Source organism: Schistocerca piceifrons, chromosome 11 (genome assembly GCF_021461385.2).
Source record: "Schistocerca piceifrons isolate TAMUIC-IGC-003096 chromosome 11, iqSchPice1.1, whole genome shotgun sequence".
NCBI lineage: Eukaryota > Metazoa > Arthropoda > Insecta > Orthoptera > Acrididae > Schistocerca > Schistocerca piceifrons.
This window is the reverse complement of record NC_060148.1, coordinates 103,521,008-103,665,186: the sequence shown is the minus strand read 5'-3', so window position 1 is coordinate 103,665,186 and position 144,179 is coordinate 103,521,008. Positions and strand designations below refer to the sequence as shown.

Here is a 144,179-nt window from a genome sequence, read left to right as displayed (position 1 = left end):
TATTTTATGATGACATTGTTGTGGACATGCTAGCCAATTACACAAATATTTACGCTCATCAGCAGGGAGATACATCATTCAATGTGTGAAGTGTAGAAATAAGAGTATTATTGGCCATATTTCTTCTGAAGGGTTTCAAACCTTTACCTTTAGAATGTACTGAGAAATGAATGAGAATTGCCATAATGTATCTGTGTCAAAAGCAATGACAAGGGGAAGATTTGAAAAAATTGTGAAATGCATACATGCCTGCGATAACAACAGCTTATCGAAATATGACAGATTTTCAAAATTGAGATCCCTTTGGAAGCTGTTGAATGATAGGTGGCTAAGACCTATAATGAAACACTGCTATGTATTGATGAGGCTATGATTCCATATTATAGTAGACATGGAACAAAGCAACAAATGGCAGGTAAACCGATTAGGTTTGGTTATAATGGTTCTTGTCTTTATTACAACAGGAAACACAAGACCTGAGCTTGTTGTATGTGGTTCAGTTGTGTTAGACCTAGTATCAAAACTTCCATTTTAGGATGAAGAGACATATTATTTCTATTTTGGTAACTTCTTTAATTCATTGCCACTTTTGTATGCACTAAAAGGAAAGGGCTGCACTGGAACAGGAACAATTCGCTCAAGGAGAACAGAGGCACCTTCTCTGCAAGAACTTCATAAAATGAAAAAACCTCCAGGAGGAACTTATGACCAAGTAACCGATAATAAATCTGGATTGCCTCTGATTCGCTACCATGTTACCAATGTTACCATCAGCTCAAACAGAAATGGAGTTCACCCAACTGGACAATCCAAACGATACAGTAGGAGTGAGAGAAAATTTATTGATATAATTATTCCTGCTGCAAGTGTTAACTACAACACTTACATGGGAGGAGTGGACAGACTTGATGAAAGTATTGTAACATACATGATTAATTTCAGAACAAAGAAATGGTACTACCAGCTTCTTACTTTTCTGCTAACTGCATCAATAAACAATGCTTGGTTGTTGTATACACAAACAATACAGTGTAAGCGCAATCCACTCGATCTTCATGGCTTCAGAAGGTATGTGGTCAACTGCTACTTTCAAAAGTACAGCTCATGACAATCACCTGCCTATCCAGTGCGAAATCCAAAAGCCTTACGTAAAATGGTGCTGAATGGTATACACTATGATGGACAAGATAATCTGATTGTTCCATTAGGCAAACAACTGAGATGTGACCAGTGCAGGAAGAACACAAGAAAACAATGTAAGAAATGTAAAATTCCTTTGCATGCAAATAATTTTGAGAAGTATCATACAAAAATAAGTTGAAACTGAACTCAGTAAGACAGAGTGTAATTTTGTTTATTCCTTATTTGGTCATATATTCACATTTTGTATAATCTGTAAATAAGCTGTATTAAATGTGTAGTGAGAAAAATAAACGTAAATATAGAAATTTACATTCGTTTCTCACAGTATTACCATGCACGGTACCTGTACTCTCCCGTTCCCACTGTTCCATTTTGGGAACGTCCATTTTTTATACTAAATATATTGTTACAATCATTAAAGTGGTATTTATGGTTTATCTACACTCCAAACATAAGATTTAAACAGGAATTCGTAAGAGATTTGAATGGAAAATCTTCTTGGGAACAAACAGGTTAAGTAGTTGCAGGGGCAACAGTCAGGATGGTTGACTGATCTGACCTTCAACATTAATGAAAATGGCCTTGCTGTCCTGGTACTGCGAATGGCTGAAAGCAAGGGGAAGCTACAGCAGTAATTCTTCCCACGTGCATGCAGTTTTACTGTATAGTTACATGATGGTGGCGTCTCCTTGGGTAAAATATTGCGGAGGTAAAATAGTCCCCCATTCGGATCTCCAGGAGGGGACAACTCAGGAGGACGAGGTTATCAGGAGAATGAAAACTGGCGTTCTGCGGCGGAGCGTTGAATGTCAGATTCCTTAATCGGGCAGGTAGGTTAGAAAATTTAAAGAGGGAAATAATGAACGCATTATTGTAGCCAAGACAGACACCAAGCCCATGCCTACCACAGTAGTACAAGTTTATATACCAACTAGCTCCGCAGATGACGATTAGATTGAAGAGATGTATGATGACATAAAAGAAATCATTCAGATAGTGAGGGGATAGGAAATTTTTTATAGTGATGGGGGACTGGAATTAGATAGTAGGAAAAGGAAGAGAAGGAAAAATATTTTAGGTTAATATGAAATGAGGGTAAGGAATGAAAGAGGTAGCTGCCTGGTGGAATTTTGCACAGAGCATGACTTGATCATAGCTAACACTTGGTTCAAGAATCATGAAAGAAGACTGTACACGTAGAAGAGGCCTGGAGACACTGGAAATTTCGGGTAGAGTATATAATTGGGAGAGAGAGATTTAGGAGGCAGATGTGGACTCAGACCACAATCTATTGGTCATGAACTGTAGATAAAAACTGAAGAAACAGCAAAAAGGTGAAAATTTAAGGAGATGGGACTTAGATAAACTGAAAGAAGCAGAGGTTGCAGAGATTGCAGGGACAGTATTAGGGAAAGATTGACAAGAGTGGGGGAAAAAAATACAGCATAAGAAAAATGGGTAGCTCTGAAAGATGAAATAGTGAAGGCAGCAGATGATCAAATAGGTCAAAAGACGAGGGCTAGTAGAAATCCTTGGGGAACAGATGAGATATTGATTTTAACTGATGAAAGGCGAAAATATAAAAATGCAGTAAATGAAGCAGGCGGAAAGGAATACAAACGTCTCAAACATGAGATCGAAAGGAAGTGCAAAATGGCAAAGCAGGGATGGCTAGACGACAAGTGTAAGGATGTAGAGGCATATATCACTAGAGATAAGATAGAAGCTGCCTAAAGGAAAATTAAAGACCTTTGGAGAAAAGAGAACCACTTTTATGAATACCAAGAGCTGAGATGGAAAACCAGTTCTAAGCAAAGAAGGGAAAGCAGAAAGGTGAAAGGAGTATATAGAGGGTCTATACAAGGGCAATGTACTGGAGGGAAATTTTAGGGAAATGGGAGAGGACGTTGGAGAAGATGAAATGAGAGACATGATACTGCGTGAAGAATTTGACAGGGCATTGAAAGGCATAAGTCAGAACAAGGCCCTGACAGTAGACAGCATTCCATTAGAACTACTGAAAGCCTTTGGAGAGACAGCCCTGACAAAATTCTACCATCTAGTAAGCAAGATGTATCAGACAGGCGAAATACCCTCAGACTTCAGGAAGAATATATAATTCCAATCCCAAAGAAAGCTGGTGTTGACAAATATGAAAATAACGGAACTATCAGTTTAATAAGTCACAGCTGCAAAATACTAGCACGAATTCTTTACAGACAAATGGAAAAACTAGTAGAAGCTGAGCTCAGGGAAGATCAGTCTGAATTCTGTACAATTGACGGAACACGTGAGGCAATACTGACCGTGCGACTTATCTTAGAAATTGAATAAAGGAAAGGCAAACCTACTTTTCTAGCATTTGTAGACACAGGGAAAACTTTTGACGATGTTGAGTGGAATACTCTCTTTCAAATTCTGAAGGTGGCAGGGGCCAAATACAGGGAACGAAAGGCTACTTACAATTTGTACAGAAACCAGATGGCAGCTATAAGAGTCGAGGGGCATGAAAGGGAAACAGTGGCTGGGAAGTGAGTCAGACGGAGTTGTAGCCTATCCCCTATATTATGCAATCTGTATATTGAGCAAGCTATTAAGGAAACGAAAAATTTGAAGTAGGAATTAAAATACATGAAGTGGAAATAAAAACTTTGAGGATTGCTGATGACATTGTAATTCTGTCAGAGACAGCAAAGGTCCTGGAAGAGCAGTTGAATGGAATGGACAGTATCTTGAAAGCAGGATATAAGATGAACATCAACAAAAGGAAATTGTGGATAATGGAATGTAGTCTAATTAAATCAGGTGATGCTGAGGTTATTAGATTAGTAAATGAGACGCCTAAAGTAATAGATGAGTTGGTATTTGGGTAGCAAAATATTCGATAGTGATCTAAATAGAACAGATATAAAATGTAGACTGGCAATGGCAAGGAAAGCGTTCCTGAAGAAGAGAAATTTGTTAACGCTGAGCATTGATTTAAGAGTCAGGAAGTCTTTTCTGAAAGTATTTGTACAGAGTGTAGCCAAGTATGGAAGTGAAACATGGACGATAAATAGTTTAGACAAGAAGAGAATAGAAATGGTGGTACAGAAGAATGCTGAAGATTAGATGGATAGATCATGTACTGAATAGAATTGCCGAGAAGAGGAGTTTGTGGCACAACTTGACTAGAAGAATGGATTGGTTGGTAGAACATGTTCTGAGACATCAAGGGATCATTAAGTTAGTATTGGAGGGCAGCGTGGAGGGTAAATATAGTAGAGGGAGACCAAGAGGTGAGTACAGTAAGCAGATTCAGAAGGATAAAGGTTGCAGTAGAGATAAAGGTTGCAGTAGCTGCTTGGAGATGAAAAAGCTTGCGCAGGATAGAGTAGCTACATCAAAAAAGTCTCTGGACTGAGGACCACAACAACCACAACACTTCATTCTTTTCTTTCTGTCATCCTTTTTCCAAATAGGATCATTTCGCATGTGTTTAGATTATTTTTATATATTTCTAATAATAATTAAACATTTGAAACAACCGCTGAATCGTTTAAAAAACATAAGACAAAATAGTCTGTTTACACTGGCTGTGCATTTGTGCCGAAAATGTATAATTCGATTTAAGATGTTCTTTCTTTGGATGGTTCATGTCATAAAAACAATTAAAAAATTTATTCTTATTCCACTATTGATGATGATTTAAGCAAATGAAGGGATTACAAATGACATAAAATCCAAGCCAAATGAGGAATGGAAATAATGAATGCAATAACACGGAGAGAAATGTAGAATGATAAAGAAGAAGAATTTGAGTCGAAGTAATACACAAGAATAATAAAATGAAATGTAAATAAATCCAAAGTTCAAAAAGCGTCAGAGGTAGAAAAAGTGAGAGCAATTTGCAATATATATTGAATAAAATGATGTTACAAAGGAGTCGAAATAAAGAAATTGAACCCAATTAATTGACAAAAATAATGATTAAAGCCATTTCAGAAAACATTTAAAAATAAAAAAATTCTATCTACCTGACGAGTTCTGTACTCTTAACTTCCTACATGTGAGGTCTGTATCTTAACAAATACGTTGTGCAACCAGTCTGTTTACAAGTCTCTTCTTTAGAGTTGAAGATTATTACGCGAAATTCCGAATTTTTTCGTCGATTACTCTTAAATGAGGGCCTGTCATGGTGATTGGCTGCAGCGTCTGAAACTTGAGACCTTGACGTATACCACTGTATAAATGATTTCAGAAAGTCGATCTCATCGCTGGGGATCTCTCCTCGTGAGACTCAAAAACTTGAAATTGCTTTTGAAGAAACCTTTGCTGACATGTCCCCATTGTCGCCCCCTCTCCCCACAATCGGTGGTGACACCAAGGATTTTAAATAAAGAAAAATTAATTTTTCCAGCAGTTTAAAACTATGTGCTAGACTAGGACTTGAACCCAGGACCTCTGCCTTTTATGGACAAGTGCGCAGCTGACTGAGTATTCAAGCATGTCTCACAACCCACCATGCGAACCTGCCAGGAAGTTTCAAATGCTACAGAGCAGACACACTTCCACAGTCAACTGGGACAAACAGATGCGTTCAGTGGTGGACACTGAAGGAAGTCGCTTCTCATTGCAGTGGTCAAATCGGCGCTGCTTTGTCCTCAGACGACGTGGCGAAAGGTCGCTGAAAGCAGTGATTCTTAAGATGTATACCGCCCCAACTCATGGAATCATAGTGTGAGTAGCTGCTGGATATATGACAGGAGTGATTTCGAAGTATATGACAAGAACTGGAAACACTATGGTCAGTTCATTGACGTGCATAATGTAAAATGGCATATCAAGCAGAACAATGCATGACCTCACATATCAGAAACGCCTTGAGAAATGCACGAATCTACGAGCGACCTTCCCGGTTCCCCAGGTGTGGCACACTCAGTCTGGGATGCGATAGGATGACATAAATTCATACCAGCTTCCACACAAAAATACTTATGAAATGCCGTATCATATTTTTAAGCATGACAATAAGTTCTTTAAGAGGATATTTGGAGGGCGTTTATGATAATGGACACTAGTACCGAATAAACCGAATCTTTAACCGCTTAATACCGATTATATAATAAACATTTGCGCAAAGCTAAGCAAAAATCTGACTGGTGTTTTATGGTAAACATTTTCCATTTTCGACACTGTATGTCCACATAGCCGTGAAACGTTCACTTTAACTCCATCTAGCACTGATCAGTTAATCGCTTCTCGAGATTCAGTTCTCTCCATGTTGGTGCCAGGCCGTTCTATTAGTTTGCAGTAAATTCGATTTGGTAGAAAAGTGTAAGTCGCACAGTGTATAAGGGATGATGGGCCTCTTTCATTACATTATACATATGTTCTGGACCACTTTCTTTACATCATGTGACCCACGTCATAATCTAAGATAGCGGCAACCACGCCCCCTTGTCTATTAAATTACAACCCACGCCCTTTCCCCACCTTCTCTCCTCCCACCACCGTCTCATCAGCCTCTCCAAACAGCCACACTGTGGTATTAAAATCAAGCATAATGATGTCGCTAAGTTCAAAGATGTGCAGTAAAAAATTACGTAACAAACGTGAACGGGAACCAATGTGAAAGACAGGCATCATTTGCTTGACAGTAATATTTCGTTCACACACACACATTTCTCTGCATTTAATCACTTTATTGTGTAAATCACGCGTAAAAATGGTGTCAAGCTGCAGTATTCCTATAAGTTTCACACTGAAGTCAGAGTTAGTTACGTAAAACATTTTTGTACACAAACACTCGAACTATCTCTCTTTCTCTCTCTCTCTCCCTCCCTCTCTCTCTCGGTCTCTCTCTCTCTTTCTCCCTCCCTCTCTCTCTCTCTCTCTCTCTCTCTCTCTCTCTCTCTCTCTCTCTCTCTCACACACACACACACACACACACACTAACACACATATACATACACACAGATATCGGGCGAAACTGGTTCGAAAATAAGATTTTGAAGCCTAAAATAAGAACTCCAATGCCATAAGCATCCCTAAATATGAAGTTTGTATGAAAGATCGAAACTAATTTGACCAGGCTTATAACGCTGAAAATACATTTTAACTAAAATACCACGCTAAGCAGAGAAACCCACAAATTGACAGTCTCAATTACTAGAATATTGTAATTAATTAGACATGTACTTGATGTAAGTTACAATAAACAAGCAGACCGTCTCTCCTGTTTACACACAACACGACCATGAATGGTGAGAGAGATGACACACCACCAAAGATGATTCAATATTTCTAAGTAAAATCTTTGATGATATTATTTATAATTTATATGATTTATCGAGTACAAAAACACATGCATGTGGTTTATGATCAATATATATTGGAGAAGTATGTATACAATATGCGTGTCCCTGAAACTCAGAAACAAGTCCCGGTACGATCAAGGGAGTTCTATGGTGCGGTAGCCTTCTATCCCCCATCCACGAAGGTTCCCATTTCTACCTGAAGGGCATGCTTTTGAAGATACATTCAAGAACCAAAAAAGGCTGGTACACATGCCTAATATCATGTACGGCCCCCGCTAGCACGCAGAAGTGCCACAGACTCGACTACTGTCTGAAGTAGTGGTGGAGGAAACAGGCACAATAAATCCTCCAGGGCTGTCCACAAATCCGTAACATTCTACTTCTGAATAGCACGTTGCAAGGGATCCCAGATATGTTCAACAATGTTCATGACTGGGTAGTCTGGTGGTCAGTGGAAGTGTTTAAACTCAGGAGAGCATTCCTGGAGCCACTCTGTAGCAATTCTGGATGTGTGGGATGTAGCATTGTCCTGGTGGATGCACGTGATCAAACAGGATGCTTAAGTACGTGTCACCTGTCAGCGTTGTGTCCAGGCGTATTAGTGGTCATATCACTCCAACTGCACACACCCCACACCATTACAGAGACTCCACCAGCTTGAACAGTCCCCTGTTGTCATGCAGGTTCCATGGATTCATGAGGTACATGTCCATTCGCTCGATTCAATTTGAAACCAGAGTCTTGCGACCAGGTAACATCGTAACATCTTTCCAGTCAACAACATTACAATATCCGTACACATCCATCCACTCGATACAATTTGAAACAGGACTCTTCCGACCAGGTATCATGTTTCCAGTGATCAACAGTCCAATGTCGGTGTTGACGGGACCAGGCGAGGCGTAAAGCTTTGTGTCGTGCAGTCATTGTCTCCGAAGGCCCATTTAACAACTGCGTCAGAGATTTGTTGTCTTATGAAGGCATTGTCGACAGGAGCGCCGTATTTGCTTGTTTACATATCTCTGAATTTGAATACGCATGCCTATACCAGTTTCTTTGGCGCTTCAGTGTAGTTCATAATAAGTTGAGCCACCCTGTAATAGAATTAAAAATATCAGGCGCCATTGTGCACTGAACTTAAAATTCAGTCAGTACATCCAGTTTCATGTAAACAGAGGGAAGAGCTTAGGCAGGTGTTAGTCAAGCATAACAATGTGTTTTCAAGTGTATGGAAACGTATTACTAATGCAATTTAAATGTAAGATGTTGGAAATATTTTTCAAGAAACCATACCCAATTATGGCCAGTTGCCAAGAACCTGTTAAAAAAACGATTCAACTGAAGTTAGATTGGGGGATATTGGAACAGGCGATACATATTTTTAAAAATCCACTGGCAGTAGCACTGAAATGTGATAGAATTGTAAGGCTGGTACTGAATGCTCATAGTTTAAACAAAATTTAATGAGGGACAGTGCACAAAATACACAAAGTTATCGCAAGAATTCAGAGGAGCTACTTGGTTCATATGAATGGTTGGATATAATTTGGAGTTATTGGAATCTGCCATTGGCAAAAGATTAAAGAAAATATGTGTCCCGTATATATAATGGAATTTCTCATGGGTATAGAGTACTTCCCTCTGCCTTTAATATATCGGTCTTTGCCATTTTGAGATCTATGGCGCTGATACAGGGACAGGAACCATTAGGGCAAGTGACATTTTACGTAGACAACATGAAGTTGCATGTCCTACATGGGAAGAATATTTTAGTTTTCTGGACAACGTATGAGATGAAGTAGGAAAATGTGGCACAAAACTGAATTAAGAGAGTATGGCATGCACTAACAATCAATTGAATTTCTTGCTCCTCGTGTTTAGCAGGGGACGTATTTTAGCGAAACCATCCAGGTTCTCAGTGACTGAGCTGTTTGAAACGTCAAAGAAAAAGCAACAACGTAAAGCCATGTTTGGCCTGTTTGTGTTTTATCGGTGATTTGTAGAAGAAGTCACTCTACGCTTCTTACACGCATCAGTTGTTAAAAGCGGATAGCCCCTGGGTTCAGAATGAAGAATATCAGTCCACATTTTAAAAGCTGAAAAATGGTTTCTTAAATAACCTGCTGCTGAATGACTCAGATTTTTAGAAGACTTCTTTTATTTTAGTGAACTCTAGTGCATATTGTATAAGAGTGTAGATGTTTAAAATAAAAAAGGAGGGGATGTTAAAGTGCATAAGATGATAGCTGCTACGACTTAATCAGTGCAATCATTGGAGCATAATAACGGAGTATCAGAGCTAGACGCACTGGCCATCGTATGTGGAACGAAGAAATTTGAGCATTCTTTGTTGAATCTCCGAGTAATAATACGCAATGATTTTAAAGCATTAACATTTTTGCAGACTTGTCAGTTAAAACATGCAAGGTGAGCAATGTTCCTGCAACAGTTCGATCATGAAATTAAAAACATATGAAGGAAGTGGCCAACAGGTTGTCTAGAAATGCTGATCTATATAAGGCGTCTGAACTTACATTAACTAAAAACGATTCGGTACCCACTTTTGCTATAAATGAAATCAAGGCAGAAATTGCTTTGAAGAAAATATGTCAGTACTCTGAAAGAGAACAGAATAGGGTGATCTTCGGATATTAGTAAAACATCATTTGGGAGACCCAAATTATCCCATGGTAGCAACATCCGTCAAGGAATCTGTGCAGGAGGAGGAACAAGGATTTGCCAGAACGGATACTATGCTTCCCCTCCAAAAATCTGCGCTTTTAATAGACTAAGTGTATTTATGGTAAGAGCATTAAGGGACTAAGCAATGCATTGCATACTTCAGTGACAGAGTAACTTTAGAAAAAAGGCGTTTTGAGTTAAATAGAAGATCAGTAAATAGCACTGTGCAAGGGAATAAGCAATCCCGTGAACACAGTGGAATTATTAGCATTAGATCATTGTCGACCTACGCCTAGTTCAGTAAATACATTGAGCTATATCTGGACAGAAGAGCTAATGCCACAACACCTATAGAAAAGCAGGGTAGCAACAATTTTGTTGATTTAGGTAGGCCTGAGAGTATCGTAGTGAATAATGGTAAACGGTTTGATGCAAACAAATTTAAGAAATGTTGTCGGGATACGATACATAATTATCTTAGGGTTTTCCCTTAGATAAATATGATTGGTAGGGTTATAGGGGATTTTGCAGGAGATGTAGAGGAAACATTCCACTTGGGGTAATAATATTAAGTATTTAGAAGGCATCATTAACAACCACAAGCCTGATGCAACCATATTTGCATCGTGCAAATTAATATGTAACCATAAACCACAGCTGACTGACTTTCTTGTTTTATTCTATATCTCATTAGGCAACAATCAAGCACAAAAAAGGGTAAACATAGGGGAAAGACTTTTAGATGCGAAATGGTGACATGATGTAAAATCTGTAATCCCCCTCTAGTTTCAAAGTACGATAACTGGTACTAGTAAAGACTGGTGAATAAAGCAGAATGGAACAAACTAAAATGAATATGCAGGTATATAAGCAACCATTCAGAATTGTACGAAACCTCCCGTGAATGTCTCTCGAATATCTGAAAATTTGAAAGGAATTGAGACTCAGGAACATTATAGCCCTGAAAAAAATTATATAATAACACTAACCAAGAGTCTGTTGGGAAGGTACTGCTGCATGGTAGGTACACAGTTTGGCGAACTAAGAGGTCTGAGCTCAATGGAATTTTATTTCCAAATTCTAGTTTCATACTTCAGTTTATCTTTTGTTCTTATTAATCACGTGTTATTTGTCTTTATTTTTGACTATCTTGATTAGAATGGTGCATCTGAAACAATTACATCATACTGACCACCTTGAATCAAGACAGATATCTGAAAAGAGAGTTTGCATCTGAGAACTACGTAAACAAATATATATATCTTACGTAGATAGTAGAGAATGTGTATGGAGGCACAGAGCCGTATTATCTCAGATCTACGTACGTTGCGTGAAAGATGAAGCTAGTAAAAGCCTGAAGATGCAACTAAGTGTAGTTATTAGGTACTACGTAAAATAACAGAAGACGTAATGAAGTAGACGCCCCTATACGTTGAAAGGGGTCAGAATAATGATGATGTTTGGAGTAATATTGAATAAAAAGAGTATAAAACGTCGTGTATATTGAGGAGAAAAAGAGGTTTGTGGCAGTAGGGAGAAGTTTTCACTTCTGGGAAATGTCTCAGGAAAACGCAGATAATTGCAGGGTTGCAAGAGGTGATGCAGACAAATAAAGGGAAAGTACAGCCAGAAATAATGTCTGAATTGTATAAGGGACGATCAAAAAGTTTCCATCTGAAAGGTCTCGCTACAGTATATCTGCAATGTAGCATGACTCTGACGCGGGTATACAAGCACCGACATGTGTCTCTTCGAGAAGAGTGCGGTAAACACAACCCCATAATCTATGTGTTCTTTATCTTAGACAAGATTTACTTCCTAACATAACTTAAAGGGCAAATTCCGCTTCATTTAACAACTATCTTAGCACCCACTACTTCTCTTGTGTGGAGTGTATGGTCTACACCGATTAATTCTTTATCGAATTTTTACGTGATTCAGAAGTCTACATCTACATATATGCTCCGCTAGCCACGAAGCGGTGTGTGGCGGAGTTCACAATTCGCGCCAAATTCATTTCCCCCCCCCCCCCCCTCCCTTCCTCACTGTTCCACTCGCGGATCGCGCGAGGGAAAAACGACTGTCTGAACGCCTCAGTGCGAGCACTAATTTCCATTACCTTTGAATGGTGATCATTGTGCGATATGAAGGTTGGTGGTAATAATATATGCCCTACATCCTCGGTGAAGATCGGATTTCGGAATTTAGTGAGCAGCCCCTTCTATTTAGCGCACCGTCTATCTGCATGTGTGTCCCACTTCAAACTTTCTGTGAGATTTGTAACGCTCTTCTTTGGACCTTCTCAATCTCTTGAATCAGACCCAACTGGTACGGGTCCCATGCATACGAACAGTACTCCAAGACTGGACAACTAACGTATTGTAAGCTATTTCCTTTGTTGAAGGACTGCATCGCTTCAGAATTCAACCAATAAACCGTAATCTAGAGTTCACCTTACCCGTTACTTGTGTAATCTGATCATTCCATTTGAGATCATTTCGAATAGTCACACCCAGATACTTGACGGACGTTACCGCTTCCAAAGACTCGGCATTTATTTTGTACTCGTACATTAATGGGGATTTTCGCCTTGTTATATGCAGCAGGTTACACCTACTAATATTGAGAGATAATTGCCAGTCATTACACCACGTATTTATTTTCTGCAAATCCTCATTGATTTGTTCACAACTTTCGTGTGATACTACTTTCCTGTATACATCGGCAAACAATCTCAGGCCGTTACATCTTCTAAGCTTTTCACACTAATTAAGGCCGTAGAAGCATGGTCTTTTCCGGATGCACTTCCGATCAAAAATCAATTCTGGTAGCTGGAGTCAGAGATCCTCGTTAATCCACCCCTTTGAGTTCTTTCGGTGACATTTACTTTCATCAAAACTTTCATTCCATAACGCATATTTCTGTACAAGTCAAATACCAATTTTCATAGATTTAACTACAAATACGTTTTAATATAAAGAAATTTTGTATAAAAATTTTCGTCCCCTATTTCACCCCTTAGGGGTTGCATTTCCAGAAAACATTTAAACATGAATTTCTTTACGTCTAACTGAGAAGCCAAATACAAACTTTCAGACATTTTGTTCGAAAAATTCTTTCGGAATCAAATATTTCCAGAACCGTTTTCATTCCCAATTTTACTTCCTTAGCAGCTCAATTTCCCGAAACACCGAAACACATAATTTTTTAGATTTCCAACCAACAGCACAAATACAAATTTCTTAGAATTAGCTTTAAAAAGGATTACTTAATGAAATACTTTCAAAAAAATTTTCATTGGTTGTTTCACCCCCTTAGGGGCTAAAATACGAAAAACACCAAAACGCACACTTTTTAATTTCTAACCAAGAAGTCTTACACCATTTTTCAGAGATACGCCTTTAAAAATGCTTTAGTAATACTGTAATAATGATTTATTTTCAAAATAAACTTTCACGGACTATTTTAACCTCTTGGTGGTTAAATTTCCAAAAATACTGAAGCTTGTAATTTTTTTTATTTCTGAGTGAGAAACCAAATACCAGTTTTCAATCTCTAGCATCAAAATGAACATAATAGTGAAATTCATCAAAAAACTTTTCACCCCCTACTTCACCCTCTTAGGGATGGAATTTCGAACAATGCCTCACTAAATGGTGTTAACAGTATAAGACCAGCACCCATTCCATTAGTTCAAGTTTGTCTCATTGGCAGTTTGGGCTGATGCATGATGAGTCACTGAATCAGTCACACACTATTTAATTCACTTAGGGGCTGAATTTCCAAAAACACCGAAACACGTATTACTTCTTTCTAACCGAGAATCGAAATACAAATTTTCATTAATTTAGCTTTAAAAAGCTTTTATAAAGAAATAATTTCATAAAACATTTCAGCACCTATTTCACCCTCTTAAGCGTTGAATTTCAAAAAATATTGAAAACCGTATTTCTTTCTATTTCTAAGCAAAAATGCAAGTAACATAGATGTAGCTTCAGTAATTGCTTTAATAGTTGTTTAATAAAGATTTATTTAAAAAAAAGACAGTCACACACTTTTTCTCCCCCCCACAGGAATTCAATTCCCAAAATTGCTGAAACACTGTTTCTTTACCGTCTCCAAATTTCGAATTTCTGTCCATGGTGGTTAAGGCTGGATAGTGACGAGTCAGTCACTCAGGACATGGCCCTTCATATATAGAGATAACAAACGTTCAAGGAAGATACTCACCAGTTTTGCTGATGTTGTGGTCATTATGAAGAAATTCCCAGTTATAATCCAAGACAAGGCGATTCCTGTGGTTTATGGCTCTTGTGATCTGCTGTACAGCGTGCAGTAACTTGGTGAGGGTCGCACCCCTCAGCTGATCGTTTTGCAGTGTCTCCAGGTTCCATTCCATGTTATCCAACCTTAAACAATAAAATGCGGGCACTTGATGTAACAAATGACATTTTGATACTAGACTGTCTTTTGTTGAACAGGCAATGAAACCAAACTCAAGCAGCCACTTCTCAAGTTTTTATGTCGCCCTTCGACATGGATATCCAGGTCGTTAGGTATGAATCAAGACATTAGACTGAGTTATTCCCGGGTGATTTATGAATGGTATGCGAGTCTGTTGACATGTTTTGGTAAAGTGAGCGGTCTTTGTTGAAATACAAGAATACTTGTGCATAAATTCATCAAATACCATGATAGAACAAGTACAAACTCTGGTACAGATAGATCATTACTAACGTACTCCTTGTAGAACATACAAACATACAGGGTGAAAAGCATTTAAACCGGCAAACTCTGGGAGGTTGTAGGGGACATCAAAATAAGTATTTTTCCCTAACGTCATTTTTTCCTACGAGGATTATTTAAACCGTTGGAGGCCGTATTACACTCTTCAGGTGATAGAGGCCGTATTACGATCTTCAGTAGTTAGAGGGCGTATTACGCTCATCAGTTGTAGGCAACTGCTGTCCACCAGTGTAGCAGTGCATTGTCTCTGTTTACTAATGGAGCGATACACCTGGAGTGAGTACACTGATATGGTTGGTGCGTACTACGTAGCGCACCACAACGGACGAGCTGCACAGCGGGTTTATCAACAACAATATCCTAATCGTCGTATCCCGCGTCATACGACCTTTGATGCTGTGTACCAACGTCTGTGTGAGAGGGGCGCCGTCACACGGTAAGAAAGCTGCAATTTGAGGAAGCTGTCTTGCAGCATGTGGAGCGGAATCCTTCAATCAGCACTCGTGCAATGGTACGTCACACGGGGACGAATCAGACGAATGTAAGAACAGTCCTTCGAGAGCAATTGTTACGTCCATTTCACTTGCAGCGTGTCCACAACCTGGAACCAGTTGATTATCCACCCAGAGCACAGTTTTCGCAGTGGTACCTGGAACAGTGTCAAATGCATCCTAAATTTCCATCCTCTGTATTGTTTACCGATGAAGCAACGTTCAGGCGTGACGGAGTCCTCAACATGCACAATTCGCATGTTCAGAGTGAGGATAATCCACATGCCACAGTTACTAGCGCTCATCAAGTGCGGTTCTTCGTTAATGTGTGGGTCGGTGTTGTTGGAGACTGTTTAATTGGGCCGTATTAGCTACTACTTGTTGTCTCCTGGTCATAAAAAAATGGAAAAGTGTTTGTTGGTTTAATTAATTTGCCGCCAGAGAAATCTTCCTGTACCGGTTTAAATAATCCTCATAGGAAAAAATGACATTAGGGAAAAATATTTGTTTTGATGTCCCCTACAACCTTCCAGTGATTGTCGGTTTACTTTTCACCCTGTATACATTGTGTTTATTGGTGAATGTTCAAATTTCATAACCAGATCACAGCACTCGGTGTCACTTGACGCAAGTCTTTCAGACTAAGTTTAGAAACATGGTTTTGACAGTTCTCTACAAGTGTCTGTTCGTCCACAGCACAGTCACATGCAACACTTTCACTACAAAGCCAAAACTTCATCGGGAGGTGGCCATATCTCCCTTGCACCGCTCGGATGCAGCTGAGTCATGAGCATTCACCACAACGAAGATCAGACTCTGGACGCTTCACCGTTGATTTCTGAATAAGATGCGCCTTTTGGGTGGATGTTCATTCACTTTGGCCGATCTACACACACACGATATATATATATATATATATCGACGATATTGCCATGGGCTCACAAGGGAAATCGTTTGTGGTGTGAATTCTCAAAGACATACTATGGAGAACACTTCCGCACATCAAATCCCAGTAGAACTCTGATGTGTGTCTTTCACTTTAGAAATAAAGACGCACATACACAATTTAAAGTGGCGAGGCTGTGTCAAGAACTAAACCAGATGAACCGCTGAAATATTTGGGTATCCGACTTGACAACAATGTGACATTTTGGACGTTAAGGGAAAAGTGTGTGCGAATAATAACATCATCCAAAAATTCTGCGGCACGAAATGGGGAGTTCATCCTCAAATTCTGAGAACATCGGCTCTCGTCCTATGTTTCTCTGCAGCTGAGAATGCGACAAATGCCTGGTACCACTCTGCAGTTGCCACATATGCCGACGTGGCAAACAATGAGAAAAAGCACGTAGTGTCTGGCTCCTAAAATCAAAGCTAGTTCGGCAAAGTTACCCAACTTTCGACATAGCTCGACCCATAAACAGAAGGTAAGTTGCAGTCCGATTATCACCGGCACCATTTATACGGTTACGAAATCCAGCACAGGCTACTGATATCCCAGTGGAGTTTAATGCGCAGCACTAACTCTGTAAACGAGCCCCCTGAAATAGGATAAAAAATTTATTGCAAAACTGTACTGATCAGATGCTAATAAAGCCTGAAGAACCACTGGCTGCTGCGAATCATCTGTTGTTTCCGACACGGCAGGTACTTCACCACTTAAGAACTACCATCACACACTGCAGTACCAATCTGAGAAAATGGAAATGTAAGAAGAACAACTCCTGTGAATGTGCCGCAACACAAGACTTAACGATATGTCCAAAAACAGGCAAAACGATCACAGTGGCATACATTATGATGGCCAATGACAAAGCCACCCATGTGTCTCAGTACTGGAAATTCATTTATCAGCCGGAACATTATGACTACCCACTTTATAGCCTGTACGTTCAAATTTGGCATCGATAATAGTGGAGCCTTATCATGGTATGGAAGCAGTGAGGCCTTTCTAGGCCTCTGGAGGGAGCTGGAACTACATCTGCACACACAAATCCCCTAATTCCCTCAAATTCCGGGGAGGGGGGCCATGAGCTGTGACGCAGTGTTGAATCACATCCCAGATGTGTTCGAGCAGGTTCAGATGTGGAGCGTTTGATGGCCAGAAAACCAACTGGGACTTGTCACTGTGTTCCTTGAACCATTCCATCAATCTCCTGGCTGTGTCACATGGTGCATTATCTAGCTGAAAAAAAAAAGCTGTCAGAAAACATGATCGTCATGCAGGGGTGTATGTGGTCTGCAAACCAGTGTACTATCCTCCTCGGCCGTCATGGTGCCTTACACGAGCTCCATTGGACCCACGGATGTCCATGTGAGTGTTCGCTGAAGCATAATGGAGGCGCCATCAGTCTGTCTCCATCCCACATTACATGTGTCAAGGAACTGTTCCCCTGGAAGACGAGGGATTGGGGCCCTTCCCTTCCAGCAGAATGATGAAGAAGTTATCGGGATTCAGCAGATCATGCCGCAACATACCATAGCGCCAAGTTCTGATGGTAATGTGCCCACTTCAGTCGTAGTTGCTGACGTCGTTAACATTTGCAGAGACACAGGCTGTCAGCTGCGGAGGCCTGTCACTAGGAGTGTTTGGTGTACAGTGTGTCTAGACACACTTGAACTCTGGCCAGCACTAAAGTTTGATGTTAGTTCCCCCACTGTCCGCTGCCTGTCCTGATTCACCAGTCTGCACAGCCTACGACGTACGACATCTGTAATGATGGGTGGCCACCCAGCCCCACGACGTGTGGACGTGCTTTCGCCATGGCGTCGCCACATGTTGAACACACTCACCACTGCAGTCCCAGAACACCTGACAAGTCGTGCAGTTTCCGTGCTGGACCTCCGGGCCATCACACTCTGTCCTCGGTCACACTCAGGTATATCACGTGCCTTCCACATTATAAACATGGACAGAATACTCACTGATACTAGAGATGCACCGTGCATGTGTCGACTGGCAATTATTCCTCACAGGGTGACAGTTCCATCGGCTGGATGGGTCGATATCACTGGTAGGTCGGTGGTCATAATGTTCTGGCTAATCGGGTCTCTAGCACTGTTACCAATCTGGACACATAAGGTAAGTAAGTATTGACATAAAGCCTGAGGTTATTATAAATTATGCTCCCAGGTCGTTAATACCAAACATGAACAACAAGGGCCCAAACACGCTTCTGTGGGACACATTGTCAGTGACTCTTGGCATGCTGTCTGCAAAGTGGTCGATTCATCGCTGCCCAGGCCTACCACACTTTTCCATGGAGGCATTCCTGACACCATCGAATGAGTACGGAGAGAGTTCTCGTGATGGTAGACTCACACTTTCACCCAGTCTAAAGCATGCTCAACCTGGTTCGTGCAACAGCTGGAATGGTAGTTTTATGCCTGTGTGGATCAATGTTTTAAGGATGTTGTACATGTCATTCTTTTACAGCTTGAAGACAACTAACATAATTCTTACGATTCTTATGGACAGACATTTAGATATCTGCACATCTATTTTGACAAGAAGGGGCAGTTAGTCAGCCGGGGCCTCATAGCAGAAACCATATGGGCATTTGCCTGAAGTGATTTAGGGACATCAGAATACTGAAGTTAGAATATCTGGGTGGTGAATAGAGCAGACTGGTGGTGTACTGTCCGTTCATCTCTTAGCAACAGACCTGCATACTCTACGTACACACTATCAACGGCAATCAACAGTATGACGATGATGTTAGTTTTTAATTTCAGGTACCATAACTTCCCATCGGCTTGCCGGAAAATACTGAGCTAACATCCCTCCACAATGAGTGAGATATTGGGCTCAGAGGCATGCCAGTATTTTCCAGTACAGAACTTTGAGATGAAGTTTTCCATAAAAACAAAATGATCGAAAATGTGCTGTGATATGACTGTGGTGTGTTATTATTATTTACTTGTGTTACATTGTTAGGAAACCTCTGTGTTATCAAGTAATCCTTCACTGTATAGAACTTACTGCTTAACAGGTGGTTATTAACTGCCTCTGTAAATATTTTCGTTTATGATCTATTACTTTACTGGCATCAGCAGACAGAATTAGTGATTTTCACAGGTGACACATGCATTATTGTGAAGGCTAGTAAAAAATCATCAGCAGAAAAAATAGTAAATTGTGCTTTTGTAAAAGTTAAGCCACTAATAGGCTACCTTTAAAATTTGAAAACACAGTCACACACACACACACACACACACACCAACTAGTTTTGTACTGTCAAAAGCATCCTACCACTGATTAACCGAGAATACAGATAAGAAATAATTAACAATGTAGACGTTTCAAGTTGTTAAGTGCCCATACTGATGAAAAGTTGAACTGGAAAACCCGTTGAGTAGACTTGCTAAAATGTTTCTTTGTTTACTGTTGCAAAGAGAATAATCTCCACCTCTAGGGATATAGAAGTCAGTAAGTTGATATACTTTCCATATTCCCATTCACTGATGTCTTAATGGAAAATATTCTTGCCTAAGTTCTCACAGAGGCAACAAGTATTCATTTCCCCAAAGAAATTAATTACAATTATGTGAGTGGTCCTCAACATACGTCCAGCAAGTATCCCTCTAATAAGCCGAGAATATTAATCAAAGCCTCGTAATTCATTTATGAACTTTAAAATTTGTTACAATCAGTGAATCCGAGTTTGAAAGTAACAGAGATATTCATAACACTAGAAGCATTTGCTTTGCCCTTCATGCAACCTTGGCATAGAGAAACTGAAATATACACCATCTGAAGAAAAATTTCAGATCATAGAAGAGTTTTTCAATGTAGATTCAAGATGTGCCTCCTTAACAATCCCTTTTATTCCATTGAGAAATTCTTCAAGTGCATAGCACATAGTCATGTGAATAGTATATTTTGGTTTAAAAAACTGTGTCTTATTTTTCTTCAAATGAGACAGTTCACATCAAAACGTTTATTTATTTATCTATCGTGACTATGATGTGTGGAACACGTCACTAAGTAACTTGACATGCTAGAGCCGTTTCTTTTTCTAATATACCTTAATGACACTGTAACAACTTCAGCAGATGAGTCTGGAGACGTTTATCTTGTGGATGGGATAGACACTATCTTTACATACTCGAATTAGGAACTGAATAAATTACATTCTGGAGGAAGTAGCTTTTGGTTTATAGGGGACAGGCTGATAAAATTGAAGTAGGAACATGCACTTTCTTGTGAATGAACATGTCTTTTCTGGTGTTCAACTCCTACAATGGTGGTATACTGTATTCTTAAATGACAGGCACTTTTTTTTAAGCCACCAGGTTTCTGACTAGTTTGATGCAGCCCACCATGAATTCCTCTCCTGTGCTAATCTCTCCATTTCAGAGTAGCACTTCCAACATTTGTCTTCAATTATTTGCTGGATGTACTCCAATCTCTGCTTCTCTTTATAATTTCTACCGTCGACAGCTCCCTCTAGTACCATAGAAGCTATTCCCCAATATCTTAAAAGATGTCCTACAGTCTTGTCTCCTCTTCTTGCCAGTGCTCGAATATATTCCTCTCCTAACTGACTCACCAGAGAACCACCTCATTCCTTACCTCATCAGTCAACCTAATTTTCAACAGTCTTCTGTAGCACCACATTTCAAATGCTTCGATACTCTTCTTTTCCGGTTTTCCGAAAGTCCATGTTTCACTTACCATACAATCCTATGCTCCAAACGTACATTTTCAGAAATTTCTTTCACAAATTAGGGCCTATGTCTGATACTGACACACTCCTCTTGGGAAGAAATGCTCTTTTCGCCAATGCTAGTCTGCATATTTTGTCCTTTTTTGCTCCGTCTGTCATGGGTTATTTTTCTGCCTAGGTAACAGAATTCCTTAATTTCATCTACTTCGTGACCGCCCATTTTGATGTTAAGTTCGTCGCTGTTCTCATTTCTGCTACTTTCGTCTTTCTTCAATTTACTCTCAGTCCATATTCTCCACTCATTACACTGTTCATTCCACTCAGGAAATCCTGTAATACTTGATCACTTTCACTGAAGGCAGAAAGGTCATCAGCGAATGTTATTTTTGATATCCTTTCACCTTTGATTTTAATTTCACTCTTTAAGCATTCTCTTATTTCCATCACTGCTTTTACGAAGAATAGATTGAGAAGTAGGGGCGAAAGAGTACATCCCTGTCTTCCACTCTCATTGTTCCCTGTTGATCCTTGTACATGTCGTATACTACCTGCTCTTCACTATAGCTTACCCGTATTTTACTCAGAATTTCGGACATCTTACACCATTTGACCTCGTCGAACACTTTTTCCAGGTCAACAACTCCAATGAAAGTGTCTTGACTTTTTCTTCCTTGCTTCCATTATCAACCGCAACGTCAGAATTGCCTCTCTAGTGGTTTACCTTTCCTAAAGCCAAGGTGACAGTCATCTAATGGATCCTCCATTTTAATTTTGTTTCTTCTGAATATTATTCTTGTCAGAAATTTGGATTATCAGATGTTAAGATGATTGTGCGATAATTCTCGCACTTGTCGGGTCTTGCAATCTTCAGAATTATGTTGATGATGCTTCTTCAAAAGTCAGATGGAACGTCCTCAAACTCATACATTCTACAAACCAACGTGAATAATCGTTTACTTTCGACTTCCTCAATGATTTTAAAAATTTCTGTGGAGTGTTATCTATCCCCTTTTGCTTTATTTGATCTTAAGTCTTCCAAAACTCTTTAAATTCCGATAGTAATACTGGATCCCGTATCTCTTCTATATTGATTCCTGTTTCTTCTTTTTTAGGTTAGAGGGTCTTTTTAGGTTAGAGGGTCTCAGGAAACGACAGAAAAGGAGTTTGTCTAAAAAGGGGCAGGTAAAACACAGTAAGGCAATTGTGGCAACAGTTGGTATTGTAGTTGTAAATTGTCGTAGCTGTTTTGGGAAAGAACCAGAAAGCCCTAATAGAAAGCGTTGAAGCTGAAATAGTTATAGGTACGGAAAGCTGGCTTAAGCCGGAAATAAGTTTAGCCGAAAATTTTTCAATCGACCTTTCAAAAAGGATAGATTAAACACAGTTGGTAGTGGAGTATTTATCGCTGTCAGAAGTAGTTTGCCTTGTAGCGAAATTGAAGTAGATAGTTCCTGCGAAATAGTATGGGTAGAGGTTGTACTTGACAATCGAACTAAACTATTAATAGGATCGTTTTACCTACTCCCGACTCAGAAGATATAGTTGCTGAACAGTTCAAAGAAAACTTGAGTCTCATTTCCAATAAGTACCCCACTCATAAAATTATACTCGGTGGTGACTTTAATCTAGCCTCGATATGCTGGAAAAATTATACGATTAAAGCCTGCTGCGGGCATAAAACGTCATCCGAAATTTTACTGAATGCTTTCACAGATAATTATTTTGAACAATTTGTCAATGAGCCCACTCGAAGAGTAAATTGTTTCGAAAGCATACTTGACCTGTGAGCAACAAATCCTGCACAAATAGTATCATGTCGAAACAGGGATTAGCGACCACAAGGTAGTTGCTGCTAGGTTGAATACCGTAACACATACAACCATCAAAAAGAAACGCAAAGTATACCTACTTAAAAAAGCTGATAAAAAAGCTCTTAACGTCTTTTGAAGAGACAGTCTCCAGTGCTTCCCATCTGATCATGTAAGCGTAGAAAAGATGTGGAATGATATCAAACATAGTATCCACAGCCATTGAGAGATATATACTACATAAATTAATAAGTGATAGTACTGATGCCCCATGGTACACAAAACGGGTCAGATCGCTGTTGCAGACGCAACGAAAAAAGCATGCCAAATTTAAAAGAACGCAAAATCCCCAAGACTGGTAAAGTTTTACAGAAGTTCGAAATATAGCGCGTACTTCAATGCAAGATGCTTTTAATAATTTCCACAACGAAACTCTGTCTCGGAATCTGGCAGAAAACCCGAAGAGATTTTACTCATACATAAAGCACACCAGTGGCAAGACGCAAGCAGTACCTTCACTGCGCTATAAAAACGGTGTATACACTGATGACTGTGCCACTAAAGCAGAGTTTCCGAAACTCCTTCACCAAAGAGGACGAAGTAAATATTCCTGAAATCCAATCAAGAACAACTGCCGAGATGGGAAACATAGAAGTAGATATCCTCGGTGTAACGAAGCAGCTTAACTCACTTAAAAAAGGCAAGGCCTCCAGGCCAGATTGTATGCCAGTCAGGTTCCTTTCAGAGTAAGCTGATACAATAGCCCCATATTTATCTCATAGAAAGATACGTACCTAAAGACTGGAAAATTGGTCAAGTAGCACCAATACCCAAAAAGGTAAATAGGAGTAATCAGCTCAGTACAGGCCCTTAACACTAACGTCGATTTGAAGTTGGGTTTCAGAACATATACTGTATTAGAACATTACGAATTATCTCGAAGAAAACGATTTATTGACACATAGTCAGCAGGGCCTCAGAAAATATCGTTCTTGTGAAACACAACTGGATTCGTGATTTCCTGTCAGAAAGGTCAGTTAGTAGTAACAGACGGAAAGTAATCGAGTAAAACAGAAGTAATATCCGGCGTTCCCCAAGTAAGTGTTACAGGCCCTCTCCTGTTCCTGATCTATAGAGACAATCTGAGTAGCCGTCTCAGTGTGTCTGCAGATGATCCAGTCATTTCCCGTCTTGTAAAGTCGTCAGATGACCAAAACGAACTGCAAAACTAAGTAGATATGATATCTGTGTGGTGTGAGAAGTGGCAGTTGACCGTGAATAAAGAAAAGTGCGGAGCTATTCACACGAGTAATAAAAGAAATCGCCTAAATTTCGATTACGCGATAAGTCACACAAATCTGAAGAATTTCGATTACGCGATAAGTCACACAAATCTGAAGGCTGTAAATTCAACTAAATACTTAGAGACTACAATTGCAAATAAGCTAAATTGGAACGATCACATAGATAATGTTGTGGGTAAGCAAACCAAAGACGGCTATTCATTGGCAGAACGCGTAGAAGGTGCGACAGGTCTACTACAGAGACTGCTTACACCACGCTTGTCCGCCCTATTCTGGAGTACTGCTGTGCGGTATGGGATCCGTATCAGGTGGGACTGACGGATGACGTCGAAAAAGTACATTGAAGCGCAGTTCCTTTTGTATTATCGCGAAATAGGGGAGATAGTACCGCAGACATGATACATGAATTGGAGTGACAATCATTAAAACAAAGGCGTCCTTCGTTGGGACGGGATATTCTCCTTGCCGGCCGGAGTGGCCGCGCGGTTAAAGGCGCTACAGTCTGGAGCCGCACGACCGCTACGGTCGCAGGTTCGAATCCTGCCTCGGGCATGGATGTGTGTGATGTGCTTAGGTTAGTTAGGTTTAAGTAGTTCTAAGTTCTAGGGGACTTATGACCACAGCAGTTGAGTCCCATAGTGCTCAAAGGCATTTTTTGGATATTCACCTGAAATTTCAGTCAACAGTTCCCTCCGTCGATTACGGAAACATTCTGTTGTCACTCACCTTCATAGGGAGGAATGATCATCAGTATAAGGTAAGAGAAATCAGGGCTCGCACAGAAGAATTTAAGTGCTCGTTTTTCTTGCGCACCGTTCGAGAATGGGACGGTAGAGAGACAGCTTGAAGGTGGTTCATTGAACCCTCTGCCCGGCACGTTGTTGTGAATAGCAGAGTAATCACGTATCAGAACTCATCAGCTACTTCTAGTGACTCATTTCCTAATTTAGTGACACCTTTACATTTCACAGTTCAGACTGATTTGTTCACTTAATAACCTAAGGACAGGTAACTTTGTTTTCTACGATTTAATATCGTTGACATATAAGTCCATTTGAAAGAAAAGAAAATGAATTAACTTAACGGTACTTAGTGTTTGACAGAACACGATAGGAAAATCGTACTGCAAACACTTTCTTGGTGTTTATTTAATCACAATGCGGCTTTCAGTTTGTAGGTCAGCGTCACGTCGACACTTGACGATGAGTTAAGGAGCTGAAAGCCAGTTTGACATTAAGCGAATAACAGCTGCCGAACATCAGGAAGGTGTTCCCTTTATGATTTTAAAGCAAAGTTATGTCCGAATGGGGAACTAAGACACGAGATTTATAAATATTCGGTGAACAGTTGTCGTAGCCACACTCATATACGAATGTCACTAGCAGTATGAATAAACTTACGCTAACAAACTCTGGGCTCTTGTCCTGGCGCTCCAGTGGGGACAGAGCGGTCGCCGCGTCATCTTCTGCCAGTGGCGTCGTGGGAGGGGCATGGAGGAGTGTGCGACCGCCACACCGCTCTCCAGCACACTGTCGACATCCAGGACCTGGAGCCGGTCTTTCGCACGCAATCAGCTCGTGAAATGACATCACGAGGCTGACGGCACCCCATTCCAGTCCTCCGAGGTAAAATACTTCGCAGTACTTGGAACCGAACACAGACCCCTTCTATACCAGGTCTACAAACTGAGCATTGATCTGCTTTGGTCTTTGTAGAAAGAAATTAACCTGTTGATAACATTTCTGAGTGAAACTAAAAACAAAGTGGGCAATCACAACGTGATTTCTAACACGATGCTCACTATTAGCCAAAATAGGTGTATTAAAAAGGTTGCAAGTCTGATACAATTTGCAAAATATGACATAAACCCACCAGACAAAATCTTAGCCACCACCTTAACTGAGCACACGTGTTGCTTTGGAGTGCTACAGATGTTGCAGGACTGGTACCATGCAGTCACGTGACCCTCCGCCACAGACGTCAGTCACAACACTGAGGTGGTAACCGCGGTGTGCTCGTGCAGGTCGCTTGTGACAGATCAGTAGATTAAGGCGGGTCGACGTATAGATCTTACGGAATGGCAGAAGTCATCTATCATTTTTGCACATGCACATTAACAGACCATGAATGAAGTTACCCAAGGTACTGATTTGTCAACGCTCACTGTGCATGTGTCTGGAGGGAACGATGTGCCAGTCACAGCGACAAAAGTCAGCGTAACAGTACTGTTCTTAAAGAGACTCTAACCGCCAGGACTGAGAACGACTGTCACTCTGAGTGAATGATCAGTCGTTTCACACCTTACACCAACTGCTGCTGTCAGTGAATGTCAGACAAGTGATGTGTCATCTTACTACACACGTTCTATTCACTGTGATTAAGTTTGCAAATTAAAATAATGGTTAAGAGTAGGAAGCAGAGGAAACCTACACTATATGATCAAAAGTATTCGGACACCTGGCTGAAAATGACTTACAAGTTCGTGGCGCCTTCCACCAGTAATGCTGGAATTCAATATGGTGTTGCCCCAACCTTAGCTTCCACTATCGCAGGTATACGATCAGTCAGGTGCTGCAAGGTTTCTTTGGGAATGGCAGCCCGTTCTTCGTGGAGTGCTGCTCTCAGAGAGGTATCGATGTCGGTCGGTGAGGCCTGGGACGAAGTCGGCGTTCCAAAACATCCGAAAAGTGTTCTGTAGGATTCAGATCAGGACTCTGTGCAGACCAGTCCATTACAGGGGTGCTATTGTCGTTTAATCACTCCGCCACAGGCCGTGCATTATGAACAGATGCGCGATCGTGTTGAAAGATGCAGTAGCCATCACCGAATTCCTCTTCAACAGTGGGAAGCGAGAAGGTGCCTAAAACATCAATGTAGGCCTGTGTTATGATAGTGCCAAGCAAAACAACAAGCGGTCCATGAAAAACACGACCACACCATAACACCAACACCTCCGAATTCTACTGTTGGCACTACACACGCTGGCAGATGACGTTCACTGGGCATTCGCCATCCCACACACTGCCATCGGATCGCCACATTGTGTACCGTGGTTTGTCTCTCCCACTGTTCAACTGTCCAATGTTTACGCTCCTTACACCAAGCGAGGCGTCGTTTGGCATTTACTGGTGTGATGTGTGGCTTATGAGCAATCTCTCGGCAATGAAATCCAAGTTTTCTCACCTCCAGCCAAACTGTCATAGTACTTGCAGTGGATCCTGATGCAGTTTGGAATTCCTGTGTGATGGTCTGGATAGATGTCTGCCTATTACACATTACGATCCTCTTCAACTGTCGGCAGTGTCTGTCAGTCAGAAGAAGAGGTCGGCCTGTACGCTTTTGTGCTGTACGTGTCCACTTCACTATCAAATTGTAAACAGTGGTCATAGAGATGTTTAGGAGTGTGGAAATCTCGCGTACAGACATACGACACAAGTGATACCCAACGACCTGACCAAGTTCCAAATCCCTGAGTTCCGCAGAGCGCTCCATTCAGCTCTCTCACGCTGTCTGATTACTACTGAGTTTGCTGATATGGAGTACCTGGCAGTAGGTGGCAGCATAATGCACCTAACATGAAAAACGTTTCTTTTTGGGGGTGTCCGGATACATTTGATCACATAGTGTATGTAGATGGATGTAAACTTTTATTAAAGAGAGGTTAGCGAAAACTACATCATGATCCAAACCTGGAATCAAGAGGGATTAGAATTTTGTTTCTAACTGCCTAATTTTCAGAATATGACAGCTACAAGAAATCATTGAAGCGCAGGAGGAAGACAGTGCCCACAAAAATCCCAAGTCATCGTGGCAGTAGTTTGGCTAGTCGCGTCAGGAGAAAAAATACTGTGTAATTTACAGAGACAGATACCCCCTGAGGTGCTAACAGGTGAAAGAGTCACAGGCAGTGTAGAACTCAAAGGAAAAATAGTCCCTCATAGAATTACACGTTGTCAGCGTTGGGAGGTATAAAAAATTATTTAATGGATGGTCAGGAGAGTGTTTCAGTGGGGCCATCGAATTAGGCCATTATAGTATGAAATGCATTATTTGTCCTACAGTGAACTGTCTGACGTCACTGCAGCCAAAAAATGTGAGCAGAGAGGATGGCAACCAGTTCTTCAGTGAGAACGCGCCAGGTGTTGGAAGAAACTGGACAGGCAAAAAATTGGTGGTTCACCTCTATGGCATTACAAGCTTTTCTTGGTCATTCCCAGTTAACAAACTGCCATGAAATACAGTTTCATAGGAAGTGAGTCTGTTTGACATTGATGAAGTATATTTTGTTTAGTGATAATCTACACAGACTTAAAAGATGATACATAATGAGCAAAGCTAACGAAGTGCAATACACCATCACCCCAACTCGAAATGGTAAGTGGGACGTTGTAGGATGCCAAGTTGTTGACTGGTTGAATGTTGTGACTATACCATCGTGCGTGGCCTCTTGGTCATGATGACAGGCTTAAATTAGTTTGTGTCATGTTATTACTTGCCAGCAGATCCAAAATCATGTGGACTTTGTGGTCTTAAGTCCCATTCGGTGGACCACTCAGTACAGAAGTATTGTTGCAGGGTATAACTGTAAACTCATCTACACACATATGACTACCTCTGTGTCTGATGGGAGAAGCAATCCGTGAGTGCTGGTGATAAGTAGGAGGGTGGGCAAGGAGGGAGGATAGCAAGGAAGCGGTGGGGAAGGGTGCAGTGTTGCTTGTGGGAACACGCAGGAATATGATGGGGACATGACAAAAAACAAGCTGTCAGTCCGCATGACAAACTATGACCAAGAGGCAGCTGGACACCCAGTTGCTGAATATGCTGCCCAATACATTGGACCTCAGTTCAGTGACTGTTTCACAGCCTGGGCCATCTGTATCCTTACTAACAGCACCAGCTTTTTCTGAATTGTGCAGGTGGGAACTCTCCTGCAATTATCTTACCTTCCCATCTTTGCTATTCCTTTTGCTCCACACTCCTATCCCATTCCTGCTCCCACTCCAGCTCTACACAGCCTTCTGTTTCATCAGTTCCTTTACTACTCTGTTTCCTCTCATCTCCCTTTGCCATTGCCCTTCCCACCTGCTCAAATGGTAACTTTAAGGGAAGTTCAGCTCCGTATGACAAACCTGAAGGCCGGCCGCAGTGGCCGTGCGGTTAAAGGCGCTGTAGTCTGGAACCGCAAGACCGCTACGGTCGCAGGTTCGAATCCTGCCTCGGGCATAGATGTTTGTGATGTCCTTAGGTTAGTTAGGTTTAACTAGTTCTAAGTTCTAGGGGACTAATGACCGCAGCAGTTGAGTCTCATAGTGCTCTGAGCCATTTTGAACAAACCTGAAGAGTCTTATGAACTCCAGCTGTCATTATCAAGTTCTCAGCCGGTGTCACAAGGTGTTACCTTGATGTCTCCTAGATGACCAAAGTTTCGTCCCGTCTACTGACTAACTAATATTAGTCTCGGAAAATAGAGGTAGTAAACATAGCTTAGAGAACAAATATGAGAACTGGAGAAGAGGATTACACGTACGACTATGGGTTGGTTCTTTCAGTGGCGTACGTACCCTTGTGCGGAGCAAGAGCGAATGCAGTCGGCAGCGACGCCGCGGACGAGGCCCCTGCTGAGCTCCCTGGAGCTGTCCTCCGTGAGGTGGCGGACCTCGGCGAGGGCGCGGCCGCACTCCTCGTCCTCCTCGTGGCCTCTGCGCGGCACCAGCCGTGTGGCGGCCGGCACCGCGGCGGACGGCGCCCCCAGGTTCTCGCACGTTTCGAACAGATAATAATTTCCTGCGAAACGAATTTCAGTACCCATTAGGCTGGCACACTGACTGATCAGACAGGTTCTTGTTGACTACTACTGTCTAGACGGTGACTAGCAGCCTTTGAAATTGCAACAAAAAAGTCGACTCCACCGAGACCGAAGGTTGCCAGGATGAACTGGTCACTCTCATATATCTCCGGCACCTGGTGTCATCGTACGCGGAGCCATTTGCTACACAGTAAATGGCTGGAAACTTTCACAACAATCGTTAAATTTCTGACATGTTAAGACCGGTCAGTGTTCTCTATCTTCGAGATCTGCATCATTCTGTCTCCAGCAAAATATTAAGTTCCTGACAGATGAAAATCGTGTGCCGGACGGAGACTCGAACTCGGGACCTTTGAATTCGTGGGCAAGTCCTCGATTGGTAGAGAACTTGCCCACGAAAGCCAACGGTCCCGAGTTCGAGTTTCCGTCCGGCACACGATTTTCATCTGCCAGGAAGTTTCAGGTCCAGAGTTCGAGTCTCCGTCAGGCACACAGTTTTAATCTGCCAGGAAGTTTCATATCTGAGTACGCTCGACTTGCAGAGTGAAAATCTCATTCTATGTTTCCCATGCTGTCCCAACGTACATCAATACAGGGAGTGTTGGGCTGTCATGTCCAGCACGTCCTGCAGACCTCTCACCCATTCAAAGCACCTTGTCACGTGTTGCTAAGAAACGGGCACATCAAAACTCACCAGCCATTGAGCTCTGGTACAGAGTTGAAGAAGGGTAGAATGTAACTACACCTGTCATCTAAGCTTTAGTTCGACTCAACGTCCAGTCAGATCACAGCCACTGTTGATGGCACAACTGGAGGCTCTGTGTACAACAGCTTGTATAGTCATCAATCAGCTTACAACGCAATCGTATAATCTGCCTGTATTCTAAATACACACAGAAAGTACAATTTAGTTATTTTCTGTACTTTCTTCTGTTACGATTCTAGTAACCAAATGTGGGCTTCTACATCCATAATTTAGCGACGACTTTGGTGTACAGCAAACCAGCTACTTGGAATTTCCTGAAGGAATGATACTGCGAGCCGGACCGGGGCTCGAACTCGGGAACTTTACTATTTGCTCTCCGGACTGAGCCACCCAAGCACGACTCACGACCCCTCCTCACAGCTTTACCTCCTCCAGTACTTCATAGAAGTTTTCCTGCTGCTAAACTTACGGGATTAGCACTCCTGCTTCAACGAGTTTTCTGATTTAGCACATTTTCTGCAGTTTTTGAGGTGTGACAGGAATCACTCGTCTTTTTTAAACAAAAATCTTGTTCAATACTGCAGCATTTTCAAGAACAGTCTCAAATGTCATCATTCGTTAAAACACTTCAGCGTCGATTGTAATGATACGTTCACTACCATACCTTTTATCTCCGTCATATAACGCTTCAGCTTAGTGAAGCATTATACACTTAAGCGCCAAAGAAACTGGTATAGGTATGCGTATTCAAATGCAGAAATATGCAAACAGGCAGAATACGGCGCTGTGGTCGGCAAGGCCTATATAAGCAAAAAGTGTCTCGCGCAGTTGTTAGGTCGGTTACTGCTGCTACAATGTCAGTTAATCAAGACGAGTTTGAATGTGGCGTTACAGTCGGCGCGCGAGCGATGGGACACAGCATCTCCGAGATAGCGATGAAGTGGGGATTTTTCCGTACGACCATTTCACTAGTGTACCGTGAATATGTGGGATCTGGTAAAAGTCAAATCTCCGACACCGCTGCGAACGATAAAAGATCCTGGAAGAACGGGACCAACGACGACTGAAGAGAATAGTTCAACGTGACAAAAGCCCCACCGTTCTGCAAATTGCTGCAGATTTCAATTCTGCGCCATCGACAGTGTGCGAATCATTCAACGAAACGTCATCGGTATGGGCATTGGGATCAGAGCGCCCATTCGTGTACCCTCGTCACCGCACGATACAAAGCTTGACGCCTCGCCTGGTCCTGTCAACACCTGCACTGGACTGCTGATGACTGGGAACATGTTGCCTTGTCGGACGAGCCTCGTTTCAAATTGTATCGAGCGGATGGACGTGTGAGTGTGTGGAGACAACCTCATGAATCCACGGACCTTTGCTTGTCAGTAGGGGACTGTTCAAGCTGGTGGAAAATCTGTAACGTGGGGCGTGTGCAGTTGGAGTGATATGTGGCCCCTGATGCGTCTAGATACTAGATACGACTGCTGTTCAGAAGAGATCTTCACGCCGTAGTACTCTTTCGGATTTATGGACAGCCCTGCAGGATTCATGGTGTCAGTTCCCTTCAGCACACCTTCAGACATCAGTCGAGTCCATACGACGTCATGTTGCGGCACTTCTGTTTGCTCGCGTGGGCCTTACACGATATTAGGTAGGTGTACCAGTTTCTTTGGCTCTTAAGTGTAAAAGAAATGAGATGATGTGGTTGGCATTGTTGTGGATAGGGAACTGTTTTCTATATTCATTTTCGTAACGTCTTTTTGTAATCTACATTGTTTTATGTGTGGTTAGCTAACATTTTGGGAGAGAGAACCTATATCCACGTTGAAACAGTTACGAAAGAACTGATCAGTGAAATACCTAGAAGTAGCGCTGCAAAGCGATGTGCAATGGAGCGAGCTCGTAAGGACGGTAACAGGTATTAAGATGAATGGTCGACTTCGGTAACAGGGAAGTGTAGCTCATCTGAAAAGGAGGCCGCGTATAGAAGAATTGTGCGGTCCATTCTTGAGTGCTGGTCGCGTGTGTGGTACGTGCGCCAAGTCGAACTGTAGGAAGATGTCGAGGCAAATCAGAGGAGTGTTCCTGGACTTGTTACCTGTAGGTTCGATAAACACGCGAGTGTTACTAAGATGCTTGGTGACGTCAAACGAGAACTCGTGGAGTGATTGGACCCTTGCACCACGTGGGAGAAGATCAAACAGAATATCCCCTTCAGAATCCGACAAGACCGACACCATTATTTTACCAACTGACCGTACGGCTTTCAGTTTTTTCTTCAGAAGTGGGGTTGTGTGGCGCCACTCCATGGACAGCCGTATTGTTTTCGTTTCGAAGTGATGAATCCAAGTTTCACAGCATGTGACGATGTCCGACAAAAATTTGTAACTATCAGTCACGTAACGAGCAAGCATTTCCGCACAGACGGTCCTTCCATGAAGTTAAAATCTTCTGGGCTATTAGGCCGCTTCATATTTCCTCTAAAATAATCGACGTTTCGACCCCTCTGCTGGGATCTTCTTCAGGATCTTCCCGTGTCCACTGCTGCTAGAACACTCTTTCTGTTAGGCGACGAGGAACCCAGCGGGCGCACACCTTTGAGCAGTTCACGTGGTGGACGAGTGTGTCAGCGCTAACAACACGGGCGTCCAGTTCTGCAGCGAGATGTCTGAGTGTGATCCGTCCATCATCTGGAATGAGAGTGTCCGCACGTTCCAACACTGCAGGAGTCACAGCTGTGTGTGGACGGCCGGCACGCGGCAGATCGGAAGGTTTTGCGCGACCTTGTTGCGATGACGTTAGATGCCTCGCCCAACGACTCACCGTGCTTTCGTTCACTGCCGCGTCACCGTAGACATTCTGCACGCACCTGTCAGTGTCTGCGACGCTCTGGTGTTCCGCCAATAGAAATTAAAAATTCTGTCTGCTTGGAACGCACCTCTGTTACAGACGCCATTTTAAAGGCTACCTGTTGTTCCCCACCACCTATCGGAGCTCCATGAGACAATAGGCGGGAATATTCCAATATGTAGCATACAAAATTCCGTATTTTTTCAATCAAAATTTTCCGAGAAAAATTGTGTTGCATTACTTATTGAACGCCCCTAGTGTAGTGGTTTTACTTTCTGTGATGCGCCGCTGAGCTGCATACGTTGAATATCTCTTCAGGTATATTTACCTGACGCACTGCCATTCCTCGTTTCTTGCTCGTGTAAGAGAGTCACAGTGTTACAGTATTTTTTCCACGTAGACTTACACAGTTGACAGTAAGCTAATACGATAGCTAATTACTCAACAGTCTTCGGATCGGTTAAAACAATAATCCAACAGGATCTGCCTTTATATGCGGTAGTGTGGCTCACAGATGAGTACACGCCGGAAATGAAGCAGCAGTCAGAGCACTGAATGGCAGCAAGTGGACCCACAGTAAATAAAAAAAAGAAAAAAATTATATTCATCTGCCTAAAAATTTATGGTCAGATTATTCTAGCACGCGAAAGACATTATCCCCGCTAGTTCCGTTACGAAGGATACGAGAATATTTTAAAATGGCAACTCAAGTCTCCTTTAGGAAGAGCACCGAGAAAGAGCAATAAGAGCCCTAGACTAAGAGATACAGGAGAAAATTCAGTGTCTCTGGAAGCAAACAACGCCGAGCCCGTGAGAAGCGACCTCGGAGCCATCCGATAAAGTTTATCTCGGTTGAGAGATAATCTCGCGAGAGAACATTTAAGCTGTTTCGTACCTGCTCCGTGTTACTGTTCGTTGCGATGTTCCCCGCAGTCGGTAGCACTGTCGTGAAGTAAACTCATGAAGCGAGGCCTCTGATAGGCAGCTATCATCAACAGCCGAAACATTGGGATGCCATCATAGTGTGTACATTGCAAATAATCAATGTGAGCTTTACAGTAATGTGCATGAGATATTAGTAAACTTGTAAATTCAGAAAGCTTCGAGGTCCTAATCGACACACAGATCTTGGCTGCATTGTGTCTGAAGAGCCAACGAACTCGCTTCGCACGCAGCACAGCCCACTGCGCAGTTTGGTACGACTGCGTGGCCTCTCGTCTCATCACTGTCCTCGTCATTTGTTTGGAGAAGGCTGGAAGTTTACTGGATCGGAGTAGCGTCGCAGTGGCTGAAAGACACTGCCTGACATTTTTTACAACAAATATTAATCATACTTATTTCTACTTGTAAGTAACTGCAATTCCCGACGTTGCCCAAGATGTTTAATATCTGTCAACAAAGTGATTAGCCCTGTGACTTGTTGATACCCACAGCGAAATCAACCCGCTTGGGAAACAGCAAACAACTTTTTTTCTTCCTTACTCTCTCTCGCATATCTTCAGGTGCAGTAAGAACGTCTTTATAAACAATGTCCTTTATGAATCCCCACAAGAAAAACTCCAGAGGTGTCAAGTCTGGCGAACGAGCCGGCCACGACTCGTCTCCTCCGCGTCCAATCCAACCATCTGGGAATTGTGTCTGCAACTCGTTTCTAGCCATAAACGAAAAATGTGTCGGACACGCAAAGTGTCGATACTACATTGTTCCTAAAAGTATTTCTTCCAATAACAGACCTAATGTTTCTCGCAGTAACACGGTGTACTTCCTAACATTAGGATTTCATTCGATGAAATGGGGGCCTGTAATTCTGTCCAGTATCCCACACCGTGCATTCACCGACCACGGTTTTTGGTGTGCAACTTGCCGCAGCCAACATGGATTTTCATGTTGCCCAGTAATGTATGTTATAGCAATTAATCAATTTGCGCATACGATTCTTCATTTAAGGAAGAGAACCACATTTGTAACTTTTTTATATCGTAAGATGCCATCCTCTTGTATATGCGTATAATCAGTTTAAATGAAACTTTCTTAAACTTTCCGTGTGACTTGATTATTTAATTGTTCAAATGGCTCTGAACACTATGGGACTTAACTTCTGAGGTCATCAGTCCCATAGAGCTTTGAACTACTTAAACCTAACTAACCTAAGGACATCACACACATCATTGCCCGAGGCAGGATTCGAATCTGCGACCGTAGCGGTCGCGCGGTTCCAGACTGTAGCCCTTACAACCACTCGGCCACTCCGGCCGGCGATTATTTAATATTAAGCTAAAAGTAAAGGTAGCTCAAGATATCTTTAGGCCCCTCTTTGAGGTTTTTCTGTATCTGCCACTGCTCGTGCGTAGGTATGTATACAAGTTTCTGAAAAGAGCCACAGGTCGCAGTTAGTACTATTTATGCACCGGTTTCGCTCTCCAAATGACAATACCAGCTCTTGCTAAAAATATATGTAGCTTACGTCCTGCCAAACGTTCATTAGGGGATCATGCAGAAATTTGAAGTAAATCGGCAAAGAACTTTGAGAGTTATTTCGTAAAAACCTTTCCTCTATATATACCACATACACATATATTTAGAGCCACATTACGAGATATTATGCAGACAGTGACCATCCTCTTCCGTTGAAGGTAAAGTGTGCAAAATTTCATGAAGATGGGAATAATACTGTAGATTTGTATGAATTACAATGAAACGAACACTATACACCGTGTATCATAACTAATAGTGTAAACGCATACAGTTGAAAGTACACGATACTAGAAGCAAAAAAGTCTCAGGAAACACAGGGTCGATAATGGATACCTTAAGAACTACGAGCAGTTTTTCATCTTCGATACTATGAAGCAGGTCTCATCTACTGCAAGCTCTTTGCTTACCACATTTTGGGAAGTAATAGTATGGACCAAAACAAGAAAAGATGTCCAGTAAACATTGGCTCTAAAAAGTACACCTTAAGAGCTATGAGCACGTGCTCATCTTCGCTACTTGGAAACACAACTATTCTAATGAACAATTGCTTATAACTTAACAGGTTTGCATTTTATAGCAAATGTTACTGGACATAATTCCTAATATGTGGAAAGCAAAGAGCCTGCAGTAGATGAGACCTGCTTCACAGTTGTTGTTGTTGTGGTCTTCAGTCCTGAGACTGGTTCGATGCAGCTCTCCATGCTACTCTATCCTGTGCAAGCTTCTTAATCTCCCAGTACCTACTGCAACCTACATCCTTCTGAATCTGCTTAGTGTACCCATCTCTTGGTCTCCCTCTACGATTTTTACCCTCCACGCTGCCCTCCAATACTAAATTGGTGATCCCTTGAAGCCTCAGAACATGTCCTACCAACCGATCCCTTCTTCTGGTCAAATTGTGCCCCAATCCTATTCAATACTTCCTCATTAGTTATGTGATCTACCCATCTAATCTTCAGCATTCTTCTGTAGCACCACATTTCGAAAGCTTCTATTCTCTTCTTGTCCAAACTAGTTATCGTCCATGTTTCACTTCCATACATGGCTACACTCCATACAAATACTTTCAGAAATGACTTCCTAACACTTAAATCTATACTCGATTTTAACAAATTTCTCTTCTTCAGAAACGCTTTCCTTCCCATTGCCAGTCTACATTTTATGTCCTCTCTACTTCGACCATCATCAGTTATTTTGCTCCACAAATAGCAAAACTTCTTTACTACTTTAAGTGTCTCATTTCCTAATCTAATTCCCTCGGCATCACCCGACTTAATTCGACTACATTCCATTATTCTCGTTTTGCTTTTGTTGATGTTCATCTTATATCCTCCTTTCAAGACACTGTCCATTCCGTTCAACTGCTCTTCCAAGTCCTTTGCTGTCTCTGACAGAATTACAATGTCATCGGCGAACCTCAAAGTTTTTATTTCTTCTCCATGGATTTTAATACCTACTCCGAATTTTTCTTTTGTTTCCTTTACTGCTTGCTCAATATACAGATTGAATAACATCGGGGAGAGGCTAAAACCCTGTCTTACTCCCTTCCCAACCACTGCTTCCCTTTCATGTCCCTCGACTCTTACAACTGCCATCTGGTTTCTGTACAAATTGTAAATAGCCTTTCGCTCCCTGTATTTTACCCCTGCCACCTTTAGAATTTGAAAGAGAGTATTCCAGTCAACATTGTCAAAAGCTTTCTCTAAGTCTACAAATGCTAGAAACGTAGGTTTGCCTTTCCTTAATCTTTCTTCTAAGATACATCGTAAGGTCAGTATTGCCTCACGTGTTCCAGTGTTTCTACGGAATCTAAACCGATCTTCCCCGAGGTCGGCTTCTACTAGTTTTTCCATTCGTCTGTAAAGAATTTGTGTTAGTATTTTGCAGATGTGGCTTATTAAACTGATTGTTCGGTAGTTTTCACATCTGTCTACACCTGCTTTCTTTGGGATTGGAATTATTATATTCTTCCTGAAGTCTGAGGGTATTTCGCCTGTTTCATACATCTTGCTCACCGGATGGTAGAGTTTTGTCAGGACTGGCTCTCCCAAGGCCGTCAGTAGTTCTAATGGAATGTTGTCTATTCCGGGGGCGTTGTCCCGACTCAGGTCTTTCAGTGCTCTTTCAAACTCTTCACGCAATATCATATCTCCCATTTCATCTTCATCTACATCCTCTTCCATTTCCATAATATTGTCCTCAAGTACATCACCCTTGTATAGACCCTCTATATACTCCTTCCACCTTTCTGCTTTCCGTTCTTTGCTTAGAACTGGGTTTCCATCTGAGCTCTTGATGTTCATACGTGTGGTTCTCTTATCTCCAAAGGTCTCTTTAATTTTCCTGTAGGCAGTATCTATTTTACCCCCAGTGAGATAAGCCTCTACAACCTTACATTTGTCCTCTAGCCATGCCTGATTAGCCATTTTGCACTTCCTGTCGATCTCATTTTTGAGACGTTTGTATTCCTTTTTGCCTGCTTCATTTACTGCATTTTTATGTTTTCTCCTTTCATCAATTAAATTCAATATTTCTTCTGTACCCCAAGGATTTCTACTAGCCCTCGTCTTTTTACCTACTTGATCCTCTGCTGCCTTCACTACTTCATCCCTCAAAGCTACCCATTCTTCTTCTACTGTATTTCTTTCCCCCATTCCTGTCAATTGTTGCCATATGCTCTCCCTGAAACTCAGTACAACCTCTGGTTCTCTCAGTTTATCCAAGTCCCATCTCCTTAACTTCCCACCTTTTTGCAGTTTCTTCAGTTTCAATCTACAGGTCATAACCAATAGATTGTGGTCAGGGTTCACATCTGCCCCTGGAAATGTCTTACAATTTAAAACCTGGTTCCTAAATCTCTGTCTTACCATTATATAATCTATCTGATACCTACTAGTATCTCCAGGGTTCTTCCACGTATACAACCTTCTTTTATGATTCTTGAACCAAGTGTTAGCTATGATTATGTTGTGCTATGTGCAAAATTCTACCAGGCGGCTTCCTCTTTCATTTCTTGGCCCCAATCCATATTCACCTACTACGTTTCCTTCTCTCCCTTTTCCTACACTCGAATTCCAGTCACGCATTACTATTAAATTTTCGTCTCGCTTCACTATCTGAATAATTTCTTTTATTTCATCATACATTTCTTCAATTTCTTCGTCATCTGCAGAGCTAGTTGGCATATAAACTTGTACTACTGTGGTAGGCGTGGGCTTCGTATCTATCTTGGGCACAACAATGCGATCGCCGTGCTGTTTGTAGTAGCTTACCCGCATTCCTATTTTCCTATTTATTATTAAATCTACTCCTGCATTACCCCTATTTGATTTTGTGTTTATAACCCTGTAGTCACCTGACAAGAAGTCTTGTTCCTCCTGCCACCGAACTTGACTAATTCCCACTATATCTAACTTTAACCTATCCATTTCCCTTTTTAAATTTTCTAACCTACCTGCCCGATTAAGGGATCTGACATTCCACGCTCCGATCCGTAGAACGCCAGTTTTCTTTCTCCTGATAGCGACATCCTCTTGAGTAGTCCCCGCCCGGAGATCCGAATGGGGGACTATTTTACCTCCGGAATATTTTACCCAAGAGGACGCCATCATCATTTAATGATACAGTAAAGCTGCATGCCCTCGAGAAAAATTACGGCTGTAGTTTCCCCTTGCTTTCAGCCGTTCACAGTACCAGCACAGCAAGGCCGTTTTGGTTATTGTTACAAGGCCAGATCAGTCAATCATCCAGACTGTTGCCCCTGCAACTACTGAAAAAGCTGCTGCCCCTCTTCAGGAACCACACGTTTCTCTGGCCTCTCAACAGATACCCCTCCGTTGTGGTTGTACCTACGGTACGGCTATCTGTATCGCTGAGGCAAGCAAGCCTCCCCACCAACTGCAGGGTCCATGGTTCATGGAGGGGGGGGGGGGGGGTGCTTCACAGTATCGAAGATGAAGAATTGCTCGTAGCTCTTAAGGTATGCATTTACGACGCTATGTTTACTGAGACTTTTTTGCTTCTAGTATCGTGTACTTTGAACCACATACGTTTACGCCATCAATTATATATATATATATATATATATATATATATATATATATATGTATGTGCGTGTGTGTGTGTGTGTGTGTGTGTGTGTGTGTGTGTGTGTGTGTGTGTGTATAGATTATTATAACTATGATGTTTGGAGTCCCTTCTCTGGGTGATCCGCGATCTACATGATTGTATGCAGGCAGGAAGTCTTCTCAAGTACCGTTCCACCCCTCACAACTACGGCCTGCTCTAAGCACCACGCAGTCTGACTCGCCATGTCAGCTGAGCACGTTCACCCGCCGTTGAAAAACACATGTCAGCTAAGCACGTTCACCCGCCATTGGAAAACAGTGGTAGCACTACAAACCACTGCTCGAAATAACAGAGGGCACTGGAAAACTAATACAGCTGTTGGAAACGGCTGTAGCTGTTCAATGCACTACAGTACATACCGACAGGAATTGCAGAAAATATAGCCGGCCGAAGTGGCCGTGCGGTTAAAGGCGCTGCAGTCTGGTACCGCAGGACCGCTACGGTCGCAGGTTCGAATCCTGCCTCGGGCATGGATGTTTGTGATGTCCTTAGGTTAGTTAGGTTTAACTAGTTCTAAGTTCTAGGGGACTAATGACCTCAGAAGTTGAGTCCCATAGTGCTCAGAGCCATTTGAACCATTTTTTTTTTTTTTTTTTTTTTTGCAGAGCGCCGAAGAAACTGGTGTGGAGAACACCGACATTGGGCCGTTGATGACTGGAAACATGTTTTCTGGTCGGACGACTCTCGTTTCAAATTGTATCGAGTGGATGAACGTGTACGAGTATGGAGACAACCTCACGGATCCATGGATCCTGTATGTCAGCAGTGGACTGTTCAAGCTGGTGGAGGCCCTCTAATGACGTGGACCATGTGCAGTTGGAATGATATGGGACCACTGATGCGTCTAGACACGACTCTGACAAGTGACACGCACATAAGGATCCTGCGTGATCACCCACATCCATTCATGTTCATTGTGCATTCCGACGGACTTGAAAATTCCAGCAGGACAATGTGACGCCCCTCGCGACCAGTATTGTTACAGAGCGGCTCCAGGAACACTCTTATGAGTTCAAAATCTTCCGCTGGCCACCAAACTCTTCAGACATGAACATTACGGAGCATATGTGGGATGCCGTGCAACGTGCTGATCGGAAGAGACCTCCGTCCCGTAGCACACTTACGGATTTACGGACAGCCCTGCAGGATTCACGGTGTCAGTCCCCTGCAGCACTGCTTCAGATACTAGTCGAGTCGATGCTACGCCGTGTTGCGGCACTTGTGCTTGCTTGCTGGGGCCCCACACGATATTTGGCAGGCGTACCATTTCTTTGGCTTTTCAGTGTAAAAGACATCAAAAAAGCGTTCATTCTTAACAGGTGTTATGTGTGGGTTTCATGGAGAAAACATTAGCGATAATCTGCTTCGCGCCGCCCGGTTGCTCTTTCTCTGTACGAACGTTCTGCCCCTTCAGACTGCCGATGCCGCCTGAGAATGCTCGTATTGTCGGCGTAAGGAGGCGCTTAACTGAATCGTTGATGATACCTTCTCAGTACTGTCATGACAGACAGATAACTGATAAATTATAACACGCAGAATGCCGTTCGCCATTTTCGCTTATGACACGGAAATTTACATTTGGCTATCACTGCGCATGCACCGAATTCCGATTCCTTGACCCTGCAAAAAGATCGCAATCTTCAACTACCTTCTACAATTTCTTTCGTTCTGACTGATCTACACGGGTAATTTGCAGGCTTTCCCAAAAATACTTCAAGATATCGTCTCGCCTGAAAAACAGATTAGACAAAGTCCATAGATCTGTAGGCTTGAAACTGAGGTGTCGGTTTCCTCTAAAAAACTCAGTCCTAATAAACGTAGTCCTTCAAAGGAAGCTTGAGTCTAATGTCAAACAGGCACCCCATACGTTCAATTATAGGTGACGCTGACTTCGAACTACCCTCGATACGTTGGAAAAAAATATATGTTTACAGTCGGTGGCATGCAAGAAACTTACTTCGAAATACCACTGAATGCTTTCTTAGAAAACTATTTCGAACTGTTAGTTCAGGAGCGCACTCGAAGTGTTAATGGTTGCGAAACTATGTTTTAACTCTTAGCAACAAATAATAGTGAGCAAATAGAGAGCACAATGGCGGATACACATATTAGTGACTACAAGGTTGTTGTAGCGAGACTGAATACCGTAACACCTAAACCCACCAAACGTATGCCATGTTATCAGAAGTATCCGGACACTTGGCTGACAATGACTTACAAGTTCGTGGTAATGCTGGACTTCACCCTTAGCCTTGATGACAGCTTCCACTCTCGCAGGCGTACGTTCAGTCAGGTGCTGAAAGGTTTCTTGGGGAGTGGCAGTCTATTCTTCACGGAGTGCTGCATTAAGGAAATGTATCGATGTCAGTCGGTGAGGCTGGGCACGAAGTCGGTGTTCCAAAACATCCCAAAGGTATTCTGTAGGATTCAGGGCATGACTCTGTGTTGCCCAGTCCATTACAAGGATGCAATTGTCGTGTAGCCACCACGTCACAGGCTGTGCATTATGAACAGGTGCTCGATCGTGTTTTAAGCATAAAGCTCCGTCCCCGAATTACTCTTCAACAGTGGGAAGCGCGAAGATGCTAAAACCTGGCCTTAGTGGCTGAGCGGTTCTAGGCGCTACAGTCTGGAACCGCGCGACGGCTACGGTCGCAGGTTCGAATCCTGCCTCTGGCGTGGATGTGTGTGATAGCCTTAGGATCGTTAGGTTTAAGTAGTTATAAGTACTAGGGGACTCATGACCTCAGAAGTTAAGTCCCATAGTGCTCAGAGCCATTTGAACCATTTTTGAAGATGCTTGAAACATCAGTGTTGGCGTGTGCTGCGACAGTGCCACGCAAAACAACAAGGGGTGCAAGCCCTCTTCATCAATAACACGACCAGACAATAACACCACCGCCTCCGAATTTTACTGTTGGCACTACACACGCTGGCAGATGACGTTCACCGGGCGTTCGACATACCCTCACTCTGCCATCGGATCGCCACATTGTGTACCGTGATTCGTTACTCCACACAACGTTTTCCCACTGTTCAATCGTCCAATGTTTACGCTCCTTACACCAAGCGACACGTCGTTTGGTACTAAGAACGGAAACAGGAGTAATCCTGTGCATTGTAGATCCATATTAGTAACGACGATTTGCAGTATGATTTTGAAGATGCACTGTGTTCGAACATTATGAATCACCTGGAAGAAGGCGTTTTATCGAGAGATAACTAACACATATTCACTAAATATCGTTCTTGTGAAGAAACAACACGCTCTTTATCCTCACGAAGTAATAACTGATATCGAAAGGGGATGTCAAATTGATTTTATATTTTTATATTTTCAGAAGGCTTTTGACACTGTTCCTCACAGGCAGAATATTATCAAATTACGTGTGTATGGATTATCGTCTCAGTTGTGCGAGTGGATTCGTGATTTCATGTCGGAAAGGTCATAGTTCGTAGTAATCGACGGAAACTCATCGAGTAATTCCCAAGGAATATTTATGGGACTTCTGCTGTTCCTGATCTACATGAATCATTTAGGAGACAATCTGAACAGTCCACAAAGATTTTTTTCATCAGCATCTACATCTACACGGGTAAATCACATTTAAGTACTTGGCAGAAGGTTCATCGAACCACTTTCACAATAATTGTGTATTATTCCAATCTCGTACAGCTCGGAGGAAACGAACACCTGTATCTTTCAGTGCGAATTTTAATTTCCGTTATTTTCTTATGGTTATCGTAGGTCAGCGTAAGCAAAATATTTTCACATTCGGAGGAGAAAGTTGCTGATTGAAATCTCGTGAGAAGATTCCGCAGCAACGAAAAACGCCTTTGTTTTAATGATGTCCAGCCCAAATCCCGTATCATTTCAGTGACACTCTCTCCCATATTTCGCGATTATACAAAACGTGCTGCCCTTCTTTGAACTTTTTCGATGTACTCTGTCAATCCTATCTGGTAAGGATCCCACACCGTGCAGCAGTATCCTGAAAGACGACGGACAAGCGTAGTGTAGGCAGTCTTTTGAGTAGACCCGTTACATGTTCTAAGTGTGTTGCCAATGAAACGCAGTCTTCGGTTAGCCTTCCTCACAACATTTTCTGTGTGTTGCTTCAAATTTAAATTGTTGGTTATTGTGATTCCTAGTTATGTAGTGGAAGTTAACGGTGCTTAGATTTGACTGATTCATCGTGTAACCGAAGTTTAACGAATTCTTTATAGCACTCAAGTGGATGATCTCACACTTTTCATTATTTAGCGACAATTACCAATTTTCGCACTATACCGATATTTTTTCTAAATCGTTTTACAATTCGTTTTGATCTTCTGATGACCTTATTAGTCGATAAACATCATCTGCAAGCAACCAAGGGCGGCTGCTCAGATTGTCTGCCAAATAGTTTACGTAGATGAGGAACAGCAAAGGGCCGATAACACTAACTTGGGGGACGCTAGAAATCACTTGTATTTTTCTAGATGACTTTCCGTCAGTCACTACGAATTGCGACCTCTCTGACAGGAAATTACGAATCCAGTCGCATAACTGAAACGATATTCCGTGAGCACGCTATTTCACTACAAGCCACTTGCTGCTGATGCTGTGATTTACGATTGTCGTAAAGTCATAAGATGATAAAAAACAATTTCAAAATGATTTAGGCAGGATCTCTGTATGATTTGAAAAGTGGCAACTGACTCTAAATAATGGAAAGTGTGAAATCATTAACATGAGTAGTAAAATATGTCAGCGAAATTTCAGTAACACGATAAATTAAAGAAATCTAATTGAGTTAAACAATTAGAGATTAGGATTACTAGTAAATTAAATTGGAAATGTCACATAGGTAATGTGTGTGGGAAGGCTAACAAAAGACGTCGATTTATTGGCAGAAGATTATAAAACTGCAACAGGTCTACTAGAGAAACAGGCTACACTACACTTGTCCGCCCTGTTCCGGAATATTGCTGTATTGAGTGGGATTCTTACCAGGTAGGATTGACGGACATCGTAAATGTCCAAAGAAGGGCACTCGTTCTGTATTACCACGAAATAGAGGAGAGTTTGCCACAGATATAATACAGGAATTGGAGTGGCTGTCATGAAAACAAAGACGTTTCACGTTAAAGCAGGTTCTTCTCATGAAACTTCAATCACCAGCTTTCTCCTCAGAGTGTGGGAATATCTTTTTTGGCGCCCACCTACACAGAGAAGAAGAAGAATAGAAATCAGGGTTCGTATGAAAAGATTTAAATGTTCATTTCTCCTGCAGGCTGTTCGAGAGTGGAGCACTAGCCACGTAACTTGAAGGTACAATGTAGTTCGATGAACTGCTTAAATGTGAGCTTTAGAGTGATCATACAGATGTAGACGTATGATGTACTCCTTCGCTGGTGGGCTGTGAACGTTTGACAGCACCACGTGCAAGTCAAACAGCCTGTTTGCAGATAATAACTGTGTACTGCGTAACGTCGAGTGAATCGACGCTGTACGAAGATGTACTCACCGAGATCTTGGCAGTACGTCTCCCACATCAGTCCATCGCCGTAACTCATTTCGTCGGTGACGCTGGCGACGTGGTTACAGACACAGTCGAGCACCGAGGTGTTATTTGCTGCCAGCAAAACCAGCAGCGACGTAGCAACGCCCGCTGGGTCCATTGTGAGCTACTCACGCAGAGGTGGGAACGAACACACGCGGTGCGTACCGCAGGGAGCACTGACTGAGTGTGCGCTACGTGCAGCGGAAGTGTTTCCGCAGGAAGGTTAAACCGCAGGAAGCGTGACGTCTCCCACCCGTGACTCGCTCACTTTTCCCTTTACTCTACCAGTCATCAACTGCGGACACGCATTCGTCACAAAAGAGTATTTGTTTCACAAATACGCCTGCAACGTGGACTTAGGGCGACATCGAGTTACCCTAAGAGACTTGTAGCAGATGTCCAGTCGTACTGGTTTACTATTCCGACACAAAAATCTCATGACGTGCCAGTCTTTAATAATGAATTGGGAACTGATGCACATTCAAGTGTCAAAGAAACTGGTGCATCTGCCTAACATCATGTAAGGCACCAGCGAACACGCAGAAGTGCCGCAACACAACGTGGCATGCAGTCGACTAATGTCTGAAGCAGTGCTGGAACGAATGAACACCATAAATCCGCAAGAGGGAGTGGAGATATCTTCTGGGTAGCACGTTGCAGCACATACCAGATGTGGTCAGTGATGTTCATGTCTGGGGAGTTTGGTGGCCAGCGGAGGTGTTTAAACCCATAAATGTGTTCCCGAAGCCACTCTGTAGTAATTCTCGACGTGTGGGACGTCGCATTGTCCTGCTGGAATTGCCCGAGTCCGTCGGAATGGAAAATGGACATGAATGGATGCAGGTCATCAGGCAAGGTGCTTACGTACGTGTCACCCGTCAGAGTCGTATATAGACGTATCAGAGGTCCCATATCACTCCAAGTACACATGCCCCACATCCTTACAGAGCCTCCAGCAGCTTGAACCCTCGCTACTGACATGCAGGGATTCATGAGGTTGTCTCCATACCTGTACACATCCATCCGTCGCTAGCACTTGAAAGGACACTCGTCCGACCAGGTAACATGTTTCCAGACATCAAAAGTCCAACGTCGCTGTTGACGGACCCTGACGAGGCGTAAAGCTTTGTGTTGTGCCGTCATCAAGGGTAGACGAGTGGGCCTTCGCTTCCAAAAGACCATATCGATCATGATTTGTTGAATGGTTCGCACGCCGATACTTGTTGATGGTGCAGCATTGAAATCTTCAGCAATTTGCATAAGTGCTGTACTTCTGTCACGTTAAACTATTCTCTTCAGCCGTCGTTGGTACCGTTCTTGCAGGATGTTTTTCCGGCAGCAGCGATGTCAGAGATTTGATCTTTTACCCGATTCCTGATATTCACGGCACACTCGCGATATGATCGTACAGGGAAAACTCCCCACTTCATATCTACCTTGGAGATGCTGTTTCCCATCGCTCGTGCGCCGACTATAGCACCACGTACAATCTCACTTAAATGTTGATAACCTGCCACTGTAGCTGCAATAACCAATTTAATGATTGCGCCAGACACTTGTTGACTTATATAGGCGCTGCCGACCGCAGCTCCTTGTTCTGCTTATTTACATATCTCTGTATTTGAATATGCATGCCCATAACAGTTTCTTTGGCGCTGCATTGTAGATCTACAAAGGGCGTTCAAAAAGTTTTGCACAGTGGTCGCTAATTTTTTTATTTTTTGCAGGAGGAAAGTTAAATTTTCTGTGAACATACTTGGAACATTCAGCTATAAGTGTATAAAAGTATTTCCTTTCATTTACAGGTGAGCCATAATGGACCGTGAAGTAGATGTCAGGTGGCGACTATGGTCGATGATGGAGTTCCCCTTTCAAAACAGGCGATGACTCTGCCACATTTTTCACAGGAAGTTTCTCCCTGTTAATGGGGAGGACACTGTGAATCGCAGCAGTATCCAGCGGTGGTTGCAGAGGTTTAAAGAAGTTTATTTCTCTCTACTGGACAATCCACGGTGCGGTAGACCATCGACGGCAGTGAGTGACGTGAATAAGGAGATCATTGATCAAATCATCCAAAATGACAGATGTTTGACGACACGACAGATTGCTGGAATGACTCGTTTGTCATTGGGTAGTGTGGTATCACTGGTACAGTCACTAGGGTACAGAAAAGTCTCTGCACGTTGGGTGCCTAGATTACTGACAAGCGAAATGAAAACGATGAGAAAGAATGTGTGCTAGGGTCTCATGAAGACCTTTACTGAAGAGTGGAAACAGTGTCTTGACGGCGTCATTACACAGGATGAAACATGGCTGTTTTTGTCCGAACCTGAGAGCAAAGTCCAATCCATGGAGCGGCGCCATCCGGGTTCCCCTCGGGAGAAGAAAAAAAAGACTTTCACGAACAGCAGGGTGAAAGGTGATGACCTCGTTCTTCTGGGATCAGTGTGGTGTCGTTCTCATTGATTTTTTGGAACCTAGCTCCACAGTTAATCGGGACCATTACTGTTTGTCAATGGACAAGTTGCGACGTGCCGTCAAGACCCACAGACCACAGCTTCAGCGTCAGTTCTTCAGACTACACCGTGACAATGCCAAACCCCATACATTTCTTATGCCTCAGAAAAAAATCAGCACAATGGGTTGGAAAATTGTTCCTCATCCTCCCTACAGTGCGGACTTGGCTCCATCTGATTTTTACCTCTTTGATCCTCAGAAGGCCCACCTGCGGGGTAAAACATTTGATAGTGAGACTTATTTCCTGTGTCACGCGATGGTGTAAAAGTCAATCCCCAGAATTTTACCAAAGTGCATAGAAAGAACGTTGGGCCAGATGCGTCACAGCTGATGGAGGCTACATAGTGTAGGCTCAATGTAGAGCTAAATGTTCCAAGTATGTTCACAAAAAATTTCATTCTCCTCCTTCAAAAAATAAAAAAATTAGAGACGACTGTGCAAAACTTTTTGAACGCCCTTTGTGCATTAAATATATTCGAAATTGCGAATATGGACAACCATAAGCTGTGGAGTGGAATGACGACAGTGAAAATTTGTGCCGGATCGGGACTCGAACCCGGACGTCCCACTCGTCGCGAGTGGCCGCCTTACGATTAGGCTATCCGAGCGAGACCCGCGGCCAGCCGCAAACACCTGTTTGTTGTCAACCATGTGTCTGCAAGCTGTACTCTTACCTCCATTATGTGTATTCCAACACAGGGGAGACGTTTCTGTAGAAAGTCGCCTGCCTACAGTCGGAGGATGAATACGCCATTGCAGAGCCTGTGTTATTCCGACTTACGATGCAGGCACGGCGAAGCGAGCTTCACGTCGTAATTCGGAATATCACAGGCACTGCAATATCGTATCGTTATGTAAACCCGTCGATAACTGCGTTTGCAACAAAAATAAATTTGTTGAACAAAATGATTGTCGATGGATACGTTATGCAGGAAATACGCTAATGAGCGAACACATGACCACCACGGCAGTCCGGGAAGTTGAATGCCGCCAGGTACCGCTTAGTGTGTGTATATATTGTAGTAAGTGCGAGGTATCGAGATGACTACTATTCACGAGAAAACTGCGCTACTAAGATATTAGTTGAAAAGACAAAGGCACCACATCAGCAGGGGGGGGGGAGTAGGTAGTGGCTGTGAGGGGAGGGGTGGCGAGGGGGGTACGCCAGGGAGGGATTCCTTCGAAACAGAGAAAGCTGCACCCCTATAGTCGGATCTGAAAATCGCAGCACCAAGGAGCAGTTGTGCAACATAAACGTAAGTTGGGAGGCGTCTTTCTGCTTCAGAATGATGATGTCTATCCAGATTTAAGAGCAGTGCCAGTCGCACAAGAGTGTGGCTAGCAGCGCCACTATGGGGATGCAAATCAGGATTCCTTTAAATACTTTCTGCAACGTTCGTGAGCGTTAATTACCTTTGAAACTGTCCGCCCCCGGTAGCTGAGTGGTCAGTGCGACAGAATGTCAATCCTACAGGCCCGGGTTCGATTCCCGGCTGGGTCGGACATTTTCTCCGCTCAGGGACTGGGTGCTGTCTTGTCCTAGTTATCATCATTTCATCCGCATCGACGCGCAAGTCGCGAAAGTGGCGTCAAATCGCAAGACTTGCACCTGGCGAACAGTCTACCCTACGGGAGGCCCTAGTCACATGACATTTCATTTATCTTTGAAATTGGACTTTGCCATTTGATGTTTGTCACTGGGGCTGAAAGAGGTTGTGTATTAGGGCTACAAGAAGGTCCATGTTCCTTCTGCAACGTTACAGAAAAACTTGCCCCGAATGTTGCCACTGTACATCATTGGTGCCACAAGCGGTCACGACAATGTACTGCGGAGCCAATGAGATTGGACTCCAAACGGCCACGTGGGACTACAGAGAGGGAAAACAATTGTGTTTGGCGTATGGCTCTGGCGTACCGTACTGCATCTGCAGCGGCAGCTTAGGTGGAAGTTGGCACCACAATGACACAATGAGCTGTTAGAAAGTGGTTACTTCAAGAACAGGTCCAAGGTGGATGCCTTGTAGCGTGCATTCTACTACCTACAGACTAGCGACATTGGAGAGTTGAGTGGTGTCAAGCGAGAACTCAGTGGAGCGCAGCAGGGTGGAGGTGTCTTGTGTTTCCTGGTGGAGGCTGGTTCCACCTCGGTGCCAGTGACGGCCGGGAGTCGACTAGGAGGAGGCGACTTGAGTGCCTGCAGCCGAGCTGCCTGCCTGCTAGACACCCGGGGTTACGGTCTGCAGTGTGGCTTCGTGTGGCTGCAGGGTCACTCTCGTGGTTGCTCCGTGCACCCTGACTGCTAAGTTGTACGCCAGTATGGCGATTCGACCTGTTGTGCCCAGAAGCGACCTCCGAGTTCTGCTTTGCTGCCGTGAGGCGATATGCGAATGAACTGTTTGCTGAACTCTGCATTCCTTTATAAATTCCCCAACGTTATTCTTATGCACTTAATGATACCAAGGTAATGCTGTTCCTTATCTATATAAACGATTTCGGAGACAAACGATGAATCGTCTGAGGTTGTTTGTAGATGGGCTCTGAGCACTATGGGACTTAACTTCAGAGGTCATCAGTCCCCTAGAACTACTTAAACTTAACTAACCTAAGGACATCACACACATCCATGCCGGAGGCAGGATTCGAACCTGCGACCGTAGCGCTCGTGCGCTTCCAGACTGAAGCGCCTAGAACCGCTCTGCCACTCCGGCCGGCTTGTTTGTAAATGATGCTGTCATTTACCATCTAGTAAAGTCATTAGAATATCAAAACCAATTTGCAATACGATTAGAAAAGATATCTGTATGTTGCGAAAATTGGCAGTTGACCATAAATAATGAAAAGTGTGAGGTTCTCCATATGAGTGCTAAACGGAATCGGTGAAACTTCGGTTTGACGATAAATCAGTCAAATTTAAAGGCTGTAAATTCAACTAAACACCTAAGAATCACAATTAAGAACAACATTAATTGGAAATCATACATAGGAAATGTTGTGGGTAGGTGAACCAAAGACTGCGTTTTATTGGCTGAAGATGCCACAGATCTACTAGAGAGACTGCCTACACCACGCTTGTCCGTCCTCTTCTGGAGCGCTGCTGTACGGTGTGGGATCCCTACCAGACAGAATAAACGGACTACATCGAGAGTGTTCAAAGAAGAGCAGCACATTTTGCATTATCGAGAAACAGGGGAGACAGTGTCACTGACACGATACAGGATTTGGGGCGGACATAATTAAAACATAGGCGTTTTTCGTTGCGGCAGAAACTTATCACGAAATTTCGACCACCAGCTTTCGCCTCAGAAGGCTAAAATATTTTTTGACGCCGACCTACACGGGAAGAAACTATCATCATCATAAAATAAGGAAATCAGAGCTCGCTCAGAAGGATGTACGTGTTCGTTTTTTCCGCACGCTGTTTGAGACTGGAATAATAGAGGATTATCGTGAAGGTGGTTCGATAAACCCTTTGCCAGGCACGTAAATGTAATTTGCAAAGTATCCCTGTAGGTGTAAATATAGATTAAGGGTTTACTACGAGTGATATTACGGACTTAAAAGGCCGTCTATGGTTCTTTCACTTGCTTGCATAAACTGTGATAATAATTAATTTAATGCATGAAACTTCCTTGCACATTAAAACTTTGTGCGGGACCGAGACTCGAACTCGGGACCTTTGCCTTTCGCGGGCAAGTGCTCTACCGACTGAGCTACCCAAGCACGACTCACGCCCCGTCCTCACAGCTTTACTTCTGCCAGTACCTCTCTCCTACCTTCCAAACTTAACAGAAGCTCTCCTGCAAAGACAGGAAGTTTGGAAGGTAGGAGACGAGGTACCGCCAGAAGTACAGCTGTGAGGAGGGTGCGTGAGTCGTGCTTGGGTAGCTCAGTCGGTAGAGCACTTGCCCGCGAAAGGCAAAGGTCCCGAGTTCACTCATCAAACAAAAGCGGACAATTGATACACTTGTTAATATTTCTGTCAAACTCATTTCATGCCTAGTGCATGTCCCACTAAGGTCTCGTTTTCAAGACCCAACGTGAAATGCCTCCCCCTTGTTTTCTAACACAAGATTTACTAAGAAGATAGTAATAACTCAACATTATTGTAAAATGAATAGAGCACATCCACAACTCAAAATATCTACAAAAATAATAACAATAATAATAATAACATAACTAGTAATGAGTAAATTTTCCATAAAATAACTTTTTTTTGCTAATTTTTCTCTGTAAATAACTAGATCGTACAATCAATGCTTATTCCCAATCCATTCTGCCACACGTACAGATGTAGTGTACGAAGACTCAGAAAAAGCTAAACTGCAACAATAAACAGTGCAAGAAACAACTAACAAAATGTGACTGACAAACTCTCGAAATATATATATATAAAAAAGCACCAAATGAAATAATTACCTGGACAGTACAGTAACAGAAAAATAAAAGCAAAGACTGGATTGTCTCGTCTTTAGAAGTAAAACGCAAACTGTAATTGTAAAACGAAAATTGTTATTTTGTAAATAAAAGTCTATATACGTTCAAAAAAAAAAGTTCGAGTCTCGGTCCGGCACACAGTTTTAATCTGCCAGGAAGTTTCATATCAGGGCACACTCCGCTGCAGAGTGAAACTCTCATTCTAAAAATTATTTTTTGCCTGGTTGTTTTTAATGTTGTTGCTTTCTTTTTTCTTACCTCAAATTCTTTGCGATATAACTTGTGGCTATTTAATTCGCGTGAGCTGCTATGAAATTTTATTGTATGTATGTGTATTATCTTTCTTTTCTGCGATACATTCTTTGCTTTAGGAATAAACCTCATTGCCTTCAGATGTAGCGCCTGTGACTTAGATATGACGTCGGTCAAAGCCATAGAGTAGAAAAATCTCTGGAGTGTGCACTGCGTGACGCTCACGTTGTCAACATTAAGCAGAAATCATCACGTGATCTCGGCATGACTCTTTTTAAGAACAGTTCATCTTGGCCATTGAGTCCCGCCAAACGTTGCACAATGCATTTCAAATGGCGGCATTCAGTCAAGTCGTCAACAGACCGTCACCTCACGTCACGTCACAGCAGGTCAAGGTTTCCCGGGAAGTAAATGTCGACAGTATCATCGTCTGCTAACATCGTAAGTTAACCTATTTTGCCGCACTCACGCGTGTTATAGTAGTGGATATTGTGCTTTGTATCTTCTTAATCATTATTTTATTATTGTGCTTTATTTTCGTGCAAATTGTAAATGTTTCATGCCGACTTGGAGGTTTTTTGCATTGGATGTTTTTACACAAGCAGTGTGAGATATCCGAAAGCGACAAAACTATTTAGGTTTGACAGTAACAGAACAGATGCTCACTTTCCCACAGCACAGAAATGTCGACGTTTTGAAATGTTGTTTCACGTCTTAGCACAAACAAAACTGATCAAGAACATAATTTATGAGGTTTGCTTTGGCCATTAACAACCTTGTTTCCTCAGTTGCAATACTATACTCTCACACAGACTAAGCGAATTGACGTGACATGACGTGACAGACAGTGTGAACACACGCTGACGTGACGGTGCAGTTAGACGACGCCCGCTCATTTTACTCATCTAAGCTGAGAGAAGAATTTATTCCAGGTATCGAAAGCAAATTGTTATGGCGTCTACAAAACGCCTGTCCCAAATACTGAGCACATACGAAGGCACTCTGTCGGTACTAAGGATATGGCGGCATTCCAACTTTGTGGGACGTTTTACGGACAGACATACGCCGCCCCGAGGTCACGTGCCCACTGTGGCAGTGTGTGTCGACAACAGAAAATCAAGTCCGTGCATCCGAATGCTCACTCTGTGGTCAAAGCCGAGGGTGAAACGGGACACTAGAATTTATTCATTGCTTTTTTACCGTTTGTGTATCATTAAATGAGGCGTCTTCATCGTCCTTGCGCCAATGAAATTCGTATCCTTAACACTAGTTCAATGGTGTCACGTTATGTTGGCTTCTCATCTCCCTAGAACTGAAATAGTAGAGATTGCACGAATTCGAGCTGCTGATACTTTGATTCATTTCGCCGTCGACTTTGGCAAAAGCAAATTCTCGTAATTTTCTGTAGTATGGTATGTATGACACATGGACATGTTTCTCATTTAAACCTGTGTATGATGTGGGTATTCCTTTCGGCATGGTGTCACATTTTCATGCTATGAACATGCTGTTTACATCTTGTAGACACAGAAAACACTGATCTTCCAAAGATGTATTTGTAAGCGTATTCGCAGAAAACATAGTTCTTCCAAAGATGTATGATTTTATGTACCTATGATCTTCCTGTGAACATGTGTTATCGTACAGGGACATACAACCTATGCTATTCATCTTTCGGCATTAGTCCATCAGTATCTTACATAGTATATTTTCATACCAAATTCACTACACATGTAACTATTGTACTAATGTTCATTCTGTGGCTCGATTGTTTAATGACTGGAAAACATATTTGCTACCTGTTTGTCACAGATTCAGACGATTTTGGACTTTCTGCACGCTGTGACATCCATTTCAATAGACCTTGACGATGACTTCACTTAACAATGTCTGATTATACCCAGTGAACCTGATAATGACTTAAGGCCAAAATCATGATTTTAATATAGAACAAGGAAGTGTGTACAGTCAGAAGGCGGAAATATCATTCAAGAGCTGTGATCGTCATTGATTAAAGCTGTGTTTTATTTCAGTGATATGTAACATACAGCAGTGAGCATCATTTACCTGTGACCTCTTACACACTTGTGCATCCTATTATCTGATAGGTTCGCCGACGACGGGTTCATCTAGCAGGCTACACATGAGCAATATCTCGCTGGTAATGTCAGGAGCAATTGTTGCTAGTTATTGGTCACAAAACACACCAGCGTTTTATATAGCAATTTTAATCAGTAATTCAAACGATACAAAGTCTGGAACACCCGCTATCGAAAATTACCTGGAGTGATGAGCAAAATCTCGCATGTCGATTAATACCCGCAGAAAAACAAGAGTTTAAATGCATTAACGTCCTTTTGGGATGTTACAGACTGGAAACTGTAACATGTCAACTAAAATGGTGTGCAGACTTACACTACTGCTCTTCTTCCTTTTCCCTTATCTCGGCATTTCTAACTAGGGCTCAGGATTAACCCATTGCAGCTTTTATGTGTTATGGGTATTTTATGCTGTACTACATTGTTGTCAGTTAATTTTTCTCAAAATTTCCCTGGAAAGAACTACTCTCCTAACTCATACATATTTTTAAAGCATAATATCTAGGAACCCATAATGGAGACAAATAATCGTAGATGCAAGATTGCAGAAAAATGCTCTACAAATTTTATTGACGCTGCGTTTACCGAAATTTCCACTGGAAAGTAGACATAAAGGAAAAAGATTTTGTCGTGATTTCGGGTGTTTTTTCGAATGTGCACATGTACACGTCCACTCTAACGTCGAGACCTTAGACTTTACAGCTTAACATACTAAAAATCAGGAACTACCGGAACGAATGCGATCGTGGATAAGCAATTGCATTGAGCTACAGGGTGTTCTGAAATTCCTGTTCCAAACTTCTAATACATGTAGATGGGAGTGGGTACATAATATTTTGGACAAAAAACCACGGCCGAAAACTTACGGTTTGTGTCCAGCTTTTGAATTCACCCACTTTTACTTGAGGAATTGAATTATACTTTGTATTTGTGGTCTTCAGTCCAGAGACTTCTTTGATGCAGCTATCCATGCTACTCTATTTTCTGTGCAAGCTTCTTCATCTCCCAGTACCTACTGCAACCCACATAACAAAACTCATTTACTACTTTAAGTGTCCATTTCCTAATCTAATTCCCTCAGCATCACCCGATTTAATTCGACTATATTCCATTATCCTCGTTTTGCTTTTGTTGATGTTTATCTTATATCCTCTGCTCAAGACACCGTCCGTACCGCTCAGCTGCCCTTCCAGTTAACTTTGAAACGTCCCCTTAGAACAATTTCTAAATTACTGTGCTGATAAACCTCTTACATTATTTGCTTTTCAAACAGCTGAGCAAAACTGAACGTACCCAAAGATTCACTAAAGTGACACACAATATTTTTTTAGCGCAACGCAATCTGACTTTCAAAAATCCCTACAAAAGAATGGCCCTGACTAACATTAACCTATCCCTTTCACAAGTCACTTACCTCACAAAAATCTTCGTTACTCAAGCTACAGCAATACAGCGAGCGTGACTACTGCCAGCTAAATAAAAGATTGAAACTAAGGAAGGCACTAACTACTGATAGGCATAGATAGCAAATGAAAGATTTTAATAGAGAACAAACAATGTATTTACCTTAATAGTCATCAAAAGTCATAATATATATAGCAGTTCATGACATCCAGTCTTACAAATTTCAAAACTCCGCCATTTCTATCCCCACATCCACCACTGCTGGCGGCTCACCTCCAACTGCGCAACGCTATGCGCTGTTAACAGCCAACAGCCCAACACTACGATGGCCGACAACAATGCAAACTAGCCACAGACTGCACACAGCACAGCCAGTAATTTTCATACGGAGCGCTACGTGGCGTTACCAATAAGAAAACCTAAACAGCCTACTTACAAGTTGCTGACTCTGACAGAATTACTAGGTGATCGAAAAACCTCAAAGTTTTTATTTCTTCTTCATGGATTTTAATTCCTGCTCCGAATGTTTCTTTTGTTTCCTTTACTGCTTGCTCAGTATACAGATTGAATAACATCGGGGAGAGGCTACAACCCTGTCTCACTCCCTTTCCACCCACTGCTTCCCTTTCATACCCCTCAACTCTTATAACTGCCATCTGCTTTCTGTACAAATTGTAAATAGCCTTTCGCTCCCTGTATTTTACCCCTGCCACCTTCAGAATTTGAAAGAGAGTGTTCCAGTCAACACTGTCAAAAGCTTTCTCCAAGTCTACGAATGCTAGAAACGTAGGTTTACCCTTCCTTAATCTGTCTTTTAAGATAAGTCATCGGGTCAATATTGCTTCACGTACTTCAACATTTCTATGGAATCCAAACTGATCTTCCCTGAGGTCAGCTTCTACCAGTTTTTCCATTCGTCTGTAGAGAATTCGCGTTAGTATTTTGCAGACGTGGCTTATTAAATTAAAAGCTCGGTATTTTTCACATATGTCAACCCCTGCTTTCTTTGGGATTGGAATTATTATATTATTCTTGAAGTCTGACGGTATTTCGCCTGTTCATACATCTGGCTCACCAGTTGGAGAGTTTTGTGAGGGCTGGCTCTCCCAAGGCTGTCAATAGTTCTAGTGGAATGCTTAGAACTGGGTTCCCATCTGAGCTCTTGATATTCATACAAGTGGTTCATTTTTCTCCAAAAGTCTCTTAATTTTCCTGTAGGCAGTATCTATCTTACCCCTAGTGAGATAAGCCTCTACATCCTTACATTTGTCCTCTAGCCATCTCTGCTTAGCCATTTTGCAGTTGCTGTTGGTCTCAGATTTGAGATGTTTGTATTCCTTTTTGCCTGTTTCATTTACTGCATTTTTATATTTTCATCAATGAAATTCAATATTTCTTCTGTTATCCAAAAATTTCTACTAGCCCTTGTCTTTTTACCTACTTGATCCTCTGCTGCCTTCACTATTTCATCTCTCAAAGCTACCCATTCCTCTTCTACTGTGTTTCTTTCCCCCTGTTCTTGTCAATCGTTACCTAATGCTCTCTCTGAAACTCTCCAAAACCTCTGGTTCTTTCGGTTTATCCAGGTCCCAACTCCTTAAAGGACCACCTTTTTGCAGTTTCTTTAGTTTTAATCTACAGTTCATAACCAATAGATTGTGGTCAGAGTTCTCATCTGCCCCTGGAAATGTCTTACAATGTAAAACCTGGTTCCTAAATCTCTGTCTTGCCATTATATAATCTATCTGAAACCTTGCTGTGTCTCCAGGCCTCTTCCATGTATGCAACCTACTTTCATGATTCTTGAACCAAGTGATAGCTATGATTCAGTTACGCTCTATGCAAAATTCTGCCAGGCGGCTTCCTCTTTCATTCCTTACCCCCATTCCATATTCACCCACTACTTATCCTTCTCTTCCTTTTCCTACTATCGAATTCCAGTCACCGATGACTATTAAATTTTCGTCTCCCTTCACTATCTGAATAATTTCTTTTATCTCATCTTACATTTCATCAATATCTTCGTCGTCTGCGGAGCGTATTGGCATACAAACTTGTAGTACTGTGGTAGGCATGGGCTTCGTGTCTAACTTTGCCACAATAATGCGCTCACTATGCTGTTTGTAGTAGCTTACCCGCACTCCTATTGTTTTATTCATTATTAAACCTGGTCCTGCAGTACCCCTATTTGATTTTGTATTTATAACCGTGTATTCACCTGACCAGAAGTCTTGTTCCTCCTGCCACCGAACTTCACTAATTTCCACTATATCTAACTTTAACCTATCCACTTCCCTGTTAAAATTTTCTAAACTACCTGCCCGACTGAGGCGTAACACAATACAATTATTGGGTAACAGAAAGAAAACATAACGAAACATTCACTGATGAAGATAACACATTAGTTTCTATCATCACACTACACCCTTGATTACACGTCGGTGATTATATACAAGCATCGGAATCATGCTGGCTTTCGTATACATTGCAGCAATACCCTCATACTGAAACTTTTTGATCTCTATTTACACCTCCTCTCAAAATATGGAAAGCAAAGAGCTGGCAGTAGAAGCGATTTGCTTCACAGTATCGAAGATGAAGAGGAGGTCACAGCTCTTAAGGTATGTGCTTTAGAGTATACGTTTGCTAAGGCGTTTATTGCTTCGAATGATTGTCGCTGGAATATCCCTGAATATCGAACGTTCCTCCTGAGTCACCCTGTGCATTTGCGTCTGTCAGGTATGTCGTAGCGCAAAGATACAACCTAAACAGCAAACTGGCGGAGTCATTTCAGACTCTAGGATGCAGTTGGCACATTAAGCGGGGTTTACACGGCCACGTATCGGTCGCGCCTGTTGACTTACACATGTAAAGATGCGCGTGTGGAAGCCCAAAATGGCACGTCGTAGCAACTGAAAACTGAAACCGTGTGTAGCTAGTACCTTGCCTCGTTTTTACTTTATCCATTCACCTACCTTCGTGCAAAATTTGAACCCATTTATGCAAGTTAAAAGTACAGAAGCTGCACGTTTCAAAAAATTCCCAGATAAACGTGTTTTCTGCATGTTATTGCACACAAAATGCTATCGGTGCAACTACAAATGGCGCCATTAGCAGTGCATTAGTTTCATCCCAATTAAAATCTTTTGCAAAACGAATTAATCGCGTTGCACAACTTCCCTGGGCGCCAGCTCGGGGTCGTCGTTCGAACCTCGCTTAATACAGTATACTGTAACGTAGCTGCAGTAAGACAGATGTCGAATGGCTACACAAATGGCCGCCGGTTCGAAGTAAACCAAAGGCAGTTAACCCTATGCAGCCAGCTCAGACAGGAACCGAGCACCAAAACCTTCCTCCCTCCCTCCCTCCCCCCACCCACACACACACTGTTACAGTGCTCCTGCGTTGTAACGATAAGTAGCCCGGGATGGGAGAAACAGTCTCGTAGCGAACATTCAGTGTTTACTGTCAGCCATAACAAAAAAGTTAAAAGAACTATCGATTTGAAAACAACTACGGCGATGGTACTAGTCCCATGTTACCCAGTATACGTATTGGGAAAAATGTTACTCCAATTCTATCCAGTTAATGAATTTTTCGCCCCTGTATTTTGGACGGTGCGTCTTTTTCAGTAAGCCAAAATTAAACTTCTTAGGAGATTAAAACTGTGTGCCGAGATTCGATCTCGGTCCGGCACACAGTTTCAGTCTGCCAGGAAGTTCCATATCAGCGCTGACTCCACTGCAGAGTGAAAATCTCATTCTGGAAGCCAAAATTAGACGCACCTGTGCAACTGTGTTTTGTTTGTTTGCTGAGGATGACATACAGATTCGCAGTGTGTCTCAAACTAACCGGTGCTCTTTCACCCTGCACTCAACACAGAGCATTTTCTTAGAGTAGGGTTGCCCAGTCTGTGTCCTGTGGAACATTGGTGCTCCGCGAGGACAGAATATGTGCTCCACGAAAAAATGTTTATAACATGGAGTTTTTTTCGTCAACATCTTGACGATATTAATTTTTATTTCATTTTATTATGGTTCCTGTGTTAATAATCATGAGCTACATTGAAGTAATCACCGAATAAAACAAATCCTTCTCTTTTTTTAAAGTTTCATTAACGTTCAAAACAAACCAGGCGTTCCGTAAAATTAACAAGATTCTCGAAGTGTTCCGTCAGGGGAAACGTTTGCAAACCCGTGTGTTAGATGCGTACTCGATATTACGTTGCAATTTCTGTTCCACGCAGTGTGCGTCTTTGTACTGTATTCGGAGTAGATACCACCGAGACAAAGTACCTCACGTTTCCGAACACTTGCTGAGAGCTTACTGCCAGTGCTTCAGACAGCAAGTAAACCATTTTATACACATGACTGAATGAAACACTCCTTTAAATAAATATGACTTGGACGGAGCATGTGCACAATGCTCTTAGGTGAAATATGCCTTTAACGACATTTTTTAAGAATTATCTGATATCTTATTACTTGTATGTAGTTCATATTACAACATTTATTAACAGTGACAATGGACGGCACCGATAACAAACTCTTACTCTCACGAACGTTAGAGAAATAATTAATAAACATCAAAAACAGCTCACAGTAAAAATTACACAATCTCTCATGAAAAATCTAAAGTTCCCTGATGTGGATGTCTCATTCAACAGTGAATCTAGCTTGTAAGTAGGCTGTTTAGGTTCTTATATTGGTAACGCCGCCGTCACGTAGCACTCTGTATGAAAATCACTGGCTGTGCTGTGTGCAGTCTGTGGCTGGTTGGCATTGTTGTAATATTCGCCATTGTAGTGTTGGGCAGTTGGATGTGAACAGCGCGTAGCGTTGCGCAGTTGGAGGTGAGCCGCCAGCAGTGGTGGATGTGATGAAGTGAGAGAAACAGTACATTTGTAAGAATGGATGTCATGAACTGCTATATATATTATGACTATTAAGGTAAATACATGTTTGTTCTGTATCAAAATCTTTCATTTCCTAACTATGCCTATTAGTAGTTAGTGCCTTCAGTAGTTTGAAACTTTTATTTAGCTGGCAGTAGTGGCGCTCGCTGTATTGCAGTAGTTCGAGCAACGAAGATTTTGTGAGGTAAGTGATTTGTGAAAGGCATAGGTTCATGTTAGTCAGGGCCATTCTTTATAGGGATTATTGGAAGTCAGATTGCGTTGCGCTAAAAAAATATTGTGTGTCAGTTTAAGCACAATCATGTATAATTTTTCTAAGGGGACGTTTCATATGTCGACCCTTAGCCGAGGATACCTCACTGGAATCTTCTGATTTTTTCTTGTAGTTTGTGCAATTAGTGCAGCCTTTGTTTATTGCTAGCGCGTAATTGTAGAGAGAATTTCCTTTGTAGTTGTAGTTTTTCATTCTTGTACAGTAAAACAGTTGTGGCATGCATGTAGATTTGCACCAAGTATTTCGCAGCTGCACTTGCAATTAACGAGATATTATTTTCAATGCTATGTTAATGTGTTTTCTTATTTTGCTCTTCAAATTGTGCTTTTCTGTGTTGTCGTGTGAAATATTGTGACAATAATGGCGTGTGAAAAACGTAATAGTAGGCTCCAAAGTAAACTGAGAAATGACAGTGAAGACGAAAGCAGTGTGTTAGCGCCACCGAGTAATGAATTAACTAATGTTCAACATAGTAATTTGGTAATTGTGCATAAGGAAATGGAGCGGGCTGCAAATAATGGTGTAGGCAGTGAAACAATTAGTGAACAGGGAAGCATTATCGATCGATCGGTCGGCAACAGCTCGCCTCAGGAATCCGAAATGACAGGACACAATCTTGCAAATTCTGTAGATTCAGGTTTTGCGTCCTCACCGTTTTCTCAAATAAGTCAAGACACATTTTCTGCTTGTCAAAATGTGAATGTTGCCGGTGCAAATGCACTGCCGAAAAGCGTAGAGGAACAGATTCCAGACACTAATGCATTGTTATTACAGTTAATGCAACAAATGGAACAAAATCAGAGACAAACATAGCAAAAGCTTCAAAAGTTAGACACAATGGAACAAAATCTTCAAAAGTTAGACACAATGGAACAACACCAGAGACAAACACAGCAACAGTTAGACACAATGGAACAAAAGCTTCAAAAGTTAGACTCAGTGGAACATGCGCTCGCCATCCAGAGTAGCTAACTTGGGTGGGCGGACGAGAATCGCTGTATTCAAAAGGTACGGCCGTGTGGGCGTCTCTCCAGACATACAGAATTCACAGCTGTCTGCCGAAACCGTGCAATATTTTATGCAAGGATAGCCGCCCTGCACTGCGTCCGATGCGGCAATGAAATTACGTGTGTAAGTGGTGGTGAAGTGTTGGTCTGTTTCTACTGTACTCCACCCTCGATTGGGTTCAGGAGTTGATACTGCCAGTAAACTGGACGCTCACGCTTTTTGGAAAATGCCCATAATGCAGAAATATCTCGTGTTGGCACTTAAATGACAAATGCGAACGGGGTGTCCTATTCTCTGTGTCAATTTTCTAGAAGTCTGGGCCACAAATCTGAACGAAGTTGTGAATTTGACAATTGCACTCAACTTCTGTAGTATCGTTGTAATCATATTCGTTGTAGGTCTGTTGCCGACAGCACAGGTGTTGCTTCCTTTCACGGCAGTAGCAGGCAGTGTGTGTGTCGGGCGGTCTGGCTGTGTACTCGGCCTGCCGTGTGCTGGACACAGCGTTACATCAGGGGGATTTTGTACCGACATACTTCGAGTGATGAAAACATGTCCGTATTTCACATAATTGTAACTGTGTAGTTTGTTATTGTTATGACACTGCGTATGGCTGACGTTTGCAGAAGAAATTTCATATTGCAACATAACGTTTTGTCTCGTAAGTGAAACAACTTATCAAAATAGCGTTTAGTGTTAGTACACCGTATACGGCCATTAGGTAGATGTAACCTGCTGAGACACAACTGCGAAATTATTGGTAGATCGGGGGAAAATATCTTTGTAATATCGTGACATTAACATCGAGCCGGACGCTGGTGTCTGCGATCACGGCTGAATTTTGAATTGTTGAGTAGAACTGGAGCTCGAATCGCCAAACAGTGTTACAGATTTTATATTCTAAGTGATAATCGCGATTTAGTTTCGGCCTCCCCGTCGCGTGGCCGGTCTTCTCTCTCTGTGTCTCTCTCTCTCTCTCTCTCTCTCTGTCTCTCCCCCCCTCTCTCTGCTCGCAGCGCCCCTACCGCCTGTTCCCGCCCCAACCGCCGCTTCTGCGCATGCGCGGCCCTCGGCCGGATTCGCTGCCCACATTCCGCGTCGCGCCCCCACCTACGACTTTCCCCGCGGCGTAAATGTCGCCCCCTGAAGCTACTTGTACGTGGATAAAAGTGCCGTAAGCATTTTTGCCTAAACCACCAGACCGAATGTTTACGCAGGTTTTCGTCACGTAGAGAGTAACGCAGCATGTTACAGGTGTGGATCGCTTCCCACAAAGAACTCTTTCTTTGGCTCGAGTTCCATTGTTGACATTCGGATCTCTGTCATTTCTGTACTGTTCTCTCGTGTTCCGGCGTGGGCCGAGGCGCACTTGTATGGAAATCAGTGCCTTAAACTCATCGCTGTGATCCTACAGTGTACTGTACGATACTCTTCAACTTCTTCCATTGATACCCACGCTTTTAGTACTGCAGAGGAAATTTTGGTGCTGACTGCTCAGGTAGTCTGAAGCCTGTTTCTTGTCGCTCTTGCTAGGCAGAACGACCTTCCAACCTTTCTTTGTATTCCTGTTTACAGTCGTCTTCAGTGATGCTGTAACGGCCTTGTGATCGCCGATTCCCAGTTCTACCCTAACACATTCGAAAAGTTCGGGTCTCTTTGTTACCGGCAGGCCTAAGATGTTATCTTCACCAGTCGCTTCTCAGATTAATGGCTCGAGGTAGTTTTTGGGTAAAGCACTTGGATTAATTTATTATGATTTTCTGGCCCTACCACCATTCTTAGCCACGTCAGTCTCCCTGTATAGATGGCAGGATAACGTTTCCACCTAAAACTGTAACATGGACAGCAAATTCACGCGAAATATTCTCCAGGTTCCCCTCAAACTGTTGCGCCGCTGTTGCTGCTGAGTCTATAGAAGCGTCCGATCACCACGTTTGATCCAGTTTTAACGCTTGTCTTGTCACAAATCATTTTACATTCGGGATGTCCACTGATCTCTCTAATGCAATCCTACCTCTCACTGCTTTAAACACCAGCGGTCGACCTCTCTTTACGACCTACGTTGCCACCGGAATTTAGAATCTCGTTGCTACTGACTTCGCGTTTCACCCAGCTTTCTGTCCCTACTGCTGTGTGACCATTGTTACTGCTTATAAGCGAGATTAGTCCTGAGAACTTTCCGTAGACGCTCCTGCAGTTAACTAATACCATGTTGAGACAGTGAGAACAATTCAAGGCCAAGTTCTCCAGATTATAGCGTGCTGCATGCGTGACGGCGCTGGATCGGTTGCAATAAACACGTCACGAGTTGAGTGGATTCTGGGAGCAATGGCCGCCCAACGTCGGTCTGTCGCCAAAGGACGAAAAACCAGACAGAGCTCTTAACAGACGAGTAGTCCGAAGATACTTCTCGCACCGTCCCTGAGGACTAACCTGGCACGGCCTTTCACTTACCGAATATTCTAGAGTCCTCCGTTCCGAATCATTGATACATGGGAAGCATGTCAATACAGACGGCAGAATTTCAGCTCCGTTCTCGATTGGTTCCTGAGTCACAGTAAGCCTAGCCTGAGAATGAACCTTCTGAACTACAGTTGTGAAGCAGCTTTTTGGAAGAGGAGGACAATGCAATTTCATAATCTCAATACAGTTCAATAGAACTGCATAAAAATTAAATTTTGATCGGAAGTACGTGAAGGATGCGCTCGGTACTTCTGCTAATCGTTATTGCAACTGATACTTTGAGCTAAAACTTATGAAAGCTGTTAACTCTTGTGGGCGTAAAGTTTTTCAGTCTATTTCAAACTTTTTGATGAGAGTACAACACATTCGCGAATGCAACAGCAAAAGGCTGAAACACCTGTGGTACTCAGAGTATCCTCCGCCACACACCAGAATGCATCTGTGAAGATATCATATCATTTCAGACGTTTCTGATCGGTAAATTGTTTCAGAAAGGTGTTATTTGTCAATTTTTAAGCAGTTTCACACAAACTCAGATGCGTTAAATTCTATGTTCATTTGCATTATAAATACAAAAGCAGTTCTGGTGCAGTCATTGTTTCCATCTCTTAAGATAAGGATTAACAGTATCCAGGGCCAACATTTTAATCTAAGTCATTAGTTTTGTAGACAAGTTGCGTATATAAATTACATTCAAAACAGCCTGCTCTCTCGCAGGCAAATTATTTGATGAACTGGCTACAGGGTATTTCGCATCGTGTAGCGTGTCCTTCACATACATTTTTATACAGTTCTGCTGCACTGTATTGAGATTTACGTATTTCGGTATCAAATTTCAACAATTACTCAGATACCAGTCACATTTTAAAAGACGAGAGTAAATAAATACGAACACGTTTCAAAAGATATCACCTTACTTTTATCACAACATATATGCGGTGAATGCCGTTGTGTTTGGTGATGGGAAGAACGCAAATGGAGTTCTGGGCTGTTTCCCCTCTGCTGAAGCGTGCCGTACCGTTGCAGTGTGCCGTAATACCAGAGAACAACAGACGAAGGCCGTTAAAGGAGCGTTCCGAATTTTCGGCAGTCGCCGTTCTTCAGCGCGCTCTAGCGCCGTCAGCCCTCGTTGTCAGAAAATCACACCTGATTGGTGCGTTTTGTAGAAGAGTTTGGCTACTGTAATTTTGTGCAGGGTTTTCAACTCCGAGAAACGCATAGTCTTCGTGAAACGAACGAAAATCTGAGAAGAGAGTGAAAATTTGTGGGATCTTTCGTTGTGAAGCCGATCTCCTACAATGCACCAAAACAAGAAATTCGGATTTAGCATCACAAAGCACGTAATTATAGAACCGCTGAGAAATTATGTTCCGCTCTTTCGTTATGGGACAACCTCCAGTTTTCTGCGCTTCATTCAGTTGCAGAGGTGAAAACAGGCGTACAACGTTGTATTTTAAGAATCTGCCAAAGGAAAGAGGTCTAAAACTAAACTCTCTAATATTTGTAGTTATTTAACTCCATTACTTTGTAGATTTTTCCATTTTCTTCGATAGCGGTGTGCTCAACACCGATTATGTTAATTATTTTCCACTTCAGCTCTAAGACATTTTTTGCACAATTAGACATCCGTTGCATCGTTTGAATTACATTTTCGAAATTACGGTTGAACCTTTCTTCACCTGATTGTTCTGTAGTCTCCTAGAGATTATCGCCACCTGTTAGAACTGTTCTATAACTGGAGATGCGAGAAAAACAAAGTATTTTTCCTAATATCAGCCTTTACTGTGCAGCTGTAAGTAAACATATACAGGGCTGATAATATTTTGTAATGATTTTCTCATGTACAGTCTGGGTCGTGCAGCACTGCATTCAGACTTAGTTCTGGTGACATATTGTGCTGAAACAGCTGGAGGCTATCAGTAAAAATACAAAAGGTAGAAATTACCCCGAAACTAATAACATACCACAAAATATTTCAAATATGAAATGATGTAACATTCATGGTGGAAAGGTGGAAAATGTGTTTTGCATTATAGCACAGCACTGTAGCTATCAACGCAGCGCGCGAAATCACAATAAATTCTCCAGTTCCTGCGTGGCGAGTCGTTTTAAGTATTTTACTCGTAGTGTGTAAGCGCGTCGCACCAGTCAGTGTGCTGACATGTGTAGTTGTGAGTAATTCATGAAAGGGTGTGTTGCTGTTGTGGCTTAGTGAAGCATAGTTATACTTGGAACCTTTCTCTCATTTGTCAGATGTTAACTTCAGTTCCTCTCTTTTCGTTTTTGACAGTTCTGTCATTATACTAATACTAAATAGGTTGCAGAAGAAATTAACCTTCCGTTCTCAGAGGTAGGCCAACATATTTAATTACATTGCCCACTGTCAGATAGTGTAATTGTCGGGATATATCTGTGAAAGTGCATCATTTCAGAGGTTTGAAATCGGTAGATGATCTGAGACAGGTGTTACCTTGTGAGTTTTGGAACAGTTTGAACACAAAGTTGGATGCGTAAAATTGTGTGTTCATTTGCTCTCTAATTACCATAAAACTGCTGGTTCAGTGATTTTTGCAAGGCTAAAGATAAACATTAACAACATTCAGTGGCAACATTTTAACCTGAGTCATTTGTTTTGCAATCAAATAGCATTTGTAAGTTTCATTGAAAACGCCATGCTCTCTCGCAGGCGAATTGTTTGACGTGCTGGCTAGGCTGGATTTCGCATCGTGTAGCGCGTGCTTCACATACTTCCGATCAAAATTTAATTTTATAACAGTTCTGCTGTCCTGCTCTGAGATTAACCTATTTACATATCAACATAAATTTTACCAGTTTCTCAGATACCAACCAGACATTTACATACACGAGTTTAAACAGGAACACGTTTCAGACTATTTGGCGTCCGGTTATTGAGCGATATGAGCAGTGAATTCCGGCGTGTTTGACGATGCGAGGAAAGGGGACGGAGTTCTGGGCTGTTTCCCCTCTGCTGTAGCATGCTGTGCCGTTCCAGTGAGCCGCAGTAGCAGGCAGCACCAGGTGGAGGGCGTGAGGTGCGTGCCGAACTTTCGGCGAGTTGCATAACATGGCTCTGTTGCCTCCTTAAAGAGCGTTTAATATCAGATTGTGTCTGATGTGGAAGTCGTAGTTGCACACAGAGCAACGAAACGTCAGCTTACATGTGCCACATGTGGGGAAGACGTGGCATAAAGAAGCACTCGAGTTAACTGCGATACTTCCCCATGACGTTTCTCCTCTGTCTCCAGTACAACTGCTGTTTCTAAGAAACTGATTTAACATGAAAGTGGCAGCTACGGAAAGTTTTAAAAGAAAATATCGGCAACGAGAGGGTCTGTGTGGGTAGGTGCCATGCATCCATTTTACGAGAATTTGCCAGGATTACAATGGGCGGTTGAACTTGCCAATAACCTGGACTGCGGGAGCAACACATTGAACTAAGGAGCATTCAGAAGTATTTGAAATTATTGGCTGCAATAAACATACGTAAAGTTGTACTTGAAACCGGAGAAACGTATGTTTCAAGTAGTATTAACAACAGTCTCGCGGAAGAATTATATCAGCTGAGAAATGTTGGGACACTACGCAGAAAGTTGCAAAGTAGCAGAAAATATTGGAATATCACCTGAACTGAATGTAATGATTGATGACGGAGAGAAACGGCACGGCAGAAGAAAACGCTTTGTTGATCAAGCAGCAGGGGACGATTTAAACCATAGCTCGAGGAACAGTTTTCAACTAAATGTTTGCCACGTTATTACACAGCTGTAGGGGACTTGACTGTACCGCGTGCAGCCACATGCAACACGGAGACATTCCGTTTCCTGTGGAACTACGTAAGCGAAAACGATTCTCCTGTCCAAGAGCTTGTGGGAAACGACGAATCTTGCTACAGTGTAGACGTGAACAACGAAGGTCTCGGAGAAGAAATTTTACTGTTGAAAAGATTCGTGAAGGCAATGTTGTGTCCGAGCATTTCTTCTGCGCCTTGTCAGTACTCTTTGTGAGTGAAGTGTGAGTGACGGCCTCACGGACTGTTCTGCCGTTTGCCTGCTGGCGCCTCACAAGCAGAGAGGCCGCTGACAGTTGTGGCAGGAGTCACGGACTGGCGGGGAGCGGCGAGCTGCGTCAGCTGCGGCCGCAGCACGGCCACAGGGAATGAAGTGAGGTGACAGCAACTGAGTTGACTGGCGTACACTCTCCACTACACTTATTTACTCGATGTATGAGTGAAGGTAAGTGTAATTTTATTACCTGTAGCTCCACGACTTGCGTCACCGTCTCAGCTGTGCCGTTGTGACCGATGAGTGTCGAGACTCGTGTGCGTCGTTGCGAAATTGCTTTTGTGTGCTGAAACTGGGGCCTCGGTGTTCTGTCTCCAATACAACTAGAATTACTTTGCTTGTTGCAATCTTTTACGTCAAGTAGAGACAACAATACCAGATAGAGAGGATTTCCTTCACATTTTGTATGCGTGTCATGTTGTGGTCTGATTGTGTTTAGTTAAATGTGTACTGACTGTATGGTTCCAGATGATAGTCGCATTATGTAGTGTGAATACTGCTACTAATATCTCATTGTTATTAAACACAACAGGTACGGTAGAGTAGAATGTTTGCTGAATATGGAGAAGTAAATTGAGTCTGATGTCAGGAGCGAAAATTCTGGTGATAGAACTGATATAGCATTAATCTCGGTATGTTGCAAATTAGAATAGTCTGATGTAGCACCTTGCAGACTGGTGTGAAATACTTTCCAGCGATCAGATATTATAGAGCAGTTGTGTTTGTTCACAATGAACTGTTGATTTTTGCCAAGTTTAGTCTGGAAGTGTACTCTAGACATTTTTCTTGATAGAAGGATTGTACATTGTCACCTGAATTATTTTGTTGTTATCTGGCGTTGTCTGGGTTTTGCTACAGCATTGCTTAGAGGATTTGTGTGCTGTATGTTACTCGAGGAGGGCTGAAATTAGTGAGTCACAATAGGATTGAGTTTTTTCGATCTTTATTTAAAAAATTATGAATATTGCTCTCGTACAAACTCTTTCAGTTCCTGTTTTTTTGCACAGAGTTCGCTGGACTGGCTGCCTCATGACAGCATCTCCACCAGCCGCCTGTGGTTGCACTGCCTGGCGAGGTCCAGCGCTGTCCCCCAATCACCAACTGTGGCCCCCCTGTCGGCCCCCGCGTCGAGCAGCGCAGCCGCCACTTCTGCGCGGCCATTGAGTGCCGCAACATGCAGCGGCGTCCACCCACCGTCAGTCCTGGCGTCCACCGCCGCCCCCGCCCCCACCAGAAGCCTCACCGCCTCGACGTCTCCCCTGCCCGCTGCCCAGTGCAGGGCGGTCCACCCCCACACCGTCGCCCCCACTTCGGCCCCTGCGGCGATCAGCGCCCTCAGCTCCCCCACTGCCCCCCGCTCAGCCGCCCGGAACAGCCTCCTGCCCCTCTCCTCTGCAGAGAGGCTCCTGCACAAAACACACAAACTGCCACTGTCTGCTGCAAACACACAGCACACAGAACGAGGAAAACAGCCACACGAGGAAACAACTGTTGCGAATACAAATCTGTCCTGAAACAAACCTACTGTATTGGCCCTCCCACAGTACAAAACAGTGCGCAATTGTGTGTATGTATTAAATTACAGCAAATCTGTTCTATCTCCCTCATAAGAAAATCTTCATTCATCGTCCATTACAAATAGCATTATACATCCTCTGAAAGATTTTCATTACCACATTTTGTCACACTCATTCCTGCGAGTCAGCTCCTTCGCTCTCGGGACGCTACACCTAACCAGTCGCTCACCTCCACTACAGGACAGGCTTCTTGCAGCTGATACTGGTCTCTGTCTGCAGCTTCACTGCCAGACGTCACACACAAGAAGAATCCCATCACCTGGTTTTCAAAGAGAGACTTTCCTGCTATCCAGGCAAAAAAATTTCACTGCAGTTACCGGCAGTTTTCTTCATTCAGTCTCACCAAACACAAACTTTCTGATACATAGACAACAATTTATTCAAAACATGTGAGAGATAAACACCAACTCGGCAACACCACCCCCATAAAAAAACTGTGTGTGTGTGACTTTTTATGGCGTCATAGCATATGCACATGTATTTAACAAGTACTGTCATGCTCAAAATCATCTGAACGATCTCAGTTGTCGTCCATCTTAATGTTTTTGCGGCGTAAGCACTGTTCCATAAAGTTTCTGGCGTGCAGCCGCATAAATTCAGTGGTTCGGTCCTCGGGTTTAAAAGAACGGACCAAGTGCGGCAGCGTCAGTCACCTCGGCTAACTCTGGAGATGGCAGGACGGTGTTCGGCGGAAATATTAGGAGAAGAGGATGAATTTATGCGGCTGCACGCCAGAAACTTTACGGAACGATCTGAATTGTGTTTCGCCTGATTTGTAATCAGTCCTCTTAACATTGTTCCTCTGCTCTGTTTTCGGTACAGTCTTTGCCTGTACAAAATGTTCACTGCATGAGGCCACAAGAGAAAACTGCTCTGTGTGATTATCGGTTTACATGCAAACTGACACTTCGATAATGCAAATACCAGGAAACGTGTTATTGGACATTACACGGCCATTACGCTTGCATATTCAAATTTATAGTAATAAATGAAACCTCAGAAAGCAGTATCCTCCTTTAAATGACACGACGAGAGTTTTCTTACTGCGCTACTATCCGGGAATGGAATGTAACAAGTAAGAAAGAAATATCTCAAATATGGTTTCAGTCACAAGTAACAAAGAGTGTGCAACTTGAAACTCGAAATGATCTGCCATAAAGTTTTGTGTGTCCCGGAGATTCGAACGCAGCACTTGATCGGATGGTTAACTAAGCGCAATGAAACGTCAGAAATAGTCATTTTTAACTAGCAATGAGATGACAAACTGAAACCAGGAGACGAAAGTGTTTTGTGTAATGGGCATTCGGAACCAACACCTGTGTCGCATGTTTGAAACTGACACGACAGGAGGAAAAGCTGCGCGTCTGACTTGGGACTCGAAACCAGTACCACCATTGTTGTTAACAAAGCCCAGAGAATCGGTAAAATCAGAATAATTTCTCACAAGTATTTTGCTGTGCTCATGTTGCAACTTAAAGTGATATGCCAGGATTCGAACCCAGGGATGTGTCTCTTGTGAATGTCTTTATGAGTTTGTAGACAAGTGGAGACAATGAACCAGTGGAAATGCATCATCTGAAAGTGATCAAACGTGACGAAAAGGGAGATCTGAGTTCGAATTTCAGTCCATCGTCAATATTTTCCACGTCTCAGGCTCGAATACAGTAAGAGTCAAGTGCGCTGCGGCCTTGTACAGAATTGGCTCATTGATTTAAAAATATATCGCTTAAGAAAGGTGACTGGTGACAGAGTTTCGACCCGGCATGACTTCCGCCTCTGTCAGAGCCCAACCTGTAGCGACTCTCTTCCAGGCTACCAGAGGTGGTAGAGATGCTGCTTATGCTTGTTAAAAATGATTGCCGGATGTGAGAAACGAACCCAGACCTTCAGCACATGTAGCAAGAATCATTTCAACTTTTTCTTAACTAGGAACTATTACCACGAATTAAAATTCATGCGAGTTGCGGTATTCGAATCCACTACATGCAGACTAGAAACTCGCGCCCTTAACCCCTTTTCTGTCATTTAATTTTTTAACCATTCCGAGGTCTGGCCACGACGCCTCCCCCATACCTGTCACAGAGTCGCTGCGCTATTTTCGCGCATAATTTTTTAGTTTTTTTTATTTCTAATTTTTTTTATTTTTAGCACTTCATCTGAAAGACCATGTTTGCACACAAACTAACTTAGCTGAGAGCGACGCCTTCCAAGTTCCGTGTTCACGATGGTTTGCTTTCCGATTTATTTCCCAACATCTTGTAACTCGCCCAATGCCTCGGTTCCCGAGGCTCGTTTGGAAAGTTACAGGATCATTTAGTAATCGCGAAAGCGTTACGGAGATGATAGATAAACTCCAGTGGAAGACTCTGCAGGAGAGACGCTCAGTAGCTCGGTACGGGCTTTTGTTGAAGTTTCGAGAACATACCTTCACCCAGGAGTCAAACAGTATATTGCTCCCTCCTACGTCTCGTGAAGAGACGGTGAGGATAAAATCAGAGAGATTAGAGCCCACACAGAGGCATACTGACAATCCTCCTTTCCACGAACAATACGAGACTGGAATAGAAGGGAGAACCGATAGAGGTACTCACGGTACCCTCCGCCACATCATCTAACTTAAAACTAACTTACGCTAAGGACGACACACACGCCCATCCCAGAGGGAAGACTCGAACCTCCGCCGGGGGCAGCCACGCAGACCGCGCGGTGAACGGTGGAAAGTATCGACACAAAGGCATCAGACGTGACGAAAAGGGAGATCCGAGTTCGAATCTCAGTCCAGCACCGATATTTTGCACATCTCATGCCGAAATAAAATAAGAATCAGCTGCCCAGTGATCTTGCACGATGAGTGGCACATTCATCAAAAAACACTCTCGCGTAAGAAAGCTCTCTGGTCACTGACTTTCAACCTGGCATGATTAGGCCTCCGCCATGGCCCAACCTATAAGGACTCTCGCGCAACAAGTAGCAAAGTGACGTCTCTTATGTCCATTTGGAACCACAGTGCAACACTACATTTTTCGAATGCCGTCACCAGAGGTGAATATGTGCTGTTTGTACTTCTTAAATTGATTGCCTTATGTGAGAACCTAGCCCCGACCATCACAAGAATCATTCCAAATGAACACCCGTCTGCACAGAGCATTGGTTCATGACTGTGTCGTAATGAAGGCCTTTCCGCACTAGTGGAAAATTCCGATTCCGTGGAGGTCCATTACAACCTGTTCGAAACGTTTCTTTGTTGGTCCACATCGACAGTCAGTGGCCACCTTGGCTGACTAAGGCATGCTCCTGACTTGGTTCTGTTATCGCCGAAATAACATCACGTTAAGAGGCAGCTGCACGAACGGCCAACACGGTATAGTGCGCAGATTTCTGCAGGATGTGTCTCTCCACTTGCAATTCTACGCTCATAGTATTTCGGGTCCATTCACAAATCTGTGTAAACCCAAAGGCCAGATATGGAACATACTCTCGTCTTTGGTTTCGAAATTGCATTTCGTCTCGCATAATTGCATTCCTGCAGAATTTTATGGGGAGAGTACTGAAGCATGTAAGCAACCAGGATAGATTATACCTAAAAACTGGACAAGTTTCTGCCAAAACTTAAATCGTGTTTGCAGGTGCTAGTAACATAATTGGTTGGATGAAAACGTGCACTTTTGAAATGCAGCAAACAGCTGAAGTATTGTTCTGCAAGGCGATTAAGGCCCACCTGCCAGGAAGGTGGAAATAAAATAAAATCAGAAACTAATAACATATTTTAGTCTACCGTACTCTTATCAATGTATTTTACTTTGCTTGATAATTCCTGGCCACAGGAATCAATTTTGTTTTCGTTTGACGTGACAGCAATAAACGAAGAGGAGACAGCAAAATCACTAAACGTAAACGCAGGTCACGTGGAGATCAGCCACCTCCCCACCGTAACTCACAAGGAGACGGCACGACCACGGGGTCGGGGATTTGTTCGAAATTTTGCGTGGACCCCTAACACCTCACGTGGTTAAAATATTAGGACGCACTACTCGGAAAATCCCGTGAAAAATCGATCCAAAGTTTCTCAGGTGCCTTATGAGTATAAAATGTTGGTCCAGTGCAGAGCCGCCGTTTGGCCTAGTCATTGTGGTATTATTTTGTGAATAGGAAATTTTCTACGAACTCCAGACTACATTCCATTCATCTGGCTGATTCCCCTTCGCGTACCACTTGCAACCTGATTGACACAGATGAACATCAATTTGTCTGTGGAAATGCAAATAATATATGGTTGCCAATCAGAAAAAAATTAGCAACTATGCAGAGAAAACCGCCGTATTTGATAACGCCAACGTGGCTTTTATTCCCGGAAGAAGAATTATACCCCACCTCAAAGAAAAATGCCGTCAACTGGTTGAAGGGACACGCGGTATTTTACCTGCTGTCCAGTAAACAAGGGAGCAAAGGAGATTTTTGGACGTACATCTCCGATCGGCATCACAAGCTACTGCGCATAAATAATTACTATGATACATACACCAACTTCCTCAGAAGAAGCGTCATGTGAACTCCATTTTCGATTATGCGATTCAGAACATGAAGAAACGAGAGACAATTTTAATGTTCGAAAAACAAATATGATCAAGTGACCAACATCACTATCTGGTTTATGCCTTGATTTCTTCTAAAATGTCAAGGAACCTGTAATTAATTTTCGTTACTTTTATTGCACTCGATGAAGCAACAGATCTTACAGATACAGCCCAAGTTGTGATATACATACGAGGTGTCGATAACGCACTTTCTGTAACAGAGGACGTTTTGGACTTAGTACCTTTGAAAGGGACTACTACAGGTGCGGACTTACTCCAAGCTGTCTAGCAAGCGATTGATGGTGTCGGTATGGATTGGAATCGGTGGGTCTCAAATGGTTCAAATGGCTCTGAGCACTATGGGACTTAACTTCTGAGGTCATCAGTCCCCTAGATCTTAGAACTACTTAAACCTAACTAACCTAAGGACATCACACACATCCATGCCCGAGGCAGGATTCGAACCTGCGACCGTAGCGGTCGCGCGGTTCCAAACTGTAGCGCCTAGAACCGCTCGGCCACCCCGACCGGCGGTGAGTCTCAGTGACTACAGATGGAGCACCATCAATGCAAGGCCATCGGAGAGGACTCGTAAGATGGATGCGCCAAAAGCTAGGACGCACAAATGAGACGTGTGGATTCATTGCATTCTGCATCGAGAGGCGCTTTGTGCAAAATCAGTAACGTTAGCAGACGTCATGCAAATTATTGTGCATACTATAATCTACCTGAAGACACATGGGCATAAGCATCGCCAGTTTCGGCAGTTCTTGGAGGAATTAGGAGCGGAGTACGGTGGCATAGCTTACTATACTGAAGTACGCTGGATCAGTTGAGGTAAAATGCAGAAAATATTTTTTGATTTACGTTTGGTCATAGTAACATTCTTACATGAGAAGGGAAAAAGTGAACCTATGTTGGAAGACCCTTGTTGGATATCAGACCTTGAAACTGTTGTGGACATTACCTCTCACATGAACAGCCTGAACATCAGTTTGCAAGGTGAAAATAATTTGAGAAATACACCACTTCCAGTGCATTTTTAAATCGCTCTGCATTAATTTTCTTAAATACTTTGTCTTACTTAAAAGCTGTCCAAAAATAGTAAAGTTGTTAGTTAAAAGAATAATAATAATACTGATTAGAAGTGAAAAAGATTATTAATTGTTGCATTTATGCACTTTGATCAGAATTACAAAGTTTTATTACTGTTCATTCCATAAGAAGGTGTTTTAACTTGAATTTAATGGTGTTGGCATTTGCCCAACCAACTATATTTTGAGAGGGTTAAAAGACTACTTTTCAAAGCACATTTGTTATTTGAAGAGTTATAGTTTGTTGTGCTTCACTTAATGAATAATTATTGATGAGAATACTCACCATTTTCCATACACACTTGTGAAGATTTGTTAATGAGCATGGCTGTTCAAACCATGACACTTTGAGGCACTCATGTGCTAAACTAGTTCGTTAATGAAGCAAAGCAAAGGTCCCTCCAGAGCCAGTGTAGTTAGATTTGCATTCTGTTTAATTGCTTCAAACTGGGCTCAATAAAGAAATATTTACTGCATTAGCTACTTTAATGCAAGCTGGGTAGCGTTAAGGTATAGAGACCGTGTACTAGCAATGATGTTATATGGTATGATAATAATAGACCTCCTGATTTAAATCAATCACTTCATGCTCTGCCCTGTTCAATATTGCTATTAGTATCATGTGTGTTGGTGACTGGTTCTATTAACTGCTGCATCTAGTTCTTTCAAGGCAGGGCTTAATTTTTAAACTTTTAGGTGCCGTAAGGTGCCCCCCTTCTACCACTCCCCCCACTGGCCACAGAGAGAGACTTGTGATAAGACTTACAATGAGAAATTCTTTCTTAAATACAGTTCTGAAATTCAGGTTTTTAAACCATAATATCTTATAATCAAAAACATAACACCACAAGGTTCCACCATCTGCCATACCAGTGTCACTTTGCTCCATAGTTCTGCTTCACACGTATTGGCACCAAGTCATACTCACGACATCACATTTTCAAATGCTGCCAGCCACAACGTTCAGTTTTTTTGTAGCTGCTTTATGAACGTGTGTTCAGTATTTATCAACAAGGCATTTAGCAGTTAATGACTAAGATATTCCTGCTCCATCTGGGTCTAGCACAATTTTGATTTCTCACATCTTCACGCAACGTTAATTCTGTGAGCATTTTGTACCATAGCAGCTGATTGTTGCGTCATGCCAGAGTTGATAACAATGCAAGATAAAGTTAAAACATTCCCCCCTCCCACTTCCTCACCCTGAGGCTGCCGTAATCTTCCTCCTCTCCTCTCCTCTCGTCTCCTCTCCTCCCCACATCATGTTACACTGCCATGGGAAAAGACTATATGTAATGTTCTTCAGTCAGATTTTGTCATTTGAAACTTTCATGATAGTGAGTGAAAAAGAAATCACAAGTTTTATTTATACAGGTAATAAATAAATTCCCTTCTGAATGTAAAATGTAACTAATAGACTAAAAATATCTATGACTTAACTTTTACACTCGTAAAAAATTTAGTTGTTCCTATGTTACTAGCCAAAGAGAAAGGTCTTTACCATTTAATTAACATGAGACCCTAAGTGTAAAAATTGAACTGAAAAAACACTATTGTTCCCAGAATGAGATTTCCACTCTGCGGCGGAGTGTGCGCTGATATGAAACTTCCTGGCAGATTAAAACTGTGTGCCGGACCGAGACTCTAACTCGGGACCTTTGCTTTTTGTGGGCAAGTGTTCTTTATGTTATAATAATCAGGAAATGATAAACTCGTCATAGAGATGACAGATTTGTTCTTTTCCATAAGCCCACAGTGTCTTAACTGAGAAAAACGTATTTCATGAGTAGCCGATGCAAACTGAATATTTATTTATTAAACCACAAACAATCAAAAGGGACCTGTTATTATAATTGTTAACACATTTGCTGCAATCTGACCGAGAAACGTTTTACATGTAGAATACATCTTGTAGGAAAAGCAATCAACGCATTTGGAATTGAGAGAGAATTATTACAAAAATAAACATGAACTTATATTAAAATCAGCTTCACAGTGAAGTCTACCATTTCAGTCAAAGTCACACTTATAACAATCATCCATCTTTGGCGAATATTTTACAAAAATGTCAAAGCTTCTTGAGTTCCATTATAGCTCTGTTAAAATTACTTTTTCATTTCCAATAACATACTGTGTATATAAAAAATTAGTTTGTACGTTAAACCATTATTTAAACAATTTTACTTCAGCGGGCTGCACGAAGATGTTACACTGTTTCAAGCAGCAGTTCATAACTTCAAGAATCCCACATCTCAGTAGATTTTTAGCTCTATTTGCCGTTCAACAGTTAAACCAATAATGACCAATAAACTGAATCGGTCGGATTGAGTATTGATCTGTTAACTCATTCATGACAAAATTACAAATAATTCCAAATCAAGAATATCACATTAATAATAAATTGTACTGAGCATTAATTTTGAGATTACAGTTCTGTAGTTTGAAATATGAATTTAATTTCCCTTCACTCATAAAATAAGTCCTGTCAACGTGCAGTATATATCTTTGACCTAAGGGTATACAACTTTGTTTAAATATTTCCCTTTAAATTTTATTACACTTTCAACATAGCGTATTAACTTAAAATGACAATCATCTGTTATCCTGACAAAAGTCAGTGGCATATGACCAGTCAGTTTATACAGAATATACATTGTGTATTTATTGTTAAAAAGTACCTTTTTAGGATGTATTATTAACTGAACTCCTAGTTTTAACTAAGTTCATACTCAGTGGCTCAAATAAAGGAAGAAAAAGTAAGCACTGTGAAATTATTTCAAACACAATCAATGGAGATGGATTAAGAAAAACATTTCCATAATACAGAATTATCCTCATTATACACTATCACTTTGTGCTTTTGACTGTGTAGCAAGTGCAGAATGATATCCCTTCACCATCCAAGACACCCATTTTCATATCTAGCTACAGGTGGTCCCAGAAGTCTGATGCTTAATGAACTACAAACAGTGCTGATGTAGAGTGACGATCTCAGTGGTGTCATAATTAAGTTCATTGCAGAAATGCCATGTTCACACTCTGAAATCGACACTGCAATGCTGTTTATTATTGATACAAAATTTTTGAACATTGGTGGCTGTACAAGAACAGTTGGCATTTCTCCGTTTAGTACTGGTTTCAGACCCTGTTTGTACTCCCTGAAGTCCTTCATTATTTCAGAGGGCTATTAATCTTAAATCTGTCACACATTCGAAAAATCTCATTTTCTCCGTAAGTGATCGATATGTTTTTAGGCCAGAATTTCAGGTGAATGGCCTTCATGTAATTCATAACATCATCGTAGCTTTCGGATGCAACCTAGATGACAAATTATTTGCCAAGCTGTGATAAAACTGTTTATCAGGAATCTTAGAAATATTTGTGCTTTGAGAAAGTTTAACACATTGAAAGTTCATATTTTCCAGTGCAATGTTAGCTACATTTGCATGTTGTCCCATTGAATCAACCAGACTTTCAAACACTTTTAATAAAAGTGTAATGTCGTTGTGAGCTTGAACAAGGTTAACACTTGATCTTTCAAGCTGTAGGGATAGATCGGCCAACTCTTCTAAGGCATCAGACATTACAGCTAGGTTGGAGACGAAAGATGTAGATGACAATGTATTACAGAGCCCTTTGTAAGAAGACCGTTGTTTTGAGTCTCGTTTCGTGTCCTGTGATACTTCTAAAAAATGACTGTACAGAGCCCTGCAATCTTTCCACACAGCTTTTACTGCCAATAAACTGGAGGCCACCCCAAGTGTCAAACATATGACCAATTTTTAAATTTCTTGCTCCAAACCTTTAGCAGCAACTGCCAACTCACTGCTGTTTTTCGGAGAGCAGCTGAAGATATTTCTAACTTTATCCATGAATATTTTAAAATGATTAATTCCCATCACTTCTTCTATTGTGTTGTGCACGGTGAGTTCTGAACGATGATTCAAACAATGCCAGATGAATAAGTTTGGAAACATCAGCTTTGCAAGGTCAGACTTTTTTCCTAACACGACAGAAGCTCCATCGCAAGTCAAAGTGATTAAATGGTCTTTCAAAAACTCACAGCCTAGTCCTAGTGATTCTAACTGCTTTAAAAGTTATTTCAAGATATCAGATGCTGTTGTGTCATTTAGCTCAAAAAGTGTCAAAGAAATTGTCATGGAGTTTCCCCTTTTAACAATGTTCTGAACTATACAATCAAAGCTTTTTTGTGTGAAAGAGAAGTGGCTTTATCCAAAAGAAGTGAAAGTTTGGAGTCACTTTTTATTAAATTATTTATTAGGTCTGATGTCATCTGGTCAGAAATCTGAATCACTGTATTAGATCAAGCTACATTTGAACATAGTATTCGGCCCATATCCAAACCATTTTTAATTTGGAGATCAATTTCTGTCTCAAACTCATAAAACGGTCTATTTAACTTTGCTTGCTTATAAGGTGTCCAAAAACACGCCCAGTAACAACTTCTTGTTCCTTTACCTAGTGTAGATACACTTCTAAAAACTTGGCCTTTTTTTAATAATTAACCACAGGTTTTTAGCTTTATAATCTGTACATTGTTCGACAGACCGACAATCTGGCTTTTCATCATCATTACAATTATCAATACTGTCTACAGATGTTTTGTCTGTATCCATATCCACCAACTTATAGAAATTTTCATTTTGCTACAATGACATAGGAGAAGGATCGTCTGATTTTTTGTTTGCATCGTCTTCTCCAGCCACAGCTGACGTCATGGATTCTACATCTAAACTGTGGTTTGTCTTTTAGATTTAAAGAAGTCACTAATTTTTGTAGAGAAATACGTAACTATTAAACTCTCGTGTCCAATCACAGTCTCGCTGTGTAAATAAACACTACGAGCAAACCGAAACAGTGCTGTCGGTTCTGAGCAGAACAACAACTGAACTGCAAGCGATTGACCTACATAGAGTGACTGAGTAATATCGTTGAACTTTAATTCCTAAAGTGCCTGTTGGATTGTCTGTTGGCTTCTCCGTGAGGCAGCGATGGCTAACAAGGTAAACTGATTCAAACTGAAAAAGCCGTAGACACGACCTGTCTGAATCGTGGACTACAAAGACTGAATTCACAAATGGACATACAGATAGGCGATTGTAACGTGAAAACCACTTATGAGATTTACATGTTTCTTTCTTTAACTCACAGACATATTCATTTACTATCTATTAGTATATATTTCGCTACTTTAGGTAGCACAAGAAATAAGCTGTGGCTATAGTTGTAAGTCAAGTCGCAAAAAAGTGGGCTGCCTTCGTGCTCTCTTACAGTATGCTACATAAACTATTAGAGCAAAATCATTTGATTTTTTAATGAATTGTAGACCTCAAAAAGAACCACGAAAAGTCAGCAAGAGCATATGTTTGTCTTTCATAGTTGAGTCACACACTCACTTTCTCTGCTTTGTGGGTGCCGAAACAGGTAATTTCAGAAGACAAAAATCGTCATTATTCTTCAACCTTAATCTTATATTTAGGTACATCTTTTTGAGCTCTACAGTTTGGCACTACGTAACGTGATGTAATTCTTATGGACTACGTAATGTATTTCAAGAGAGCATGCTGGCGGAAAACATTTTTACTTCATATAGCTCATGACATTTAAATGGCTGAACAGACTTTCAGAAATATATCTAAGAACCGTCCTGATTAAACCAGCTGTCAAGTAAAAAAACGGCTTTAAAATTGGAACTTTCGTTTGAGAACTATGTTGGGGCAGACAGACAGACAGACAGACAGACTTATGGGTCAAACATATACATGTCCGTTCTGCATTGGGAGTGTCAACCATGTTCTAACAAGAGTGCGGGCAGATAAAGACAAAGGTCAAGAGTGCCGTGCACAAAGGGACGTATCGGCTCGAAAGACTGCCAACTTTTAGTCATGTCTGTTCCATACGCACATTTGATTTTTAGCTGTGACATAAATTGCAACATGGAATGAAATGATTTCATGAAAGCAAATTATAAAGACATTCACATTCAAACATGGCTTACATTATTTATTTCTCATTGACACACATGAGACGTTGCCTTGCTACTACATCGCTGAGGTTGTTGGCAGTTGTAAACAAAAGGCGATATGTACCAATCACAACTTTGGAATGATACTCCACTTATCTTACACACACACACACACACACACACACACACACACACAGTACCTCCTGCCCATCACATCATATTGGCGACCCATTGTCACGTTCACTTGTTCTGGTGCAGCGGAAAATTATAGTTACGTTTTGATTTAATACTATTTCAAATCTCCAGTGCTGTACTGTAAAAAAGGGAGAATTAGAAGAAAGGGAGTTTCTGGGAGGTGCCAGAACGTGTTCTGACCGAAATTAAGCCCTGATTCAAGGTACGTGTTGTTGTGAGGCATATGCTACTGTTTGCTATCTCATTGGCCATTTGTTTGACTTCCAAATTAGTACTACATTTATCTGCAAGGCTACGTTACTCTGTTGTAACGTGAACAGATATAAAGAAAGAGTTTTGTGTGTGTGTGTGTCAAGGAAAGTTAGGTTAGCCTTAGCACTGTCTTCTGCTTTATTACATTGTTTGACAAGAATTCCTAATTAGGCTGGTGACTAATTTTAATACATAACTAATATTTAATTAATAAGACTTGCTTTTGTGCTGGAGAACATCTGTTCCTCACTCAAATGTTTGGTGTTGGTTATACTCTGCTGGGGTGTTTCGGAAACAAATCCCAGTCTGTTTGTTCTGTTCCCATTCGGTTATCTCATGGTCACAATTTTCTCAAAAATTCCTCAGAGAGGTTTAATGTAATCACTGACTGCCATTTATGGTGGTCGGTGGTACCGTTACAAGCACTCCCTTTGGAGGAGCCCTCCTGCACCATTCCACCACATGTGGATGGCTGACTTGCTGCAAGGCTATGTCCTGTGTTCTGTGACATTTGTGCGGTTGCTTCGGTATCTCAGCATTTTCAGCTCTTAAGGAGGGAGGCAGAGCTTTAGCTGGTAAAGACATTTCCAGCTGGAGTACATCATAACCAGACACACACTCTGGAGTCAGGTATTGAATTGTAAGGTGTATCCAGGAACAGATGTGCACTCAGATCACAATTCAGTTATGATAATGACTGAGCCAGATCGCTGGTCGATCATCAGCAATCGGCTTATCTTTGGTGCGTCCCCAGGCATGAGCATCTTTGCGTTTTCGGCTGGGGCGCGAGAGACGGCGAGAAGCAGTCGGTTTGAGGCGGCCGGTGAGACTGGCCGAGTTGTAGCTCGGGCGTAAGCACGTGTGTGATGTCTGTTACGCTGGGGCTGTTTGTGAATAGTGAAACTCCTGCAGCGGTTACTGGTTGCCTGGAAGGCATTTCGTATAAATTGTGCCAAGCCTCGCAGTGAGAGGGGAGTCCGGAGTTGGCCTAGATGTTTGTACAAATTGAGGTGCCTGTGTGAGAAGCACGGTGTGGGGCTGTTGGTTGCTTCGTCCTTCTGGGAGCCACCGCAAGCAGATGTTCGGTCAGAATGTGTACAGTTTGTGGTGAGCATAGTGTGAACAAGTTCTCGTGGGATGTGCTCCCGGCCTGACTCTTGGCCTATGTTATTTGTGGGCGCCGACCCCTTGTCTGTTACTGCTTTCGGGTGTCCTGTAAGATTTCACAGCAAAACTGAGATTTTGGGGCATTCTGTGTTTCTGGCTCAGCCTCCGCCTAGTAAGGGGAAAGATTTGGAATTCCTTAATCCTGTAGTTTAAACATATAAAAAAAAGTATTTTATTCCCGTTTGATGCCAGACAGATTCAAATTTAGTTTACCTGGTTATTGGCTTAACTCGCACTTCACGCACTAAATCAGCTGATATTGAAATTGTTTTTTTTTTATTGCTGTTTAATGTCAGACATATTCAAATGTAACTTCATTTATGTATTTGAAATAAATGTGTTGGATTGACCTTAATGAATTATGTGCAATCTAAGTAAGAGATCCAGTCCTTCATTAGTGCTTAACAGTGGCGTGTGGTCCGGGTTGTGACCCCCATGCTCGGACCAGTTCGTGAACTAAATTTTAAGAAAATTGTTATGAAAATTCAGTGTGTAAATAATAGGATACTGAAGTACACAGGAATGGAATAGGAATTTTAACTTCTTTGAGGCTCTAGATGATGCGATAATAAATGGCAATAACGTGAGTATTCACATTTGTCTGCGTAATCCATGAGACAGGAGTCATAACAACAGACTGCCGGAGAAACACCATCCAGGCACTACAGAAGCAACCAAGCGCCTATAAGTGCAATAGCTGAACAGCTCATGAATAGAACTTACTGAAAAAATAACAAAAACATGCAGAAGAATGGAAGACAAAGGTGACAATCTGTTTGAGAAAACTGAATTTGGAGTAAAGGATCGAGGGATAGTGGAAGGGATGTTCAAGAAAAATCAAGAGATCTTTATTGGATTTGCAGATCTTTACATGACATTTGACAGCATGAAACAGTGAGAGTGCGTGAAATTTTTTTAAAAGGTACATATAAGATATATGGAACAGCAGGTAACATAGAATATGTACAATAATCAACAAGAACTGGTATTCTGAATTAAAGATGGTTAAAGATAAGGATGCAGGTAATCTCCACAAATGTTCAGATGAACACTGAAGAAACATTGGTGAAACTGAAGAAACTTATAGCAATTTAATTAAAACTGAAGGTGAAAAGGATTTCATTGATAAAATTCACTGGTGATATTTCTGTGTTCACTGAAAGTCAGACTGAATCACCAGAATTGGTGAATGTAATAAACAGTTGAATGAGTGCCAAATCAGGATTAATGAATGGAAGAAAGAGGAAAGTATTGGGGTGTGGCAGAAATAACATTGGTGGCAAAGTTAACAGAATTAAGGACCACATAGTAGACCACTTGTAGGGACTCTGGTACACATCATGCTAATTTACACTGAGGGTCAAAGCACGGTTGTTATAAGGAGTAATGTAGCATGGAATAACAGGAGATTCCTCGCAAAACAAAGTTACTAATATCACAGATAGGCCTTAATTTGTGTTAGACATACCTGAATGTATGCTTGGAGGACAGTACTGCGTAAAAATTAATCATGGATTATGGAAAAACAAGAGGGGAATCGGAGCATTGTAAATGCGGTGCTATTGATGGATGTTTAAACTAGGTGAACTCATAACAGAAGAACTATCGAACATCTCTGCAGAATAGGTGAGGATAGTGTGATATGAAGAAAACTGTGACAAGTACAAGGGTCAGCAGAGTAAGTTATATTTGAAGGCATCAGGGAATAACCGCTGTGGAACTAGAGGTGGTTGCTGAGGTTAAAAACTGTAGGGAAAGACAGAGATAGGAATGCATGTAATTGGGAGCTCATGGCACTGCAAATCTGCTGCTCAGACAGACACACATTGTCAACATGTCTGGTTACCGAGACTGGCTGTTACAGAAGACTACAGTGGGGCAACCAAGGTGGTCCACACCCTGGCAAGCTGAGGCTCTGCTGGCGTTTGCTTCTGTTTGGTGATTGCCGAGTATATTTCTTGTGACTAACAGAAACTTTATAGCAAATTACTGGGTTCTTTCTCCTCTCTCATTCCTGACAAGCACCAAAAATGGTCTCATAAATGTGTGTGTATGAGTCTGACCTCTACTAGACCATTACAATACATCTAAAGTAATAGACATTTATCTCGTCTGACAGTTTACACATTCAGTGCACTCATTTTCTCCCCATCACTAAATTTTCTGGGCATGACATTGTCTGAATTATTGAAACTTCCTGGCAGATTAAAACTGTGTGCCGGACCAAGACTCGAACTCGCGACCTTCGCCTTTCGTGGGCAAGTGCTCTACCAACTGAGCTACCCAAGCACGGCTCTCATTCTGGAAACCTCCCCCAGGCTGTCGCTAGGCCGTGTCTCCGCAATATCCTTTCTTTCAGGAGTGCTAGTTCTGCAAGGTTTGCAGGAGAGCTTCTATAAAGTTTGGAGGGTAGGAGCCGAGGTACTGCCAAAAGTAAAGCTGTGAGGACGGGGCTTGACTCGTGCCCGGGTAGCTCAGTTGGTAGAGCTCTTGCCCACGCAAGGCAAAGGTCCCGAGTTCAAGTCTCGGTCTGGCAGACAGTTTTAATCTGCCAGGAAGTTTCATATCGGCGCACACTCCGCTGCAGAGTGAAAATCTGTCTGAATTATTGTTGGCATTGGTTTGCTGGTCTTGGTGAATAAGACACTGAACTGTTGACAATAACTATTTTTCCTACCGACCTATTCTTAACTAACCTCTCTCCCATGATACTATGATCTTGTCGTGGAGATACCACCTCTGATTGTATGTTTTGATTTCATTCCCAGTTCACTTTGCTGACCCTCATTAAATCTAGACTGAGCATTTATACTTTGCTTTTCAGTATTTATATCTTACTTACCATATAATTGTGTGTGTGTGTGTGTGTGTGTGTGTGTGTGTTTTGAGGGAACTCACCGCATTTGAGAGACAGTGGCCTCATCAGGTGGAGGAGTCATGGGCCGCGCAGCAGCAGGTGTCTGGTGAGGGGCGCTGGCAGAGGTGGTGGTGGCAGCGGTGATGGTGGTGGTCCTGGTTGTGGTTGTGGTGCTGGTGGTGGTGGTCCTCAGATCTGTAACGACTGGTGCACTGCACATACAGAGAGGCAGCGTGTGAGCTGGCTGGGCGTGTCCTCGTGGGGATGTGGAGGTGGCTCACTACAGCCAGCACTGCTGAGGGACCATCCAAAAGGGGATAGGGCTCCAGTTAATACAAATGAATTACCAGTAAGCTAATAAAAATCAGTAGTACGATCTGAGCTTTCCATGGCAGTCGCTCAACCCCATACAACAGGTAGTTCAAATCTAGGTGCAGCCAGAAGGTACATACAATGCCCAATACTTGCACAAAACATAATTACAGAATTACTGGACATGTTAGCTCAGGTGCTATCGTCATCAAAACTATCCAAACGGCCTGAATTCCACTCCACCTAAATTGTATGATGATGATGAAGTCCCATATTCCTTGACAGAGTGTAGGGGAACAACGCACGCACCCACATAATGTTACTGTCTTGCAGTTCCTCTGATCTCTTTTCGATATGGGCATTTCACTCTACAAAATGATTACTACAAGACCCCACTTGAAGCAACTGATTTGTAACACTGAGTCCACAATCGGACTAATATCACGATAGTGTGAATATCGAATCCTGTTATAATTAGATGGCAGCTTGTAAACTCAAGTTTATTGCAATAAATGACTTTTTGGAAACTAAGTTTCAACTTGAAATTAAGTGACGAAAACATTTGTATTAAGACTACCATCCAGGATTCCAATTGAGCACCTATTTTCTCTGTTAACTAAGTACGAAAGATCTTAAATATCATTTCAGCCACACGTAAGCACTTGTGTGTGGGTGCATGTTGAAATGACTTGGCATTGTGTTCGATGATTCAAACCTAGCAACTAATAGGATTGTTAACTAATTGCAATAATACATTACATATCCAAATATAGCAAAATGAGAATCTGAACTGTTGAGAAAAAGTATTTTGTTCCTTTACTGGGATCTGAATCAACCACCTCTCATTCTTTTCTAACCACAAATACATGTTAAACATCTGCTTAGTTTAGCTGTAGCAGGATGTGCCCATATATGAACTGGAAATAACCTAACGGAACATTCTGTGTAGGTTGGGAATCTATCCCCGTGTGCTGCATGCACCATCGTTGTTGACTGCACACAAGATGATGATGATTATCGAATTCTTTTTCGCCACTTGCTACGAGGTATGTGTTTTAACTTTTCAAGCAATCATTTAAAGTTTTGTGTGACAGACTTGAAATCGACACCACGTGTCATAGTTGACAAGACATGCAGAGGCGATAAAAATCAAAATTGCTTTTCTCCTCTGGTTTTATGTACACGACACAATGAAAATCTTTGCAGACAACCATGAATACAATGGATGCTAATAACTATGGACATATCCATGGGAAGAATTTCGTAACACAAAAGAGCTTCATTACACCAGATGTGTACTGTTACATTCTGAGGACTCACATTAGCCTTTGATTTTACGTTTTTTGTCAGGACCAAACATTTTTGTTTTATGAAGGTAAAGCCAAATAGTTCAAATGTCCATCCAACCATCCTGTTTTAGGTTTTCCTTTATTTTCTTAAACTAAGCAATGCAAATACTGTGACCATTCCTTTGAAATGGCTCTATTTCCTTTCTAACATTTGAGAGCTGTAGATTCTACTTTGTCTCTAATGGTCTTGCAGTCGATGGGATGTTTGACACTTAATTACTTCTTTCTTTCTTTCTTCCTCGACATTTCCTATTGAATTAAAGTGCCACATGATGGCTAATTGGTCACATTTCATGACATTTGGCAGTAATCGATTGAGCCATACTGGTAAACCACCACATCAAAACAAACCAACTGCAAATGAAAAAATTATTTCCTGACGTAATTTCTTTGACACACTTACCACATACACACACAAAATAATACAACAGAACAAATACATTTCCAGAATACAAAAGGACTCAAAAGCTGAAAACTTACAAACACACACTGACTACACCACACAGAAAAGAACCAGATGGTACACCATGACCTACACACATAAGCAGAGCCAAAATAAAAAAAAATACCACACCATAACACACACACACACACACACACACACACACACAAATGCGTACACAAACAGATCACAGATACTTCAATAATTACACTCGAAAATTTCGCAATAACATTCGATCTTTGGTAAAAACATTTGACAGTCGGCAATAGAAACCAAAACATTGCATTGAAACAATCTTTCAGTTCATAGTGCTGTGGAGTGTGGGAAAAAACTGCAAATTGGCATTCATAAGAAGAACAACACCAAAAATGCAATATGTAAGAAATTGTCCACACAACCTGTAAGTACAGTTCAAAACATTACTACTTAATAGGACATACCAACCACCAGAACTGTTTATAACCTATAGGCACAGTGACAAAAATGTAAATTAAATAGCTAACATATGTACATATTCCAGGCCACTGATAACGCCTTGCAGAAAATAAACTCGAAACGCGTATGGCACTAAAATTGTGTTTTATTCAGTTGCTGTCAGATGGTCCATAAGTAAAAATTATCAATATACTGTGATGCACAAAATACTTCATGCATCATTTTCGAAGGTTTAAACAACAATCCTTATGACCTTCAAGTGTACAATATTCAATAAGTCACTCCAAGAATATTTTATAGCTACAAATAAAAAACTATGATTGATAAATATACTTATTCCAACCTGCATGACAACACGTCAGACAAAAGTCTATGATATTATGCATGAATCTACTTGTTTCAGTTAAATTATGGGTGGTCCTTTTAGGCTACATGCATCAATGTAGTATGCTACATGAGGAAAAATGATGGACTTTCTTACGCACTTGCACGGTACATTTTTAGGCCTCCTTTTTCCACATGGAATTTATATGGAGGGATTATCTGTGCTACATAAGCTACATTTACTGAAGACAAGCCTCATCTTTGCCAAGATTGACGGTGTTAATAATAACATAAGAAATTATAATAATGAATGATCTCTTCAAAAAACTATTATAGTGGATAAACATGGCTGCTTAGTAGCTTAATACCACTTCAAAGTAAAAAATAAATTCCTTCTGAAATTATAATAAAGGGAAGCCACTTCAAGAATAACAATGGATGCATTCTCAAACAACAGTCACTGCCTATGGTTGACTACCTTATATATCAAATTCATCTCTTCTTTTAGTAAAATTATAAGCCTCTATCACAATAATAAAGAACTAGAAATTAATTAACGTTCCTTGACACAATGCCACACTACTGCAGTTATAAATGTGACAATGATCCCTGGAGAACATTCTGGAAGTTTGATTGATACTTGTCACTGAGTTTATTTTGTACGATCTAGTGTTGGTGTAACCTAAACTCTTACAAGATCACAGCAGCCCGGGTGGGAGAAAACACTTCCTGCAGAAATTTCTGTAGCCTACAATAATGCCAGTAGTGCAGCTGACAATTATGTGATTTTATTTCAGTGATTACAAAAACAACTCTAAAGTACACATTAGGTAGCTGAGGCAACTAGTGGCCACTGATATGGATTAACAAGGAAAAGAATGTTTTGTAAAGGCTGTAATGAACCTCCAGGGAAACGGAACACTCATCCAGTGAGGAGCATCCTTCGTTAACGGCAAAACAATGGCACTGCATTGAAAGTAGTTTGGTGGTCTATTAAAATTGCTCTACCTTCATTTGTTGAAGCTCTGTGTTCGAGTCACTGATCAGCCAAACACTTAACACGTATTAACAGACTCTCTTTGCCTCTGGTGACTTCTGTTGAACAACATAAGGTTCCACTTTCCTTCCTAATCTACAATAAAGCCGACACTCCTTCACTACCTGCTGGAGGAGAGTCGGTGTATGTTGGGCCATGACAGACGTCCGGCTAGTGGAAGCTCACCATTAACCTTTCTTGCACCAGAAATTTTATTTCATCCCTAGAACAATTGTCATGTAAAGTCACGGCACACTTATTTGAACTTGCAATGTTGAAAATGTTGGTGCTGAAATGGGAATCTAACCCAGATATCTCTTTCTGCCATCTTGAACACTTTTCGGACAATACAGTTCCATCATTTTGTTGGGTCCCCAACATTCCATAGTTATCCAGGTTTCAATGAAAGGGGAAGGTCTGGTTTTAAATACTGGTTGGGTACAAAAATTTTCGCTGTGTGATTTCAAGTTGTAGCATTTGCACTGCAAGTAATATGTGGAAAGCAATTATGATTGTTAGCATTTGTGCATGCAACGTCAACAATAACAATTGGTGCCAATTTTGACCCTGAAACAGGCAGAGAACTTTTTATCCTATCATTTCAGATTTATAAATTCCACTCCTAGTGGCTGGTGGAAAAGTATTTGACAGGTGTGTAGCCAGTGGTGATAGCATATACAGGGTTAAGAGTCCCAGTCAGCACAGAACTTTTCCTCGCATAATTTATAGTTCAGACATGAGCGTATCTCACTGGTAGTGAAATAAACTGACATTGTGTATCTATATGTGGCTAGAAAACAACATGATATATGCTGGGTTCGAAACGCAGCAGGGGAATACTTTGTTGTATAATCATTTCAGTTTCATCATCCCTCTAGCGGTGAAAAATTTCGATACATAAAATTATAACAGTTTATTGTGCTTCATTCACAATCCTTGCCCAAAACTTTTGAAAAAGTGCATATGATGTTACATGCGGTTAAAATGATAGTTAAGATCTGTAGTGACCGGATTGGAGTCCTGGATCCCAGTCCAATACAAAAGCATGTAGTTTGAAGCTGAATCTTGCTTTTTGAAATCTCATTTATTATAATTCATTTCAGTTTACAAGCACTGAGGACCGTCATCTCTGGTAAAGGGTTTTCTGATATTTACATTACTGTGGTATTGGTTTTCATATGGACGATAATAGACAAAGTGCAAGAAAGTTATGTGGCTGCATACAAACCAGGTGGAACGCAGTTCAGGAAATTTGGCTGCTTCTGAGCATGGTAACACACGCATATAAATTTGACAGGCACGACACTCGTCTGATTGTCAAACATTTCGTATTGTAATTAATGTGGTACTTTGATCATCAGACATCGTTCAAAGCCTGTCTTAAAACTGGTCTTTGAAAGGTACAGCTAATGAAATGGTTGACAGCGTGTTTCAAATTGAGCTGGAGAAGGAAATCAGTACAGCGGGCAGTAAGGCACGGTGAAACTCGTGATTTGACAACGGAAAGAGGCTGTGGTTGTGCAACAGTTACGTGTCATAACAGTATTACCACATTCATGTCAATTTCATTCATTAAATACGGTTGACAAGAATTTAAGTATTTTTCAAGTGAGCATCTTCACTTTGTAAGCACACATGAAACCATGGGGTAGTTAAAGTAAGCCGCGTCATTCCCCAGTGATGCAAAAACACACACTAATTGTGTGTGTGGGGGGGGGGGTGATGAGCAATGTTTGTGATTGATGATGTAAGCTGTGCTGTAAACTTGCTACTGAAATACAATTAAGTTTGTCCTCCACATACAGTAGGTATGAATGGTAAATTCCGTGAGAATCTGATGTCTATCTAGAAGGGCTGGCATGGGTACAAGGGGGAGTAGGATGAACATGGGATAGTGAGACATCCTCCCCAAAAAATGGGAAAACACTATCACTTCACTGTGTGAAGTGGACACTGTATGAAGTAAAAAATAATTCTGCTTACATGTGGTTTTATACATCTTATTTTAATTATTAAAATCATAGGTACCTGTGGTGTATAAAATTTGTGTGTAATACTATGTATAATTTTGAGAGGCTGGGAGGGGGGGCGTCAAGTGGAATCAGTGAAAGACAGAGGCAGTTCCAGAACCAAACATTGTATATGTGTCTGTAACTGACACCCAATAGTGTGGGAAGTATGAGGCAGTGAACTAGGTGAAGATCACGACAAGAATCTATTATACATCATCAAGAGAATTTTTAAAATGTACACAAAGATTACTGTTAGTAAAAAGATTCCCGTTAACAAAAATTTTTTCAAACATAAGAGCTTGAGTCATTTCCCACAGCGTGCATAACGAGTTTGGAATAATGTAATGTTTTAAATTTTTTTCAAGAATGTAAATAACAATTGTAATATGTTTATTGCTTAAACAATGAATTTTGATGTTAATCTTTATAGAATAAAAGAGAAAGACACTGAATGATTTACAACACTGGCTCTATGTTTATTACAATTGGTTCAGGGAATGCACAGTGTCATCTCGAACACAAGATTTCCAATATGTCAAATAGCACATAAAATACTACATAAGTATTAAAATCTAAATGGAAAATAAATGATCATTTATCAGTGTTAGTGGCTATTAGACTTGTATGAACATATGTAACTGTAAGATGGTGCAGAAAAATGGTAACTCTGGTCGCAGAGACACTTTAATGGTCACAGACTATCAGAGTTGGAACAGCAACAACAATGGATGGGATAGATAATATGATAAGGTGTGCCACAGGAGAATGGAAGCCTGTAGTGTTCACTGGGTGGCTATAGTAAAGCCATAGATCCACTGAAACACACACACACAGGGGTGGACACCTGTTCGTCGAATACACAGTAAGGCACGGTATTCTGTGTGTCACAGAAGGGAACTTATCCAAGCACTGCGTGAGCTTTATGTAATGCTGAGTACAGAGGCGAACAAAATGAGGTGGGAAGACTCAATTTTATGGGACCAGCTGGAACTGCTGGTAGGTCTGCCCTGTGATCCTGCGAGGTGGTCTCAGGCTGCAAGAGGTGTGAGCAGTCAGCCACTGGGGCACCGATGCTTACTTCACCTGGTTTTCTGAGCATCTTCCATACAAGCCCTCACAGCAGAGCATTCTTTTATATTATGTGCCTTTAGAGCAATTAACATCTTCCGTGTACTGTCTGGATTTGGAGAGAACTAAGAATTATCTTGGGATAGTTACTGGCATATGGCTTGCACGTGGAAAGAAAGTGAGAGACAACTACGCAAGAGCCAAAGCTGTAATACTAAGGTGTGAATAATGATTACTCTCCTTTACTACACGAAGAAAATTCCACAGGTCAACATCAGCAATATAAAATTGTAGATAAGTTGCCGCCCTCCTCTAATCATTCTGCAGTACACTAACTTTCTCGAGGTGTCGGCTGTAAGTGACTTACTCGGTCATCATCTTTATGCAGTGTGGCACTATTCAAAGGTGTCTCATTGTCATCAGCCACAGAGGCTATGGACAACTTTAGCGACTACTTTATGGGAACAGGCCTACAGCAACCAGTACAGGCTGCCGGTTGCAAACTACACCCGTCACTGTGTCGGAGCCTATGCTGGGCAATACAGCTTTGTGTCCACAGCAGTCTGGGTCATGCTCTATTCACACAGTGAGTGTACCCTCTGTCATGACAGTTGATGCTAAAACCTAAACAACCACTTTCTGTATACATGTAGTTTAATATAATGCCTACAAACTGGCTCTCTGATGATTTTTGTTAGCTACCATACCTGGTAATGAACACTGTTCAGTTTAGGGGTTCACTGAAACTGCTACACGAGGGTAATGATAGCATTGTGAGCTATCGTGAAATGACTGTCTATGATGGTGTATTTTACAGCAGACACACATCTACGAAAATGCAGTGGGAAACATTACACAGTTGGAAATACACACACCTAGAACCGAGAGACATGAATCAGTGGGTTGTCTCACACTTACCTGGTTTGTGGTGGTGGATCGTACAGCAACCGGCTCACTTCGATCAAGTCTTCCGGCTGCTTCCGCATGGCATCTGCCCACCCCTGAGTGGCCATCACCTCGAAGGGACAGGTCTTAATAAATTCGATGGCTGCTCGCCTGAGGTCACTGCAGGAGTGGCGGACTGCGAGGGTGGCTGCGGCCGCCGCGGTCTCCACGGTCAGCTGAGCGGCCACCTGCCGCTCGCACTCTGCCTTCAGCCCCGACGCCCCGTACTTATCCGCTGCAGTCAGCAGCTGGGGGGCCATGCCGGGCAGCTGGGGGGCCCGCAGGGTGTACAGGTAGGAGACCAGCTCCCTCAGCACCGGGCCACCGATGTCGGCAATCCTCACCACGCCAGTGCAGGCCTCGAGGGTGTCGTGGGCGAACATGGTCGCGAATACGGGGCTCCTGTCCGCCAGGACGGCCCTGTGCACCACCAGCCGAGTGTCACCTGCCTCGAGTATCACCATGGCGTCGTCCCCGGCGTCCAGGAGTGCACCCAGGTTGACAGCCACCGTCTCTGTGATGTCCTTAACTGCTTCCATTGCGGACGATTCTGAAACACGGCAACACGGAGCAGCCGTTTCAGCATACAGGTGACTGACGATACTTCTACGAGTGACAGCCACACCTGTCTCCAGCGACAGTTGATAAATACAGGGTGAGTCACCTAACGTTACCGCTGGATATATTTCGTAAACCACATCAAGTACTGACGAATCGATTCCACAGATCGAACGTGAGGAGAGGGGCTAGTGTAATTTGTTACTACAAACCATAAAAAAATGCACAGAAGTATGTTTTTTAACATAAACCTACATTTTTTTTAAATGGAACCCCGTTAGTTTTGTTAGCACATCTGAACATATAAAGAAATACGTAATCAGTGCTGTCTGTTGCATTCTAAAATGTTCATTACTTCCGGAGATATTGTAACCTAAAGTTGACGCTTGAGTACCACTCCTCCGCTGTTCGATCGTGTGTATCGGAGAGCACCGAATTACGTAGGGATCCAAAGGGAACGGTGATGGACCTTAGGTACAGAAGACACTGGAACAGCACATTACGTCCACATGCTAACACCTTTCTATTGGTCTTTTTCACTGACGCACATGTACATTACCATGAGGGGTGAGGTACACGTACACACGTGGTTTCCGTTTTCAATTACGGAGTGGAATAGTGTGTGTCCCGACATATCAGGCCAATAGATGTTCAATGTGGTGGCCATCATTTGCTGCACACAATTCCAATCTCTGGCGTAATGAATGTCGTACACGCCGCAGTACATCTGGTGTAATGTCGCCGCAGGCTGCCACAATACGTTGTTTCATATCCTCTGGGGTTGTAGGCACATCACGGTACACATTCGCCTTTAACGTACCCTACAGAAATAAGTCCAGAGGTGTAAGATCAGGAGAATGGGCTGGCCAACTTATGCGTCCTCCACGTCCTATGAAACGCCCGTCGAACACCCTGTCAAGGGTCAGCCTAGTGTTAATTGCGGAATGTGCAGGTGCACCATCATGCTGATACCACATACGTCGACGCGTTTCCAGTGGGACATTTTCGAGGAACGTTGGCAGATCATTCTGTAGAAAAGCGATGTATGTTACAGCTGTTTGGGCCCCTGCAATGAAGTGAGGACAATGTTTCAAGCGTCAACTTTAGGTTACAATATCTCCGGATGTAATTAACATTTTACAATGCAACAAACGGCACTGCATACTTCCGTGCATTTTTGTATGGTTTGTATTAAACAATTACACTAGCCCCTCTCCTCACGTTCGGTCTGTGGAATCTGTTCGTCAGTATTTGATGTGGTTTACGAAATATATCCAGCGGTAACGTTAGGTGACTCACCCTGTACAGTCCATCCTTAGTCGGTTCCAGCAGTATCACACCCTTTCTGTCCGACTGATGCCATTGGTGAATAACAGCAGATCTTTAATAATACATTTTTCAAGCTTTACCTTTTCTTTCAGCATATTTCATTTGGAGAACAAGCTCCAGAAGTGGCAAGGACATTATTTCTATCATTTTTTCTACAGTGCAATGTTATTTGGTGTGGAAGTGGTTTGAAATAGACGTCTACCAAAATACTAAATAGGCTGTACAGGACTATAGTATTACTCTATTCAACGAGATGTTCTCTTTACTTCTCCTGTTATTCAAGAAAACAACACTGTTTTATGACCTGAATCTGTATTATTCGTCATTTAACAAGCAGTCATGCATGAACCCTTGCAGGAGTTGCTTCACACAGCGGATGAAGCCTGTGTGTCGGGAGACTGACTCGTGCGTTCACAGTGAAAGATCGTGAAGTGGGTTCAGCCGAGTACATAGTTCAAATGTTCATCCACCAAAGTACAGTAGCGGACAGACACATTCAAGAAACAGTCAGTCAAGGGAATGTTTTTGTGAATTGTAATGTTTATTACTTGAAGGATTTTTCTTTTATGTTTGTACAGTTTTGTGTATGTTTTTAGTAGTGTGGATGCTGCGTGAATGTGGTATAAAGTAAATATGTAGATCATTGTTATAGTGACAAACGCCGTACGAAGTAACGTGAGAAATTTTTAATACACTGTGAATGAAGACGACGGGGAATTTTGTATTATAGTGTGTCAAGTATGTTTATGGTAAAGGGAAGCTAATTTCAGTGTAAATGAAAACAGTTAATAATGTAAAGTATAAATAAAGTACCAGAATGTTAAATATTTTGGAAAAAAGTACAGTTCGAGTGTGTTGTTTATTGATTTGTTAGTCATGAAAAAAGCGGGCTAACACAGGAGAATAATATTTTTTTTTTTGGCCTTAATGTAGACTGAGCAATCAGAACAGAGTATTCTTCACGCATCTCTTCTCTTGCAAACGGAGAATGCTTACACCAATCTAAGAAGTCAGAGCCCAACCTTTCAATGGTACGGTCGTGTGTAGTATGAGCTCCAAAGGAAGTAGTTGTTTGCCAGTTTCATGTCTACATGTGCTACATGTCTGAACAGTGCCTTACAGTGAAGGTAAATAAATTCATTCATAGCGGTATCAACGAGCAGCAATACGGCAGGGCAGCGCTGCCAACTTACACGACAAGCGGGGACCCTGAAACTGGGACGGCGGCAGACGGAGGACGTCTGACACTCAGTTTCAGCACGCCGAGGCTGCAGCATTCGACAAAAGAGAAGTTTGTTAGAACTGCTTTGTGTGTGTGTGTGTGTGTGTGTGTGTGTGTGTGTGTGTGTTTGTGTGTGGGCGCCCGAGCAACTAGCACACTTGAACAGAGAGGAGGAGTAGATCAGGCTGTTCCCGCTCGTCGGCTCCGTTGTGAGCCGCGGAGTGCTCCCTGCTCCAGGGAGCCGTGTCGCTCTCTGTGACCATTCAAGTGGGCCGGCACGCCGGCAAGCGTTTTGATGTGCCAGCTGCGTCTTACAAGATCGACAACCTCATACTCTTAGCTGCTACGATGTGGTGACATGCTAGACCAGGAAATACGATGTTCAGGAAATAAGGAAGAAACAACTGTTTTACAAGAAGTTGCATATTAAATTTATTGGGCCTCTGTAGCTCGACATTTTCTTTTCATTACAATGTCGGAAATATCAGGCGTCAAAGTGTTCGCAGCGTTAATGCGGAGGATGGACTACATTGTTGCATCCTGAAGAAACGATCGTTCCTTACTTTTTACTCTTTTCATTGCTGAGAAAAGCTGCTCACAACAATATGTAGATCCAAAAATGCAAATGATCTGAGGGGTACTGTTGTGAAGCTTGGGAAATGTTTTTTGCTGTAATGAACGATACCATCGTGACAAATCCAACGTGTTGTAGTACCTCTCTTTCAACAAAGTTGAATTTTGGAAATCAATAATCTCCAATTGAAGTGACGATGACAAATCATGGGGGAAACTGAAAAAGGAGTGCTGAACACCTTAAGTTCCATTTTCAAACTAGTGAGGTCTTGGAATCGTGTTTCAAACAACGTGATGAGCTGCTTTCACTTTGCTTGGTAATAGCCGAAAGTAGTACCTTCAGGTAGTTTTAAAGAAGCAAGACGATTGAAGAACGTTAAATGTCCACTACTCATCTGCCTTTCAAATAAACGTTACTTTTCCATGAACGCTTTGATCTGGTCGTGCATGTCAACGATTAGCTGCTCTTTGCCTTGCAATGACAGATTTAAATTATTCAGATGCATAGTTATGTCAGCTAGGAACGCCAGGTCTGACATCCATTTTATATCTTTCAGACAACGAATTTCTTCCCGTTTCATTTCGAGAAAAAGGGATATTTCCTCACGAAAGGCAAAGAAAACATCAAGAACTTTTCCCCGACTCAGCCAACGAACTGTACTGTGGTGAGGTATATCCTCATACTCCGCTTCAGTATCTTTTAGGAATCCTTTGATTTGGCCATGATTCATACCGTGACGCCGCACAAAATTCACACACTTCACGACATCTTTCATTACGCCACCTAGCTCTACTGTTTCAGCACATTGTGCCTCTTGGTGAATAAAACAATGAAGAGTCAAAATGTCTTTCCGAATTCGTCCCTGAGTTTATTTTTCAAACGAGAAGCAAAACCTTGGTGACGCCCGATCATTTTTGGTGCACCGTCTGTCGCTACAGAACGGAGCTTATCCCACGGCAAATTCATATTGTCCACTGATTCACAAACAGCTTCCAAAATGTCACGTCCTGTTGCGGTGCAATCGAGTGCTACCACATCCAAGAGTTCTTCAGTTACTTGCAGCTCCATGTCGACACCACGCACAAAGACTGCAAGCTGAGCACAGTCCGATATGTCGGTGCTTTCGTCCAGCGCTAGCGAAAATTCAACAAAGCTCTCCGCCTTTTTCCTGAGCTGTGTCTCTAAATCCGCTATCATGTCCAGGATTCGACGAGACATTGTTTGCTTCGACAGGCAAACCCCTTCAATTACCCATTCAATTGCCGGCAACTCCCTTGGAAACAGACATTCTGCAACTGATACCATGCACGATTTACCATGCACGATTTTGCGAGTGGTCTTACCAAAAACGGCTTGCCACTCGTCGCAATAATGTGAACGACCCTGTAGCTTGCTCGAATTTCAGATTCAGTAGTGTTTTCTCCGCATTCATTCACCTGAAAATTATAAACGCATTACAGAACACGAACTATGTTGCACGTTTTGATACCCTCCGTATTATGAAACCGTTTTTAAACTTAACGTCTCCTGGTAGGTCGTTCTTAAGCCTGGCCACCAGTTCTCTGCGTGCAACGCCTTCTACCTAATCGTAGTGCGCTGCGTGAAGACGTGTATAATGTCGTTGTATATTGTACCTCTTTGCAGAATTAAATACCTTAAATGACATACAACACACTGCGGCGACCATCCCTCTCAACGAATAGAAAGATATCCTCCAACAGAGGTACAGGGCTACCGCTTCTGTCATAGCTGTCATTGAACACGGATTATTGCGTCGGTTGCGACTGCATGCGGCCAGGGGGCAGTGAGTTCGCTTTCCCCCTCCACGCGGGCTCCGAGCTGCCGCAGTGAGCGCTCCGGAGCGCTCCGGCTCCCTGGAGCTCGGTTGGAACAGCCTGGAGTAGATGTTAAAGTAAAAGAGGAGGTTTTTGAGGATGTTTCTTTGTTATTTACGGACGGTGAAGTAGACTTTGCTTCAAGTACGTCAGTTGATGTAACTAGTGGAGACAATGAAGATCCTGAAAGTCACATTAAGCCGGCCAGAGTGGCCGAGCGGTTCTTGGCGCTACAGTCTGGATCCGCGCGACCGCTACGGTCGCAGGTTCGAATGCTGCCTCGGGCATCGATGTGTGTCATGTCCTTAGGTTAGTTAGGTTTAAGTAGTTCTAAGTTCTAGGGGACTGATGACCACAGCAGTTAAGTCCCATAGTGCTCAGAGCAATTTGAAAAAAAAGTCACATTACGCATGAAATCGGTAACAATCAATTGCGTGATGACAATATTGGTAGTGTTACGGAATCAAATGTGGATACCAAATTTGGAATAGTACCGAAGGAAAATGATAAACAGGGAACAGTAAAGCAGAAAATAGAACAAAGAAGATATGTTTGCAGCATTAATGGATTCTATGAAAGATGGACATACTAATTTGGCTGAAACAACTGATCAGAACATCAATGGAAAACTTGAAAAGCAGACTGCGGTTTTAAAAGATATGTGGGAAAATGATCTGAAGTCATTAGAAAGTAAAGTGGATGGCAAAATTTCTGAAGTTGAGAATAACTGCCAACAATCTACTAGAACTGTAGAAAGTGAATTAACAGATGGCTTGAAAAAAGTTGCTATTGGAAACAAAGGGCAGATGTGATAAAAGAAAGTGTGCAGAAACTAGGTCAAAATTACGGCGGTAGTGTGTGTGTGTGTGTGTGTGTGTGTGTGTGTGTGTGTGTGTTTTAAGATCACGAACTGTTAGGCAGTAAAATCAGTTCTGAATATGCCAAATGTATGACTGAAGTAAAAAGTGTGTCCGACTGAGTGGGTGTGACAGAAGAAAATGTTATTCAGCTAACTAACCAGGTAGAAGAGGTTGAAAATAAGTCGGGTGAGCATAGCAGTAGATTATGCCAAGTTGAAACTAACCTCAGACATGGAACTAACAGTAGTGGGTGTAGTTTTGTAGCAGCAGCATCTGAAATATCATATGTCGCTAACAGGCAGTTTTCACGTTTTGATTCAACAGAAAATGTACATCCAAAAGAATTTTGGAATGACTTCGAAGGAGTTCTACCTACTTTGTGGTCAGACAGACAAAAAACAGGGTTCATTACCTCTCAACTCTAGGAAGAGGCTAGAATTTGGGGGGTTATCGCTACTAAACAGTACGATACTCTAGATAAATTTAAAGAGGCGTTTTTTAAAGAATATTGGGGCAAGCAAAAACAAAAGGAGTTGCTAAATAGCTTCTGGGCTAGGGAAACGTTTAATCCCAGGAAGGAAAGCTTAAGAAAGTTTGCGTTAAAGTGGACGACAAACTTTTCATATTTAAACAACAAGGCCGAGACAGAAGAAATTGTTATGGGCCTGGAAGGTAAATTGCCCATGAATTGGCGAAACAAAATTATTGCAGCTCCTAGGGATGACGTTTATAAATTCATTGCTATTTGGAGAGAGTTGACAAGTTGTTCCATGAGGAGGAGCATGCAAATCGTAACATCAGACCACCAAATAATGCAGAACCGCGACAGAATGCAAACGTTAACAGAATTGGTGTGTACCCAGGAAACAGCAGGAGGTGGCGCTACCCAACAAATGATAGGCGAAATAATGGGGAGCAGGTGCACAATTATCGGCCGTATTCTCCGGTGCGAGAGGATGATGATGCGCCAAGGTGACAGCAAATGGTGGTAAACTTAAGAAATGGTACAGAATCCGTTAAACTAAATGCCGTCTGTGAAAGGGCTAGCGTTTACAAGATGGGAAGTAGTAATTTGAACCCTCTAGCAAAACCCTTTGTACGTGTTAGAACTAAACAGGCAGGGACTGTGAGTGAGGAGCAGAAGAAGGTAGTAACAACAGACGAAACGAGCTATATACACATCTGTACATTTAACCGAGGTCTAGGAGATTTTTTGGACAGACATAAAATAAGTACTGTATTGCAGACGAAACGGGTGATGAATTAGCGGAGAACGTCCTTAGCAACCAAGTTGAAGTCTAGTCATGTTCTGGGGAAGGAATAAGTACAGAAGCTGCAGAATTACAAGAGATTGGTGATGTCAGTATAGAAGAAATACTATTGTCTATAAATGACATTTGTGAGGCTATAAGGGAGAGGCAGGAAAATAGTGACCAAAATGGCGGTCAGCCAACTAATCGTGAAAGAGAGAGAGAGAGAGAGAGAGAGAGAGAGAGAGAGAGAGAGAGAGATTGGGGGGTGGGGAAGGAGAACACGGAGAATGGCGAAACGCCGGAAAAAATTTTTGAGCTGTCATTAGTGAACAGAATAAATAGTATGGGGGAGAAAAGTGATGTGGGTAATTCTGCAAAAATCTGTGTAATTTCTGGAAACAGGGAAGATTTCGATAGAAGAGAGGTTGTGAACGATTTTTTGGAGCAGGGTTCTGACACCAGCAATGAAGAGAAGGTGTTGAGTCAGCCAGTAATCAGTCTGCAAGTGTGTAACGAAGAAGTGCAGTGCTTGGCAGATAGTGGCAGTGATTTACGTGCTGTGGGTAAAAGTTTGTTAGGATCGTTGCCAAATAGAAATGAAGTTGTAACAATGCCAGTAACGGGGCTGCAGATAATTGTAGCTACAGGAAAAGTTAAAAAACCTGTTAAACAGGAAGTTCTGTTGCGATTAAAAATAAATGGTGTACTCCATGACTTCCTTATAATCCCTGATCTATGTATAAAAATGCCAATTGGCGTAGATTTCTTTAACCAGTACAAAGGGAGATTAAGTTTTAATGAAAATGTATTTTTTGAAAGTAATAGAAAATGACTGAACATTTAAACTAGTTGCCCATCCAGCGGAAATAGTAATTTTATTTCCTCAAAAATGTGAACGCACGTTTTCACAAACTCACTTTGGACTAAAAAAAAGGTAAAAAAAACAAATGTGCAGGACTGGTGGTGTTTACCCCCCCCCCCACACACACACACACACTTAGCGTTAAATGAATGTTGCTTTGGTTCTGTACAATTTTACTCCTTGTTTTCCACATGGCTAATTTGCGTAACAGAAAAAAATGATACGCATAGAAAATTCTTTCTATATCTACATCCATACTCCTCAAGCCACCTGCCTTGAGTACCTCTATCGGTTCTCCCTTCTATTCCAGTCTCGTATTGTTCGTGGAAAGAAGGATTGTCGGTATGCCTCTGTGTGGGCTCTAATCTCTCTGATTTTATCCTCACGGTCTCTTCGCGAGATATACGTAGGAGGGAGCAATATACTGTTTGACTCCTCGGTGAAGGTATGTTCTCGAAATTTTAACAAAAGCCCGTACCGAGCTACTGAGCGTCTCTCCTGCAGAGTCTTCCACTGCAGTTTATCTATCATCTCCGTAACGCTTTCGCGATTACTAAATGATCCTGTAACGAAGCGCGCTGCTCTCAGTTGGATCTTCTCTATCTCTTCTATCAACTATATCTGGTAAGATCCCACACCGCTGAGCAGTATTCAAGCACTACTGTAACCTACTTCCTTTATTTTTGCATTGCATTTCCTTAGGATTCTTCCAATGAATCTCAGTCTGGCATTTGCTTTACCGACGATCAACTTTATGTGATCATTCCATTTTAAATCACTCCTAATGCGTACTCCCAGATAATTTATGGAATTAACTGTTTCCAGTTGCTGACCTGCTATTTTGTAGCTAAATGATAAGGGATCTATCTTTCTATGTATTCACAGCACATTACACTTGTCAACATTGAGGTTCAATTGCCATTCCCTGCACCATGCGTCAATTCGCTGCAGATCCTCCTGCATTTCAGTACAATTTTCCATTGTTACAACCTCTCGATACACCACAGCATCATCTGCAAAAAGCCTCAGTGAACTTTCCAGGTCATTTATGTATACTGTGAACAGCAACGGTCCCATGCATGGCTGTCTTCACTTAGCCGCTGCAGCTAGGAAAGGCGGGTGACCTTGAACGAGGTTCGCCTGGCTGCCACCAGGGCACGAGGGATCGCGCTCTAGTTCTAACAGAGCGCGATCCGCTGAGAAAGCTTACTTCCGGCGCCGCCATTGCAGTTATCAGCGCGCTTACTTCCTGCCGCGACCATCTTATCAGTAGTTACGTCACTGCATATGAGGCAGCTGCACGTTATTCGACTCCAGGCAGCCGCACAGTACAGACAGCCATGCCGTACCGCAGGAGAAGATATGCAAGAAGATCAAGACTGCCTGTTTACCGGAGTGTGGATACATTTGATCTTACACCAAAGAATACAGCACAACAGCAACTATTGGAAGGGCCTGTTGTCTTTGTAGGGTGCACGATCAATTTTTCTTGTACTACTACAGAAGTAGTTGCTGGTAATTCTTGATTTACTGTAGCAATAATTAGAGGAGGTGATTCTGCGCTTGGAGGACTGGAGAGTGTCAGATCACTCGTTCTTCAACATCAGTTTATAACTTTGTACTCCAGCTCGTGTGACTTCCTTCATAGAGCCAAAGTCATGATATTTGAGGTGTTTGTTTATGTTCGACGCTGCCTTTTTCTCTACACTTGTACAATTAAAGCTTCAGTCTAGGATTGTGGTTACACCAAGACAAGCTGCATATGTATCTGAAACGCTGGAAGGTTTGCGAGGGAGTCAACTGACGGACTGTGAGTACTTTCATCATTTTGGTCTTACGTTTCTACTGTTCTGTAGTGTGAGTCATTGTACAGTCCAGACCTATTGTGGGAATGTGTGTAAGGTTTCCGACCAACAGATACAATAAAATGTTTATGAACCCCAAAAAAGGCACGCCATAAGATTATGTAAACGCAAACAACAACGTAACATACGAATCAGCTGAATTTTTTTCAACGAACCCCGCGGCAGAATAGAAGGACTCACCCATGAGAAACTCTTCACTTTCGATTGGAAAGCGCTTGGATTACTGCTAAGATGTTTGAATTCTTGTGGTAGCTTATTTAAAATAGGCGCAGCAGTACACTGCACTAGAAGCAAGGGAGTGCGATCCTGTAAAATTACTGATTCTTCCTACAGGAAACATTACGAGCTTTCCACAAATAACTTACTGTAACAGAAAACGAGTACTTCTGAACATTTTCATGTATGACATTGGTAGCACGTATTATCACAGTGGGTAACGCAAAGTTGTTCAATGCGCTAAAAGTTTCGCAAACCGTCGACTTTTACACGCATGTTCGGCACAAACTGTTCTCCTGGTTTTCTGACGACCGACTTTGTCTCTCGTGGTATTAATCGTGTTTCGACGTCTGAGCTCCTGGTTCGGTTCTCGCCTGAGTGGTTCGTGACTGCAGTCCAGAAACGACTGCCGCTTCGATCGCGTGGTCTGTACGGCCGGCAGAAACCTTTTTGTTCTAACTTAATCAGATTTTTACGTTTTGCACAAACTGCAACACCGTTACAGGTTTTCACGCTAATTAAGGCCGTATAAGCATGGTCTCTTCCGAATGTAGTTTTGACCAGAATGCGATTCCGGTAGCCGGTAGCTGGAGTCCAGAGTTTTTCTTTATCGCGCCTTTTGCGTTGCTCTGCAGATATTTCCATAGCAAGTTCCATACCGTGACAAATATTTCTTTATACCTAACCCAGAGGTGAAACAGCAACTTTCATAAATGCAGCTTTGAAACTTTTTAATGCAACGAAATATTTTCTTAAAACTTTTCGTCCCCTATTCCACTCCCTTAGGGGTTGAATTTCCAGAAACACTCAAACACGTATTTTTTTATTTTCTCACTGAGAAAGCAAACACTAGTTTTTGTAGTTCTAGCTCCAAAATTACCTTAATAGAGACATTTCTGAAAAATCCTTCATCCGAATTTCACCCCCTTAGGGTTGAAATTCCGCGCAATCTCCTTACACGCACCTCCTGGAGATTTCCAGTTTCGGTTTGGGCTGGGCGATGATGGGTCAGACGGGCAGGACATTCCCTTTTATGCAGAGAGGTTATTAATTAATAATCGTACAGTAATTTTTGCTCACGAACTGACCTGGTGACCGATCTCGAGTTATTTTCCGTCTAAGCTTATGGCCGATGCCGTTTATTTATTCCATACTTTTATCTTTCGTTACTGTGTAAAAGCAGTCGCACAGTAACAATTCGTTTACAAGTGTATCTGGATTTTTTCGTATTTTCATTATTCGTCTGAACATACGCGTTCCCAAAGTAACTGGGAAAATTAGGCGCACGCCTCATGTAAACATCCTAATTAAACGGAAGTCCAGCTCCGTTATACCTTGCGTAGTTACAGTTTAGCGCAAGCCGCACCTCGACACATGTTCAGTCATTCTGCGTATGTGTGGCACCTGGAGCAGAGAACAAGTTTTTCAAGCATTTCTCAAGAGAGCTTTCAGGGATTAACGATCTCTAAAACGTCGCTGCACTGCTGTTACGGTTTTCCGGCAGTGTCAGACGGCGTGCATCGCGTCAGCCCAGAGGGAGCGGCAGGGCAGCCGGCTGTGCTGGGGGCGGAGTGTGTGCGCAGCGCCGGTCAGCTGGCTCGCCAAAAGGAGTCAGGCATCGCGTACCGCTCACGGATCGGATCGGATTTATTTCAGCCACAGACGACACGAAAAGAATTTTCATCGACATGGACTTTTAGTAACTTCCAATTGGGGTAGAAAATTCGACGTTGGCTAGATAGATTTTATTTCTCATTTTATTATTTGTTATTATGCAGGAAAGCTCCCGAACCAGATACGCATGTTGAGTGCGACATCAGACAAGTAAAGGCAGCAGAATGGGCGTTCTGTTCCTACTTGTCTTTTTTTTTGTGGTTTTAGGGCGCAAAACTGCTATGGTCATTAGCGCCCGGTCCGGGACTTAAGAAACAGTAAAAAACCTAAAATAAAAACCAGCAGCAGTGGGAACGAAAGGCATAAAATTGGAGAAACTAAAAGCAGAAGGAAGGCTTAAAAATCCACTACAGAAAGGGGTTGGTTATCCCAAAAAAAAACTTCAAATGACTGACGTCATTTCACTGGCACGAATGAACTCTAGAACGCGATCGGCCGATCGCGTGTCATCTGCTAAAATTGACGATATATCAGGCGACAGCTGTAGACAGGCGCGTAACGGATTAAAATAGGGGCACTCAATTAAAAGGTGTCTTACCGTCCTCAGCTGAGAGCGTTACTTGATGCACTGTTTTTTTTTTTTACATCATCTTCACTCCCCTAACCTCCTCCCACACACACACACACACACACACACACACACACAAAATGCGACATTGTGGTTCATCTCATATCTGCTACACGTTGTCAATATTTATAAATTCTGCCGTCCGTTACCACTTTAACACACAGCATGTGACACAGCGTGTCCTACAGAGACTGGCATTCACGATTTGTGCAGCAGTTTCCGCAGTCCATGGTCTCGTGGTTAGTGTCCCAAGTTCGATTCCCGGCCGAGTCGGTGTTTTCCCTCTCTACGGGTCTCGGTGTTTGTTCAGCCACCATCATTGCCGGTCGGTTTCACCGCCGCGCAAACCGACAAATTCGACTGAAACAGGAGGTCTTTCTCCTACCGGCCGAGAAACCCCAAACGGGATCATCTCCCGGTCAGTTCACTTCATTTTTAGGGTTCCAGGCTAGGCGCAAATTGAGACGCATATAGCGCGTGTGGCGCGACGCAGCGCAGCGCGCGTTTTCCTAACTTCGGGGTCAAATGGGGCCGCGCAAACTGCGACGCGACGCGACTGGGACGCGACGCGACGCGACGCGACGCGCGCCTGCGCCAGGTCGCGCGGCGTTGTGGTTGAGGAACAGTATCTGGCGACGCGCGTCACGCGAGCACAGCGGGAGGGGGTGAGGGAGGGGGGGGGGGGGGGAAGGAGGAAGGCAGTCCTGCTCTGTGCTCACCCCGGCATGGCGCGTATGGGCAGTGGAAGTATTGGCCGTCCCAAAAATACAGCCTTATGGTAAACCGAATTTTATTAACACTGAGTAGTGTTTCGTCTTTCGCCGTTCAAGCGCTCCATCTATTTACGTTACTACATAATAGTTTTCAGTTGCAAATATCTCTACAGTTCTTTTGGTTTGTTTCTCCTTTTGTCAAGAACAATGGACAGTTCAGTAACTGGTGAGCCCTTAGCCAATGGCATTATTATCTTCTGCCTCCGTCATGTTTTCAGATCGTAAGAAGGGATAGACGATTCATCCTGAGGGTAGTGAATAAGGAACTAAGGAATAATTATAAAATCAAGTGATTTAGAAACGAGGCAGAAAATTAAAATAAGGGTATCTACTTGCTGCCTGTAATGCTGACGTATCTCTACGATCTGCTGCAAGAAGTCGAAAAGGCGTTATTTTCACAGGTATGACCTCTTTCTGCTTCTGATAAAACGTCGAAGATATGAAGTACGTAGCTTTGACTGTCGTTACTTGGATATAGGTGTAATAAGAGACATTATAGTATGTACCTGTCGACATTACATGTCCACTGCAAGCGAGAAACACTCGAAAAGCAGTCAGAAATAACAATGTTTCAATTGGCTCGCCAAGATGAGAAACAGCATTTCAATTGTTGCATGCACATTATTCCGCATTAATAAACTAATTATACAAATGGAAAAAAAATGGTCGGTATTATTACGAAAGTAGGAATATCCTAAAAGAGTGTGGTGCTTAGATATGTTTAATTTGTTGAAATGTACTGCTGACAAAGGGAGATCGACTTTCACGACAATGTTCTTGTAACTCCAGCTCACAAGGCACACATGGCCAGCTTCTGCATTCCTGTCGCGCGTATTATCCTCCGCTGCTGACAATCCACTGACCAGTGTATTGTGCGACAGATCAATTCTTTCTTTCTCTCAGTAACAACTATTTCATTCGCTATCACACAGTTTGGCCAGAGCAGTAGGTGAGTAACCAGCATCCGGCAGGTGCGTATTTACTCCGCCTGAAGGAACGCTCATCATTATTTTAATACTGCTCAGACAAGAGAAGAAATAAAATCCTTTGGTAAGTTTCCATTCCAGTCGCTCAGTGTTAGACACTATGGGTTACGGGCATTCGACCAAAACTCCAACAGAATTGGCAATTAATTTTTGTGTGAAACTTCCTGGCAGATTAAAACTGTGTGCCCGACCGAGACTCGAACTCGGGACCTTTGCCTTTCGTGGTCAAGTGCTCTGCGCACACTCCGCTGCAGAGTGAAAATCTTATTCTGGAAACATCCGCCAGGCTGTGGCTAAGCCATGTCTCCGCTATATCCTTTCTTTCGGGAGTGCTAGTTCTGCAACGTTCGCAGGAGAGCTTCTGTAAAGTTTGGAAGGTAGGAGACGAGGTACTGGCAGAAGTAAAGCTGTGAGTGCCGGGCGTGAGTCGTGCTTCGGTAGCTCTGATGGTAGAACACTTGCCCGCGAAAGGCAAAGGTCCCGAGTTCGAGTCTCGGTCGGGCACACAGTTGTAATCTGCCAGGACGTTTCAAAAATTCAACATATTGGCTAAATTTCAAACGCAACAACACATGGTGTAACCAAACGCAAAATCATAGCGACCCGTATTTTTCATTGCAGACTTTTCGAAGTTTGCGTAGCGTCTTACTATAATGTGTATACCGCAATAAGTATGACAATTAGCGAGATGATGGGCACTTGGCCACGAAGCTGCCATATAACGCTACAAGCAAGTAAAAAATGAAATATTTTTACTGAGTAGTTTCTGTAAAATCGTTTGAGAAAGATTACAGTGTGCGCGCGCTTCGTTTCTGTCAGCGGAGAGCGCCGTCAGCCGGCGCGTGCAAAACACGTGCACGCGTCTCGACCTGCGTTGGACACGCGCGCCACGCGTGATTCGTGCGCGTCGCGCTGTAGCGTCGTGTCGCGCCTCAGTCTGCGCCTAGGCCTAAGACGGCCCTTCCTCAGCACCGGGTGGGCTGTCACCAGCGGCACTCTGGTGGGAGTGCCGTGGACTCAGTGGCGGCAGGAACGCACTGCGGATGCGTGGAGCAGCAAAGAGGACGCTGACCGCCAATCGACGAACCGCACTCACCACAAAACCGTACAATTTGTGTTGTCAAAGTACGCCTGCATGTCAACAATTACATTATTTATACGATCTGAAGGAAACTGTTGTTCCGCCCGTAAACCGTAAATTTTAAGTGGTCCCAGTGTTTCCTGTTACGAATGTACCGGTATACTCTCATCTGCATAATTGTTAATTCGTTACATCGCCCTTTACCCGTAGCAATCAAATCTAAACATGAAGTACTAAATAATATTGCGATGCATAATGTAGCAGGAATGAGTTACCACCTGCACTTTACGGTGTGTGGTGGAGGGTATTTCGTGCACCGAGGTCATTCTACTCTGCGCCTCGCTGGCTTCCCGCCCACCCCCGCCGACCATCACCAGCGTGGCCGCGTGACGTCACCTCCCGCCGCTGCCGACCCTGAACTGGCGACACGCACTTATCTGCACCCACCGCGCGGACGCCCGCTTCCTGCCGACAAACCGCAGTGCCGCAGTGCAAGCGTGTCTCCTCGACGCTATCAGGTTCAAAAAATGGTTCTGAGCACTATGGGACTTAACATCTATGGTCATCAGTCCCCTAGAACTTAGAACTACTTAAACCTAACTAACCTAAGGACATCACACAACACCCAGCCATCACGAGGCAAGAAAATCCCTGACCCCGCCGGGAATCGAACCCGGGAACCCGGGCGTGGGAAGCGAGAACGCTACCGCACGACCACGAGATGCGGGCGACGCTATCAGGCCTGCAGCGAAATAAGCGAGACGAGAAAATTCGAGAAACTGCAGCCTACACACGGGCTTACCGACGATGCCGCCAGCCACGTACCACTCGCGAGCGGCACAGCCAAGGCGGATGGGAGCAGTCAGTGGTACCAGAGTACCCTCTGCCACACACTGCCACGCGGCTTGCCGGCACGTACATACAGACTTAGGTGTTGGACTTGCAAGTTTGCTGAAACTCCTACAGCGGCATGAGGTACAGTGCAGAGGTCTCACAAGTCACAACCAGTATACACCCCACCCCACGCCCGATTCTGTCAAGACTACAACTCGCACTTGTACTACACGTGTAATCGATTACTTTACAAATGCGCCACTGTCTCGAATATTTGACGTTATGCATGGAAGCGAGAGAAACTTTTGAGAAGGTTTGAGATAATGTTCAAACTTTGTTGCAAGTTGCCAAGTGCTGTCATTCCCAGACGATGGAGGAACGTATCGTGGGTTATTTGGGCTCCACGAGATGCGATGGCAATCTCCGTATCTGTCTAGTTCAGCGTAATACTTGTCTCGCTGTAAGAGGGCTTTAAACACAAATTTATACCTCTTAGCGAGCAGCTTACGACATAACTTTTAAATTCGCCCGATAACAGCGTGAAATACTGAGAATAAAATTTTTGTTGCCTGCAGAAGTCGTTTGAGGCGGCTTAGTTAACGCCATAGGTTCACCTATGTGATATTTGTAAGAGGCTTGTACAGACGACGTGGGCCACTTCTAGTTTGATGTAGGCTTGTCGATATAAACGAATTTTATTTAGTCAAGACGGAGTCCGAAGTATCCTACTTACTTCACCAGAGTACTTTCAGTCACAGTTTCACTTCTAAACATGGAATAAAATTTCCAGAGTGAAATTTTCGCTCTGCAGCGGAGTGTGCACTGATATTGAACTTCTTGGAAGATTAAAACTGGGTGCCCGACCGAGGCTCGAACTCCCGACCTTTGCCTTTCGCGAGCAAGTGCTCTACCACTTTTTTTTTTTGCATTTTGTTCGTTGTTGATCGTTGTGTACGTCACTACGTCACATGACATTCGGTCAGGTTCGTTTGTTGATCCTTGGACTCAGTTTTTTTATTGCAGAGGCCAAACAGCCCTCTGGCCGAACACGCTGAGCTACCGTGCCGGCTTACCTGAGCTACCGAAGCACAACTCAAAACACCTCCTCATAGCTCTACTTCCGCAGCAGAGCACTTGCCCGCGAAAGGCAAATGACCCGAGTTCTGGACTCTCGGACCGGCACACAGTTTTAATCTGCCAGGAAGTTGCGTGCAATAAAATTTGTTTCGCGAGAGGCCGTGTCTGAGGGAACAAGTAATTTTCTTTCATTTCTATTCTGTCACTTAGTAGCAAGCTGAGTTTATTGTACCTAAATGAGTTGTGAAATGCATGTTGCCGCCTTTTCAGATCACTACAACGAAAAAATTTTTTTGTTTTGAGATTAAACTGAGTACATACTGTCAATTATAACAGCTGTCTGTACTTTGCCGCTATTTATACTGAATTCAACTATTAGTACCGGCAATAGTTGCAACATTTTTTGCGAACAAATGTTGCACTCTTCAGACAGCACGGGGCGATTGCGCGTCGTCCCCGCCTGCTGCTGCGCCCACACGCACACTCGCCCGCCCTGCCGTGGGAAAGCGACTGAGCGCCGCCTCGCTGTCCCACAAGCGGCGGGGCGGGGCGGGGCGGGGCAGCGGCTCTCAGGTCACGTGACCCCCCCCCTCCGCCGCCAGCCACGAAAGCCGCAAGCCACCACCTTGGCGCTTCGTGCAGTGTTTCATTCCCCTTTCCGAGAAGCGAGCACACGCAACGCTTACTGCGACAGAACGCTGCCTAACGAATAAACAACTCCGTCGCTCGCTTCTCCGTACGTCATCGCCTGTATTTTCAGTAGTTATTTTGATTTCAGTCTTAACCGAGAAGCTCATAGGTCACAAGTACATAACGTAATTAATTCGCATGATCTGGCCATTCATCTTATAGCGTTTCAGTTGACTGCCTGCTGCCCTGGTGTCCATGCAAGAGCTTAAAATTTTCTGTCTGCTCCTATGTACTGCGCAAAGTACGACGGTCTAAATGTTTATTTTGCAGCAGCAGTTTTTGCAGTAAGCGGTAGTAATTTTTAACAGTTCGTAATAAGAGGGTGTCATCTGTGCTGTGATTGGCTGAGGCAGAACACACTGAGCAGTCGTCGTATCCGGTTTCATACTATCAGCGCTTTGGTGCCACATTTGCTCACTTTGTATTGAAACTTACGTCCAAAGCAAAAAAGTCCACCGAACACTCGATATACCTGCGCAATTTCTTACAATACAACGGCGCAAAATAACCGAATACCATAACGTCATCCCCGTAAGCTGCAGTTACTTTAGGGTCAAATACCAAGTTTAATTTCCGCCGCTTCAGTGTAAGGCCAACACTGTGGATCACCGCACAAAACATTTGACGTTATAGTAGTTTTGTATACTCCTGTCTGAAAAATTTCGTTCCAGAAAAGCCAAGTTTATAAACTTTTGCATCAACTGGAAACACTGTACTATTCGTCATGTAAAGACTAGGTATTGCATCTCATACTGTGAGAACAGAGCCTACCACACCAATTACTACACTTTTTTAAAGACCTTCCCAGTGACCTCTGCTCGTGTTGAGACAGTATTTGACTGCCGTGTCCTCTACAGAGTCCTGACTACTGGACCGACGTAAGGGGTCGTGGGTTCCCTCCCAGCAGTTGCTTTCCTGCTCAGAAATCCGCGCCCCGCCGTGGTGTGTCAGAACGTGGCGGTATCTGCTGGACCGCGGCCACACAGGACGGGTCTGGGAATTATTTTTGCATTCTTCATTATTATTCACTATCGTTGTTGGTTCGAGTATTTAGCTTTGCTGCCACTCGTTCTCGGCCGACGATAAACTGCTACAAAGATAATAAACATCAAATAAAAATTTGATTAATAAAAAGATAAAAAATCAGCTCCTTATTCTCATATCAAGTAGACAGACTTTCACCCCAATTAATTCTGAGACGACAGGTAAGACTGCGTACTTCCGCAGGTGATGTACATCGAAGATACCCCTAAAATATAGATACGCTTCTCGTCCAATTTCGCATCAAGAACTTACTTACATTTCACCATGCAATATGCAACGAAGTTTTCCAGATGAATCATTCATATAATTTATGCCACACAACATTTTCACCGTGTACATGATTACGGCGCGATTCACTCTTAAGAGCCTGGCAGAAGGTTCATCGAATTACCCTGCGACTAATTCTTTCCCGTTCTACTTCCCCAAGAGCGCGCGAGAAAAATGCACACTTCAACACGTTCCACGACAACTTTATTTCTCTTGTTTTATTACGATGGTCTTTTCACTCTATGCAGCGAAATATTCTGGTATTGGCAGGACAAAACTGATGACTGAAATTACCGTGAAAAGATCTCGCCCCGACGAAATGGCCTTTCACTTATTGTCATCGCAACTCGCGTGTCATATCCGTGGCACTTTCTCCCCTACTTAGTAATAAAACAAAACAAACTGTCCTCCTTTGGACTTTTCCGATGTTCTCAGTCAATCGCATCTGGTAAGCACCCCTTCTCCACAGCAAACATTCCGAACGAGGAGACGTCAAGGGATCACCAATTTAGTAGCGTGGTGTCGGCCGTCTCTCCAGTAGCTCTATTGTATCTACTAAGTGTTCTGCCAATAAAATGCGCTCTTTGGTTCGCCTTCACAACAACATTTTCTATGTGTTCTTTCCAATTTCAGTTGTACGTAATGGTAATTTCAGTCGGTTTTGCATATAGGTTAACACGTCATTATGTAGGATCAGTTGCCAGTATCCGTACAAACAAGTTACCGTCTCCAAATCATTTTGCATTTGCTTTAGATGTTCTGCTGACCTTAGCAGACGGTAAATGTCATTTTATACAGTCTAAAATGGCTGCTGAGATTATCTAGTAAAGCAATTACGTACGTCAGGAACGGCAGAGGACCTTCAACACTTCCTCGGAGCACCATAGATGCACCTTCTGTTTTACTCGATGACTTTCCTCGAATGACTACGAACTGCGACCTTTCTGCGAGGAAATGACGAATCCAGTCGCACAACTGGGAAGGCGCTCCCTGGACACGCCGTTTCAAATGGTTCAAATGCCTCTAAGCACTATGGGACTTAACATCGGAGGTCATCAGTGCCCTAGACTTAGAACTACTTAAACCTAACTAACCTAAGGCCATCACACACATCCGTGCCCAGCCGGCCGCGGTGGTCTCGCGGTTCTAGGCGCGCAGTCCGGAACCGTGTGACTGCTACGGTCGCAGGTTCGAATCCTGCCTCGGGCATGGATGTGTGTGATGTCCTTAGGTTAGTTAGGTTTAAGTAGTGCTAAGTCCTAGGGGACTGATGACCACAGCTGTTAAGTCCCATAGTGCTCAGAGCCATTTGAACATCCGTGCCCGATGCAGGATTCGAACCTGCGACCGTAGCAGCAACGCGGTTCCGGACTGAAGTGCCTAGAACCTATCGGCCACAGCGGCCGGCGACACGCAGTTCGATTACAAGTTGCATGTGAGGACCGCTGTCATGAGCCTTCTCGAAATTCATAAATATGGAATAGATTTGAGATCCTCTGTCGACAACGCTCGTTATTTGGTGTGAAAAAAAAGAGCTAGTTGTGCTTTACAAGAAATTTATTCTGAACAAATCGCTTTCTTTGAGGTAACTCATTTTCGAAATTATTCTGCAGATTGATTCCAGTGATGTGAGGCTGTCTTTCATCGCATTACTCCCATTTCCTTTCTTGAGTACTGGTGTGACCCGTGTGACTTTACTGTTTTTAGCTACGAATGTTTCTTCGTATGAGTGGTTGTACGGGGTCCATCAGACCAGCCTTGATGCTGACTATTTACTTTACCAAAGTAGAATATTCAACAAGTAGAAGATTAATCACCTCTAAAGTATCACTGCACTGTTGTGTTCCATAACAACGTCTGAAGCAAGAGATCAAACTGGTAACTGTATCTTTCAGCATCACTCAGTACGGCTGTAAATACGCATACAGAGTCCGGCAGGTTATGTGGGGGCTCAGCATGAAAATACCACCAGTGGCTGTCTTGAGCTCCAGTGGGCAGAGTTCAGCAGTACTGTGCGACACGCTTCCGGCACGAGTGCGCCGGCCAGAGTGGTGAGGGAGGAGGGCCGACACCCGCCGTGGTTCCGCACCAGCGTTAGGAGGCAAACACAGCTCCACTGCAAAACTACGCGCGGCCAAAACCCCACAGCAGAACTAAATTAGAGTAAGGAGAGCCTTATGTGCAGCATTCAACGAATTTAGAAGTCAAATCCTGTCTACCAACTTCACAGGATGTACTGGTACCAGGAAGTTTTAGTCCCACTTTAAGTGAATAAATAGGTCGAAAACATCTGTCCACCCCAACCCCCGTTTTTACACTTCCCTCCACTACTAAATTGGGGATCCCTTGCTGTCTGAGAATGTGTCCTGTCAACTGATGCCTTCTTCTAGTCAGGTTGTGTCACAAATTTCTTTGCGCGGCAATTCTATTCAGTATCTCATTACTTACGTGATCTACACATCAATTCTTGTGCATTCTTCTGTAGCACTGCAATCTAAAACCTTTGTTCCTTTCCTGTCTGAACTTTTTATCGTCGTCATTTCACTTCCAGAAAAGGCTACACACTAATACTGTCAGGAAAGACTTCTTAATATTTAAATTTATATTCGAATTGTAAACATTTCTCTTCTTCGGAAACGCTTTTCTCGCCCTTACCAGTGTGCATTTTATATCTTCTCTACTTTGTCTACCATCAGTTAAGCATAACTAGCAAAGGTCACCTACTACTTTTAGCGTCTCTTTTCCTAATGTAATTTCGTCAGAATCGCCTTGTTGATCTTTTATCTTGCTTCCACGACACTGTCCATTAAGTTTAACTTCTCTTCCAATTCCTCAGAAAACCTCAAAAACTTGGATTACAGAGAAAAGCCCCAAATACTAAACGTCCTTTCCGAAAACTGTTTCACTGACGAATATTGGTCCGTAGTTCCGCCTTTAATAATCGCACAAACGTCAAAATAGCAGATATCGAAACATGCGACCATGTGATAGAAAACCAAGTGGAATCGCAAGAGAAAGTGCTACTGCGCTTTTTCTGAGAACTGTCTTGAGCCGCTATTTCGGGAACCCACACACATTGGGAATGTTTTAGACGATTAAACTACAAAGTGACCTGACTTTATAGATACTGTAACTATAAGGACAGGAATTGATGATCTCTCTTTCAACGTAGGGACGATGGTTACTGAAGCTATACATGCTTCACGAAGCCTTCATAACTCACTTTGCCAAGTACCTGAGAAAACTCTTAATCCCACGGCACAGCTGGGGTGTGATCCAAAAGGAGAAAGTAACCTACTTCCAGCCGCTTTACGGTGTGTGGTGGAGGGTACTTTCAGCACCAGGGCCTTTCTGCGCTCTGCCGGCGCGCCGCCTTCTCTGCCGCACATGCCCTTCCCCCCCCCCCCCCCCCCCTCCTTCCTTCACCCGCTACTGCCAGTACTTTTCCGCGGGTGTGGCCGCACTGCGTCAGCTGCTCGGGGAAGTCCCGGCCTCTGTGCAGCCCGGGCTGGCCGCAGCGGACGCAGATGTCTCCACCGGCGGACGGCCGCTCCCTGGCGGCAGACCGCTCTCTCCCGGCGGCTGTGTTGTGTGTCTCCCCAGTGTCCAGGCTTGCAGACACAGTGTTTACTTCCGCGCCTGTCTGTCAACAACAGGACGCCAGCCGCACCCGAGTATTCTGGCTGTTGTGTCGTTTGTGCCCCGAAAGAGGCTTCCAGCGCGGAAGCTTCACTCTTGCCAGCTGAGCTAGCCGCCCACGCCTTACGACACAACTTTAAACATGTCCAGATGCGCAAGCTTCATCTGTCGTGCGTCACAAAATTAAAATGTCAGCAAGTTTTACAACAGTATACGCAACCCCGAAGCGTTCACGGTTCATTCTGTTACCTCCTTTATACGGAAGATATGCAAGCGTCACATCTGACACACTAAAAAAACTTACAAAATTGCAATTTGTGATGTTTTTCCGATAGACAATCTGTTTGCGTGTGAGAAACATAACCCCAGTAGAAACGTTACCACCGATCTGTGGTTCATCTAGCTTGGAAAGAGTTTTACATTTATTGTGAAATTTATTCCCATTTCGCGAATCCGAATTGACGTCCGCTATTTGCGAAACATGAAACGTTTTGCCGGAGCGGGACTCGAACCCGAATCCCGCACAAACTTCCATGTGCCACAAACGGCTCACGTAAATCCAGATTCGTGAAATGCGAATCCATTTCGCTTTATTTACGCAGCTGTAATCGTGAGACGAGAGAGAGTGTATGCACCTCCCAAGGGCAGTGTAATGAGATACAGAGATGGTATTGACACAGCCATTGTAACCATCGAGTTCTATTTGTTTCAGAATATCTAGGCGTTACTTTAGCTCCATTAAGGATCTAGTTGAATACACTGGAATATGCAGTTGGAACTATCGTGCATTGACGGAGACGGAGACTATTGGGTTAAGATTTCCCACAGCAGTCTTGTCAGGGCGCGAACAAGCGCATACATCTGTGACGTGGCCCACTTATACTTTGATAACGATTTGTCTCTACTTCGAAATTACGCTGTCTGCTTCGCGAGCGGTAGTTTCAACTCTCATTTCTTGCACAGAAGGACGCAGATTTCATTTCCATTCCGAGCTCAGTAGCAAACTGCACTCGTGAATGACGTTAGCAGGAGAGTGTCGTACACATTGATGTCTTCTGATGGCACTTAAACGATGTGAAAACGGCGTCTTCCTTATAGGTAAAACACAGCACATGTCGATAATTTTGAAATTCGTCTCTGCTTGTACGTATTTAAACTGATGTCTGCATATAACTACCGAAAAGAGGTATCACGTTTTTGTGAATAAAGTTAACACACTAGAGAGAACAAGGCGGGCTTCATGTCGTACAGACAAATGTGCCCGCCGATATGCAGCATGTAACACCATAGCTCTAATGCTCTACTGATTCATTTTGCCTTTTGTTTTATTTAATGTCACATCGTCGAGTTTCTGTAAATGATGTTTGATTGAATCGATGACAAAACTGTGTAGTCCTTTCTTTGTAAAAACTCTGATGTCATGGTTTGATTCTATGCAATGTAGTGTATCTATCATTTAAATTCTTTGTCTCATTTGGGGGGAGACAAAACTTAATGTATATAATTGTAATTTTGTTTAAATAATTTTTTGTAGAAATGTCAATATATGCTAATGTTCTGTTCTTTTTTTTTAATGTTTGTTTGCTGTTATGTAAACTGCTGACCTTCACTTAGGGTTCTTAAGTTATTTCATATGCAAAAGGTGTTGTGGTTCCCCTCGGGAACGGAACTTTGTAGCACGCGCTAAACGTGGTGGGCATGGACAGAAAGGTGGAACCAAGAGTCAGTCGGGGCCGAGCTACCAAACTGTCAACTGCTCACGTAAAAGTTGTGTATTGTGCTGGTACCGAGAGAGGCTTTCCGTGGCGCTTTCCAATGCCTCGGATGGGTGGATAAAGAGCTGGAACTATTCTTGAATTGATATCTATCGTCTCCACCAAGAAATGACAGGGTCCAGCAGTTCGACCTGCAAATCCACCTACCTACATGCAATCGCCACCACATTGCGCAGCCACTGAAAAGGAACCAAGGAATAGTAGAAGTGTATGGTGAAGGATCAGCTCATTGGATGTTTTAGTGCGGACAAATACAAGGTAACTTATACTCGAACTCTTATACCTACCTTGATTTTTTTATCCTTAGTCACACAACCACTTAGGGTCCTTCCCATGCTAAAGTGATTACCGAGTGTCTTTATTGAAAGAACATTAAAGCTCAGTGTTTGAGCAGAACTGAGTAATATAGTAAATAATGCTTGCTGAAAGTAATTTCTCTATTGAAACTGCTTATCAAAATTTTATTGCCAACTTCTAAAGTGAAAGTCCTCAAAACTGAGGCTTATGAAGTTTGCTTAGTAAATGATGACAGTGCAGTCTGTTGAAAATCAACCAAAGGCGAGCTGTTGTCTTATAACCACATCAAGTTGTGTTCTACTGCAGTAAGAGTTGAGAACTAATACTATTGAAGGTTACATGTTCGTACTTGTTAAGGCCTTGTTTCTTTAGCGTATTGAAATTGTGTTTAGTATGCACTCAAAGTAGTTTCTACTATTCTTGCAATTCAAGTGAAATTCTGTACAATATTGGGTTCCTCTTGTGTATTAAAAGTGACGATTAATGGTGTAACAGGGGCAACAGTTTGTCTATTGTGCTCATGCTAGATAACGATTCATAGAAAGACCACTATCTATGAAAACAATAATTTCTTTATTCAAAAGACAGTGAGGAGTAATCTGTTGGTTAATTCCATTTAATTTTCATTTTAAGTAGAAAGGTGCTTAGTAGCGAAAGACTTAATCTACGCACAGTACCTAAATTTTCTGTGGACCATATCCATATTTCATGTCAGATAGGAATTTGTTTGAAAAGTAATATTAAATCTGTGTCCAATTTACGATTCTACAGTGAATATTAATAGTAACGATATTGAGAGGACTAAGTCTTCAAGGTAATAGTGTGTTTTGTTATGTGTTATATTTATGCAAATAGTTTGTTCTGATTTGGTAGCTCCAGCCCTAACGTGAACATGCTATATTCAGGTGCCAGAGTTCATTGCACTCGCGTGTGGCAAAGTATATATTGTGTTGGTCCGTTACAGTTACTCACACCTATTTTGTCGAACAAGAATGTCAATCATTCTTTTGCCTAATTAGGTTGGTGACCGTTTTCTTTATTCTTTGAACAGTGTAGATCGGTAAGATATTGTTTGTTACTGTTTAAATATTTACGTAATTTTGTGTTTCACTTCCGATAAACCACCTCCGTTAGGTACAACACGGTCAACATAACAAAATTCCTGTCAGAGGGTAACACTGCTCTGCTACTTTATACTATAACTGCTTGAATAAAAATAATTTCATTATACGAACTGCCTCCAGTTTTGAGGTTATGGTATAACAGTAGCTGTATTTGACAAAAGTGTTATACGTGGCTTTTCTGGGACAGGACTATTTGCTCTTTCGGGGCACAGTACGTAATATACCAAATTTGGTATCTGATTGCACACGCTACGTACAACCGGTTGCAGTGTTACAAGCAGCCTGTGTCGGCAGCTTCAGCAGCATTTGGTCTGGACTGGGGATACGCCGCGACGCTGCAGAAACAGTCTGTGTGCGCCTCGCGCCGCCCTGTACGACCGAAGGTGTACCACGTGTGGAGGAGCCGCCGCCAACGGCACTCTTAGACCTGAACTCCAGAAAGTAAGTTGCTTATATATGAACGCTAATCAAGAAGAGACGATATAATGTTTTCCTAACAGAATATATGAATCAAAATCAACTGACAAAGTATTCTACATCTACATCTACATTTATACTCCGCAAGCCACCCAACGGTGTGGCGGAGGGCACTTTACGTGCCACTGTCATTACCTCCCTTTCCTGTTCCAGTCTCTTATGGTTCGCGGGAAGAACGACTGTCTGAAAGCCTCCGTGCGCGCTCTAATCTCTCTAATTTTACATTCGTGATCTCCTCGGGAGGTATAAGTAGGGGGAAACAATATATTCCATACCTCATCCAGAAACGCACTCTCTCGAAACCTGGCGAGCAAGCTACACCGCGATGCAGAGCGCCTCTCTTGCAGAGTCTGCCACTCGAGTTTGTTAAACATCTCCGTAACGCTATCACGGTTACCAAATAACCCTGTGACAAAACGCACCGCTCTTCTTTGGATCTTCTCTATCTCCTCCGTCAACCCGATCTGGTACGGATCCCACACTGATGCGCAATACTCGAGTACAGGTCGAACGAGTGTTTTGTAAGCCACCTCCTTTGTTGATGGACTACATTTTCTAAGGACTCTCCCAATGAATCTCAACCTGGTACCTGCCTTACCAACAATTAATTTTATATGATCATTCCACTTCAAATCGTTCCGCACGCATACTCCCAGATATTTTACAGAAGTAACTGCTACCAGTGTTTGTTCTGCTATCATATAATCATACAATAAACTGACAACTGACAAAGTATTCTACATCTACATTTATACTCCGCAAGCCACCCAACGGTGTGTGGCGGAGGGCACTTTACGTGCCACTGTCATTACTGTATTGGCGCATTTGTGGACGTCACGGACACACGCACTCTGAGAATAGAGATTGGCCAATGGCGAGTGTCTCAGAAACAGCCATTCAGCAGCGATCCGGTAATATTCTCGCTCGCCACCCTGTCGTGACACGGGAATATTACTATCCGTGAGTTCAGCAGCGCAATTCGCCTGGAAGAGCTGAACAAACTGGCACTCGCCACCCCACTGCGTGGTTCGGCCTCTGCCAGCCCGACTGCCGTCCCTCCACTCCTGAGGGCGTGGAGCGGCTCCCACTCCCTCTCTCCCTCCCTCCCTCCCTCCCCCCCAGAGCACGTCTCTGCGCTCAGCGTCCCGGGCAGCGTCGGCGCTATGCGACACGGCGTTTTACCGCGGGGGAAGCTGTTAGGGCGTAGGCGGGAGCGCGCGCATTTCCCGCCGCGGGTAAATTGTTCGTACGAAGCGCTGTTCCACAGGACACTTTCTCCCGGGAGAAAACGCGCGGATTTTCGGTGGCAGAACCGCTCGACCGCGGCTGCTCGCGCACCGACTGTCAGCCTGCTGTGTGGAGCGGGGCAGGGTGGACGAGGACGTCCTTTGGCTGTCGCTGTGCGCACTTCCGGTTCTCAAACTATACGGCTTCTTGAGCAAGAAGAGGAGGAGGACACCAAAATTTTCGACGAAGAAATGGCTGCAAAGAAGAGAGGAGAGTCTCTCACCTACAAATGTTGCCAATTTTAGAGTGTGGTGATTTCTACAATTACCTAAGAATGGATGGAGAAACTTACCAGCACTTTCTTTCCCTTCGTGAGCCCTTTACCACAAAGACAGGAGACACATATGGGGAGAGCTGCGGCACCGCATGAGAAATCAGCGCCAACATTAAGGTACTTAGCTACTGGCCCTACATACCGTCATCTGCACCACTGTGTTGCTATTTCACAACTGGGTCTCTCGAAAATTATGCCAGATACTTGTGCCGCAATTTTCTATGCTTTGATAAATGAACACATGGAGGTAGGTTGTAAATTTAAAAAAAGTTGACGTTATATGTAGCTGTGTTTTTCCTTCCTATGTTACAGTTCCCAAGGTCTCAAGAGGGATGGATTTACAATGCAAAAGAGTTCCGAAATGTCTTGATCATATCGACGGCGAACACGTGCGCATTAATCCTCCCTGCTCCTGGAGAGTGGTAACTACAGTGGCTACTGTTGTAACATGGTGCTGCTTGCAACAGTAAACGCAAATTACGAGTTCACTATGGAGGCTTTGGAACCAATGACGGGATACCAGATGGTGGCGTTGTGCGAAACACAGTATTTTGCAACAAACCGAAGAAAAGTTAAGAATACCGTATGAATCTTGTGTCATAGGTCACAAACTGCCGTATGTTTTTGCAGGAGAGATGCCTTCTGCGTAAGGCACGATTTTATTGATCCCTATAGTCTCAAGGTACTAAATTCTGAGAAGGTGGTTTGCTATTATCCCCTATCCCGTTGTCTAAGAACTGTGGAGAACGTGTTTCCGACTCTCTCTTCCACATTCCAGTCCTTTAAAAATCGATACAGAAAATACGCAGAATGCGGCGCCTGCCTGCTGTGTACTCTGTAACTACTTACGACGAAGATGCGGCCAGCTCTACGCAGCACCAAGCACGTTTTACGCACAAAACCCGGACGACGGTGCTTCTGCTGAAGTAGAGGTACCATGTTCTGAATATTGCCACTAATGGATGCGGGGAGCAGACTGGGCAGTCGCTGGGTTTATCTACCTGTTTGCGAAGCTATAATTTCGTATTTAATACTTCTGTTACTCTCACTTGCGTATTACGACGATATGCAGTTTAACTTATACACGACATTTCTGAACTCTTCAAAACGGGTCATTTTCATTACTTTTTGTCTTGCGTAAGTCTCAAGATATGTAATGTCAGCGGCTGCCCATGTTTCCAAAACAGTGACTGACCATCAACGGATAAGCCTTAGAGGGCTAAAAAAAATGAAATTTGCTATAGATTTCTCTCGAACACATGTAGCAAATATGTGCGCAAATGTTTTAATTCTGACGCCATTCAGTCCCTTCAGGAAAACTAATAACATAGTAGTATACGCCTAGTCTTGCCGTTATTGCACTGGAAATGACAAAATTCTACCGTCGTTGTAGGCTGGACGTGAAAATTTACACTGCTCTTTAATCGTGTCATTTGAACCTCAAGTAAAGAAGTTTGTAAGTGACAGCGTCACAGTCGCGCATTCTTTCGTAACAAAGAATGCTATTAACGCCGAAGCACGATTGCGGCAAATTTTTGGCACAAAAAGCCACACAGAAGTCGAGGCGTTTCGGAGAGATCCCTTGTGCTTTGCTTTGTCAGCACGCCTTGGACTTCTCGCGCAAATTTTAACACAAGAACAGCCAAACAAAGCACTGCAGCGTTGCATAGTACAAAAAAAAAAGTGTTGTATCTGATAGCTTCCCTTTCATCAGCTAATCTCAAAGCAGGAGCGTGACGTCACAGATGAAAAGAGAAGCATGCAATATTTGATTTCACGAAGCAAAACATCACGACAACACTTCGAGAATCCGCCTGCTGCTAATCCAGCCTTCGCCTCAGTCTAACCGAGGTGCAGGGGAGCGCAGCAGGTCTCTCACTCACCACAGCCTTAGTTCCATAAAATTGTGAAAATACTGAAATGAAGAAGGTTGTATACATAGAAGAATCCTGGAGATAATACAAGGTATCAGATGGATTATATAATGGTAAGACAGATTTAGGAACCAGGTTTTAAATTGTAAGACATTTCCTGGAGCAGATGTGGACTCTGACCGCAGGCTATTGGTTATGAACTGTAGATTAAAAACTGAAGAAACTGCAAAAAGGTGGGAATTTAAGGAGATGCGACCTGGATAAACTGACTAAACCAGACGTTGTACAGAGTTTCAGGGAGAGCATAAGGGAACAATTGACAGGAATGGGGGAAAGATATACAGTAGAAGAAGAATGGGTAGCTCTGAGGGATGAGGTAGTGAAAGCAGCAGAGGACCAAGCAGGTAAAAAGACGAGGGTTAGTGGAAATCCTTGGGTAACAGAAGAAATATTGAATTTAATTTATGAAAGGAGAAAATATAAAATGCAGTAAATAAAGCAGGCAAAAAGGAATACAAACGTCTCAAAAATGAGATCGACAGGAAGTGCAAAATGGCTAAGCAGGGATGGCTAGAGGACAAATGTAAGGATTTAGAGGCTTATCTCACGAGGGGTAAGATAGATACTGCCTACAGGACAGTTAAAGAGACCTCTGGAGAAAAGATAACCACTTGTATGAACATCAAGAGCTCAGATGGAAACCCAGTTCTAAGCAAAGAGGGGAAAGCAGAAAGGTGGAAGGAGTATTAGAGGGTCTATACGAACTTAAGGACAATATTCTGTAAATAGAAGAGAATGTAGATGAAGAAATGGGAGATACAATAGTGCGTGAAGAGTTTGACAGAGCCCTGAAAGACCTAAGCCGAAACAAGGCCCCGGGAGTAGACAACATTCCATTAGAACTATTGACGGCCTTGGGAGAGCCAGTCCTGACAAAACTCTACAATCTGGTGAGCAAGATGTTCGAGCCAGGCGAAATACCCTCAGACTTCAAGAAGAATATAATAATTCCAATTCCAAAGAAAGCAGCTGTTGACAGATGTGAAAATTACCGAACTATCAGTTTAATAAGTCACAGCTGCAAAATACTAATGCGAATTCTTTACAGACGAATGGAAAAACTGGTAGAAGCAGACCTCGGGGAAGATCAGTTTGGATTCCGTAGAAATGTTGGAACATGTGAGGCAATACTGACCTTACGACTTATTTTAGAAGCTAGATTAAGAAAAGGCAAACCTACGTTTCTCGCATTTGTAGACTTACAGAAAGACTTTGACAATGTTGGCTTGTATACTCTCTTTCAAATTCTAAATGTGGCAGGGGTAAAATACAGGGAGAGGAAGGCTATTTACAATTTATACAGAAATCAGATGGCAGTTATAAGAGTCGAGGGGCCTGAAAGGGAATCAGTGGTTGGGAAGGGAGTGAGACAGGGTTGTAGCCTCTCCCCGATGTTATTCAATCTGTATATTGAGCAAGCAGTAAAGGAAACAAAAGGAAAATTCGGAGTAGGTATTAAAATCCATGGAGAATAAACAAAATCTTTGAGGCTCGCCGATGACATAGTAAATCTGTCAGAGACAGCAAAGGACTTTGAAGAGCAGTTGAACGGAATGGACAGTGTGTTGAGAGGAGGATATAAGATGAACATCAACAAAAGCAAAACGAGAATAATGGAATGTAGTCGAATTAAGTTGGGTGATGCTGAGGGAATTAGATTAGGAAATGAGACACTTAAAGTAGTAAAGGAGTTTTGCGATTTGGGGAGCAAAATAACTGACGATGGTCGTAGTAGAGAGGAAAGCGTTTCTGAAGAAAAGAAATTTGTTAACATCGAGTATAGATTTAAATGCCAGGAAGTCGTTTCTGAAAGTATTTGTATGGAGTGTAGCCATGTATGGAATTGACACAAGGACCATAAATAGTATGGACAAGAAGAGAACAACAGAAGCTTTCGAAATGTGGTGCTACAGAAGAATGCTGAAGATTAGATGGGTAGATGACATAACTAATGAGGAGGTATTGAATAGATTTGGGGGGAAGAGTTTGTGGCAGAACTTGACCAGAAGAAGGAATCGGTTGGTAGGACATGTTCTGAGACATCGAGGGATCACCAATTTAGTATTGGAGGGCAGCGTGGAGGGTAAAAATCGTAGAGGGAGACCAAGAGATGAATACACTAAGCAGATTCAGAAGGATGTAGGTTGCAGTAGGTACTGGGAAATGAAGAAGCTTGCACAGGATAGAGTAGCATGGAGAGCTGCATGAAACTAGTCTCAGGACTGAAGACCACAACAACAACAAACTGAAATGAACGCAGCACCACAAACATGTCGGCATGACGTCACGGGTTCTGATTCGCGAGTCGATTGCAGGACACGCAATGCTGACACACGAAACAGCGCCCGACGACTGGTTGCTTTATAGATGAGTTGACGCGTGTTATCTTACGTTACGCATGTATGAGAGGAGTTTAGGAACGGTTTGAAATTATTCTTAACATGTGTTCGGGGTGGGCAAGTGCTCTCATTCTGAAACACAGCGTGAATACAGTGTGGCTAGTTGACACTCCTTTTTAAACAAAAGAAAATCTCTCGCGCGACTAAATGTTCGACACACCAATCTCCCAGTGCGCGCACATGTTAATGTGGGTGTGTCTATGTGTGTGGGGCGGGGTGACATTAGGGGAATTTATCTCAAGTGTTTGAAATGTTGTCTGAAGTTGGTTCCGGGTCGCTAACTGCCCACATTCTGAAGTACTGGGTGAATGACGACCACGTATTTCAGCACTGTGAGTTACGTCACCTCGAGACACGCCAAGTTTCCAACTGTGATACATCCCATTTTCTTAGCAATCACGGAGACAACAAGAAGAACTGCACCGCAAGATGATTATTTCTACACCAAGCCAGGTATTTCCAACGCAGCTCTTCAACAAATATCAGAACAGCCATCAGACTTCATAAAACCATACTCAACATTAAGTTCAATAAACTATGTTTGGCTTATAAAATTGTACCTAACTATATAACAATAAATGTAAACAACATGTCACCAGCAGCACAGCAGACAAAACGTAAGGCAGAAATCATGTGGATAAAGCCAGAAATCTGGTCTTTGTATTCCAAAAAACAGACACTGAATATTGAATTATACAGATTGCATATAGAACTAGCTAATCACATAACACACCCATCATTTTTTGATTAACAAATGTACAGGGTTAGAGCATACACAGATACCATAATAGGCAGGAAACAGACAATCCAACAAAAGAAACTCACAAAAATGTTAAATCACACAAACACCCACCATTCCCACTACCGATACAACAAACACACCTTTCACAAAGGAGTGATCAATCTAACAGACATAAAATTATCTGAACAAGAAAGCAGCCTACTTGAAAAGGGTTCCAAACATAACATTAACACAGTGGTGTCACACAGGACAGTAGAAAATATCATAACAGAAACTGAAAACATCATGAAGCAACAAGAAAGACTAAACACACCTGAATTCAATGCAAACCTAACAAGAGAACTAATTGCTGAGGAAATAAGAAACAATCAAAGAAAACAAAACCACCATAAAAGAAAACACTAGGACTCCTGAAGAAAAAACCTACAGAAAACTACAGAATAAATTAACACAAGAAAATGCCATCATCACAAAATCTGACAAAGGTAATTCAATAGTAGTCATACAAACAGGAATACATTCACAAAACATTAGAATTCATCCAAAGCAACAACATCATAGAATTAACCAGTGAGCCAACAAACCGATACCAAAGTAAGTTACAGAAAACCCTGAGAAACATAGAAACAATTTTCACAGAAACACAGATTAAATAAATGATACAGTAAAATCCCAAGGCCCCCACCCTAAAATCATTGCCTTAAGTTCACAAACCCGGAATACCCATATGTCTTAATAAACTTCACCAAAGCCACAAAATACCACTTCGCCAAACACACTCTGCTGCAGACAATATACAAATACACTGACAACAGAAGTCTTAGACAAAGTAAGAAATGGAAACATACCAAACACAGCATCATTGGTTTCATTTGATATAATTTCAATGTACACACACATCCCAACAGAAGAAACCATCAACATAATAGAAAGAAACCTCCAACTACAAGGAAACATACCCACAACAAACATACAAGAAATATTAGCCATACTCAGGCTCATCACAGAACAGAACTACTTCACATTCAACAACAGATTTTACTCTCAACGAGATGGACTACCCATGGGATCCCCAATCAGTGGCCTCCTAGCTGACATTTTCCTCAATCAGATAGAAAAACAAATCTTTGACAAAATAGTAATACCAAAACAGTACAAAATAATATTTTGGTACAGATACATAGATGACATAATTTGCTTAATAGATGAACCACTGTCTCGCATAAAAGAACTTCATGATAACAAACTCCATCCACCCACAAATACAATTCACCATAGAAACACAAACAGATGAATAACTTAATTTCTAAGATATCATTATACACAAGAGAAACAACAAACATGAATTCACAATCTACAGAAAACCCACACCCACCAGCACCATTACTCACAACCAATCCAATCACCCCATATCTCACAAAGAAGCCAGCTTCAGATATTTACTTCACAGGCTGAACGAAATACCCACGAACAAGCGTGACTACACACAAGAACTAAACACGATACAGCAAATTGCACAGGTGAATGGATATGACGCAAAGAGAGTAGACAAAATAAACCAGAAAATACAAAAACAAACAGCACATAACCATCAAAAACACACACATACAAAGACAACTCATCACACAACAAATTAGCAGACAGTAAGCAACAAATGGCACATACTAACTTACAACAACAAGGTCACACACAGGGTGGGTAATATACTAAAGAAACAAGGACTCAACGTAGCATACAGAACCAACTACACAATACAGAGCAGACTCTGAAGAAATACCACTAATACTGACAAATACAGCCAGTCCGGCATCTACCAACTTACTTGCAACTGCTGTCAATATGTGTATGTGGGCCAAACATGCAGGACCTTCAGAACCAGATATAATGAACACCTCAGAGCACTGAAAAGCAATAGCACACACTCAACATTTGCAGACCACCTGGTAGCACACAACCACCACCCAACAACTGACCTTCACATCCTAAAAACTGGCAGCAGCCTATACCAAAAATTAGCTACAGAAGAAAACTACCACATCCAAAAATCAAGAGCCCAAGGAAGTAAAGTACTCAATGAATACACATCACTGTGCAACAAAACCCTCTTCGCTACAATAGAACAACTATACAAGTAACACACACACACACACACACACACAAAATCCTCTCTATCTATCTATCTATCTATCTATCTATCTATCTCTCTCTCTCTGTCTGTATCTCTTTCTCTCTGTCTGTATCTCTCTCTCTCTGTCTGTATCTCTCTCTCTCTGTCTGTATCTCTCTCTCTGTATCTCTCTCTCTCTCTCTCTGTATCTCTCTCTCTGTCTGTATCTCTCTCTCTCTGTATCTCTCTCTCTCTTTGTATCTCTCTCTCTCTCTGTATCTCTCTCTCTCTGCCCCAGTACTCATCACACACACGCAAACCACACACACCACTAACGCCAAATGCAATTGAAGCTCGCGCGCCTCACCCAGCAGAACACGCTACGAAACAAACGAACGCCACACAGCCGCAACAACACGTAATGGCAGCGAAAACTCCGCCCATGTTTTGAGTAATCGGAAAAACTGCATTGCCACGCGAACACAGGCACATAAGTAAGCATATTTACTTCGCCAACAATACAGGAAAACGTACCACAACTTATCCTGCCTTGGGCATGGATGTTTGTGATGTCCTTAGGTTAGTTAGGTTTAACTAGTTCTAAGTTCTAGGGGACTAATGCCCTCAGCAGTTGAGTCCCATAGTGCTCAGAGCCATTTGAACCATTTCGTACCACAACTTCAAAACTGTAAGTTACGGAAAGAAAAGGCGATACAGTCTTATTTCCGTTCGTAAATGCATAACAAACAGAAAATAAATTACGTTTTGCTGTTAGCAGGTGACAAGTTGTATATTGTGTAGCAGAACAGCTGCCAAAATAAGTGGACAATAATATCATGTAACGTATGTTACTCATGATTACACCCACTTTTCGCCAATTAAGTTATAAATGCAACTTTTACATAATGCTGTAAACGACACAAATATTAATATGTTAAGAACAAATTTACAGTTAAAAATAGAAATAGAACCCACTGACTAAAGCACAAAAGTGCTGAAACATGTATGGGTGAAACAAAGAAAAAAGGTGCCTTGCATAAGGCGGAGCTTCTCATCCCATTTTCTTAGCAATCACGGAGACAAGAAGAAGAGCTGCACCACGAGATCATTATGTGATACTTTTCTTACTGCGTGTCAGATTATACCTCTTAATCAGTACATTACAACATTTTAGATGTTTAAAGTCGGCCGAAGTAACCGAAATACGGAAAAATAAATTGCAACCTGCAATCGCCCTCGGCTTGCGGGGGGGGGGGGGGGGGGGGGGGGGCTGGAGGTCCAGCGTTCCAGGCAGCCACGGCTGCTGGACAAGAGGCAAAGGCGTAGGGCGCCGTGTCGCACTGAAACTCACTCTGTCCCAAGTGCTGACTTCGATGATTTTCGCATACTTGCGTTCCACGAACACTGGTTGTTTCTTTGCAGTGACATAATCAGGAACGCGTGGTTTCCGTGTCCGACAACTGTGGCACGAGAATTCTGTTGGAATCTACACGGGCACATCGAAACACCGCCCAACTGATTGTGGGGCCGTTTTCCGTTCGTTTCGCGTTATTCTCGCTCAAGTTATCAGCGATTAAACGACTGTGACGAGGCGATAACGAGTAATAAAATAGTAAACACTCGACACGCTAATGTAGCACACTATTCGCCAGTCGTACCGACACTAATTTTTTAAGGTAAGACACGGGAGGAGTTTCTTGACGTTGCTCTGTCGCGAGTCACGCGACAGACGAGAGAAAAGCGTACAGAACAACACCCGCCGCTTCCGAGTAATCCAGCGGAGCCCAGCTGCCCAGCTGCCCGCCTCACCTTCCTCTGGTGTTGTCGCAGAGCGGCACGACTAGACGGACGGAAAGCTGCTGGAAGCCCGGCTGCGCCGTCAGAACTGGGCCGCCGTCCAGCAGCCGAGCGCCGCCTCTCCAGCGACTGTTCCAGAACTGGCGGGGCGGCGGCTCTGACGTCACGAGACCCCCCTTCCCCCTCCACTGCCGCCGCCGGCCGTGGCCTTCGCGCCTCGTCCAGCTTTTTATTTCTTTTTTCCGAGAAGCGAGCACACGCAACGCTTCCTGCCGCAGAACGCCGCATTCCGAATAAACAATTCCGTCCGCCGCTTGACTCTACAACCGCTCAGCCTCGCTCACTCACTGAGATCGTAAGCGCCTACTTTAATACCTCGAGGCCCTACTTTGCAATTTAATGCAAACTCTAACAGTCCACCCCCCTTTTTGGTCAATACAGAAATTACCTACAACGCGCCGTATGTGTAAATCGGATACGATCGTCAAGGCTACAGCAATTCATAGATTCAGAGTGTATCCTTAAACACATTACATGCACTTCCGGCATTACAAGTCCTTTTAACTCTAAATGGTCGCCGCTTGCATTTCCCACAGTTATTTTGATTACAGTCTTGCACAGAATGCAGCACATAGCGTAATTAATTCGTTTGATCCGGCCGTTCATTTTAGCCATTCAATTGACTGTGTACTGCTCTGGTATCCATGCAAGAGCTTAAATTTCTCTGTCTGCTCCCTTGTGGTGAGCCAAGAACGGCGGCGGCAACGGTTATTTTGTGGCAGCAGTGTGTGCAGTAACCGTCATTTTCGCACAGCTTATTTATCAAAGTTTGTAATAAGAGGGCGTTATGTGTGCCGTCATTGGCTCAGGCAATTGCCGTATCCGGTTTTACACTATCGGCGCTTTGGTGCCACATTTACTGCCTTTATATCGACACTTAGGTCCAAAGAAAAAAATCCACCAAACACTCAATATACCTGCGCAATTTCTTACAAAACAACAACGCAAGAATATCGTTATACCAAAACGCCATCTCCACAAGCTGAGTCTTAGTCTAGCGTCAAACACCAAGTTTAATTTCTGCCACTTCAGTCTTAACTGCAGTACGGTCAACAATGTAGGTCACCACACGAAAGTGTTAAAGCCGTAGTAGTTTTGTATACTCCTGTCTGAAAAATTTAGTTCAAGAAAAGCCACGTTTATAAACTTTTGCATCAACTGGAAACAGTGAACTATTCGTCATGTAAAGAGTGGGTATTGCATCTCATACTGTGAGAACGCACCCTACCACACCAATTACTACACTTTTTTCAAGACCTTCCCAGTGACCTCTGCTCGTGTTGAGACAGTATTTGACTGCCGTGTCCTCTACAGAGTCCTGACTACTGGACCGACGTAAGGGGTCGTGGGTTCCCTCCCAGCAGTTGCTTTCCTGCTCAGAAATCCGCGCCCCGCCGTGGTGTGTCAGAACGTGGCGGTATCTGCTGGACCGCGGCCACACAGGACGGGTCTGGGAATTATTTTTGCATTCTTCATTATTATTCACTATCGTTGTTGGTTCGAGTATTTAGCTTTGCTGCCACTCGTTCTCGGCCGACGATAAACTGCTACAAAGATAATAAACCTCAAATGAAGATTTCATTAACAAAAAAATTAAAAATCACCTCCCTCATCTTCATTTCAAGTAAACACAATTTTTCCCTCATTAATCTCGAGTCCAATAGAAAAAACTTAAATTAACATTTTTAAAGACACCTAGGAAACAGATTACAAAGACGATAGTAATTCTCTTTTAGACGCATTAGAGAGTAACCGTCCACAAATACAACTTGCATGTTTTACGTCTATCTAGGTGGAAATGATCGCTTGCATATTTTTTATGTAAATAATAGAAAGAGCAAATAATCTGTACAGCCAACAGGTATAAAGAAATATGCAATACTAATTGTCTTAATACGAAAAGAAAAAGAAACAGCTGTTTGAAACTGATAAATACGGAAACTAAAATCGCACCTCTGACTTGGCAATTAACTTGTTGGCTTGGAGTTGGAAAAATGTACAAGACAAAAGGAAGAAGGCATCAAGGTCGAGGGCATATTTTATTGAACTGTCAGTAGAGCAATATTTGATATCACGATATTTGACTAACTATTCAGCATTTCTAACCGTAAACAAACGAGTGACTGAATCATTCGTGAGTGGTAACGAAAATTAGTTACATTATCTGTACAAGCCAGCGCTATAATGACGGACCAACTGTCCTTAAAAGAGCGTCACATCACCAACTGTGGCATTTCGAAGCTTTTAATCGGAATATTACGCAAGGAAAGGAACCACACTTCAATGATACTGTAAGTGGACTAATGGTCGGTAAGACGTCAATTACAAGTTATTGAATACCAACACTCATAGCTCACCACACGCTAGGTATTTGTGTGTTACAAAACACTGGTACATAAATCCCTCAGCATTATTTTGCAAGAAGAATGAAGCCATTGGTGCAGTGGTTTTTCATACTCGAGTCTGCACAGAATGTACTTCTAGATCTAATTTTGGAATTCAAAGACTTACACGCAACCTCTTAACGCTACCTGGATCTTTGTATATGGACACGTCAGTGAGAAGCGAAATTGCGCAGGTTGCATGTACGTACATCATTAAACTGTGTACCACAAAGGAGTAATATGGGTCCGATAAACGTAAGCATATACTCACAGTGTACGTACGCAATCGTTGATTGCCTACGGGAAGATTCCCGACAGTAACGTACACTGTCTATGTACTGATATTAAAGTAGTGCATTAAGTGTAAGCACAGTGTGGTCAGGAACTACCGAAGTGGTAGTACATTCTGTGAATTAAATATCAGGCACTGCAGTGATTAATTATAGAGACACAGAAGTACTTTGATTGTAAACATTGTCACGGGTATCCTTGAAGGCAGATTGTGTGTTCTGAAATTATCTCGATCATTGAAAGAATTCGTAAATACAATTTTGTCAAGAGATCTGAGTAAAAATCAAAATAATTCTTGGCCCTACATAGTACCAGCAAGCAGATCGAAATCACCAGTTGATTCGCTCAGTGGCGTTACCGGCGTAGGAACAAAGGACGATAGATAGAAGGCGGAATACAGAGATACCATAAATCAGGGGCGGGCAGGAATTCTGCACGTGTGCGGTGCACATGCACGCGTGCAGTTAACAGGTGTTCTGCGTGCACACAGGGGCAAGCTGGCCACCCGCTTCTCACCCCTCCCCACCATACCGTCTCACCGCTTCTTCCCCTGTAATGCGTTTTGTTTCCTGGCCTGTTTTATTAAATGGAGGAATAAGGTTAGTAGGAGTGTTTGAAAGTAATCATGGTTTGAAAGAGTACCTATTACCTACGATACGTTTTGTTTAATTATCACAGGTGGAGTTTACAATACGTTTAATGTCTGGAACAAAATTTTTACATACAGACAAACGCAAACAGTTACGTAAATTTTCATTACTGATGTTTGCTCTTAACCGAGACTTATTAATTTTCATAACAGAAAAAAATCTCTCACAAAAGTATGTCGAGCCCAACATCTATCTTCATGGCTTCACGATGGAGACGAGGAAACTCTTGCTGTGGAAAGTCGCGATAAAGATCTATTACACGTCTTGCCAAAAGGAACTTGTCTCTCAGACGAGAATTACACTGTAGATCTATTAATTCCATTTGCAAACTGAGATGAATATCATCTACAGAAACCAGATTCTCTCGAGAACTATTCAAAACCTTGGGATAAGTGTGATATATCCCCAAATCGCTTGAGAAATTCCTCTTTTATTGCACTAAGAACGGCAACATACTGAAATTTATTATAATGGCGTTCAATATTAAACTTCCGCTCACCAGCGAGAATACTGTCACATATTATACATTTCCAATTTTCACGTTTTTCCACAGAGAACAAATGATTCTCCCATTCCTTTTTAAAAGATAGCAATTCTACAATTCTCCGTTTCCTTGATTCACTCTGCATTTTCCGGTTATTGAAATACAACGTTCACTACATAGTGGTCGCTTCGCTTCAACGTCCGCAGCTTAGCCTGGCACTACACTGCCGCAACCTGCCGGCTGTCGCCACAGCCCCGGTCGACGGCTGCACGCGAGCAGCACACGTGCAGCGCTGTGCGCTCATGAGCCGCGTGCAACGTTTGCCCGCCCCTGCCACAAATGAATGACTCGTTTCCCGAATTGTAAATTTTCCGAAGTATTACGTGTACAAATATGATTGGATGGCATTAAGAATTCAGCGCCTTGCCAAAATGCCGACAAGGCAAGGGGAGACTTTTCGCGTGTTGGGAGATGCGAGGTATCTGACCAAATGTGGCAGCTGCAGCCGTTGAGGGGGGTGAACGAGATTTTTGTACGCAATCCAAAAAAGTCAACAGCAGGCACAAGCCGCCAACTCTAAATACCGCAGCAAAGTGTGTGGAAGACCGTGCGTCAGCGGCAACACTTGGAACCACACCGTCTGCATCTCGCACAACAAGTAAAAGCTGAATGTTATGGCCGGCGCCTTCAGATTTGCGCCACAGTTGGGGATGGGCATTTCGCCCCCATGCTGACACTCGGCAACGAAGCAATTGACACTTATCTGGAAAAGTTTATCTCCGCAATGTGAGAGTGTGGCGTACTGAAAGTCCTCATGGTTGGCTCTGAGCACTATGGGACTAAACATCTTAGGTCATAAGTCCCCTAGAACTTAGAACTACTGAAACCTAACTAACCTAAGGACATCACACACACCCATGCCCGAGGCAGGATTCGAACCTGCGACCGGAAAGTCCTCATGAAATTGCCTCTCTTGAACGACGTCCGCCGAGGGTTAATGTTTCCTGTGCAGCGTCACAGACGAATCTGAATGCGCCGTTTTTATTCTGTAAAAGAACTATGGCGAGTACCTCTTACTTCTATATGTTGCAGTTGTAGTTGTTTCCACAACTGAGTCCGGATTCAGGAATTCCATGTTCCAACGAGACAAGCCACCCCTTATGAGAGCATCGATGTCTGTCGCTACCTAAATGACGAACTTCCGCATCGCTGGACTGGCCGTAGGGGTGGAAGATGATGTGGCTGTGTTCGTTTGGATGGCTCAAATGGCTCTGAGCACTATGAGACTTAACATCTGAGGTCATCAGTCCCCTAGAACTTAGAACTACTTAAACCTAACTAACGTAAGGACATCACACACATCCATACCCGAGGCAGAATTCGAACCTGCGACCGTAGCAGTCGCGCGGTTCCTGACTGAGCGCCTAGAACCGCTAGACCACCGCGGCTGGCTGTGTTCGTTTGGACCTCTGGGTCGCCTGGCGTAACGCCTTGTGACTTTTTCCTTAGGGGGTTCACTGAGGACAGTGTCTACGTGGCGCCACTGCCGAGAACACGGGAACAGCCCAGACAAGGCGCCAGCGTTCGTGTGCTGGCCACTGGCATGATGCTGCTGCGTGAGGTACGCAACTACCTTGGCCACCGCTTGCGTGTGTTTCGAGTCACCACAAGGGCACTTTCAGAGTATTGGTTTAGTGAAAAATGCGATCTTGGTCAGTTTACGGTTAATTTCTCGCATCCATCGTATTTCTACACGCGATAATTCGCTTAATATGGATCTCTGAAAACGAATTAATAGTTTACAGTATTTTCCGAGTTATTTGACAGTGGAAGATCGTAAGATGGCTCCCCCTTTCAGTCTTCGCACTAACGCCGAAATGGCAGGCGTGAAGTGGTTGCGGAATACAGATTCATCTGAAAACGCACACCGGTGGAGAGGCATGTGGACCGCGTGAGGTACCCGCAGTGTTCCACAGGGGCTGTGCGGCAGAACTCGCTCCCGTCGCAGCAGCCGTTCACCGCAGGTCGCTGGCACCAGGCGAATGAGAAAACTCTGGCCACTACCGTTCCCAATGAAGGTCAACGGGCAGATCAGAACAACGAGTCTGCAGTGCCGTCCGTCCGGAGTCCTTTTATGGCCCGTGTCGGCGCTCCATGTCGACATCCTGAAGACTACGTGGCAGCCACAGCGGCAGACACGCGGGCCGCACCCGGCTCTCTTGTGTGCCGACGTACAGGGCAGGCGGGTGTGGGAGTTGTCCCGCTGCCGCAGGGAAAGAGGTTTGCGAGCGGTTACCCTGTTACTGTTTGGTCGCGTTATGTCGTTCGACTCCTCTGCAATGGCTGTTTACAATGGTACACGATAGTTATCAAGCTCCGCTGAAAAACTGTTGTGTCTCCTAATTCCACAGCTGTAAGTATATATTATGCAATCAGAACATTCGCAACACTGTCCACTATAACTAAAACCGCTGCTCAATTATTTTCAGTCGTTGTGGACGTCCTACTGGAGACGTTTCTCTGCTGCCGTACACTGAACATGGGTGAAATTTCTAGTATAAGCTTATCGAGTAGTTCCAACGATGATGTCCACCAAAGATACGCCTAACATACATACATGCATGCGCTTATTTTGGCGTGACCAGTGTGTGTGTACTGTGGCACCAGTAAGGATATTTCGTATCAAAAACTTACATGTATTTCATCATGTAACATATAGCAAAGTCGTCAGATGAAACAATCATATAATTTATGCCAGGTCACATTTCCTACATCTACATGAGTGGTGCCATTGACTCTTAAGAGCCTGGCAGAGGGTTCACCTAATTACATTCAGACTGTTTCTTTTCCGTTCCACTTCCCAGTGACACGCTGGAAAAATGAACACTTAAAATGGGAGAAATGAAGAGTTACCGTCGACAGATTTCTAACACGAAGAATACTCTCACTATGTAGGTGGGGGTTAGCAAAATGTTTTCGCATTCGCAGGGCGAAGTTGGTGACTCATATTTCGTGAAAGCATCTCGCGGCAACTAAAAACGCATTCTTTTTAATGATTGCCACCCCAACTCGCGTATCATACGCGCGACTCCCTCGCTAAGTTTGGGTTAATGCAGTTTTTTCGATATCCTCAGTTAATCAGATCCGGTAAGCATCCCTTATAGCGCAGTAAAACTCCAGGAGAGGGCGGACAAGCGTAGTGTAGGCAGTCTCCTTCGGTCTAGCTGTTTAGACCTATTACTTCCACTAACTGTTCCGCCAATAAAATGCAGTCCTTGGTTCGCCTTCTCCACAACATTCTGCATGTGTTCGGTACTATTAAACTTACTCCTAACTGAAATTCCCAGCTATTTATGTGAATTTACTGTCTTTAGATTCGTGTGATTTACTCTAAGTAATTTAGTCGGTTGTGTGGATGACGTCACTCTTTTCATTATCAGTTCCCACTATCCGCACCAACGGGTCATCGTCCCCCCATTATCTGCACACAATCTAACATCGCTGCACTGATTGTGTTCTGAACTATTTACGCTAATCAGGATCAGCGGAGAGCCTCCAACACACCGGAGAACGACAGACGTGCCTTGTTTAACTCGATCACTTTCCTTGAGTTACTACGAACAGTGACCTCTCTGGCAGTAATCACGGATCCAGTCCCAGAACTGCGAAGACACTCCCTGGGCACGCCGTTTGATTACAAGTCCCTTACGAGGACTGCTGTCAAGAGCCTTCTCGAAATTCACAAACATGGAATCAATTTGAGAGCCTCTGTCGACAACGCTCATTACTTCGTGCGAGTGAAGAAAACTTTTCCGAATCCACGCTCAGTGTATGTGTCAACAAATCCTTTTCGTTGAAGTAATTCATGTTCGAACAGGGTATATGTTCCAAAATACTACTGCAAATCGACTCCAGTGACATGCGTCTGTAATTCATCGCATTACTCCTGTTTCATTTCTTGAGTACTGATGTGAACTGTGAGACTTTACAGCCTTTAGGTACGGATCTTTCATCGCACAAGCGGTTGTATGGGGTCGAAGGGACGTGTCTTGATACTAAAAATTGACTTTGACAAAATAGAATATTCAACAAGTGACGGATTAATAGTCTCAAATATCATTGTACTGTAATGTTACACAACAATTTCCGAAGCAAGCCACCAAACTGGTAACTATCTTACAGCGTCACTGAATACGCCTGTAAATATGAATGTAAAGCTGGGTTTACACTAGCAAGTCGCTTGCAGAAGTTACTGCTGCAAGTTATTGCTAGCCGCTTGCATCCGTGTTTACACAGCAGCGCAAGAATTAAGCAAGATTTTTCCGCAAGTTCTTTGGCAAGAAACTTGCGTCAACAACTTGCTGATACTGTTTACATATGCTTTCAGTATCACTGCGAGTGTCAGTCGAAGTGTAAAATGACAAGAAGGCGGGTGAGATATGCTGCAGCTCTTGTAATTGTAATGAAAAACGTGAAAAAGGAAAAGAGAAGTATAGGGGTTAGAGAGTAGATAATGAGAAGATCGCAAAATCGTGCCTGTAATAACCTTTTGCAAGAACTTAGTATCGAGAGCATGGATACTTTTGAAAACTTTTGCAGAATGTCCTCAAATGATCTGGAGTATTTGTTGATGTTAATAGCGCCCGTCATATCAAAACGAGACAAACTTCGGTACTGCTATTTCAGCAAAGGAACGTTTGCTAGTCACTATGATTTATAGGTACCGGTGAGCTACGAATAAAATAGGCATTTCATTTATTTATCTGAAACATACAACCAAAAAAAGTTTGAATTTAGAAATCTTTTCTTCGTAGGAGACTCATACTATCCTTAAAGTCTCGGTTATGCACCAAATCAGCGTGCAGAGAGTCCTGTGTGCAGCAGTCTGTGAATTTTGGAGTCAAATTCCGTCCACCAACTTCACAGAAACACCGGTACTATTAACTTCTGCTGCCATTTTAAGTCAATAATGTGTCGAAGCCATCTATCCACACCCCCCCCCCCACCCCCCCCCCCTCCTTTCCCTTCCGCATTTCCAATACAAAATCGGTGAGCCCTTGTCTCAGACTGTGTCCTGTCAACTGATGCCTTCATCTAGCCACGTTGTGCCACAAATTTCTTTCCTCGCCGTTTCTATCCAGTACCTCATTAGTTACGACATCTACTCACCAAATCTTGAGCATTCGTCTGTAGCACTGCAATCCAAAGCCTATTCACTTCTTGTTTAAATTGTTTATCATCCATGTTTCACTTCCATACATCGCTACACTACAAATACCTTCAAGGAAACACATGCTCATACTTTGAAAGGGTACAGTACCGCCCGACATTGAAAATAGGTACACCATTGTTCGTTATTCTTGTCAGTACAACATATATTTTCTAATAACAACTCAATTTCAATTAATACAGCGAAGCCGGATACCAGTGTGGGAAAGAATGACAATTTGTTTATTTAATTGATCACATGTGCACTCCCACAAAATAAATCCCTACATCCAGTTTGGTGAGATCTGTGAAATGAATGAATGTATGGTCGTCTGCTAACTGCAGATAGTGAATGTGAATATATGATCATCTTTGAGACGATCCTTTGGCCACCTTTGGTGGAACCAAAGAGATGAACTATACCGGAGCTTTGAGCGCCTGAAATGTGGCTAACCAATAGGGTAGCAAGGTGCTCCCCCACTTCGGCAGAGGTGCGAGAGGACCTGAAGAACGGCCATGTTTAAGCACTCTAGCGCTAGATCTTGTGTTGTTAAGACCTGTCTTAGGTGTGCTCCGTAAAGATAAAAGAGTGGAGACATGGTATGCATGTGAAATACTTAAGAGTAGTTTGGAATAATAATTTCTCTATTTCAGGAACTTTTGTGGGGAGAACTAAATGTCAGGCAGGTAATATTAAGGGGATCGTAGTAATCTTCGGAAGTGACCAACGGTCACAATGAAACCAGGTGTAGCAACAAGTTGAAATACTTCCGAGTGCTTAAGTTAAGCTGAATTACTAGCGTGTGTACTGTAAGTTGGAAATATTTAAGAAATGGCGTGTGCAGGACTTGAAATTAGAGACAAGTACTTCCACGTGGTGAGTACTGTGTGAGTCTCAATCTGTGTATGAGACAAAGGATAAAGAGAAGTACTCGTCCATGGTATCAGTGAGGACTCTCGTGTGTGATGAATGTGTTCTCAATATTACTTTGCGTGTTATGTTTCCGTGTGACGCTTGATTCGAACTATAATACTCAGAGAGAAGCAAGGTGAGTCAGCCGTCTATCCAGCAACGCCACTTTGCTTGCATTGCACAGGAAGACGTGCATATATCGTCCAGAGTTCGTAGTAGGAAAGAAAAAATTCGAAGTGGGGCAGTGTCGTGTGAAACTGGGATAAATACTAATTGAAGTGGGAAAGCTGAAAGTGATGTGATGTGATTTTAATGTTGTGACTATTCCTTGTGTTGTATTCCATGTTGCAGTGTGGTGTATGTCATGTAATTTAAGTATGTGTGGTTTGCATGGGAGAGTAGCAAGGTAGTTTCAGAGGTAGTGGGTTATGCATGCTCCTTTTGTACCGCTCGGTCTGGAGGAAAGTTTCGTGAAGATGGTTGTGAGATGTAGCAAAAGACCCACCATCCTATCCAGAAAGTGCACTGTAGCGTTAAATAATTACGAGACCATAAGACAGAGAATCACCAATGTAAAGCCATGCCGACTGGGCGGAATTTCTCATGTGTTATTGTTGTAGGTGATAGAATTTGTGTGTTTAGATTATAGAATTTATCGGAATTAATAAGATAGTGAAAAGAAAAAGATTGGTGGCCTTTTCCTTCGAATAGTATGTTGTCATGATACCCAGGATTCATAAGGTGTGCGCCATTCATACTCAGTGCGATGGCCACGTGTTGATCAAAGCCGTTAAATAAGAAAGAAAATGTGGTATTGCCAGTGCGTAGTGAACAGTCAGAGTTGTATAAATTATTAATAGTCAGATGTACGTTATCAGTTTCCGTTGGTTAATATTCAAACAGGAGAATCATTTGTAACTTAATTGTGAGTACTAGAGCTCATGTTACTTGATAAATAGAAAATGAATCCACTCGCTTGGCAGACCACTCATCTTGCAGGCCTGACTGCTTGATGCCACAGTATGAGCAAGGCATGTGGGTGCCTCTCAACTTAAATTTATATTCGAATTTTAAACATTTCTTTTCAGAAATACTATTTCTGCCGTTACCAATCTCCATTTTTTTCCTCTCTACACGGTCCACCGTCAGTTATGCGTGAAAAGCAAGACTCGTCTACTGCTTTCAGCGTCTCATTTCCTTACCTAATATCCTCAGCATCGCGTAATTTAATTCTGGTACATTCCATCGTTTTTGTTGTACTGTCCATCCCATTCAACTCCTCTTCCAAGTCCATGGCAAACTGCAAAAATTTTATTTTTGTTCCATGAACTTTAACTCCTTCTCCACATTTCTTTACTGACTGCCCAATGCAAAGACTCGATAACATAGAGGAGAGGCTATAACCTTGTCTCACTCCCTGCTCAAGCACTGCTTCCCTTTCATGCTATTCAGCTTTTGTAACTGCTGTCTGTGTTCTGCACAAGCTGTAAACAACTGTTCGCTCCGTATTTTACAGCTGCTGCCTCCATAATTTCGAAGAGTATTCCAGTCAACACTTCTTAAGTACAAAAACGCCGTAAAAATAGGTTTGCCTTTCCTGAAGTAATAGGGTCACTGCTGTCATGTTCCCACAATTGTCTGCAACACAACCTGATCTTTCCCGAGGTCAACTATTTCCAGTTTTTCCACGCTTCGGTAAATAATATGTATCAGGATTTTACAACCATGGTTTACTAAACTGATACTAGTTTTGTAATATTCACACCTATCAGCACCTGTTTCGTTTGGAATTGGAGTTATTGCATTTCACCATCACGGCATAGAAAAGTGGATTACAGAGGGAAGGCCGAAATACCGAATGTCTTTTTCCGAAACTTGTTCACTGACGAATATTGTCAGTAGTTCCTCCTCTAACCATCGCACGAACGTCAAAATGATGAACTGGAAGATGTGAGCATGTCATAGAAAGGCAACTTGCGTCAGCTAAGAGAGAGAACGCTGCCGGCTGGTCCCAGTGGAGGTTCGAGTCCTCACTCG

General features: G+C 42.7%; 1 protein-coding gene and 1 non-coding gene across 2 annotated transcripts; one reads left to right on the top strand and one right to left on the bottom strand.

Annotated features, from left to right (window-relative positions):
* Positions 1 to 70,134: 70,134 nt before the first annotated feature.
* LOC124719755 (ankyrin repeat domain-containing protein 17-like) lies at positions 70,135 to 132,282 on the bottom strand. The gene is made up of 4 exons (XM_047244955.1): positions 132,165 to 132,282; positions 94,706 to 95,282; positions 86,851 to 87,021; positions 70,135 to 70,513 (listed from the first exon to the last, which is right to left on the bottom strand). The coding sequence occupies exons 2-4, from the start codon at positions 95,269 to 95,271 to the stop codon at positions 70,135 to 70,137; spliced, it is 1,116 nt and encodes a 371-aa protein (XP_047100911.1). The 5' UTR covers positions 95,272 to 95,282; positions 132,165 to 132,282.
* Positions 86,415 to 86,489, top strand: Trnaa-cgc. Its single transcript has one exon. It is a non-coding gene; the product is annotated as a tRNA-Ala (tRNA).
* Positions 132,283 to 144,179: the final 11,897 nt, after the last annotated feature.

Coding starts and splice junctions, on each gene's coding strand:
- LOC124719755 (XM_047244955.1), bottom strand. CDS start 95,271: ATGGAAGCAGTTAAGGACATCACAGAGACGGTGGCTGTCAACCTGGGT. Junction 87,022..94,705: donor GATCCACCACCACAAACCAG/GTAAGTGTGAGA, acceptor CTGTATGTGCAG/TGCACCAGTCGTTACAGATC. Junction 70,514..86,850: donor GCCACTGTCTCTCAAATGCG/GTGAGTTCCCTC, acceptor TGTTTTGTGCAG/GAGCCTCTCTGCAGAGGAGA.